General features: G+C 43.4%; 2 protein-coding genes and 1 long non-coding RNA gene across 13 annotated transcripts in view; all 3 read right to left on the bottom strand.

Moving 5' to 3' along the window:
* Positions 1-36841, bottom strand: part of gramd4a (GRAM domain containing 4a) — a 48584-nt gene extending 11743 nt beyond the window's left edge. The window contains exons 1-8 of one of the 4 annotated variants that reach the window (XM_030439840.1): positions 36387-36841; positions 27927-28128; positions 20969-21089; positions 5299-5419; positions 3363-3424; positions 1489-1627; positions 987-1012; positions 558-649 (exon numbers count right to left, since the gene is read on the bottom strand). In XM_030439840.1, the coding sequence (XP_030295700.1) occupies positions 558-649; positions 987-1012; positions 1489-1627; positions 3363-3424; positions 5299-5419; positions 20969-21089; positions 27927-28128; positions 36387-36415 (792 nt within the window). In that variant the 5' untranslated portion in view covers positions 36416-36841. Of the gene's footprint in view, positions 1-557; positions 650-986; positions 1013-1488; positions 1628-3362; positions 3425-5298; positions 5420-8963; positions 9338-20968; positions 21090-21315; positions 21803-27926; positions 28129-36386 lie in introns of those variants that run through there. The other 3 variants (XM_030439839.1, XM_030439842.1, XM_030439841.1) reach the window with 3 other exon arrangements.
* A 1024-nt stretch (positions 36842-37865) lies between these two features.
* LOC115595967 (uncharacterized) lies at positions 37866-43325 on the bottom strand. The gene is made up of 5 exons (XR_003986831.1): positions 43241-43325; positions 42811-43025; positions 38443-38618; positions 38167-38308; positions 37866-38024 (listed from the first exon to the last, which is right to left on the bottom strand). It is a non-coding gene; the product is annotated as an uncharacterized LOC115595967 (long non-coding RNA).
* A 3938-nt stretch (positions 43326-47263) lies between these two features.
* celsr1a (cadherin EGF LAG seven-pass G-type receptor 1a) lies at positions 47264-143826 on the bottom strand. 8 transcript variants are annotated; one of them, XM_030440396.1, is made up of 37 exons: positions 140069-143826; positions 103633-103988; positions 103244-103532; positions 98589-98811; positions 96151-96266; positions 93773-93861; positions 85929-86009; positions 75065-75222; positions 73542-73705; positions 73313-73438; positions 70506-70672; positions 70233-70418; positions 70027-70143; positions 69758-69932; positions 69508-69649; positions 67360-67480; positions 66975-67158; positions 65315-65416; positions 63532-63626; positions 62749-62958; positions 62335-62518; positions 62092-62235; positions 61804-62008; positions 61078-61245; positions 60859-60985; positions 60547-60747; positions 56497-56671; positions 55090-55202; positions 54841-54920; positions 54593-54719; positions 54323-54448; positions 54014-54150; positions 51378-51478; positions 51124-51267; positions 50431-50700; positions 49963-50338; positions 47264-48839 (listed from the first exon to the last, which is right to left on the bottom strand). In XM_030440396.1, the coding sequence occupies exons 1-37, from the start codon at positions 143598-143600 to the stop codon at positions 48815-48817; spliced, it is 9336 nt and encodes a 3111-aa protein (XP_030296256.1). In that variant the 5' UTR covers positions 143601-143826; the 3' UTR covers positions 47264-48814. The 8 variants fall into 8 exon arrangements, with proteins under 8 accessions (XP_030296256.1, XP_030296258.1, XP_030296261.1 ...); XM_030440398.1 differs by having other exon boundaries at positions 47264-48806; positions 61804-61993; XM_030440401.1 differs by having other exon boundaries at positions 47264-48806; positions 61804-61990.
* Between the last annotated feature and the right edge of the window lie 353 nt (positions 143827-144179).

Genomic DNA, 144179 nt, shown 5'->3' with positions numbered 1-144179 from the left:
GTAATTGTGGTGATATAATGATGGTGGAAAAGGCTATTACAGTCACATGTCAAACTAGAGTGAGAGTATCTCTACATACTGAAATGGCCTTGGCATGTATGAGTGCAATCAATAGGTTGAATATGATTTAGCTTAATCACCGACTGTGGACATTAATGAAGATCTGATTAGACCTCTTTGGTCCTTGGTGGAATCACTCTAATCTGTCACTGTGGAGCAGAAATTACTTTGCTATTCATTTCATTCCGCCGTCATGTACAACCAAAAGGGTTCATCCGTCATTTTATGAAGCAAACTTAGCTTAGAAAGCTTAGAAATTCATCAACACAGCTTTGTATCATTCAGACACTGTACAATTTACAGAAGTCATATTCTGTTATAGTCATGACAAGCACTTTTTTTTTTTTTTTTTAATCTTGACTGCAAATCAAGTTTCCCCATCTGGGATAATACAATGATTGAAGTGAACTGAACTGAACTGAACTGAGAAAGATTAGACAGCACATTGTTCAACATAATGGATTTATGTGTTAGAAATTGGACAAGTTCACACTTACAATGAAGGCAATAGCTGAGGTGTAGACAGAGTGCCAATTAGATAAGGCGGAGAGGTTCCTTAAGAAGTTGGTGACAGGTCTGGCTCCTCGCTCTAGAACAAGAGATACATTCAGGTTGGTTTAGAACAAATATGTGATGTAGATTCCGTCTCTATTTTCTGCCTATTAACACCCACAAGGCCCTGGAAACCTTTAAAAAAGTAAATAATAATAATTGCATTACATTTTTATTTTAGTGTGTTCAAATTTTAAATCAAAATCCAAGTATTCTTGAAAAGTCATGTTCAACGAAGCCAGGGGTACAATATCCATAGTCATGGGTGGTCAACAAACATCTGCTCCAAAGATGAATGCTAATTATAGCAAAGTTTGCATTTTAAATGTGCTTCCATTGCGGTTTTCTACTTTGTGTGTGTTTTGAATACTCACTGAGTCGCCTCATATTTTCTGTTAACCTGGACAGAAAAAAGAAAAGTGAAGGTCAGAGTAAACGCATATGCTCACATATAAACACATGCGCAACCAGAAAAAGCTGCTTTATGGCTAAGAGGAGGTAGCGGCACTTTGGCCTTCATCAGTACAGCATGACTCATTCTCTTTTACAAAAGGAAGAGAGCAAGCAAGCACAGAGAACATAAGTAGGAAAAGAGCTTCCTACTTTCTCCGTCCTCTCTCTTAAAAATAAAGCCATTCTGAACATCTCATCTAGCAGCCACACTGCTATGAAGAATCTGAGGGAACATTGCACATTTCAAAAGGTGCATGCAGTATACTCTATGGTTTAGATATTCATCCATGATGCAGGATTGCACACCTTCAGTGCTACCCAGCTGCCGTCTAGCTGTCTGACTCCACATCTTCTTGAACAACCGCAGAATCAATACAAGAGGACAGACACTTCATGTTCTATTCCAGAGCCACCCTTACTCACCTCTTAGCACTTAGTGGTTCCTCGGCTTCCACGGTGCTCTCCTCTGGCTGGAAGCGAAAGTCCTCGATGTAAACCCCGAAGCGTTCGTACAACCACTTCTGCAGCCGTGAACTCCAGACCTCCTTCTGCTGTTTATCTGCTACAGAGAACAAATGGGTGTGTATACACCCCCTGAGATTAGGTCTATTCATTAAACATCACCAAAAGTCTGACAAATTGTGTCGTTTCACCATAGTGCGAGAGATACTCTGTACCTCAGAAAGCAAATTCAATGAAAAAGTAAAGGATAATTTTTGTTGTTGTGTTGTCATTACGGCACTGTTTGTATATTCTGAATTCTCTCTTTAAATAGTATGCAACTGACATACTATTGGTTTCATAACAAGGTTTCAGACACACCAAAAACCTCACATACTGTTCCCACGTACTTAACAGCATGTAGGTAAAGTAAAAGTCAAGGTCACTACCCAACAGCGACAGCTGTCAATTCAGACGACAAAATCCATAGCTGTCGGCTGCAAGTAACCAGTCCGTTTCTGTTCAGCTCTTTTAATAATAACTTAACTATTGAATATGTTATTGTTGTGAACTGCATTATGTGAGAATGGAGACTCAACAGGCATAGCAACAGTAACTAAGGGGGCTGGGGCACAGCAAATGGTCAATTACTAATGCTGAAGTGACCCTGAGCAAAGAACACTATCCTCAGCTGCTCTGGTGTAGCTGCTAAGTACACTCTAATTGACTCTAATTGACAGCAGTTGTACTGATCAGCCACCCTCAGAGACTGTGAGTGACTGTGTGAAGGTGAAGCTGAAAAAAAAGCACCCCGTGCTCTCTGTCCTTTTTTAAACAGTGTGTTTATCCTGTCTGTGAAATTTGACTATGTAATTATTGCAAAATGGGAGCTCGAGCTGTTTTTTCTTTTTCGCTGCAGCTTTAATACGAAACACAATTCTTTTTTTAAAAACAGATAATGACGTTCTGTTAGAAGCCATTTCAAATTGAAGTGAATACAGTTATCACAGAGCCATCGGCCTAAATTGCTCTATTCATCCTCTTCTTTACTTGACAGATTACACTCACTCTCTCTGTCCATTTATCCACACAAAAAAGCCACAATACACACTCTTAATCCACCCTGAAAAAAAACATTGACACACACACGCACCTCCGACACTGGATAGAGCTCAGGCATGTCTGCCCTAGATGAAGTGATCCACAATCATAACCCATTTTCCAAAATTAGCCACTACGTCTCTCCGAAACCACACACACACACACGCGCATGCACACACAACTGCTAGGTCATTAGAAGTCACACTATAACAAAAAGTTTCAAATAACAGCCAAAACACACACATTTTAGAAATACCATCAGACTAATGCTGCGTTAACGTTCTCTCCTCTTCCCTAACGGATGTATTTTAATGACAGCAATTAACCTCCACAGTAGAACAGTTTTTGATTAATTACTGCAGTTTGTTGTTGCTTGCTTGCTCTGGAGACAACTAATTGCACACTGGAAATCACCATGGAAGAGTGTCTTTCTGTGCCGCACACACACACTACACGCACTGTTGCTGTATGTCCTAGAATAACCCATCAGCACCACACTCTGTCTGCACTCACACTGTTGCTGTCGAGTGCTCAACCGCACACATCCTACATCCCCACCTCCCTTGCACACACACACACACACACACACACACACACACACACACACACACACTCTTCTTGATTTACTCCCCCGCTCAGAGGACGTCAAAGTCTTCCTTCCCCTCTCGTTTCCTGTTCGTCCCCCTGGACTCACACCAAGCCACCCTTCTCTTCCGCACACTCTCTCTCCCCTCCTCCTGCGGGGGTACTCATACCTGTTCCATTGTTTGAGGGCGACTGCTGTTTCCGGGGAGGCTGTGGCGGAGAGTCCTCCAGCCTGAGGGGGACAGACAGAGAGAGAGAGAGAAGAGGAAACATTTGTCAAGTGTAACTTCTCTATTGTCAGAGCTGCAGTCCCACAGCAGGCACGTCTCTGGCAGAGTTAAAAAGATACATATGGAGATAGAGTCAGAATTAGGCAAAGACATTTTGGTCTCAATCTGCTTGTGTTAAGTCAATATTCTCACCGTTATGATCTCATAACAGGTGGCAGCAAAAACAGAAAATTTTTTGGACAATCAAAATCAAATGGTGAAAAATTGGCTCTATGAATCCATCACACACATGCCACACTGAGTGGCAGCATATCTCCTCAGAACAAGCGCTTCACACCTTCTCACCCGGCCAGCATTTATTACCTCAGTGTGCTTTAGTGAAGCTGTTAGCAGACTGTGTGCCTGCAAAACAACCTACAGTATATAGACGGACATGTGTAACCGTGCAAAATATTCTCAGACCTATGTAATCTGGCACAACACAACAACGTATTCTTTTAACATTTTTGCATCTTCTTACTTCTTACTTGTATACAAGGATCTAAAGACTATCTGGATCTGATGAATGACACGTAAGTGTAACTACTGAACACAATTTAGCAGTTAGTACCAAATGCTAGTACTAGAAACATAGTGACAAAATGTCAGAAAAGGTTGCAAATGCCTTTCACAAATTCCCAAAGCCCAAGGAAACCTCTTTAAATTGTCTTGCTTTGTCCGACCAACAGTCTAAAACCCAAAATTATTCAGTTAAACAATCAAAGAAGACCGGGGAAACCAGAAAATCTTCACTTCACAAGCTGGAAATCTAACTGATTCATTTATCCAAATTGTTGCAAATTAACTTTGACTAATCCATTTTGTCTGCAGCTCTCAATATATCAGACGAATTGAAATAAATACTTGTAAAATGAGCAGAGAAACATAGTGAATAAGCTTCAACAGCAGTGGTGGGGACACTAAAAGTATCCTATGGCCCCAGCCTTCACAAATTGCATTGAAGTGTTACTGATGTTAGTAATGAAATAACATCTTACTGGGACGAGATTCAATTATGTTCCTTTAATTTGTCAGCCATCTGTATCTGGAACATTGCAGTGTGCAGATGTTTTACAGAAGACATTTAAGTCTGCCCAATTATATTCAACTTCCTAGAGAAACCAGAGTGTTTCAGTGTCGGCCACCAAGCTCTGCTGCCTTGCCCAGAAACACTTGGACAGTAGCCGCAGAAAAAGAGCACCTCCATCTCTCCAGCTGGATCCTGCTAACAGAGGATTTACTGAAGAAAACTCTGCTCATGGTACATTAGTTCACCTCTCACACACTGTCTCAGACATTCTTGAGGCTGTGTTTCTGTGCTGATAATCACTTGGAGAGCACTGGTGGAATTTCCCATTGGCAGGAGTGGAAACATCATCTGATCACACACGCAGAGTCGTACATACACACCCTGGGTTTAAGGGCGGCTCGCTGGGTGCCAAGAGACGCAGGCTTTTACTGACACCAGCATAGCAACTGTGTCACAGTGTGCACTTGGCGACACAGGCCGGCGCGTGACTTGCTTCTGTTTTTTTCTCTCAATTTCCATCTCCCTCCATGCATACACACACACACACACAAACACAGCTCCTTATGGAATTTCCTCACCCACTAAGCTGCTGAGGCCTATATTTATAACAGAAAACTTTGGTAGCACTAGGACTGACACACACAAACACACTGCAGATTTGACCTATGATAAACTCTGATCAGCTGAATTGTCACAAAGTGCAGAGTCAACATTTCCTGTCATTCCCTCACTTTTACTTCCCTTCTTTTGCACATTTAGCCTAATCTCCTGGCGTGTACTTGGCTCTGCTTTTTGTCTCTCTCTTACCTGGTTTTGAGCACCTCATTCATCTTCTGCTCCAGGTCTATCCTCTTGCTTCGCTCTCTCTCCAGCTCCTGCCGCAGGGAGTCCACATTGGTCTCTTCCCGCAGCTTCCTCAGCTCCTCCTCTGGAAAAATAGAACATAATCATTGGAGATCAGCATCTCAAATTTTTGATATGAAAACAACTCAGCCCCAAGAGCTCCACATGTACTTTCGAGGTCATGAAAAAGGCCTCTGATACGTATTCGTTGCAGTTATTCAAACTTTATGTGGAACATTTCATCCAGCAGATAGCATCTAAACTGGGAAAAACAACTTCAGTTTCTCCAAAACAGACAATTCAATCCAAAATTATAATATAATTAAATAACTGAAAAACATCTTTTTCTGAAGTGGAATCAAGGGCGAACTTATTCAACTGGAGAGATTTTCATTAATTACACATTCTCTGATTATTAATGCTGCTCTCACTTCATGTCTCCCCCTATCCAGCTCCTTCACCTTCACCTCCACCTCACTCTTCCTTCTTGTCATTAACCTCCTGGCTTCAAGTGGTTTCAGGTATCAAGGCTTTCTATGCCTGGGGTGCAACATCAGCACAGTGGTGTTTCTTCTCAGTCTATTGTCCCGAACTAAAGCGACACATGAATATTGGAGGAGAGGAGGCAATGAAAGCTGGTGCACGTGCAGAAGCACAAATTAATGAATGCTTCCAAATATTTATGTACCCATAGAATGATGCACATAAAGGAAAGATTTCCATTGTCTGCAGGGCTTTTCCTTTAATAACTGAACTTTGTGAACCTCCATCGCACTGCTGAGGTACCACATTAATGGGAAACACCATCATACAGAGGATATACAGTAAAGCACGATAAACGCAAAGTTTCCAACCCTGCTTGAAAAAAGGAATACCTTCATTCTTCTAAGGGACTGAACTAGGAGTAAAGGAAGTGTTAAAAGCAGGGTTACACACCCCCTGCAAGGGAAAGTGCATATCACCTGGTACGCCTCTTCTCCTCCCTGACACACTCCCATCATCACACAGGCAGGAGGGGATTCATGTTACAAGAATCGAGCTGCCAGTTTCTCTTTCTCATCACCTAATCTCATATCTCACTCGTCCTTTATCTCTACCCATTAAAGCTAATAAAACATTCATTGCCAGCACCTCCCGCAGCTAACGAATTACAGAGAGGGCATACTCTGTATCTCCAGATCTCACTTACTTTGTATGATGTTTTGCATTTCTGGTTTAGTGAAAGCAGAACATTTTGGTCTTCCCTCATGCGAGTCACTGAAGAGGAAACCCATTAACAAAGTATGATGTTGTTCTCTCTTTATTCATCTATGTAACATTACTCCTCTCAGACACTTTCATGCCTCCACTACTGGCTCAGTTTGCCTGTCCTCCTTTCCCTATCTGCAAACATAAGAATGTGTTTATGGTATTCATGTATGGAAACAAGACAGAGAAAGTGAGTGTGTGTGCGTAAGTAAGAGGCCAGCCAAAGGTTGCTATGGGCTAAGCAGCTTAGGGCTGGCTAGGTTGCACTGTGCCAGGAGATACACAGCCAACTGTAAACCTATTAGACAAATGACTAACAACAGCTGCAATGCACCCTGGGTGCTGTAGGCAGAACTAGATCAGTGGTTTACACTATAGCGAAAGTAATGCTTAAATACAGTGGAACTTGATGGACAGAATGAATAAAAAAAAAATTAAATACCTTGCCCTTTTGCAAATTGGTGTGACAAGGATACACCAAGTCTGACATATTCTCACCGTACAAAGTTGATATGGGGTATGTGTTTGCAAACAATTGTCCATTTACACATCCAGCAGAGAAAGCGTAGGATTAATATTAATTAAAAGTTGCATTTCTGGCCAACTGATGTATGAAATTCCAGTATTCACTGGTCTTTTAGCTCTCTTTTGGTCTCCTCCAACTTCTGAGGAAATTATGAGGCTGCTCAATGTTCCACTGTTTACCAGCTAGCTGCTAACTTTACCTTGGTGCCTTCAGATAGAAACACAGCGATTCCAAAGACTAATCACCCGAATTAAAGTTGCAGTCATCGATTTTCAATCCCAAGCTGATGCATTAGATAACTATTTAAAAAATTAAGAATAGCAACCTAAAATCATGCCACAATGTCAGTAAACCACACACAATATACAGTAATCTGAATGTAACTGCCCTAATTTGATAAAAACATTGATATACTGGTCAACAGTTTAAGTACTGCATGTACTATACTCGCCGTCACTCATTTGCTGTTGTCCATACCTTCAAGTCACTGACCCTGCAGATCTCTCACACTGTCTCCCTTCCTTTTCCCCCAAATTTCCTGCTCCCATAACGTGCGTTACTTCTTCCCCTCACCTTGTGCAATTATTTCTGTGTATAGGAACCTCTACGACTCCTTTTCCCTTTCTCCACCCTTTTCCTCTCATAGTTTCCTTCCCACCACCAAAAATAGAGGTGCCTCATTCCAAAAGTCCATTATACTGTGTTCGATGTGCCGCAAGTGTGTGATACAGCCCAGCATGACACAATATGGTATGTGTGTCAGACACAGACAGATAGAGTACAATCGTTTTCCTGTTCCACAGAGGCCCTCTACATCAGATAGCATATTAATAATACTGTCAACACGCCTGTTCTGCTTCTAAAATTGGATTGCTGTCTTCTATATATAAATCTTCATCCTGGGTTACCATATCACAGGGTCTCTTTGGCCATTATGATGGATAGTAACTACAACATTTATCAGCAACACAGACAGGGGATTAGCTAAATGCCATGCCAGGAGATGTCACTTTTAATAGCCCTGACCTTCTCTGCCATGCTGGCTTTGTATGAACCTCTAATCTCAGAGAAAAAAAAAAGCTAAAAACACACATTATATCATCTGCTAATAAAGGCTAGAAATCAGCAGGAAATCCTTGCAATGTTGAAAGAAGGTAAGTGCAATATAATGATGCGGCTGAGGCCAGAGGAAGCTTGCGTTTAGTTTAGGTAGTACAGTCGCTTCTGAGCATGGTATGGTTAAAGTCAGAAGATATCATATAAACAATTATATTGGTCTAAATCAGATTTGTCTGGATACATTTGGACAAAGTAGAACAATAAAACTTTTGAGATAGATTTGCAGAGATGTCAGAAAAGCGTGCCAAGTAAAATTTGTGCAATACTGATGACATTATATTTCTTGTTTACTGAAGTGAAAAAAATAGGGTAGGGGTGGTGCTGTGGAGCAAGGGTGGCATCTGCAAGCCAAAACCACCATGGCTAAGTGTTATATGAGAGACTTCCTTTACACCCCCCAGATGGCACAGTCATTTTTAAACAGACACCGACACTTAAAATGAAGACACATAGAATTGTATGTTTTCATCCATGTTTTTGTGAAAGAAGCTTGCAGACTCTTACCACTGTATACATATGTATTTCTATGACAATAAAGATAAGGCTATCAAACACTTTGGTATTTGATTACTTTTGTATATCTCATTGGGGTTGATCACATAAAAAACAGAATAAGTCTACAGCACCACCTCTGTATTCAGCACAGTGTGGTTGCCAAATAATACTGCCTCACTGTACACTGTAATTTGGATCAGCTTGTCCTTAAAATTCCTGATTTTGAAGCTGATAAACTTACTGAGGTTGAGGTTACTTTTGTGGCTTTTGATCTTATCGACAGCTCCATTGTAAAGCAGCTCAAAGCTGTCAAAGGTGTAGTCCTCAAGCTTGCAAAAACCCATCCGTCTCTGCAGTCGGCCACTTCCCGGGACGCTCGTGCAGGAACGGGACGGCAGAGTTGCCGCCTTGGGTCTTTCTTGAAATCGAGCCACAGCGACAGGTTCTCAGCACCCTCTGCTCACTCAAAACTCCTGAGCCCATCAAACTTTAGGTATATGCTCCTTGCTTACATGTCCCGTTCAATTAGTGGTCAAGGACCTGTTCCACTGTGCTATTCTGTCACCAGCAACACAAAGAGACTGTTCTGTTGTGCCTCCACACACTGAGAGTGATGGTCAGTGGTCAGAGCTGGTCTGAATACGTTAGTCACTTTGTAAAAAGAGAAGGAGGGCACAGAGGTAGAGAGAGGTGGGGCTTTGCTGGGTGGCCAGCAGACTAAGAGGGCCTGGAATCTGAGATTTCTGAGTACACTGGAGCTGGAGCACACGCACACACACACACACACACACACACTATACATGTTCATGTGTCAATATGGGTTTATTTGAGTGGCTGTGTACATATGTCGGACCATGTGTTATGTGTGTGTTATTTTTTGGTTTTACATTAGTGTGCAGGGGCGTGTGCGTGTGGACGCATGAATGACTACTGTACATACGCAAGCAAAGCAAATTGCGTTTCATCTAAGCAGGCAAAGTTTTTAAGACCTCAAAGGAAAAGTACTGTGTGAGTTTTTCAATCCAGGTCAGAGACAATGGCTCCTTTCATTAAAGGAAGGTGGGGGCACAGGGGGTTCAGAAAAAGAGAGGGAGAGAGGGGTTGTGAGAGAGAGAGAGAGGGAGAGAGGGAGAGAGAGAGAGAGAGAGAGAGAGAGAGAGAGAGAGAGAGAGAGAGAGAGAGAGAGAGAGAGAGAGAGAATCAGCTGCTTCACATTGGCTTCTCATTGTTCTCTTTCTCTACAGTGTTTGCCACAACATGGGTTGACTTGAGCAGAAAGGAGGCTTGAGCTTTGTGGCCTCCAGCTGATCTGCAGGTGTTAATACACCATTCAAAATGCTGACGGCAGAAAAAGAGAAAGGGAAGATCGGCCAAATATAACAATAACAGCCCAGAGCTGACAAGTGGTGAGTTTGTAAAAAGCTCAAATGTGTTGGGAAATATCTAAATCTATATCTTTATCTATATAATACAAACCACAATATCATCTTTTCCTCTAAGATTTATCTTTGCTTTAGAAATAAAACCTGTTGCACATTTAGACAGATAGCTACTCACACTAATCTATTGATACTGTCCTCACTGTGCAAATGGTTTTTCAAGAGACATTGTTAAATGTGCAGATATTGGGGCTGGATTAAATTATTTTCCAATCAAGTTTATTCTCCAATTTTCATTTGTATTTTCTCACTATTTTACCGTAGTCTTTATGTATTTTTATAAAACTTTCTTTCCTCTCTGTGGCCTCCTTTCACTCTTGCCCTGATATCTCTTGGTGACCTAGATTTCACTTGCTTGTCTCACTTTTTCCTCCTTCTGCAACGTTAAGTTGACTTCATGGCTAAATCTCAAACTTCACAGTCCTCTGTACGACATCACAACAACAACACTCCTTCTTTCTTGTGCCACACTGTCTTTGCCGACAGACTGTTCATCACATGGCACGGAGCCAGACTTCTTGACAGGAAATGTATAGGGAGTAGTTCAACTGTCGTCTCTCAATGCGTAATTCTATGTCAGTGTCTGTGTCCGCAAAGAAACATGCAATAAATGATGTAGATAAACAATGTCCCATAATCCAATGTTGTGTCAGCAGGGAGGATAGCATCTGCTTGTTTGGAGAACAGTAATCACATTTCACGACATCATGAATATGTGGCCAGGAGTGCAGCCTTCTCTAAGAACTGGGAAGTGCTTTCAGAGAAACAGTCATGAAAACATATGACAATCCCATAGTTCAACACTGTGCAAGTGTGTAAGAATACACCCAATTGCACTGGATATCAGAGGGGCCTTACATTCTCTGTTTTAGATCTCAGGTCTCACTCAAACTTAATCAAGACAAAATACATTCAGTACGTCTTGGATATGCCACCTGGTCAAAAGACTGAGACTGTAAAATTAGTCTCTCTACCCACATGACCACCTGTTGCATTCTCACACGCTCAAATGATGACTAAACACTATGGCAGCTAAACTCTTGAGGGTACAACAAAATTAAAAAAGGTAAAAACTGAGACAGTCTAGATTACACTGAGAGAAATGCATGCAAAAAGAGGTATTTGCACTACCTGTGTGTAGATACAGAGGTTACATTAAATACAGGTCCATTAACAATGCCATTCTTCTTTACAAACTCAAACATCCCGATTAGAAAAACCTCCAGCTGACAAGAGCCATCCTGCCTAAAATACTTAATTTCCCTTTTGTACAGAGCTCGGCTATGTAAGAAAGGAGTGTCTCCTTCGCAGGCACGGAGCAAGGTTTTTTTGTTAATTATCATGCAGCATGTCTTGTAGCTGTCTTGCGAAGGAGAATGAATCATCATCAGCACCGTACGAGTCATCAGTAATGAGGCAGAGTAGTCCTGCAGAACACTCAATCACTTACATAATTATCTCCAAGACTTTTCAATTACTTCCATTTTTCTGCTGTATACAAACTCTCCAAATTCTGAAGAGATCCATTTCTTACATATTTAACTTCCAGAGCAATAACTTAACAAGCTTTGGACAAGTTGTCTTGTTCTGTTTAGACAGAAGACAAAATACAGCACTAAACTGAACTGTCACGCAAATCCATAAATACTCAAAAACCGTAGCTGTTAGCAATAAAACTTGTAGTTTCTCTGGTTTGTTATATATTATTCCTGAATAATCTGCAGACTATATTTGCATCATAGCAAAACGTTTCCAGGGACGCTACAATCCAGTCTGACAGCAGAAACAATTTGGCACTGAATGTCGACTGTTGTTGACACCGAGAAATAGAAGAGCCGTCTTTCTACAAAAAAGCAACATTATTGTCTTCACTAAGGAGACCTTTTAAAATGTAACATTTTTAATTATGTAATGCAGATCTTATTGCCATGGTGGCTGAATAACTTACAGTGTATCATGCTTACTATATAGTTGATTTAAAAAGTTGAGTTGTTTGACAAAAGATCTCAGTAAACGTTGTCTGCTAAGGTTGCTCAAAGCTTTTAGGCTATCCCTAACCTCAAGACCACAGAATATCTTTTTTGTTTGTTTGTTTGTTTGTATTACCTGGTTCGGACTACTTGATATTTTTGGCTGTTATGATGACAATGACAACAAACAATGGCAGTATGTATGATACTGGCTGCCTTGTGTTAAAAAAAAAAAAAAAAAAAAAACTTAAACGGAAAGAAAAACCAACATGACCTTCCCCCTGTTTCACAGTTCCCCAACGTCAGTCTTCAGTCTTTGTGCAAAGTATACAGCTGTGCATGGAAAATCATCCTGTGTTTCTTGGGGTCAACATACAGAACATATTTTGAAATTCACTGTGGAAGGAGAAAACTAAATTTTAACACGCAAGTCCTTTTTACAGGATGGCATCATGTGCTTGACACACTTCATGGAATAAAAATGTGATTTTATGCACATTGTCATTCCCAACCAACCTGGCGCCCTACATCTGCTGGATCAGGCTAAAATCAGGCTTATATCATGTAATATGAACCTGGCATATAACTACTGGTTCCTTTTTTGTTTATGACCTTCGCAAATGTGCTCTACTGTGTGTCATTCTAGCTTAACTGCTGTTACCAAGGTCAAGGAAGAACTTTCAAGCTCTAATTTAATGCCAGTAACATTTCCAGTGTACCAACTACAGCGACAGCTTAAGTTTTAACAAGGTTGTTAATGTCAGTATCCAATTGGCCCTGCACACCCACACAGGTGTTTTCAGTTACTCTGGCTAATTGGCTCTTTTTCACAGACTACATGTTGTCATGTCACAGTAGCAAAAGCACAGGTGTAAACACTAAAATGAATGATTGCTGGATTCCATTTAGCCGTCCTCTCCTGCCCTAACAAACAACCAAATTAACAAAAAAGTGATGGAGTCGTCACCTGTCAGTCTATGTCACTGGAATTTAACATTCATTCATGTTTTATTATCGTTCTTCCAAGTGGTTCCCTGCTGATGGTGCCGGATGGCATCATGAAAAACGCAGTACATTACAGACCTATGATTCATCCGTGATTCTGATAGCTTTCAGTTTTGCTGCTGCAGCGTTGTGCATGCTTGTGTGTAGCCTTTATGTGTGTGCTCCTCTGCCCAGCATGAAGTAGGACAACAGCTAGGACACCGTATTGATCAGCCAGTCACTGTAGCGCACAAAGCATGGCCTGTCCCCCTGCAGTGACCTTCAATACATGACCTCAGAACAGGATAGCCTCTCTCTCTCTCTCACTCACTCTCACACACATCTAGTTCTCACAAATGTTATGGAAATAGTCCTGGGTAAAACCGATAAACCCAATTATAGCAGGACATGTCTACTCCACAGGGCAATGTGAGAATACAGAAGCAGTACATACATGTGCACACTTCAGCCTGCGATGACCAGAAAGGCCATCAACAACCAAAACGTCCAGTGTGATTATCTGTTTGGCGTGTTTACAGCACAGCTATGTGTGTTTATTTTTTTTCTTTTAGTCTAGCTAGGACTGCAAATTAGGTCTTTTGAAATAGTGAAACAGAGATTTAAAAAAAAAAAAAAAAAGCTAGATATCAACAAGCCAGGAATAAAAAGTAGGCAAAAGAGAAAGGAACAAGAGCAGACAATGGCAAAGAAAGAAAGGCATTTAGAGGCAGGAGGGAAAGGGAATAAAAGCAAGAGAAAGCTAACGAGAGACAGAGAGGAAGCAATAAAGCTGAGGACATTAGGTCTGCTCATATCATTACATGAGGTGATTTCCACTGGCACTACCTGCTGCCATTTTACCACCAGTAGGAGGGTCAGTCTGCTCCGCTCTGTAACCCAGGGGGCATATTCCAGTTGATCTATCTCTCTGCTTCTGCATTTTATACTATAGTAATCACAGGGCTATCACAGGGTTATCACTCAGGGAAACCAGGTCCTTGGAGTGCGTATCATAAATTTTGCTGTGCAGTGTGCGAATACTGAGAAGGGCACAAAAACTCACCCAGAAACATATACCTATATATTATTCTGTGGGTCATTCGAGACACACATGGTGATATGGTGGGTGTTATGGATAAAATACGCTGTACTAAAATGTTAATGATACTTCAAAACTGGCATGTAATTACCATGTTCAAGTAAGACCATCACCAGAACACGACAGCCATTACTGACCCTGACCGCACTGGTACCCGGTTGGACTCTTTCTTTTGTTTTTATAAAAATTCCCTTCGAGGAAAATTTATTAGAATTTAAAAAGGTGCACTGTGTAGTTTTGGGGGAGAAATCTTAGTCGGAAGAGAAGAATCTTCATCGACTGATGTGTAGTGCCTAAAACAAACTAAATCAAAAACTCTTTGTTCATGTGAGTGAATAAATCAAATAGAAAAACTGACCTTAAAAAACTCTTTCATATTGTTTTACTTTGTTTTACCTTTCTAGATTTAAACAGTGTTCTGGGGACCTCAACTTCCTCTGACAACAGCTTGTTTATTCAGTTATGGAGTTTGTATTATTACCTCATTAATATTGTAAATATTAAGATCCTGACATAGTGCCCCTTTACATAAAACGTTGTGATATTAACATGTATCTGAGCTTGTAAAATATTGACATGATTCTAAGCAATGATAATACACACCTGTGCAGTTAAACCTTCCGAAGCAAAATCATTTTCTGTTTCTGTGACTAATCCACATACCTCACTGTAGACGGTTTATTGGGAGCTGCAGTTCTATCTAGGTCTGTGGATAATCCTGCAGGTCTATCCACAACAATGTCAATGAAAAAGACACACTAATCTTGATCTCTTAATTTTTTTCAAATTAATCTTTTATTCAGAGCTTTGCACCACAAAAAAAAATTAATTCAATGTATTCAGGTGGCACCAGATGTCTCAGAACCTGAGCAAATCAAACCAAAACTATTGCCATATTTAGTAATCAATGATGTCTGTGAGTAAATAGTCTTTTTAATTTGAGTAAATCAGCTCTCTTACTTGAATTACTGAAGCTGACACATGAACATGTAGCGTTCACCCAACAGACTTTAAAGAGTATTGCAGCGCTTCCCTTGGTCTCCATATAATGAGGTGAATTATGCATTTATTCAGCGATGAAAACTTAAAAAGACGAAGTGAGACTAAGTGACGCTGCCAGCCCTTTGAACTAATCAGATCAGACTGTTGTGGCGTGTCTGTCTTTATGTGTGTGTGCCTACACACAAACATAAATGGAGAGAGAGAAATGACAGAAGGAAATAAATGAGAGGAAGGGACTAAGTAAGGTTCTGAAGAGGCGAAAACTGACGGAAACATAAGCGTAATACAGCAGAAGGTCATCAGACCTCTGCTGCGTGTGCGTGTTAGCCTCCGTCTATGTGATCTCACGTCCGGAAACTTGGTTACAAATTAACCAATTAAGTGCCCTCAGAATAGCTCTGGCCAATCACAACAAATGCCAAGAAAAAAGGCTTGGGTGATACACACACACAAACACACCATCTGGAATGGAAACTCATGCCTCCTGTGAATGCAGGAGACAATATACTTAAGCAGTGTGTTTGTTTTGGCGTACAGCGTGGGCCCCCGGCTTTATTTTAGGCAGCAGTGAGAAAGACGTCAGCGTGAGAGAGAGAGAAAGAGGGACAGAATACGCCTACACTCTGACTATGAAAAAAATCCAAGAAGCCCAAATAATTTATTGGGTTAATGCTGATGCACCATTAGAGGGATAAGCACAAAAACAGGACAAACCTCAAGGTTTGGAATGATGTGTCTCAGTTAACGATTTATTATCTTCTCAATGAAAAAAAAACTATACTATAAACTGTGAACTGTAAACTGAAAACTGAAATTAGCCCTAGGGAGATGAGATGAGTTAAAAAGGAAGCAGCGCAGAAAGTGGAACTCATTCATATTTTAGGTTCTGAGATTACAGTCTCATCTACAGCCACTTTGGCCGGTGACCTTTTAATGATCAAATTGTCCTGTTTGCAAACTGTAACAGATTTAGGCTACAAATCATTAAGTTTATGATTGATTCATCTATTTTTCTATTAATTGTTCAGTCTCTGTCACATACATCACAATTTACCTGTTGTACCATATGAAGTGATGGCTTGTTTCGCTTAAGCCATACATTTTGTTAAAAAACAAATACCTGTTACTGCATCACATATTTTTAAGTGAAAAACAAATCAAAGAATCTTAGTAAGTAGTCATAAATCATAAAGTCTTTTTCCACAAATAACTGATTAATAAATGGTGGTAATCTCATTTAGTCATTCAGTTTGGAAACTATAGTATTTACACGCATCTGATTTAACTTGTTTTTTTGGGGATACAATCAGCAAGTTGTGCCTTCAGCCACGGCAACAGACTTTGACAAATCAAGATGCATCAGGAAACCAATATAGTATGCCAGTGAGCTACACTACTCAATGTGAGGATATTGACAATTATCTAGATTCATGATAATGCCCATAATGAAAATTAACCACAATCTACTTATTGTGAGTGGTTTTTTATTGCGGACAATTATTTTATTGCGATCTGCAATAAAATAATTGTCCCATCCTTACAATCGGTAAATACTTGTCTCTGTAGTAGTGAAGGGGTCCGCCATTCCCACTCTGAATTCCACTTTTTACCTTTATAGAAATTCACAAGAAAGGATGCATGCAGTATGCATGCATAGTAACTCAGTGTTACTAATTGTAATTCTGTCTCCTTGCTTTCCTCTCCACTTTTAACTGTTAACTCACCTACAGCTGTGTTGGGAGTTGTGTCAATTACCGTTAATAGCAACATTTCTTAATAGAAAACAGTATTTCCTATTGCCGCTGCTTCACATTAAATGCTTTTAACTGGCAAAACATGGGGTGGCTTTTCCTGTAAAGCAGTCACAGGAAACACAGGGTATTTGTTACAGAAGTTAGCGCTGTGACCCTTCATCCAAAATGTCTACAAGACAATAGAAGTTTAAATTATTTGACAGCTGATCAGCTTTAAATATTGCAGGAAGTAATGTTCTGTTGTATTTCTGACAACATAACAAGGACTATTTGCTGCTCTCAGAATGCAGCATGCAGCTGCTGTTACCACCAGTGACCACAGGTGTCGCCAAATGAACCTGAACGGAAATCTTCAAGAGTATAAATGCAAATCAGGCCCGTCTTCTCACAGTATGTTGTAGCCTGTATTATGCTATGCTCCAGAAAAAGCCATTACACAAGACATAAACCCATAATGTGTTGCTACAAGTAACCTTTTGTTTCAGCCCACTAATCCCATTAGCTAAAAGTACCAACAAACTGTACATGAGCATATACGCAAGTTTATATTTATCTGTTCTCAACACATTACTGAGAATATAATGAATGCCCACTTAAATAGGTCTTAAATAGGTCTTCTGTAACAGGCTATATTATACGAGGAATGACACAGCTTTATCAGCAGTCTATTATTTATTGTACGATTACTCTGCTTTCCTATGGTTTATGTTTTAGAGTGCAAAGGAAAATAGTAGAAATAGAATATACAATAACTAGAGTGCAGGGCAGCTCATGGCTCCATTAGGTGCTAATGGATTGTCACGCTTCAGTGTTCCCCGAAGTACGATTACATCGGCCAGGGATAGGACAAGAGATTGGCAGGCATGAGAGAAATGGATAACCAGAGAGTGCGAGGGGACGGGAGAAGCAAGAAAGCAGAGGGAATACACACACTTGAGGTTGTTTTCAAGAAAACAACACCATTACCCAGAGATACTACTACCCTTTACCAATCACCAAAAGAGGGCAACATGTACAAAGGTTCCTCGCCTGCAGGGTCCCCTTACAAAATGCCAAACGGCTGCCATCTTAGGTAAAGCACTGATTACAAATCTGTTCTTTACTCTTTGAGCTCATGTTAACTCTTACAGCTGGTTCACCTGGTTGAGTGTTTATTTTTCAAACACACGTGTTTGTCAGATCTCAGAACATCACACTACTGTGTCTGAATTAAAGAACGCATAAAGGGACATCAAAAGCAACAGACGGGGGAAAACGAGCGAGAGAGAGCCAGGACCGATCCAGAGAAGAAGAGCGGGGAATGGCAGGCAGACTGTGAAAGAGCAGCTCAGCATGATGCAGAGAAAAAGGCAATGATGGATTTACTTATTTTTTAAGAAAAGGAGGGAGGAAAGAAAAAAAAAGGAGGAAGCAAGGAAAGGGCAAACAGGAAGGAAGAAAGCTCCGTGAAGGGAGAGCTCATCTAGTAAGCATCCTGACGTTGCAACAATGATTCCAGCTCTTTTTAGCTCAGGCATTGTGAGAGAGGACATTGCCTGGGGTATTCTCTTTCGCCCTCTCTCTCCCTGTCTCTCTATTAGACACACAGTTGAAAGGAAAGGGGGAAAAAAAAAAGCTTCACAGTCCATTACACACTGGGACTGTCAACGTGCTGCACAGTACAGGACAACCAGTACCCTTCTTGGATACCAGGTTAGACAAGCTTGTAAATGAGCTGTGTGAGCTGTGTGGGTGGACACGGCATAAGCATCATGCAGTTTGTTTTTTGTTTTTTGTTTTTTGTTGTTGTGTGTCAATGATCAGCCTGCCTCCCTCCCCTCTTTTTCCCTGCCTCCGCACCATCCATTTATTCCTTCCCTAGCCTTAGTTGTTTGGGAACTCAGTTGACAGACAAACAGTAAATTCATAACTCAAAACTGCAATATAAAGTGCAAAGAATAACCATTTCTTTCTCACCCTCTAGGGTTTAAATTGCGGATGCTGTACTATGAGCGGGAGTCATGATTCAGGTCTCTGTTTTCATGAATAGAGAGCAAAATCAGATGTGATCATATCAACATAAAATGGTGGGACTGGCTGTGTGGGTTGCAAAAAAAAAAAACTGAAGCAAACATTAAATCTAAGTTTGCAATTGTTTGTTCTTTTTTTTTTTAAGTGACAACCTAAAAGGCCAGTGCAGGTTTAATATACATATTATCTAAGTATTGTACAGTAGAGATTGTTTGTATTCACCTGGAATCCTGTTTGTGTCCACCTTAGAAGTCCTATATTCACTCTCCTTTTAGCTCTGTTTTGGTCTTCAACTAAAACTAAAAGAAAAGCTGTCTCTTTAGCTTCTAAATGCTCCACTATGTTCATAAGCTAGTCACTAATTTTACCTCACTGTTACAGTCACATTTAAGCTCTCTTTTGCTGGAAATTGCTGCTGTTTGAAATGAAGCTAATGGGAGCTGGTGGAGTGAACCAAAACATTAAAGTTGTGGTCTGTAAAACCCTTAAAACTGCATGGGGACTGCAGTCATGTGATCATTTTTAGTAGGTTTGTTTTTTGTTTTTTTTCTACATAAATCAACTGACCCACTGTATAAAAAAATATATTACAGCATTCACTGAATGTAATTTAGAGTAAGAAACTATCCTATCACTGGCTTCCTGGATATAACTTTTTCAATGAAGCGTGTGACAATACCACTTCTTGTTAGAACTCTATAGATATTCTACTGTAGATTATAATGATATGCATAGTGCAAACAACAGATTAATGTAATAAATAAATATAGCTAGGGTAATTGAGGATGCACCACTGCTTCATGGATGCTTCACCTCAGTGGGCCTCTCTGGTATAGCATAGTAAATTGATTAAAATTAGCTCAGCAGCTGCTTGCTTCCCATCATGCTTTCAGTGTAATTTCAGGGTTGCTAACATACTGTTAGCAAAACAGGATGTTACCATTGTTATCGCCTATTCTAAATATCAGATTGCATGTTTATCTGAAGTCCATTAAACTTGTTTAAACGTTTGGCTTCTTCATTTTCAGCTGACTTCCTCCTGTGAAAATAGCTTTAAGTGAGAAAGGTAGTATAGTATTTTTGCAAGCAGTGGAACCTGAAATGGCTTCCAGAGACAACTGGGTACTATCAAAGCTTTTAGATTGAGTTGGGCAACACATTAATGCTTCAGTAGTAGTAGGCATTATTTACTGGGGTTATGTTGGGCTGCCAGTCTGCTTGAAGATGCACACAGCAACTGAGGACAATGCAAAAAAAAAGCCGTGCTGCAAGACTCAAACCACAAAGCAGACTGATAACACAGGATGCTTATAATCTAGAGCCAACATACACATTAAGATTGAATTAAACACTCAGAGTGAATGTATTAAATCATAGTAGGCACAAGAGGTAGATACCAGCAAAAGTTGTATTTGTATCCATCCTCAAAACAACTTTTATTAAGTGTTACAACAAATGTTTCATTCTGAGGAAATGAGATATGACTAAGTGCCAGTGCTACTTGTCAAGGACAGATTTTCATTTCAGCTACCGCTGAGTTTAACCACACTGTCTCATCAAATAGCGGAGGCTTCCTGCTACATACACCATTTGGTGTGCAATCAGATGCTACCACAGACACGACACTGTAGAAAGAGGCGGCATCTCCACAACACAAAGTCACCACTGCAAGTCACTGAACTCTCACTTTTTCCGCATTGTTGCCTCCTCGCTGTTGGTGCTGCAAACAGTCTCACTACCCACACATGCTGTAAAACCACGAGCTGAATGCCACAAGTTCAGGGACTCTGGGGCGTGTAGAACATCTCTAACTAAATTAGAGACCAATACCAGAAAAAAAATAGACCTGTGATAACTTCACTTTGAGAGGCTCAAGACTAAGATCCACCAGCAAACATTTGGTCTCCACACCCAATTACAGATCTCTGTCTGTTGTGTATGAAACTGTGATGTGGTCAAGGACTGATGCTGTGAGTGTATATACTCACGTAGGAAATGTTTCTCCAATAAGGCAATTTCCAGGTGACCTTTGACTTCATTGAGTCGGTCCGACTCCGACCTCTGGAAGTCCTGGATGGCCGCAGCCATGGTGGGAGACCCCGAACCCGCCTGTGCACGCACACACGCATTCATGCAAACCAGTGTGCAAACAAGGATATTCACACACACACACACACCAACATAAACATTTGCATTCACAAACACAGGAAACAAAAAGTGAGACATGTTTGATTTTAGAATTAGGTGACAACAGAATACACATGAGAGAGAACAAGCATGAAAATCCCGCATGATCAGAAACATACACACAGATTAGCATGGCACCATGACTCACGCTAACGTTTCCTCTCAGGTCTTCCTCTCAAGTCCAGCTGGAGCGAGATAGGAGGAGGAGGAAGGCAAAAAAGAGGAGAATCCCCTTCTTCTGACTACAGCAACACTGATGACTCACACGCGTCTGACTAAGGGCTTTAACCCTGACACACACAACTAGCAACACAACATGTGTGTTGGTTGACGGCATGAATGACAACGATTGAGGGTTGCTGACTGCGTGAAAGAAGACAGAAACGAGGGACAAACTGATAGGTAGAAAGAGGTGAGTGGGTGGCGGAGGGATAAAAAAAGGGAGCAGAGAGAGGAGAGGAAAAATGTCGGCGCTAGCGGGTGATGAGAACTGCATCGCTGCTCGGCTACAGCGAGGGTCCTTTAAAAGACTCTGACACACACACATTGCAGCAGCTTCCCCCCGACAGCACCCAGCATGGTTTGTGTGTGCCTGCGTAGACACACTGCAATGTCTTCAGCTGAAGCGCTTTCTGCAAAAGCAAAAACGCGAGACACAGAGAGAGGAAGAAAGAGAGAGATGGAGGGAGAGGGGGAAAAAAGGATAGCACAGAACTGACATTGACCTGAGAAAAAAAAAAAAAAAAAAAACACGCTTTGGGAGAAAGCCCAAAGCCTGACGAGAGAGGCGGGTGGGGAGATATAGAGACACGGAGATAAAGAGGGCGTCCCTGAAAAAGAAGCACTTCAAAGAAAACAAACGGGAGGATGAGGGTGTGAGAATTAAATGGAAGCAAGAGGATGAAAGAGAAAGAAGTGGGAGAGGCGGAAAGACAAGGAGGACACGGAGGAGATGAAAGGAGCGAATGGTGGGAGTGAAAAGAAGTTCTGCTGCATTACGAGCGCTCAGCAACAACGCTCTTGGGTTTGGATTTTTTTCAGCTGTTAGTCCTTTTTCAAAAGTCAAATTGTTACGAGTTTGGCCTAAGGACGGTATGTAATGTGAGCACACCTTCATGTTGTGTAATGCAATCGTCAACTGTCAGTCTCGTCCTCCTGGTTATCGAAAGTAGGTCAAGCCCTGACGTCACCCTGGACGATTATCAGCTGATTAATTACTGTGTTCCCCCTCTCCCTATGTCATCACTGTGGCTGAAGTAAGTGGAGAAATCTCTGCAGTAAAAATCCATCATCATGTTCCTGTCATTATTAATATCATCATCGTCGTCGTCATTGTTATTATTCATAATAATAATAATACAGAGGAAAAAATAAACTGAGCAGATATGACCACAAAATGCAAACAAATGCATACAGCATCAATATTGTGATAGTCAGAGCTACTGTACTTGCTTCACACCCACTCTTAGCCTTTCAATCATTTAAGTGTTGGTTCTGCTAAAGGTGCACAGAATATCAGTGAGCATAACTGATTCTAAATGTAGCTCACCTTCTCGGTATAGGTTAGAACAGAGGTGAACAGATACATATTATCTGCAGTGTACTGTATTATGAATCTGCAACCAGGTTCCGAAGATGCATTGTAAAACATAAATCAAACAGAATGTGATAATTTGCCAGACCTTATTGACATACACACACGGTGTGACAGTGTATTTAATGTTTCACCTTATTAGCATCGATTTTTGTAAACCCATACTTATTCTGAATTTGATGCCAGAGCCACTGTTTCAAACAAGTTGGGACAGGGGCAACAAAAGACTGGGAAAGTTGTTGAATGCTCAAACAAACACCTGTTGGGTAAACAAAACAGGTTCATTGGTAATTGTTGATTGTATCATGATCTGGTGTAAAAGGGACTTCCCTGAAAGACAAGCAAGGACGGGGCAAGGTTTGCCACTTTCTGAAATACATAATCCCAAAAAGGATATTACTACACGGGCTTGAGAATGCTTCATAAAGCTGTTGTCAGTAACACAGTTTGTTTGCAAATGTAGCATTTTGGGTTTTTTTTCATGCTGTAAACACAGCCCCTCACCATTTTAGAAATCACACTTTAAATTGCAAATGAGCCACAATCCACAACACAAGTATTTTTTTTACTGTAATTTCTATGATGTTAACTGCGATCAACCAGCCACAACAAAACAAAGAAACAAAACAAAAAAAATAGACAAATTGTTAATATTGAAAACATTTCCAGAGAACATCCAGATATTCATTGAAAGATATTATAATCACAGTGTTTGCAATCCTGCACTGATTGTTTTGTCTGGTTGAGCCCAAGTTTTTTTTTGTTTTAAGAGATTTGGTGTCCTGGATGCTTTCAATGCCCCAGACAAATGGAAAAAAAATCAAATCAAATCAAATATTATCTGTTTATTGAGCTGAAAAACAATTCTTGATTGCTGCCAGGCCAAGTGTCTGTATTTGATGATCTCGGAATGGGATTCAACAATCAACAAGCTGTCTCTCTACAGTCGTTTACTCCACTTTATAATGTTCAAAATGTGCCTAAAGGAAATTGATTTCACTGGACATTATGATTGGTGAGGAGGGATGTCAGCTTCGATTAATTTTGCTTTCGAAAAACCAACCAACCAGTAACTAACTAGTTAATTATTAAGGACAATTACATGAAATTCAATTTAATCTAGCACTCAATTGAATGACCGAGCTCTGGCACATGTCAAGACAGCCTGGCCGGGGGCTGACATGGAGTGACTGTGATCGAGGACTGAGATTGCAGGGTTTCTGTGTGAAGACAGTGAAGATATCAATGCCACCTCTTTCTTTGCCTCTTTCGAGATCTCTTCTGTCTCATCTCCCTAACCTGCTGCTCACATTCCTCAGTTCTCTGCTGTACCTCTCGCTTGATCCTTTTCTCTCCTCATCTCACTCTTCCTCTCTCTATGCTCAGCCTCTTCAGGGACATTGTCCACGGGCTGTATGGCTGCCTCAGCACAGAACTGACACAGAATTGTCTGGTTTATCCTGGAGAGTAGCTCCAGGGATCTCAAATGGTTTTTGCCTACTCGTTTTTTTTTTTTTTGTTTTTTTTTTCCTCTCCATGTAGTGATAATGCCTGTGCTTTTTAAGCCTGCAGCTTTCTCGTGGGGAGTCTCACAGTGGGATGGGAAATACAGAAGGTGTGATTTCAAGGCCTTGTTCTGCTCACACACACATAACACAAGAGACCTTCTCCATGTTTGGCAGATTGTCGGTCGAGCAGGCTGGTGCTTGCACTTTTTGATCAGCCATGTCCAATAATCAACAGAAAAGGGTTTTAACACAATTGACACTGATCATTTCTTTTAGAAATGTGTCGCTGTAAAACCATCCAGACAAATAGAACATGACTACTGATTCAAAAAGAAGCACATTATGCTATAATGTTGTGCGGTCAAATCATCAACAGTTTCATCGAGAAAACACATGTAAAATGAGCAAGCAGGGGTTATGATTAATCCTCTATTGATGGGAGAAAATGCTAGCAATAGAACAGATAATGTGGTTGTACTCTACTTGCCAGACCTCATATTACCTGAGCTGCCTGTTCCACTTTCACTTGCGTCTTCCTCCACTGAAACCATACACTCTCCTCCCTACCCAACCTGATTTCCTGTAAACCTGTGATTTCCTGACTTGTAAAATGGTGAATTTCCACCACACAACAAGTACTGTAAATCTGTACCACTGCACTGATTTAAGCATCAGGCTTCCTGTGAAAAGGTACGATCCACACCTCTTCATAAAGTTAGCTGGTAGATTTAAACCCACTTTTTTCATGTGCTCCTGAACAACTACTACATCAAAACCATAAAAAAAAAATTAAGAATATGACTGCCGGCCTGACTGGTGTCTGTATTTCAATGGAGAGATTACTGTTCAGAATCATAATCCAAAGCTATTACAGTGGTGAACTGTTTTAGTATTTGTCTGCCATTATGGAATTGATCTTTAGCCCCAACTATGAAACTGAGAGAGATAAAGAGACTTGACTCTAAATCCTGAAGATATGATTACAGGCTCAAGTTCTCACGACCTTGTGAGAATTCAGCATGGAGTGGCATGCTGGAGAGCTTTAAGCACTGATATTACAACCATCTGATGGTGTGGCTTCAAGGGGCCTTTTATTTGAAAAGCAGAAGCATCTAATCACAATGTAGAAATATGCAGATAAAAAAATCTGTCTGTGAAAGTTTAGTCACACAATTTTTGGTAGGAATTTTCATTATATATACAATTATTGCTGTAATATCAAGGAGGCTTTATGCATTTGTTGTGGATTGTAAAATTAGCATTACATTTTGAAGTGAGATTTATGTTTAAAGCAACACTACGTAACAGCCCCACCGCCCCCTATTTCACTTAATTCCGCACTATGTCATTTCAGTTAGAGGGTAGGATCACAGCGTTGCATACATGTTTACTTCAAGATACAAGTTTTTAACACATAATACTGTTATGATGTAATGGGTCAGCACCTACATTATGTCTGACAAATTGTTGCAGACCTGGGATTTGTATTTACAACAATGGTGTTGCACTCAGAAACGGGGGGAAATATTATTTCTACATAATACTGCTTTAACATAGGGTTTTCTGATTCTACACATACACAACAACTTTTATATATGATTATTATTTCAATAAAATATTGCTTGCATTACTTGGTGCATTGTCTTGGTTGGCACCGCATCATCTTACCTGTCTAAATGTGCTTTAGATTAATGACATGATGACACTAAGTATGACAAACGCAGTGAAGAAAGCCACCTGACCCAGCAGGAAAAGTGGGAAGAGGCCGCTTAGGTCGTATGCAGTCGTCTGTGCAATGACTGAACACCATCTGCTTAATGACATTTTACCTATTTAATATGGATGACACAGGCTAGTTTGTCAAAAAGTCTCAGTGCATGTGTGCTGCAGTCAAAGGGCACACTCTGTCCTTCTTTAACAGATGAGGTAATGAAGGTGAGGTTTAGACCCAGGTCATGTGATCTGATCCTGGAGAGTGGAGAAATATCATTGCGGTCTGGGTGGGCTGCAGTGTGCCAGCAGGGATCTATGAAGGGCAACAAGCAGGAATGATGAGATTTCTACCTAGCAGATATTAAATAGTTCTGTGGGAGAAAGTGCATGCTTCACGTATAAGTATATATATGTTTCTGAGGGGGGGTGTGTCTGTGTGTGTGTGTGTGTGTGTGTGTGTGTGTGTGTGTGGTGTGCATGTCCCCCAGCAGGAATAAGATCTAGCATGGTCTATTTTGGGGCTTTGGCGTGTGACTCATCAGTGCCGTGATGTGGGCGATGCCTTCCCAGTGGGCTTGTGCTCACACAGGCAAACACCATTGCACATACAGACATGCAAACACCAGCTCACAGACTGACTTGTGCACACAGGAGGGCGCAGGTGCATACTTAGAAATACAGACACATGTTGGACTCACTAACAAGGGACCATGTTGAGCAGATCATTTAAGAGACATTTGCTCCAGAATTGATAAAAAAACAGCCACAATTGAATATTGCTATACTCTTGAGGCCTGTTATGATCTAATGATGTATATTGTCTCTGAGTACCACTCATTCACCACCAGGCCTTGTGCAGCTTTCAATGGGATGTCATATCAGCTCTCTATTTGAGTAGAGACAAAAAGAGAAAAATGAAACAAGGACAGAGATCCCTGGGGCCTACATTCAGGAAATGATACAATCAAGTGACTAATCCTGTCTTTATAAGCTGGGTATCTTTCTATCAATGCATGAGCATGATGGTGACGGCAATACTGCTGTTTTAGTCAGCGACGAGGAATGGCAGAGAGCTGCAGATTTCATGAAATATGAACACAATCTAGCGTGGGAGGAAGAAACATCAGAAAACATGATCTGGTGAGTTATCTTCTTCCTGTCATCTCCTCTGCTCTAGACATCTCAGAGTCTAATAATCAGAGGCTAAATTCCTGTCTTCCAGCCACCTTTATCACATTAATCTTTTCTCTTCTTCCCTCTTTCATTCCTTCCTGCTGTCAAATATCTGTTCATCTCACCACTGCTTTCACCATTACGGCTCTTGCCTGCTGCCGATTGCCATCTCGATTCTATGCCCTCCATCTGAGATTATTTATCTCTGCCATTTCCGCCATTTTTCTTGTCATGACAACCCCGTCCTCCATCACTCTACCTTTCTCTACAGAGTATAACTGAAACAAGTGGGATTAAATAAAACAACATAGTGTCATTTTCAGTGCACATCAGAAAGGCGCAACAGCAGCTAGCAACTGCACATCTCCCGCCTTCTGTTTTATGTGTTACACTGAGGTCAGAGCATCTTTTTCAGACAGAATAATTCATGAGTACATTGAAAAAACGTTGCCATGTGTCCTAGCAAGTCGAGGCTGAATGTGTATATAAGGCACAAACAAGATAACTGTTTATTAAGTATTATAGAGATGATACATACAGAGACAGAGGGATATTAAGAGGGAACAGAAGATAAGGAAGAATGACATAATCCAGGCAAAGTAAAAGAAAAAATGGAACAAAAAGCAAAAGAAAAAAGTGAAAAAAATCACTTTCTGGTTCCTCTGTGAAATGGGATCAACTGAAAATGTGGCCATAAATTAGAAAAAAATCCGCCCCAAACACACAGATACACACATATCTATTTACTATGTATGCATGGTGAGCACTCACAGGGTCTCTCAGGAGGTCCTCTGTGCCTCTAGGCTTCAGCTGCATGTCGTCGCTACATTCGTTGTCGGAGGCGGGTGGCGACTCGGCCAGATCTGGAAAGTCGTCTCTCGTCCTGGGGCCTCGGAAGCGGATCTTGTCCAGGCGCTTTAGCATGGTCAACACCGCGCACCTGGGCTTTACCTTAACATGGCGGACGGCAACCCTGTGGGAACACAGAAAACAGAGATTATTGTTTGTATGGCTGTTTGGAAAATAACTTCTTTTAAATAAGTTTTTACTTCCCTCTGAACGTATTGAAACCTGATAAACAGAAAATTATTTGATGTTCCTTCCCTTTGCCAAATTGGACTTTCACATTTGGTGAAGGTGACAAAATCCAGATATAGAGCATTGTACTGCACTGTGTGTTGTAGCAAGATGATAAAAGTTTTTGAGCAATTGGGCCCAGGTCTCCAGGACCCATAACTTTGGATTAAGATTGCCGACAAAACAAACATACAATCTCCCTCGTTTTAAGCCCCAAGATACTTTTGTGGGTATTAAATTCAAACAGGACTGTGTTAGTCTTTCAGTATTTCACCTCTGGAGAGATGGCCCTTGCATAAAACTGGTTTGTCTCTGCAGTAGACAGACACAAAATGTTATTATTATTATTATTATTATTATTATTATTATTATTATTATTATTATTATTATTATTAGTTTTTAAATTGGTGCTACATAACCAAAAGAAAAGGAGAAAAAAAAATGGCAGTGGTATTCCCGTTTGTTCAAAAGGTTGCAAACCTGCAACAACCAGAATGCACTGCGCCGAGCTGAACCAATAACGGGAAACGGTAAGACAGGCAGCTAGTAACAAACAATATGATATTCCAGCTAAACAGAACATTACAATTTGCTTATCAGCAGTAAACACAAAACTGTTGCCGATGGGAACGTCATTAGTTTTGCAGGTATTGCTGTCATTAGCACAAAATCAATAATGATGGTATCACCCTAGTCACTACTGGTGCTAAAAGTTTGTGCTATCTTGTTTTGAAATTTTATCTTGAAGCTTGTACTGTAAGCACTGCAAACTCCCTTTTCACCCCAATCCTAAACTGCCAAAAATCCTTACCACTATTCATTCACATTTCTGCCCATAGCAATACCAACTTCCAACTCTGACAAGGTTAGCACTTAATAAAGGTTAGTGCTTTGCTCTTCCTCTCAGCCTACACAGGAAGATGAAACCAGTAACCCTGTTACGAGCCTGACAAACAGTTGACAGCAGCAGATCTGCTGACCCCATTTGCCGATGTAATTTCCATAGTGGGAACAGTGGCAGTGGTTGTAAGGGGTTGTGAAAGGCTTAATGGTCATGTTTGGTATCAGGGGCCGAGATATAATGATGACAGATAGACAAGGGGGCTGGATGTGTCATCATACACAGAGTAACAGGAGTCAGGCTACTGCAGCATTTCCTCTGCATTCAGCAGCAGCAGCAGTCTGCTGCTGCAGTAAAAACTAATCCCACTGATAGAAACAAATACAGACAGGATAAATGACCTCATTAATGCTCACCAAAAGTGAGCCAATATGAGACAACTACAGGATAAATGTGCAATAGATCATGATAAGCATCGCACCGGGAGACACAACAGGTGCTTAACGGGTACTGGCAATGCATCTGTAGGCAGACACTGGTGATAGTCTCCTCGCTGATATTTGTCCACAAATGTCCCCGACCTATTAAAATCTGACTGCATTCATAGTGCTGACATTTTAGCCACCAACTCCATTAGTCCTTTCTTAGAATGAGAAATGCCATCTGAATGAAAAAGTAAGAATCACTAGTCTATGGGGATTCCTAGGGAATTCTAGTCCAGAGTACTACTGTCCGAGGTGGCTCTGAATCGACCGAATGCTGTGTCAAAAAAATAGTCACAATAATCCGTCACCCTGTCCGTCAGCTGAGCACAGAGCCACAGACTGTGTAGTAAACGTGGCTGTGTTTTTTTTTGTACTTCTTTGGGCAGTGATTAAGTGTGGTTCTTACTGATGTAATCCTCAGAGACCACTTAATCTGCTTGACTCGAAGACTAGCTGTCACAATGCAAGTATGGTTATCTGACTGATGAGCTGTCTGTCTTTTTTTTTTTCATCACTGAATGCTATGCCATCTGAACTCGTAAAGTTCAACAGATCTTTATTTTTTGTTCTGACATCTATCATTTACATTCTCAAATAATTCTCTTGAAAGAATTTAGGTAACAGTTTGACTTTATCCTGACCTTTGGTAGGTTAAGAATAGGCACGTTCAAATCATATTCGCCGACAACAAATAATTGAAGGTTTGTAACAAAGTTGCCCTGAGTAAACCCTCTTCCCAAACAAATCAATAAAGGATCCCTGAAATAGGAAATTATTGCCTCTGTGAATAACATTATTTTTTCCACTGTGGAAATTAGACTGAGCCACTAACAACACAATGGGGAAAGTCAAACACGCTCAGTAAGATCTGAGAAAGCGCCGATCTAACTGATAATGTTTGTACTTCAGGTGCATCTTGAATGCAGCTGGGTGTTACAATAGGACAATGACCCTAGAGAAAGATCCAAAGAAGTTTTTGGATAACTTGATCAAGCTAAAATGAACCCTTTCATATTGAATCCTATTGAAAATGTGTTGAAAGCCCTGAAAAGTCCATGCAAGAAAACCAATTTGGTTGAACTCCACCATTTCTGCCAAGAAGCGTGGTTAAAGATCTAACCAGACGTCTTCAGGATACTTAATAATGTAATAATAATAATGCTAATGTGTACCAACTCATTGAGGTAAAGTAATATGCAATCAAATAGTGTTCTATGTACATTGTCTTCCTCATTACTGTCATTATATAAAATGCATGTCTAATCAGTGTATGTAAACCCTCGGATGAGACTGTATTTTGATGTTAAATATGCTTCACTTTTCTCTATACCCTAAAACATTATGGCTTAGATCCTGGTTGTTACATGATACATTAACTAGGAGAACATCGATGAATGCAGACACAAAACAACATTGTTTAAAAAGGAGAAACAAACACAAGTGCAAATATTTCACATTCTGTTCGGCCATGTGGGAGCACATGAATACTGAAATAAAAACAAATACTGCTGGTAGTGGTAGCAGTTCGCCCTTGTTAATAGCTGGACAGTATTCACACTTCATCTGTGCAAATACTAAACTTGATTTATCCAACAGAGCTGAGCAACCAACAGATTATCCAACTACGCCGTAATCATCACAAACTGACGTCGCTTATGATGACGATCGAAAAGTGAAAGACGCTTCGCTTTATCTAAAAATGTTAACTCGATTGCCCTTTCTCGCATCTCTCGTTACGTCTTTAGGAGAAGGGAATAAAACTGAGATGTACCCACAGATAAACATGAAAGCAGCCAAAGGTTTTTGTGCATGAACTTTAAACAAACACCTAATTTCTTCGTGTAGGCAACCCACCCACATATGTATCTATAAGTGGTGCACACAGAGGTGACTGGTGGGTTTATCTTTCCTCGCTGAGGGGTGAGTGGAAACATGGTGATTGGCAACTTAATAAACACTTCCCTCCGCTTGTCGAGACAGCTGTCTCAATGAAACCCGTTCTCACAATAACCACCTGATTCCAGTATATACAGCCAGTATATCACGCCACAGCTCAGTGAGCATCTGTTCATCTCAACCTACCTATGGTTAACTACTATAAAATACAGCCAAAACAATAAAAAAAAGAAAAGAAAAGAAAAAAGAGCCTTCATTTGTAAAAACTAAGCTTGTATTAGAGAGCCCATTAGCTGTTCCCATGATATTTCTTGGCTCCTTTTTACTGCACTGTCCATCAGACTCCCTCTCCTTTCTTTATTTCCCTTTTTTGAAAATTGCTTCCTCCAGTCCAGAGGCAGTTTCTACAACAACACCATCTTAAACAGGAGGATGAAAAGATGAAAAGAGGACAGGAGGAGGAGGAGGAGGAGGAGGAGGAGTACGGGGCCTTAGCTCAAGGTCTGATCACTATGTGAATGTTACCAGGAACACACACAAACAGGCCTCGTGATACGTTTGCTTAGTTATGTACAAACACCACATCCACCTTTTCCTAATCTGAAGTCATGACTAACGGGAGAGGATGCGGTCCTCAAACATAATAGAGGGGCAAAGATATTCACATGCACATGAAACAAATTGACACACACAGGTGGATAGTGTTTGTTTTTTGCTGCATACATTAGGTAAGGGTGAGTAGCTTTACAAGCCCTGTGTGTATTGGCTATACAAGTCTAATACATGGTGTGTTTGTGTGTGAGTGTATGCTCAGGCTTGTCAGGGTAATCTTCTGCTAATGACCCGTAGTAGCTGGAGGTTACTCTTGGTCAAACTCACTCTAAGAGCCAATCACAGTCATTCATGGCTGACAGGCAGTCTAATGCCCTTTACCCTACATCAGCATCTCTCACTTTTTCAACAGCATAAATTAATGTGAAGGAATCATCAAACCCTGTTAATGGGGTTTCTTTTTAACTGAAATGACCAGGCAGTCAGGTGGCCTTACTATCACCCATGGCTATCTACATCCATAGGAGGATACAGGCACAGTATACACATGTGAGACGCGAGTAGCTCTTCCTACAATTACCCCCTATATAGCCGTTGCCTATCAACCATGCGTGAAAGGGAAGGGGGGCAGTGGAAATAACCACATACTGTTGAGTACAACACAGCCAGAGCACTCACACAAGTAGGCCACTTTGTGTGTTTTCTGGGACATTAGGCAGTTGGGTTTTGTTTCTGAAAAAACAGAAAGTTTGACGATAAGCGCTCATTAGCTGGAAATACCACAGTGTAGTGTTTCCGCTTTGGTGACTGATCCAAACCTCGTTTCCTGTCTACAGGTGCTCAAACTCAAATGCGTGCATAAAATCCATCCTGTCATCATCATCCACAGTGCTTGTAGAGACAAGGTTCAGTGCAGCAAGAGACCCACCTGTAGAGCTAATCTCAATTTGTCCAGGGTTTTATAAGACACTGGAAGAGAGATGACCTTTAAAAACCTCATCTGCCAGCACTGACTTAAATGTTCCAATGAGTAGCTGCAGCTTTTGTTCAGCTCACTTTCCTGCATTCATGAAGAGACCTACAACAGATGCTCTGGAGAAAGCTACTGCCTTGCTGAATAGCTTTCTGTAATGAAACAAACTGTTGCAGGGGCCATTCTAACTACCCATTTCAAACTAGAAAAAAAACCCACCAACATCCACTAACATCTGGCCTTTGTCATTATGGAAAAGAGTACTATTAGCATTCATTCCAAGGTGAAATGACACTGCAGAAGTCCTAGATACTCCGCTCCAGCTCTGACAGACAGTGAAGGAAACATGACATCCAGGTAGATATGCAAGTTTTCACCCCTCTTCAGGCAGGACGCTATGACTCTTGTTGACAATCTCTCTCTTTTTGTTTTCTTACCATGAGTTGACACACCGTAGCTGTACCCACATAGGCCCTTATGCTGTTGTGCTGTACACATAGTGCACATTCCTTGTTATATTTAACTAGGGCTGGCTGATATGGCCTGAAAATCATATAACAGTATTTTAAGGCAATCTCTTGATACACAATACATATAGTATGTTAGTATTCTTAAATCTCCTCAAAAACACTTTATTAATGCTAGGACTGAGAGACAGAATCAGAAATTACAATATTTTTTAACTAAATTTCATCTCTGCTGTGACAATATTGTAGGGATGACGATTTGGTTCTTTCACAAGAAGAAGAGATTTTTTATGAATCTTCATCAGTAATGTGGATATAGTAATTAAGTGGGTAAAGACAAGAATTGGAACAAGTACAACAGTCTGGTAAGTTCAGAAGAAGACATCACTTTACTGTAATGCAGCCTTTAGAACCAGGAACACACTTTATAATACAATATCTGAAAAATAAGACGCTGTATGTACTCATAGCTTGATAACGCTAATATCTCTAAATTGCCCAGCCCTATACTTATCTTTTAATAAGAATCTGTCTACAGTCTCATTGTTGTGTCAATTTTTCAGATATTTTTTTATAGAAATGTATTGTGACAACACTGGTAAGAAGGTTATTAGAGGAATAAACAATAATGCTTTAATAGAAGCAAATACTGAATATCCACATCCTCATTAAGTTGAACCACAGCCCTAATCAGGATAAACATTGTTATTGTAAATGTTTTCATCAAGCCTCCCATTTTCATTTGTAGTCATCCCTGGGGACAGAGCGGGAGGAAGGAAGGAGAGTGGAGATATGATGACTTTAGACATTAGACACATTCTATGTAGTAAGTTTGAAGTTGGAGGCTAAACAACAGGGTCACAGCAGAGTCCTGGTCAACAAATTTGGGGGGAAGAATAAGGATGAAATGCTAGGTAGAGGAAAATATTCAAGCTTTTATCCAGCCAACTAATGCAACCCTCCTGGCGATGAGTAGTTGGCTGAACAAAAATAAAAGTCAGTTATTATGGCATATGTTTTTCAAAGCCAAACATCGGGTCCTTGACATTTTGAATGATACAAGTCAGCTTGTATTTACGACATGATACGTCATGTGCATGATGGCATTTATGTTGTTATAAACACCACTAATATGCAAATAAAGGCAAATAAATATATAATAATAAAATAAAAACGGTCCCTCTTCTCTTGTTACCCATATTTTACCCTTGTTCTGAGGCATAAACAACAAAAGGTAACCAATTTCCAAGGGCTCTTTTTAAAAATGTCAAATACATCACAAATCTTCGACTTGCGATCATCTTTTGGCGATAATAACAATGGCCGGCATTAAAGCATGCCTCCGCGGTGCACTCGAGGCTGGATTGAGATGAGTTAGATAATAACAAACATGAGTGTTTTTTGAGAGGGATAATGTTATATCAGTGGCCTCCTGCTTTAGGGCACAGTGAGACCACAGTTGGTGAGGTGACATTTACTCACACGCTGGGAAGAAAATTAGCCATGAGCTACAGGAGATGGTATGAAAATAGTTTGTTGCTGTTAGCCTCCAACCCCTGCCCTTGCCCTCGCTGCCTTCGACGCAGCATCCCTCCTACTCTGGTGCTATTATTTCACCACGCAGTTATATAAACCATGATACAAAACAATCAATACTGTCCTGAACAACTGGTCAATCGGCCCCCTCCCACTCAAATTGGATGGACAAAGTTGGGTCGGGTCAACGAGGAGCCAAAATTGAACCTTGTGGGCGAGGAACCAGGCGGGATAACTTCAGGGCGGGAAACAAATGACCGTCTCCGCTTACCCACTGATATGAATGGGAAATTAATCTTGGTTTGACAGCTCCCTTTAGAACTGACACCACACCAGCTCTTCTCAAAATCGCTGTGCACCATCAAGTACAGTAGGTGAGCAGCTTTCACAAAACTAAAAGTCTGTAGTTTTGGAGAAGAAATTCATATTAAATTTAATAATTATAGAAGTGATGAGATAAAAATATAAACACAGAATTATTTATCTTTCCCATAACTTAATAAACAAGCTGTTCAAAGGGGAAAACACGATCGACAGCACACTGTTTGAAGCTGGAAAGGTGGCAGGGTCCACCACATATTCAGTCTGAAACTTGTGTTGTCATTTAAGGTCAGTCTGTCTTACTCAGTCGGCAAAACTAAGAGTTTGTTTGTATAGACAGCGATGTGTACATCTTGTGATTAAAATGTCTTCCTCAAAACTACACAGTGCACCTTTAAAACAAGGTCTTGCTGTCATGCTTGTTACGGATTTCAGTTTCAGTTTCAAGAGCTTGCCAGTCCATTTTCAAAATGCACGAACATGAATGGATAAAGCCCCTGAGTCAATGGCTGCCCAAAATTCATTTAAAAACACATGAACACAAAGTAGCTATGGTGTACCAGCACACGGTGTTATGTAATTAGGTGTGACTGAGGGTTAAACACACAGAAATAAAAAAAGAAAACGAAACTGTCCATTAATAAGCAGCAATGGACGTGATCTTTAAGACAAACTGTACTGACAGCAGGCGACCGTTAAGACTTTCCATGTTCACGACTCCATTGACAGACAGCCGTTTGACGTTAGCTGAGCCCAACTGCACTGTTGAATACAAATGTGTCCTTTACATTACATAAAAAACGTGTCAAGGACTTAATTAAAAGCTGGAGTTTGACGTTAGGCCTCGAGTTAACGGTTTTCAATAAAACCCCCTAAATGGTCGGACATGTTTGTTTTTTTGGTATTTTTTTTAATCTGTTACATTAGAAGACGCAACGTGGGAAAAACCAAATAATTCGCATTTCGGGTGACAGCGTACGCAGACAGTGTCACAGGCGGTTGGCGTACAACAATACCCTGTATTTCTTTTTAACAAAAGGAGCGTATAATAGTGGGTAAAAAAAAAAAAACAAGTGTTCTCACCCAGCACGTAAATCGTAGCAAAGTTTCATGAACACTGAGATTTGCCTTTGATCCGCTGTATCCGTCTGTACACCTGCTGCTCAGGACGTCCAAATTAGCACCAGTCTCACGGCGAAAACCGCTCACTCGGTCCATCCATCCCGACGGTATCCGCTTGTTTCAGTGCGCCGAGCAGCGAAATGTCGTCTCCCGCTGAGTGCTGGGCGGTTAGACAGGCAAGACACCGAGAGACAGCGAGAGAATGAGAAGGGGGGGGGGGAGAAAAAATACCAGTTGCGTCCCTCCTGTTTTAAGGGAGAGCTGCCCTGACCAGCGCCGTTGTTGGCCCGCGGAGTTCGCAGATACTAGCTTGTCCTCCTCGTCGCGTCTCTTGTTGATTTCGCAGAGGGGAGCGGGGGAGCGGGGAGCGCGCGGCGGCCGAGGAGGTTTCGTCAGTGTTCGGCGCTGCTTTCTTAAAGGGGCCGCCGGCGGTGAGCGGTGCTCCGGAGACAGGACGTCACGAGCGGAAAACACCTCTCTCCCTCACACCGCCCTGTGGCAGCCACTGACATGTAGCGATCAACTCTAGGACAGGTGGGCCAATAATGGACCATCTGAACGTCATTAAACGTGACTGTAAATAAAACCCATGTGGAATATTACTGTAGTGTTATTATTTACATATTGTGGTTCAATAGCTATATCTCCTCTATTCAACTCAACTCATGTTAAATTGCTTAAAACCTTGTGTGAAAATGCCTCACTATTATCATTTGTTATTAGTTTTAAATGCAGATTCTACCTTGTGTGAAAATGCCTCACTATTATCATTTGTTATTAGTTTTAAATGCAGATTCTTTTGTTTTTCCTGACAGGGTAGTAGTGATCAGTGACCCCCCACACACACATATTGTGCTCCCACCCTTTAAAAATGGTTCTAAAAAGTATTTATTTGGATTTGGACCATCTAATATGCTGGGGGGGGCGGGGGGGTTGGAGTTTAGCGGCCCTGGTTCCTAGTTTGACATACAATCTCCTGCTAGGTTAATTTTTTATGGAACAGTTACGTAGTTTAGGAGTTCCATTTGAGATTTCAACACACATAATGAAATCACACAACATTAAATCAACTTTGTAACATCCTTTTTGTTCTTAATTAGTATCAAATTAGATTGGTCTTTCCAGGAAGCACACATAAAAATGTATGCGGCTATCACGGATGTTCACAATCAAAGTTTTGTTTCAAAGCCAACTCTGCCCTTTGAGGGATACAGTTTCAAACATAGCTATACAAAATCCTATTTGAAAGTAAGCCTGAGTAAGTAGTAGTTTTTCACTACCTACTATAACCTCATAACATAGGATCTAAACATAGATAGCGATTTACGTTAACCTTGTTTAAACAAGTAGATGAAATGTATTTGAGTTTAAAGGTGGGTTCCTCTGTCGTATCTCCTCAGACCCCCAAAACATGACACATTCAAGCACTGACCTTTGCATCTTCCTTTTGTCTGTCCGTGGGCGTCTTCTTCAGGAAACGGAATCCAAGTCAGTCGTCTTCACTTATGTTCGGCTTGTGCCCCTATTTCAGCAATCATGTGATGAAGCGGTCTAAAGCTAACAGATTCTTCTCATGCTGTTCTCGCCGCTGCTCTTACACTGCGAATGTAATCAAATGGACAACGAGGGAGAGGTGAAATGGATAGAAAAGTGAGAGAGGGAGAAACAGGAGTCAACTGACCCCTGACTCCTGACCCCTGAGATGAGACCATAGATTACAGGGGGAAGTAATCACAAGTACCTTCTCTGTCTGCAGTCAGACTACCAATGAGGTCAGTGAGGATCAGTGTAGTCTTGTCCTCACTCGAGCTTTGGCCTGGTTTGTCCTGTGGCTGCCGTTCTGCCACCACCTCCTCACCGCGGATTTATAGTCTGTGAGCAGCCTACGTGAGGAATCGAACATGTTAGCATGAAAATGGATCAGACTGTTGAGTGTTACCATCATTTTCATTCTTAATTCACCATGCTCGGCTGCTTTTCAAAAACTCAACAGACAAAAAGTCAAATGGTGTCTTACCATCGGCCAAGTGCAGCTTCTGCTGACAAGAAGTCCATGTTTGTGTGGATTAAGCTGCTACTGGGGGTTAAATGGCTGATAACAGAAGGCTCCACCTTCGCATTTGCATAAGCAAATGTCTGGCATACTGACAGGGATGACTTTCCATGTGCAGTCCTGGAGTTCTTTCTACATACCTGTAGAGATCAGAAAAAAAGATATTGAGAGTCTTTTAGAGAATTTCCAGCACAGTGCATTACATTACTGATTAGGTGATATGAAAAGGGCACAGTTAAGAGTGTGACTCAAGCACAACATATAGGCAGTCCTTTGTTACCAGTCATTAGAGTAATTAGCTATGATTTCACATTAATGTAGCTATTAATCCAGCCTGGTAATTAAAGGATTGTCGTGAACCAATTGACTGAATTTATGCTAGCAGGCAGGGTCGTCATTATGTCGTTAAAGCGCCCTTGCACGATTGTAGGCTCACATGAACATCCAGTTTTCTCCACATGTTACCTGGTCATGAAAGCACCTATAATTGATTATTTTGGGTAAAAAAAAAATGTGTTAGTGTCTTTTAATGTAAGAAGAGCTGCTTGTAGAGAATTATCACTCACTAAGCAGCACTGACTGCTGTAGCACCTTTCAGCCAGTTGTCTTGATTTTTACTTTACGCTAGCTGTTCAGCACAAACGACAAACAAAGTTAGCGCCTAGCTCATGAACATTGTGGAACCTTTAGCAGCTAAAGAGCCCTACGGACAAAAACTGGACTCATGATAAAAGATTGTGTTGCTACATATCTACTGGATGTGAACGGGTTTGGCATGTCAAATTAAAAAGGTGCTGAATGTCGCGTTCATAGCTTGTTTCTGCCGCCACCAAGTGGTTAAAATAATCAGTTTTTGCTTGTCTAAGGCATAGTTGGTGAATTCAGAGTCTTGACTTGGGGATTTAGCTTTTTTTTCGGTGATACACTTCTACAGTCATGCGATTTTGGTAAAATATGCCATGCAATGGAGCATAACCCCATGGCGGCCATTTTCCTCAGATGTCACGCTCAGGGTGGGAGGCTCAAATGCTGGGAGAATGTTGTACGGCTGTTTTCCAGATTGTAAATTGTTACCATTACGATGATGGTATAAATCTGGAGGGACATTGGTGCAAATTTCAAGGTAAAACAACATGCCTGTGTCTAAAATCAACTACACATCACTACTCGCTAATTAGAGGGTTCTATTAAGTGGACTGTATACAGTAGTGAGCTCATTGGTCAAATTAAAAAACTGTTTCGTTAGTTAGCACCATTGGGGTCTTCTTCTGCCATATAATGCTTGTTTAGTGGCCATCAGTTGCATACTATTTTTCATGATGCATTGTGGGATACTTGAGTCAACTATGTATATAGGGTGTCACCAGCAAGCATATGTCGTGTTTTGGTGCTGGTTTTGGGGCTGGTCTATGTTGGTTTTTCCAGCAGGGTAGCCATCAGCTAACGTTAGCCTTCAACCACTCCTGAGCTAATATTACAGCACGTTTCAGTTCGAGGCTTACATTAATGTGTCCAAGATGTGCGCTGATATTTTTGGAATCAATTCAAAGCTTTCCTATCACCTAGTGTAACACTATCAAACAATAATACAACTGGGCAACTAGCAATAGCTGTTGTCCAACGTTAGCTAATGGGTTAGAAAATCTGCAGTTTTACCAGAGGAAAATGGCCGACGTGTGAGTATGTTATGTAAGCTTATGATATTTAATTTCATGGACATGTTGTCATGGTGCTGATTTACCTCTGAAGACATTTTCCAGGCCATTCTCAGTGGTGAGCAGCATGACGTTAGCATGATAATCGACATAGATGTTTTCATTGAAATATCTGTTTAAACTGGGTGATTGTTCATAGTAAGCAGAGACAACACTGATACATTTTCCCCAAGTTCAATTGCGATTAAGGATTTCTTTTTCATGGGAGACCTATTTTGTCGTGGCAATATTTTCTTTAATACGGATTAAATGAGGAAACACCCAAACCATTCAACTTGTCCGCTTGCATAGAGCTGATATCTGGCTGTCTTTCTCTCTGTCTCTGTGTTTTAGGTCACTTGTCTCGTACAAGTTGTTTCAGCAGCAGATGCCGTCACACTGGAGACGACTTCATCTGTAAATACTGTAAGCCCAAATGGAAACCACTCAGGGTTTGCGTAGTCATTACAGACTGTGCTGCAAACAAGGAGACTAATGCTTTTAGACACAATTCCCCTTAGTCACGCTTTACACACACACACGTCCAGACACACACACACACACACACCCACACCCGATGGGGTTTCTGGCCTGTGATCCTCTTCAGATGTCTTCTAGCAAAAGGACCGCTGCAGAGATTTCCCAAATCCTCCCTCTGCGCTCATTTAGAAACCCTGTAATAAACCTCTTAATCCCAAACCCGTATTTTCTAGAGGGTTGCACAACCACGTGTGTCTTATGCAACTGGCAGAGCATTCAGAGTCAATTATAGAACAGTTGGGAGGAAGGGGTGGGACGGATGACGCCGCTGCGGAGGGGAAACATTTGGATGAGATGGTTGTTTAAAAAAAACTAACATGTCGACGTTTTGGTTTCCTTTCAACAATAAATCAAGCAGATGTGATTTCCGGTGGATTTTAATAGACATCTTTGTTATAATTACCTGTCTTATTCAGTTAACCTGTGTGACAGAAGTGACTATTTGTTCTGATTTACAGTTCAGATGCTTTTTCTTTACTGAACACACTCTGCAACCTGGATAACTGTGTGTGCAGCATACTGTCAGCGCTGCTTCTTCTTCTCTCAATTAATCCCCACTATAACACTCACCCACGAAATCTGTCTTTAGCCCACACTATGTTTTTTTAAAGCCTTACGTAAACCAAAACCCATGTATAATTGCACTAATAGGAAACAAACTTTGCCAAGGCGGTTATGTTTTCACCCGTGTCCTTTTGTTTGTTGGTCGGGCCCGTCGGTTTGTGAACAGGATTACACACAAATTATTGTACAGATTTCCGGAAATATTGGATGGAGGATGATGAGTGTCGACCTGTTCAACATTTCTCAGTGAATAACACATGGATCTTGATGAAAAAATGTAGGTGTTTATGTGGCTGGTATCTATGAGCGAGCACAATTTCATGCTGATCCTAATAAAAATCTGTATCCAGCGGATTTAGAATATGCTCTCATACAGGGTGGCTTTTTTAAAAAAAAAAAAAGATGCTGCTTGGTAACAAATAGGATTTCGGATTAGGCTTCATTGAATTAAAGGAGACTGCTGAGGCCAGCACTACACTGGCTGTTTGTAGGGGGAAATACCTGCTTGTGCTTCACCGCTTAGGGTTGTGGACAAGAGAACAACAGTGTTAAGTGTACACTCAAATAGAAAGCGACAGCAAACTAGTTCAAGCTCATTTGAAAAACAAAGGAAAAAAAAAACCATAAGGTTTTTCTGGCTTTGGGGGTTTATGGGCTGTAGATGGAATCTAGATACAACCATTTCTGCCAAAGTTGGAGCAATTACGGTTATTTCACATGTGAAAATTCCGTTTTTAGGACTCTTTTTAAGCAGCAGGGCTCAGCTGGAGACAGGTGATGTCACACATTCTCAGACACCAATCAGAGGCGAAGCTGGTGAGCTGACATTTTGAACATTAAAGTCTTTATAAGAAATGCACAAACGGATGTTATTCCTCCAAACTTTTACTCTGTGTATGGCTTATTAAGTCATGAATATTTCGATTTTCACAAGGTTGTAAATAAATGCTCAAGTGTTTATAGGGATTTTAAGCGCTTCAATATAATTATTGATGAGCAGTGAACAAGAGACAATGCAAAGTAAATGCTAAAATCAGCTTTTACAGTAGCACAAGCAGAGAAGAGCCCGTAAGACGATGTTTGTAGGCCTACAGTCAAGCACCAAGCAATATCTATTAGCTAACGTTAGCAATTATCAATGTGTATCATTATTTATGAATAGTGGCGTCATCATCCAAATCCAAAATGTTAGACCTGCATCTGGATTTTTCAATATTAACAGATCACTAGTTTAAATCGCTCACAGCTATGATTTATGTTTTTGAATTCTTCTTTACAAAGATTGGGGTATTTCACAACAACAGTTTGACTTCATCCAGGTGGCTTTTTGCAGGTTAGATTTGGGCAGGTTTAAATAATGATACCGTAGTTCAACAAAAAAAAAACTGCGATTCAACTATAAACACGAAAGAAATTCAGTTTGTCAGAAAGTTCAGTTTCTCAAACCTGTCCCGCGTGAACTATCACCCCGAGCAAATCAATATAGGATCTCTTGCAAAGTGGTTCCTTCCTTGTAAAAGTCACATAGTCTCACTTTAAGGGACTTCTCTCTGCCTCTGAACTGTCTTCACAGACACAGATGTTCAGAGCTTCCCACGTTTTAGGTCGACATGTGACTTTGCACTCATCACCACTAGATGGCACAACTAGATCAGTCGTCTTCTTCCCTCCTGCCTGATCTTGCTCAGCGCTGTAGTTTCTTCAGGATGCCAGCCGTGGCTGTAGTGGGTCTGAATTATTTAGCGTGCCCTGCCGGGATGGAACAGAGATAAAGAGGAGGGCAGAGGGTCACTGATAGGAACTAGCTACCTGTACCAACTCACCTCCTCAGGTTTCAATTCAAAGCTTTTATTCTAATTTAGAATATAGGCCACCTGCCATATGATGCCTGTTTTGTCAGAGTTTTTATTACTGTAACAGAGATATGAAAAAGGGCCCGCACCTACAAACGTATACATACTCACATGTGTCACGATTACAGTTCGACACACCAGACCTCTGGTGATATTTTGATACGCCTCCTTACATCATCTTTGCGCCTTATGTCACATGAACACTGGCTTAAGTTGCCATGACAACTAAGCACCGAATAGGCTTGTGAAACCCGACCCTCCCGTCTAACCTTTCACTCTGCCCGCGCGCAATAATTTACTTGGCAATACCCGCAATGGCGGCAGGCTGTTTTGGGCGATGGACTTGGCACAACTGCCATTTCCAGGCCCTGACATGGCAGCAACCTCTCCAAAAAAAAAAAACCCCATCAATAACATGAGTACACCTATCTTACCTGCACTGAGGCCCGGAGAGAAAAAAACACAAGAGATATATTTCACTTACAATCCCCCCTTCCAGTTTAAGTAACAGGAGCGTTTATGGTCCTGCCTGACCTCAGCAGTCATCTACCTCAACCGAGCTCTTTGATCCTCCAACACTTAAAGTGCATCTCCCCTAATCTTCTGCATATGGCTGAAGACAAATTCCTACAGACGATCGTTAAAGTGATGGGCGAGCGTGTAGCCGGCTTACCTTGGAATGTCAGAGCAAAGAGCCGTGTCTTAAAGTGTCCTGAGCTGTGGAAAAAATGTAAATAATGCCGGGGATATGTTTGGCGCCGGGCTTTGCGGTGAGCTGACAGTTATTAAGAACAACACGGTATCTAAAGCAGCAGGTCTGAGGGGGATTTTTAACTAAAATGATTTGTTAAAATTTGATAAGCAACTTCAGAGCAGTATGGGCGGCTGTGTCTCAGGGGCAGAGTCAGCGTCTTGTTATCGAAAAGTTGCTGGTCTGCACGTCAAGGCACTGGACATCAAACTGCGCCTGATGTGCTGGTCGGCACCTTGCACGTCAGCCACCGCCCGTCAGCGTACAAATGTATGCGTGAATTAATGTAAGGTAGAGTCATGTATGGTAGGCAACTGGACGAGCTAGGACACAGTACGCAGAATCTATTGATCAGAAGCACAAATTAACATGTCAAACAGTCTTGACAGCGGCGACCCGAGGGAGAAGTTTTAAAAACCTCGACAAAAACTCTGTTCTCTCTGGGGGATTAAATCGTTTTTGTTCCCTGGTCGGTCAAGTTGATGATCACTGAAAGAACCCCGGGAGCTAAGTTAAAGATCAACACCAACAGGAAATCAGGGTGAAAGTTATTTAGATATACAAAAACTTTCTCATATTAAGAGTCTTTGTGAAATACTTAACAGGGACGCATTGGACACAGATTTGCCTGGTAGACAAAGCTCGCTTTGAGAGCACAAACTTGTCTCCGTGTGTGTGTGTGTGTGTGTGTGTGTGTGTGTGCGTGCCCAGCAAAGGTTTGGATCAAAGTGAGTGGATTTATTCAGACCGGCTGCCTCTATTGTTCTATGAGGATTAACACAGTCAGTCAGACAGATACAGCCATACACCTCGAACCACCCACACTCTCTGATACACACGTGCGCGCACACACACACACACACACACGCCTCCTGTGTTTTAGGTTCAACTTCACAGTGGAGCACCAAGCCATTAACCTTTCTCTCTCACACACCCACTAATACTGTAGTAATAACCCGCCTCACACTGATAGTCAGCTGGGCTCTGATCAGGCTGCCCTCTCCATACATTACCTTGTATGGACAGCTGCTCCGTGGCCTACACAGCCTTCAGGGTGCACCTCTGTCTGAAATCTGTCATCCTGTCATCTCCATCCTCCTCTCCTTTCTACAGTATTACTATTTCCCTGCTATGGAAATGATACTACTTCAACATGTAAGAAATATAGAGCATTAAAAACCTTAAAAACCTGGTTTGAAGTCATATGTTTTCTGAAAAACCCTGAAAAAGAAGAAAAAATAATATTCTGGCAGCAGGGGGCGCCAGAAATACTGCAAAAATAAACTGGTTAACTTGTTTATTTTTTGGTCTATAAATGTTTAAATAAATATAATGTATACACATAAAAACAATGAATTACTTTTAAATGTGGTAAATCATTTTTATAATACAAATAACCAGACTTAAAATTGTAGAGCCGTACTTTGCTGAACCTGAATAACCCCACTGCATTAGTTATGTGTACATTATTGCGGTATTGCCGCTCAATTTAACATTTTTGATTAAAATAAACTTTGTATAAGTATTTCTTTATGGTAAACCATACTTACTGCTGTAAAATAAAATGTTGAGGTTATTGACAGTTTCATATTTTGTGTGTTTTGTGTGTATTTTGACATGGGACAGGTACATTTACAGCCTGTGGATATTTTATGCATTTACAAAAAACTGTAAATGACCTCACTTATATATCCAACTGGGCCCCGCACACTTCAACCAGGGAAATTAGCTAAAAATGCACTGAAATCTGTCATGTGTATTTCCCCCCCAAAAAAGTTCAAACCTGCCAGAAAATTGTGTATTAATGTTTGACCCCATCGCTCCTGGTGAGCGGCAAAATTTCGTGGTCTTTGAACTACATTTTTTGACTTAAAATGATTGTTATACATTCAATCTCTTTAAGTTGTCCAGACACTCATTCTGGGATCTTGCATCTGACTCCTCTGTGTATATTTGCTGAAATGTTTAGAGACATTGAACTGTGAAATCTCCAGTTATCAATGACCCGACTGCCTGTCGGAGTGAGAGCATACTTCGGAAGAACTTTTTGCAGAAGACTCAGTGGTCTTTGTTGATGTAGAATGGACACAGTGGCATGTTTATGACAAAAAAAAATACACTAACATTCATAATACAGCATCGCTATAACAGCCAGGTATCCTTTTCCATTGAGGGCCTGACCCTTCCATTTCCCACTTACCAACAAGTGATCACTTACATCAATCTTCACTGGATCAGCTCTAATCATTGCTCTCTTGTGCTTACTTTGTATGGGTCGTTATAATAATGACAAGATACATAGGTGTGAGATGTTTGACTTCAAGTTAATTATCTGATAAATGATTACTGCATCCAACAATGTAGACAGCCCAAGAAAAAGATCACGAGTCTCTGAACTGGATCACGGCTGGACTGGGTGGAACTGGGTTGATAGAACCACCACTTGCACATCAGAGGAAAACAGCAGACAGGATTTCCACACTACATACGAGCAGCTGGAACTCCTGGGCGAAGGAGGCTTTGGATCTGTCTTTGCTGGTATCAGAGGAGAAGATCATTTCCCTGTGGCGATCAAACGTATCCACAGGGACAGGGGTCACCTCGCAAGGCGGTGAGCAGACACTCCCTCTTCAGGTGGTGATCATGCTGAAAATGGCCAAAGGATCAGAGGGGAAATCTGCAGCCATTGCACCGCTTGATTTCTACGATTTGGACCGGGAGCTCATCCTGGTTCTGGAACGTCCTGACCCCTGCCAGGACCTCTTGGAATATATCAATCACATTTCCTGCAGGAAGCGGCAGGTGGAGGGGAGCCTTTGAGCTCCAGTTTCTTCTATATATTATATAGTAATTATGTTTACACTTTTCATTTCTTTATTTTTATGTAAATACATGCTTTTTTTTATCCTGCCCTATGTTGAGCCATCTGCAATGACATTTTGTTCCGATTGCACTGTAAGGTGAAATTTGAACGACAAATAAAGAAAGTCTAAGTCTTAAGCCAGCCCCTCCACCTCTGGACTGCCTATTATGTAAGTTGTATACAGGTATACAAGTTCACCGTCCTTCTGACAATATAACGGATGTCATGAAAATAGAAATTATTCACTTAAAATATTCTCTCCAAGTTGAACTATTTTTTGGTACTGAATAACTTAAACAGCAGTTTGTGTGGTCTCTTGAAGTCCATCAGTGAGATGTTTTTTGACGTGCGTCACTCATCCAGTCAAACACTGCACAGTGTGAACCCGCGAGGAAGCTGTGCCACGAGTTTCCGACGGATCAAGAAAAAAAGTTACCTCGTTCTCCTGACGTAACATACATGTTTCTACTGGCCACGCTTCCCTCTGGGCACCGGGCATGTAACAGGCCGCACGAGGTGGTTAAAAATTCATCATGTCGTCTTTAATTTTACAGTCACAATCATCTGTTTTCTTTCCAGTGTCTTAAAACCATAAAAAATAAATATACATTATGTTACAAAACATTTCCAGTGTCTCGGATCAATAAAAAAAAAAAAAAAAAAAAAAACCAAGGACATTTATCAACAGCACTGATTACAGGAGGGATTGTACAGTTTGTGTGGTACAAAGGCATTCAGTGAGTGGTAAACAAGACTTTAAGTCGCATTAAAGTAGCTGCAAAATGCATCAGAGTTGGCATCACTGAACACTTTGGACTCAAGATACAAATATTCAGCATTGAAGACAGACTTTTGATGTTGATACTGATTACTTTTACATCTCCAAAGACCAAAAAAATGCTTCTTCTTTTTTTTTCAACTCTCTCTGCAATACTGAGTTAAAAGTGTCATGACTTTGGTAACCAGGAGTGGTTCTTATCGGACAAACAGGCAGGATGGACACTGGAAAAGAAAGCGTCAGGTTCATAGTGCTCCTACAGAGGGTGAACTCCTCTCCATTCCACATCATTAATGTTCACTCGGGCCCATTCTGGGTCACTCACACACACAAACATAGCAGTCTTTCATGCATTATGTGTGTCTGTGTATGCCAGAGTGTGTGTTACAGAACCTGAAAGCCCACTACAGGCTCATGTGTAAGGTGTTAGTGGACGATGAAGGCACGCGGATTATTGTCCTCAGTTGATTAAACCAGCACAAGTGATTTTCACAATCGGAAAATGTTCCAGGTGATTTTTAGTTTTAGAAGCTTGTTCTCGCTACTGCTGAAGTACAAAATAGATTATTTCTTCTCCACCTTTAACAATATCTACACATTAATTACACTCTAAATGCACTGCATTGAGAGGCTGGGGAAGCCTTTCTGAGTAAAAAACAAAAGAAGGAAAAGAAGAAGAAGAAGAGCACTTGGTGTGTGTGTGTGTGTGTGTGGGTGTGTGTGTGTGATAGCGCTGTTTCAAAAAGTAAGTGAGACCACGTTGTGTCGGGTTGATGTCCAACGTTTTAAGGGACTTGTAGTCCTTGAAATCCTCTTGGAATACAAATGTACCAGCATGTATCTGAGTCTGAGTTCATGCGCAGTGATTATACATCTGCCTATCTCCACGAGAAAGACGCTGTCCAAAAGTATTGTTCGGTTTGCCAAACTTTATAACCACAACATCCTCAGGGCTTGCAATGCATCCTGGGGGAATTCTTCATCTGTCCGTCCCCATTTACTGCAGCGGTTTTGGCACACGTGGTTCCATCGCATCCTCTCTCGGCACAGTCCGAAACAGCGTTCCCTTTATTATTTCTCACATCTTGTTCATTTCTTGTCTGCGGCAGTCTTAAAGTCTGCTAATAATACTGCTCTCCAGAGAGAGGGAACACAAGAGGAGGGCGGGATGGACAGGTCGGCACCCATCCGTCTTCGGTTTTCCTTTTATTCCCATCCTCTTCTTCTCCTCCCCCAGCAGGTTCTTCGCTCCTCCTCTCACAAGGGCGGGCTGGTCTGGCTTTTCCTAACAGGTCAGATCGAAGTCTCGTTACTGCCACTGTTAACGGAGGGAGGGAGTGAGGGAGGGGTGGAAGGGGGGTAAAGGGAGGATGCAGGATGGGTAGGTGCAAGGAGAGGGAAAGGAAGGGGAGAACGTGCGATGTCAAAATGGATGCAGGGATGCAGGAAGTCATCATGCAGCATTTAAGCAGGGTGGTCATATTATTCATGCTATTGGTAAAGGAGTAGTTTGACATTTTGGGAAAATGTTCATTATTCACCTTCTTGTGGGGAGTTAAAGGACAAAATTGATACCACTTTTATGTGTGTGCGCTCCATATGAAGCTACCAGCGGGAGCATGTTAGCTTAGCTTAGCACAAAGCCTTGAAACGGGGAGAAACAAGCCCGTCTCGGTCCAAAGGTAATGCACACTAATTAAAGATGCAATATGTGAGGAACTGACCAACTCTCGATTTCATCCTCCAAACAAATAGGGGGCAGCATATCACCAGACTAACCGCTAACTGCTGCTGAAAGTAACCTTCCTTAGATAGTTAGCTCAGTTAGCAGCTAGCGGTCTGGACTGGGAGCTCAGAGGGATGTCAGCACAGGCCAGTGCTAACTGGTTAGCATGCTAACTTCAGTGGATACCTCTGCACTCAATACATTTAGGTTTTTGATATAACGTTAAAGATTCTTATTTAACATTCTGTCGATAATTTTATGTTTTTAAGTCAAATTCATACATTTTGTATCTTTTACATATTTTACTTTCTTTTTAGTCGTATTCAGTTGTTTGTTAAAGCTGTGCAAAAAACAAACCGTGAGAAGTGAGCTCCGATATTTGAGCTCAACTAAGCTAACCAGCTGTCGCGCTTGCTCAGTATGAACCACACAGATATGAGGGTGGCATCAATCTTCTCGTCTAACTCGCCAAACTTTCCCAAAATGTCAAACTGTTCCTTTAACTTTGGATCTTTGATGGAACATGCATTATTTCATCCGTTGACATAAAGGCCACTAAAACATGTTACCTCGCAATAAGTGTTTCAAAACTCGTAAACTCTCTATCAAACTGACTTTGAATCAATTTTCAGGTGATTCAAATCTTACAAATAAAATGACAAGGACTGCCATCGTAACATCTTCACAGACCAGTGCTCTCTACGAGACTACTCACTCTGAGTCTGACTCGTTGCCTCCGTTGACCGTCCCTGACTTCAAGTGCATTGCCACCCCCCCGTTGGTCTCCCTGTAGATGCCCGCCGGTGGAGGGCCGACAGGAAGCTGCGGCCGTGGGGCGACAGGGGGCTTGATGAGGGAGCTGTTTTCGTGGTTGCCAGGGCGCCCTCCGTCGTTGGAGTCCAGCGAGGGTGGCCTGGAGGAAGGTGTTATGATGTTGACCGACGAGGGAGGCGGGGAGGAGGTGTTGTTGTTGTGCGGGGGTGGGGAGGTGATGGTGGGGGGGTTGTAGTCACTCAGCTTCTCCCTCAGACGGTTCTTCATGTTCTTGTCGCTCAGCGGAGGAGGGTAGCTGATCTTGTTCTTTAAGATACCTGGGGCGGACAAAGAGTTGATTACAATGTAACTGAGACAAGATCAATACATTCAAACAATTTGAATTTCAAGGAGAATTCTCCCCTCTTACCTTTTCTCTGCTCTGGTTGGTGGTTGCTGTTGCTGTTGGGTTGGCTGGGGGTGGCTGTGTCTCTGGCGTTACCGGGCGTCTGCTTGTCTCTCTCCTGAGCGGCCTCTCTCTCTCGTTCTCCAACGTGGTTGAGCTTATTTTCCGTGTGCAGCTCCACGTTCACTTTAGTCTCCACCCTCAGCTTGTCTGCGCCGCCGGGGTCCTCGCTGTCGCTGGCTGTGGTGGCCTCCGCTGGCCAGTAAGGCCTCACGTGATTGGATACTGAATCCACTGTGGGAGATCATACTTTATTTAAGATACCTGGCTACATACTTTAAGTCCTTTCTCATTTTATACCAGTTTTCTTAGGTTTATATTTTTATGTTGGGTGTCACTTGGAAATGTTTACTTACTGTAATATAAAGAACATTTATTTAGATATACTGCCCTTTGCTGCGGCACCTCTATTCACCCTCTGTCAGCAATTTCAATGACTTAATATACTATGGGGTGGTTTAATGTATAACAATACGCCATTTTCTTTAAGTTCATCATATATTTTGTCATATATGTTAACACTTAATGTCACTCTGAAAGCTAAATATAGCTGTCAGATAAGTGGTTTGAGGAAAAAATGTCAGGTGTATTCCTCTGTGTGTATCAGAATGTAATGGGAAAACTCGAGCGTTCAGCTGGACAGGACCACCCGTATACCTTTAGGTGTGCTGTGAACGGGCTGCCTCTCGTTGTTCCACTTGGGTTTGACATCGATGTCGTCGTCCTCGCTGTCGGAGGAGTGGGAGGAGGCGTAGGAGGAGCTGTGTTCGTCCACCGACAGCTCGCTGTCTGAGTCAGAGTCTGATGGGAGCAAGGAGGGAAGGTAGAAAGGTTAATAAAATGCACAAAGGCATACATCTTTATATGCAGGGCTTATTTAGATGTGTTACTAAATAGGGACCGCCACTCACCGTCTCCCTTGGTGCCGTTCCTGTGGAATAGAGGTCCATCCAGATCTGTGTGTCCTTTAGCGGTCCCTGAGGAGACACTGGGCTTCTGGCCAGACTCCTCCCTGGATAAATGCAGGCAGAAAGGAGAAAGGGAGAGAGAAAAGGTGGGGGCGGAGATTAAGAGGAGGCAGAGAGGGGAAGTACAGCGTCCATGGTTAAGTTAATTCAAGCCCAAACTCGTGGTTTGCGACAGCTAATGTTTGACAGCTGAAGCACCAGGCGTCTCTCATTACAAAACTTCTGTGGCCAGCTTCAAGGAAGACAAAAAGAACGATTAAAATCGAATCATCAACAGAAACAAAACACCGACTGATAACGAAATAATTATAGTTAAACCTACAAACGCTCCATCATTTTTTAATCCAAAATGCAATAAAGATTGCAGCAGCTGTCTTTATCTAATAAAATATAAAGACAAAATCTTCCCTCCCCTCTTCTATCCACCTGTAGTCGTTCATTCCAGGTTGGATTGATTCGTTGGCTGGAGGACAAAAACGCTACTACAGACTCTGACCTGTCTGTAGACGTGCCAACCGCCGCAGGGACGAGATATGTGTGTCTGTATTACATTCCCACTCAAACAGGTACAGTCCTATCTCCCCCTATTTCCCAAGTCTCTCTTTCTGCCCCTCCTTTTTCCCCCTACTTATTCCTTTTGCCTTTCCCAAACACGTCACGCCATCCCAACTCTTCCCCATAGCCCTTTAGCTCTCAGTGACCCCAGTGTCAGCTCGCATTACCCAGATGACAGTTTTACGATCCGCGGCGTACAGTCAGACCTAACCTCGATTCTGTAAAAGTCTTTTAAAAACGCCAGCTATATGTAACTCTACTCCGCTGCGATGAAAACATGTCGGTGAAACACGCAGAAAACATAAAGCTGTACAAGGTGCTGCAGGTGAGATCAGCCGCGGATGAAAAAGCCTGGAAGAGATAGACCTCAAATCCTTCGAGAGATCGATCAGATATACACCTGTCCTGAAACAAAATCGCCAATTTTCTCTAAAGCACTGCCAGGCTTAGTTGCATAACATTTACAATAATGCAAGTATGATACAAGTGTCATAAGTTTTCCTTTTTTGCAAATGACCCAACATTGCTAGTTGTGAAGAGCTAGCATGGAGCCGTGGAAACAATCCTACATACTGTATATACAAATTCAACTAGCCTCTTAAACTCTAATGCTGTCCATATCAGTGAGAAACACGTTATAAAATATATTCATAGTTCTTCCAAAATGCTGAACTTCAATACACTAAGCTGCCAGTTTATTAGCACCTAGCTAAAACTGCATTAGCTAAAATGCATGATGGCGGGCTAGCAAGTTGAAACTGGCTAAACATAGTCATACTGAGGACATGTTACTGACACGTGCTTTAAAAACTGCCTAAAACTAGAAACTAAAAGAGTCAGCTGTACAGCAGCTTCCTTTCGAGATTTTAGCTTTATTCAGACATATGAACAAAATGGCTCCCAAGATCCCTTGGGCCAAATATCGTTTGAGCTGTACTGTGTATTGTGTAGCTGTATCGCTAATTGTATAGGCTGGTACACTGCGTTTTATCAATGGGAAATTTAATGCAGCAGGTGGTGAGACTCCCAGAAAGGCTCCGAACTTTAATTGGTTGTTAAATTACAACAGAAATAAAAATGTAATATTTTCTTACATCGGAGATACTGCTGGTAGGCTAAATGGTATACTAAAGAGCGAGTGTGGGGCAGTAGACACAACACTACTGTATATAAACCAGGTATATATGAAAAATGTTTGTTGTATGTTAAGGAAAAAGGAACACCTAGCTAAAACCGCATTAGCTAAAAAACAGGATTAGCTCAAATTTGTTTTGGTGTACCTAGCTTACATTAATACAGTTTATTAGGCTAGGGAAGCCATTTAACAAATCCTACGGTAACTTCATGATGGTTATAATGTACAGTTGTTGTCAAATATCTTGTGAGCAAAGTTAGCAGTTTAATCTGTCAATGCCTACAACACAGAACAACATCACAGCATGTGTAATGTGTATAGGTCTAGAATAGGTACTGTGTGGCTTTTCTAAGAGTTCATGTGTATTTTCCTGATGATGTGTGTGTTGGGTTTTGCAACAAAGCCATGCGCCATGCGCCATGCACCATACAATGCAGTTGCCATTCTGTGGCAGCATACATGAGTGGAAGAAAAGCGAGAAATAGCCTCAAAATGTTGGAAAAATCGGCAAGTTCACTTATTGCTTATTGAGAAGAGAACAAGGACAAGGTGACAGGGTGTCTGTGTCACTGTAGAGTGTGTGTCTGTCCATCTCTACGTATATATATATATATATAGGGGCTTTGGGTGTTTTAGTGTGTGAGATATTTGATGCATCAGCAGACATGCAGGGAGGAGAGCTAAAAAAAGACAACATAAGCCAAAGTCCAAAGAATCTGAAGTGGAGGAACACACACACGCACGCAGGCATGCACACGCGCGCACACACACACACACACACACACACACACACACGCACACGCACACACACACACACACACACACACACACACACTCATCATGCGGCACTGTAGTAGAAGCAGCCATGCAGTCAGTGAGCGTGATGTACCTGAGTGTGTAAGCCAGGTAGCTGCTGCGGCTCTTGGCTGACCTGAGCGTGCTATCCAGGGAGACGGTGGACTCGCCGATGCCCGAGCGATACAGCGCGCCGTCTTCAGTGTATGTGTTGTTGCAGTTGAGGGAGCGCTGAGGGTGGAGGGATGAAAGGATGGAGGAAGGGGAGGAAACAAGAAACAAAGACACAGGAATATTTTGTCTGATTTTTGAGAGCAAACGATGAAATGGCAATGAAGGTTTACATATAAAGTGACAAAAAAAACAAACAAACTACAGTGCATGGCGATGTCTGTTTACTCACTGTGAGCAAAGAGGCCCTCGTGGTGCTGGACTCGTCTGGTGCGCTCTTCTTCCCCATCAAGACGTTCTTGAGGTTCTTCCTCACCTCTTTGTTGAAGATTATATGGAAGAAGAAGATGAAGACTCCCTGTGAGAGAAAACAAGAGATGAAGAGACGCATTATAAACACCGGAGCAAGGAAGACGCAGATCAACACACGAGCACGAGTCAGGATTATTGAATGGCTGGCGATCGCTGACGTGGATCAGCGCGATAATCTACGCTTCGTTACCTGCAGGCAGCTGAAGACGGCGAACAGGTAGTGGAAGGTCATCACGTCGCTGTTGACCGCCATCAAGCCGAGCAGCCAGGTGGCGCTGATGAGCAGCAGCAGGAGGAAGGCCATGCGGAGCGCAGGACTGAGGAGGGGGGAAACACACAGGTCAGCTTCGCCGTTGCCAAAAATGTACGTATACTGTGTAGTAACTTTTTGGACGTTGTGCTCCGTATTGAATCATTTATGCGACACGTAAAACTTACATGGCTCCTGACTTCTCCATTGCCTTCTGCCTGCGCCCACACGAAGCCTTGGCAGCCAGGATGAAGATCACTATGTTCACCTTTAGAGAGAGAGAGAACAATTCACTTGTTATTCATAATTTCGATTGATTTACAATGATGTGAACGCCCTCGCTTGAATCGACGACCCTAACCATTGGTGTCTGAACACATTTATTCTGGTGAGACAAAAAGAATTGGCTGCCCTGGTATTTGAACTCGTGTACGTACCAGGACGACTACAAAGATGGGTCCTGCGAAGCTCCAGATCAGCGTGTCGTGGACGGAGAGCCAGCAGAAGTCTGGGTTGCCGTAACCCTGAGGGTCAAGACCTACTGCCAGACCTACACACACACACACACAGAAGGAACACAACGTAGTGTGAGTGTACAGTTTTACACCTGTTTACAAGAAATCGTCTCTCATCTTCCTCCCCGGTCCAGGTGCAGTTTTTGATCGAGTCAGGGTTTCCATCCACCTGCATCTCAGTTTCCCCCGCTATCGTCTGACTCACTCACTCATCACTGCCGTTTTTTTTATTTTTTCGCTCCTCGTCTGTTTGCCGTTTTCTTTTTTTTATCTCTCTCTATGCTCTGTAACGCTATCTCCATCTATCTCAGACTGCGCCTCGATCCAAATTCCAATCAATTACGTGCTGCTGGCATCAACACGGCCGGAGCATGTCAGTACACCGCAGAGCATTTAATCTATAACAGACGTCTTATTTTACATCAAAAAGTCAAAGAGTTGCAAGAAAACCAGAGAGACAATTAAAAGTGGTTATAGCACACAGCACATTATACACACACACACACACACACACACACACACACACAACATAGGAGCGGGTGTTACAATTACATCTTCATTTTATTATGATGATAGGTGCTTGAACCAAAGTGTCACATGTCACATTGGGCCAGTAAGTCTAGCAACTGATAAAGAATCAAACATGTTAATTTATCCGGAGCTGACGATGGAAGCGGGAGTGAGACACCCCGCTTCCTTTTCATCTCCGTGAGAGTGCAGAGTGCCAGGCAAAGCGCTCGTGAGAAAATTGCACCAGATAAAGATTTATGGGCCAAAAGGAAACAAACATCTCAGTCGTCCTGTAAACCAGAGTTTGTTTGGGCGGCGTAACTCCAGCTGTGTATTGCACAGTTTGCTGTGAGTCTGAGAGGAGTAGATTCAACACCACAATTAACTTGAATCTTTTCTTGTTACTTGATAACCGCTGACAGATAAACAATTTGTGTAAGGGGCAAGTAAAACAGGTTTGTGACCCGCTTGCCAGACACTGAACTCTGCCATGTCTTCCTGAACCATGCCAGAAGAGATCAGAGCACCAGCTTGCGGTACGTCAACATAACATTTCCAGCGGCTCGATGCTTTTTTTTAATCTTGATATTGTCCGAATAAGACACACTGTGGACATCCAGATAAAGGCCGTCTATCTCGCCGTGCCCCCTCACCCCTCTCATTCTCCCTCTGCCTCTCTTTCCATGATTTTCCCACGAGGATCACAGCCTCCTCAGCAGAGACAAGTCACAGCAGGAACGCGCCCTGACAGTCTGCCATCTTCCGCGGCTCCGTTTCTAAGTTAATGTGTTTGTGTGGGTGTGTGTGTGTGTGTCTCACCGGTGATAATAGCCGGTATGCCCCAGCCGATGGCGTAGTAGAACCTCATGTGGCCGTGGTTGATGTTGCGCAGCTCCGTCAGCATGCGGTAGATGTGCAGCCCCTCGACGAACATCCAGGCGAAGGTGCACATGTAGAAGTAGTGGAGGAGGATGGCGATCACTGTGCACACGAACTGGACGGAGACGAGGGAGAAAGAGAGAGAGAAGAGGGAAATGTGAGTCTGTGTAATCCACAAACAGCGGCTTTTGTTTTGTTTTTGTCGTCCTCGCTTTCGCTCCGCCGTCTATCAGTCGATCGGACTAACACCCAGTGAATCCATCCATCCATCCATCCATCCATCCATCCATGCGTGCATCCATGTCCATCTTCCATCTGCCCTTCTGGCATTTAACACACTTTTGAAGCCAAGTGCTGTTGATGCATGAGGATTTTTTAAAAATTAAGATAATACATGCCATTTATTATAAAAAAAAAGGAAAAAAAAAGAAGCCAGGTTCCAGCCTCTTCAAAACAAGCATTCGCTGTTTCTCTATGTCATAAATCACTGTAAATTTCCCGCACTTTACGGACTCTTAAATATTGCAGTAATGATTTCATCCCCACAATCTTTCACCTCCACCCTTTTTTTTATTTCCGCGGTCTGTTGCGGTGTCAGAGGACCGCAGTGTGTCAGGGGAATGTCCCGGCAGTTGAGATACTGTATTTTAGTAAACGCCGTGTATTGCCAGTGGAGATCAGAGAGAGAGCGAAAGAGACACTACTTTGACAGGACTATAAATCATCTCCATGGATGGCCCCGGGCACACACTCACACACACACACACACACACACACACACACACACACACAGACAGCATTCCACAGTCCTGACACAAACACACCTCAACACCAGAACACTAGACTGGAGGACATGCATGCAACACAAACATGAATCCAGAAGGGAGAAAACAAAACAAGAAAAAAAACAAAGGGACTAAACTCTAAACTCTCTCTTCAGACGTGGCTTCTGCTTTGAAAGAATAACAGAGGGGCAGATAACGCAGCATGCTGTTAGTCAGTGCTCAGGTCCTTGTCATCCCAGTCAAAACACCGTGAGTCAGAACATCACGACTGGGGGAAGAAGACAAAAACTCCCACAACTTATCTAGAATCGTGTAAACTTTGGTTTGAGCCAGTTAGTCACCTCCGATTAGACGAGCGGACGAGACCCGATTGGTCGGAAACAGCCGGAATTAACTCTTCAGAGGCAAAGCAGCGGTTCCATTTTTTCAAAAAGATTTTTTTGGATACACAAGTCTGTTATAATTCTCTCGTGTGTCAGGTATGTGGATTTGCTGCTGTCATCTTGTAACTGGGATGAGGTGTGATGTGCAGGACATCTGGCTGACAGCTGGGGGAATTCCCACCGTTGTGTGACAGGACTGACAGGTGGACCTGACGAACTTGTGATGTCGCTGTGCAGACATCTGGTTCAGCCAGACTAAAGAGAGACCACATAACCTTTGAAATATTACATTCCTCCTCTTCCATATGAAATGTTGAACTCTAAAGCAATAAAACGCACCGCCGCTCATTCCACACAGGAGTTTAGCTGCTTCGTCATTACTCGGCCTGGTCTGAGCAGGTCGTTTTTTTGGTTGCTAACCGTAAGCTAATGTTAGCAAACCAGTTATTTAACTGGCAACACTGAGCCACTTTATGACTCACCTGCTTTTGACTACTGTTGCAGTGTTTTAGCATTGAAGCATATCATATTATCTTACACTTGTCACATTAGCTGCTTTAAACATGATTTATTTGAAAGATTTGGAAATAAAAGAGCCAGGAAAGGAAGGCTGAGGACCTCGCTCAGTATGCATCAGGCAAAGTGCTGGCGAAATTAAAAGTTTATACGTTTTTAAGTATTAAAAAGCAAGTGATGGATGATGAGCAGTAATGATCCTCTACAAGCTAATACAGCATTTATGTCACCGTCAGATTTTCGAGTAAACACAGTGTCTCACCAAATGTCTCTCTCCCCCCTCCCCAAAAAACAAAAGGGGGACAGGATTACTAACCAATTAACAACTTAATGATGTTTTCTGTACTACAGACATGCGAGAGATTTATCAAGTGAAAACTAAGAAGCTGTTATGGAAACCTTTGCCAGGGACGACGGACCCGAGGCGTGCTTCTGGAGACAGGTACCAGTCGCAGCATGTCTACGCTACTGGCACACAGAGGCGTGTGTGTGTGTGTGTGTGTGTGTGTGTATGAGCAGACTTCAAAGAATCCACACACCTTTTTGATCCTTCACTGTACGTCTACATGTCTGTGCACACGCATGTTCCTGGCCGTTACTGTGACCGACCCAAATCCAGACTAAATTAGCTTATTAGCCCATTAGCCTTCTGACTTCAGACTCTATTTCAGCTGATATCCCACACCTCTTTAATTACAGAGGTTTACAGTAACAGTAAATGTCATCCAGCCGGGCTTGTGCATCAATAAAATCAACTTGCTGGTGGTTATATTTGGAGAAGGCCACAGCAACCAGTACATTCCTTACTATGAAAGTCATTAGTCAAGGAACAAAAACATAATCTGTCAAATAAAGGCAGACTCTCAGGTAGGCCTTGGCCCACTAAGCCCGGGAAAGCTCCTGTCAGCACCGAGTTAGACGGCCGCCCGCAGGCCAAACATACTGGAGGATGCCTGGCAGTTTTTAATTCAGTAACCACTGGAGACACACATCGTGATCCCCTCTCAGGTTCCACCATGCCATAAGCTTGTGTGTTCCCGTATCATATGTATTCGCGGTCTGCGATGTTTTCCATCTAAATGCCAAGGATGTCATTCTTCTTATGTTGTTTCTAACTACTGCACTTGTTACCCTCTTCTCCTGATTTAATGCAGCTCAAGCCGGTGAGAACAGAGAGGACGAAATGTCTGTCATGTGAGGAACTACTTAGCAAGGTGACTTTCTATCGCAATGTCAAAGGCTGTTTAACGCCACCATACTACATATTAACAATCCCTTAAACCACCAATAACCAAACAGGGGTATGTCTCCAGTTCCAATGGGTACATGGAAAGATTGTGGTAGTAGTACAAATAATGATTGAATGACAAATACATCTCCATTGGGTCCGCTGTAACAACGGAACACATGCAATTAAGAGTGTGTCAAAACCAGTTAGCAAGGAGGCAGAATGGTCTAAACTGTCATTTTGTTAAATATGATTTTTTTAAAAAAGGCTAACCCTCGCTAAAAGTAACAAATAAAAGGTTCAATACTTGGCTGGAAGTAAACAGCTAAGATAATTAGCTAAAACCGTTGCCCAAACTCTTCAACTGCACCACCGTCACCTTCGCCTTTTTCAAAACTTTTCAAATACCGGAGTTAGCTAGAATAAATAGATGGTAAAAATAGGGAGCTAAATAAAAGTGAATAAAGGCTTTTCAACTAGCCTAGTTAGCTAAAAGTTCAATGGTCACACTGAATGGTTCAAACAGTGCGCTAGGCGATAACAGTTAACATAATTTGCCAAACGTAATGAATAAATGGTTCAAAAAGTTAGCAAAAACTAAATAGTTGAGATAATTAGCTAAAAGTAATGATTTATTTTCAAATAGTTTGATAAAAATGGCTAAATGGTTCAGATAATTAGCTAAAACCAAACAGTTTAAATAATTAGCTAAACACAATGAATCATTTTTCAAATATATAAAAAATTGATGTGTAAATGCTTGAAATGGTGGATAAATGATTTAAATCGGGAACCAAAAGAACAGATAAACAGGTAAAACAGCCAAACTGTCACACTGTCTAATCAAAGTGATGGATAAATTGTTGAATTGTCCAACTTTTGCTACTCCAAGTGGTAGAAGTACAGATAGAAACCTGACAAAACCACCTCAGCAGACCGCTCAGCTGTAAGAAAATATAACTATAGTTCGAATCAATTGAAAGTAGAACATTTGGTATAGTTGGGTTCATTTGACAAAAAGTGTTGCAAACCATTGAAAAAATATGTTGTAGTCTCCACTGCTCAACGTTGGACTCACCGGGTTGTCCGTCTGATTGATGCCGAGCAGGAAGACGAGCTCGGAGAAGAAGAGCGCTGCTACCAGGTTCCTGTGGATGGCGTGGAGGTTGGAGCGGAGGCGGCGCAATAGGCACAACAAGATGAAGGTGAGGAGGAGGAGGAACAGGGAGACCGACACTGTGGTGTAGGTGACGATCTTCAGGGGGAGAACGTCGCCGTGCTGTGGAGACATCAAGACGTCAAGTCGATTTCAAGGCAAAAGGCAGAATAACAGCGAGCGTACTGGGATGTCTTTATATAAAGCTGAAATGACACTTCTCCTCTGCATTACCTCTCTCTTGGAAATGTCCATGAGCACGGCGAAGCTGGTCATGTGGTTACACTGACAGCTGATGTGGGTGTTGTTCCTGTTGAGCACCTCACAGCCTTTGGAGGACCAGCCGCCTGTGCCTCCGATCCTAAACACACCAACGCCAAAATGATGATAAAGTTAAGTCTCTCGAAACACTTTCACATAAACGTGGGTCTGTTTGTCGGAAGTCCAACTCACGCGATGGAGTGGTTCCAGAAGACGCAGACAGGTTTGGTTCTCTCCTCCGTCTCCAGCAAGGTGTACTCCAAGGTGATGGGCGGGTCCAGGATGGGAGGGAGGGGCGGACCCTCACTGTGCACCGTGGCGCTCACTATGGCCGTGTTGATCACCGGACGGTTGGGGAGCCTGGAAAGACGTTAAAAAAAAAACATAATTGAGTACGATTTTAAAGAATTAATCAAGTAACATGACTAAGGGTGAGATTTAATTTGCTTTTCATGGATTTGCTCCACAGATGCACACGCAGCCGCAGGCTCGCGTACAGCAGACCAAAGCCTGTTTACATTTCCTCACATTCTCTCTTATCCTTTATTCAACTTCCTCTTCTACTCTTAGAGAAATATTAGTCACTTTCTCTTTAACACATGTCAAAAATACATCATACTCCCTGAATCTAAACATATTCTCATAGACCTTTGCAGGTCCTTATAAGGTGGTCACTTCAAACACAACTGCTTTAAATATTATGGCATGTCTGAACATTAAAGATGAAATATTTTCACGTGACGCAGGTTTTTTCTTCAAAGGTTTACAGTGTGTGATGAATGGTATACACATTGGTAAGGGTATAGGGGTGAAGGCTCTCCTTTTTCCATCATTCTTCATCACGCTTGATATTTTGATCCCAGTAAAAATGTGTCCTGTTTGAGGGGAATGCTGGACCGTAACAAGGCGGTCGTCTACCTCAGACTCCTGCGGTCAGGGTCGTATCTCTCAGGGAGGAGCTTCCCCAGCGATTTGTACACGATCACCACGGCGACCGGCAGAGGGGAACCTGGGTCAAGATGGCGGCGTCTCCTGTCGGGCACCGTGTGCTCCTCCTCCTCCTCCTGCGGGGGATCGCTCTGAGCTGGAGGCGCAGGAGTGGGCTCTGCTGTGGGAGGGGATACTGATGGATAAGACCGGAGTTGTGTTTTGTTTTGTATTTTCAACTTGGAGCGTAAAAGGAGTTCTGACTGGCAGCGTTCTTACCTCTGTGGGCCTGAGTGCGGAGGTTGAACTGGGGGAAGTGGACGGAGGATCCGAGCTCTTGGGGGTAGGTTTCCTGGATGTCCTGGAACCGAGGCAACGTCGCCCTCTCCGGGTCCGACACATCCAGGTAGTCCACGGTCAGAACTAGATATCAGACAGGAAGAAGAGGAGACAGAGGCAAAGGATGAGGATGTAATCATGTGCCCCAGTGCCACACAGTGTCATTAGAGCTCTTCTACTCACTCATGTTCTCAGTGACGATTGTGAAAGGTTTCAGGTAGGTCTTCCTGACGTTCTGCGCCAGGGTGTTGGCGTAGTCCTCGAAGTTGCGGAGCAGGTGGGCGGTGCCACCTTCGGTCCTCTGGATCTGCTCCCAGTGCTCCTTGTTTTCAGGATCCAGGATGGAGCTACCCGCTCGGATCAAGTTCTGGAGAAATCCACAAAAATGGTAGATTATTGGAAGTAAATATCAAGGAGACGGGTAATAAAGCAATGGAGGAAGTATCGGATCGGAACAGTGATGGATCAGCCAGTGGAGGGCAGTGTGCCACCAGTGCTCCAACGTTAAAGCTTGAAGTTCTTTTTACATTATTCAAACTGAAATCAATCCTTTTTTATAAAAACTGATCAACTTTCCACCCTGTTTTCCTTTTCTACCTCATTGAACTCTGCGTCCTTCATGGCGGTGAGGTCGAATCCCGCCTGCCGGCTCTCGAACTGCAGCACGTGATTCAGCAGCTGGGCGGCCGTCTTCACGTCGTCGCCATAGTAATGCGGGGTGATATTGGTGGCGCTGTGAAGCATTCGCACAATGGTCTTGGAGCGGTCGCTGCTCATCCTTGAACTGTTGCGGCGCAGGTCGTCGTTCTGGAGGGTCGAGGGGCGGGAAGAGAACGAGAGCGAGCGGGTCAAGGCAAAGGAATACTGAGTGGGTGCGGTGAAACATAATAGAAATTGGTCAATCCCAGGATTAGAGGGACTTTGAGAAGCTCAGGCCTGGAGTATTAGGTTCAGGTTCAAACATAATGGGTGCAATACTTTGTGTAAGTCTCCTGTGGAGTTCATCCTATGAAATTTCACTTTGTCGGAGACACTTCAGCTCCCTTATAATGCAGAGTTTCTCAAATATTAAGAGGGAATTATGCAATGTACACCTCATTACAGAGGCAACAACTGTCTGATTAAAACTTAAAACACTTAAAATACTGTCTGCCTTTACATGTTGTAAAAAAAGTAAGTAAGTACTTTGGAAATAGTTACATTTTTAGTGCATTAAAGTGGTTCTGAAATGGTGTCATACACCACAGTGTTCACGGAGTATCCAAGCAAACATTAACTCTGTCAAGAATAGAAGTAAGCCTTGAAAATGTGTATTATTCAGTAAGATATGTTTAGCTGAACGCAACAGTATGAAATGCTGTTATTTAGTCTGGTACTCACCAGTTTCTTCAGGTGGGCGAAGGTGACGGTGGTGCAGTTGAAGAGCTCGGGCATCAACCAGCCTTTCTCATCGCTACAGTGGCGGATAGCAGTACCTGAAAAACATTTTATTTATTTTTTTTTTTTTAAGTTAAAAAAATGACGAAATAACCCAAATTTACAGAATGTGAATCAATAGCAGGTTTGACATTATGACGTCTATGTGTTGTGTTGCAGAGATGTCCTCTGCTCCAACAACCTCTATGCAGGACGACGAATCCCTTATTTAAAGCAACATTATGCAGATATTGGCATTTTGTGTGATTTGGCGCCCCCCCCGACAGTTTCTGAGTGCAACACCAGTGCCGTAAATATAAATCCCAAGTCTGTGACAACTCGTCAGACGTCATAGAAGTGCTGACTACACACACAACTCATTACAGACACCATTCACCCTATTACAAGAAACTGTACCATCAACAGGAATCTGAAGCTGTTATTTTAAGGTGAACGTTTTTAACAATCTTGCTTTAGGGACACTTCCTCTCTTTAAATATTTCAGGCTAAACTGACTTGTTCCAGTCTGATTCAGCTTGAGAGAAAGACTTCATCCGAATGCAAGGTCTCTTCAAATGCTATTGTTGCAGAAGAAGCAATGGCTGAAGGACTTGCCAGCTGGAGCAAAGAGAAGGCGACGGCCAATGTTAGCAAATAAATTCCCCTCTGAGTCTTGGGGAGACGACAAAGGGGCCACCATGGTGACGGCTGTAACCAAGGGGGTAACCAGGAAAAGTGGCGGTGCTTTACTGGGAACAGGTCAGTGAACTCGAATCTTGAGTTCAGCTCGACTTGTCTCGCTCCCTCGCACACACACACACACACACACACACACACACAGCTGGAGGAGGAGGGCTGTTACTGTCAGCTCTTCATGTACAGTAGCTGGTGTTTTTCCAAGAGTCTCCACAGACAAATCTGTACATGACTGGGGGATAGGGAAAGGTCTGCTGGATCGACGGACCAATCGGACAGCCTCATTACCATGTTGTTGAGCTTCACAGGGAGAGTGTGCTCATATGCCTTACAATACATCAACTCACAAGAACACAGAATCCTGTGCAGCTTAATGTAATCACTGTTACTCAATAACTGTTAATGCTTTGGCACAGAAAGACTTTTACTATGTGACTTTTGAAACAAGAAATAACATAATCTCAGGTGTAGTAATGTTAAGGTGATAAAAACAAAACACACCCTCGTTTAATGAAACACAGCTGTGTTACAACTGAGTGTGGCTGCTACTGTATTACTCAGTCTGGTACAACCAGTAGCTACCAAATGTTATCTTATGTTAGCTAATGTTAGCAAAACTTTAGATAGATATATTGTTCTATGGTGCTCAGTTCGGACTCTTTTCCATTTTGTTGTTACTGTTGCACCATATTTTAGCATTTTGCCAAGTGTTAGCATTTAGCTCCAGCTTTTGGTGGCTAATATTAGCTAAGTTTAGGCGGATGTTGTTGCGTAAGTAACATCACTGAGTCAGCTAGCTTAAATTATGGTACTTGTGTTAACATACATAACAAAATGCCAAACCATTCCTGTGACTCAAACATTTTCCAGTATTGGTGTGATAAAACTTTAACTCGATCATGAATTTGACCTCAATTTAAACTTTTAGGGGCCCCTGAAACTCTTCTGCGCTCTCTTAATGTGAAGTGGACCACACACTGTTTTCACTACATAACTGAATAATTACTCCACATGTTACTTTTGTCATCAGAGGGATTTAGAAAGCACTCACCAATGGATCCTTTGGGACAGTTCATGGCGGCGGGGCGTCCAAATTTGGTCTTGGGCCACCAGATGCCCGCGTCGAACGCCTTGGGACAGCCCTCGTACACAACTGCGGAGGAAAGGGCGCACAAAAAAAGTTGAGACAGCATTACGTGATATCTTAATTGGCTCTGAAAGAAGTGCATCCATCTGACTTTTTACCACATAAAATTTCACTTCAAAAGATAGCCGTCTGCTTTGGCTCCACCGCAAGACGCCGCCTAGCCGATCCACTCCACCTTATGAAACAGCCAGACAGACCGGCATAGTAACATTCAGCCAAATTCAGGCTGCAGAGCCCTTACACAAGCTTTTATCTCAGCATGTCTGGGTTAATAAATCTCTGGGACAAACCAGGCCTGTTGGCTTGTTTGTGGCTCCTCTTGTAATCCCTGTGTTTCATTAACTCTTAAGTTCTACCTCACTGCTACGACAGACACATAAGTAATACATCTTTTACTTTTGAATTAATAAGCTCATTATGTATTTACAGCTTTCAGTCTTCATCTATCAGCTATTTTCACTTTTCACTCTTTTACACCATACTTACCCTTTTTTAAGGATCACTTCTACTAAAATACGAGACATGTCATCATTAGTAAAGGCCGTGGTGACACTAACCGCAGACTTCCCTGGAGACTCTGCTGTGTTTGGTGCGGAGCTGACAGATCGGTATGAGGCCTGCCACGGATGGTCACATCTCAGTGACCCGCGGGAGATGACCAAAGTAACCTCACGCTCGTTTCACTCTTCCGTCGTCACTCCCTCACTCCCTCCTTCCTTGCAACATGATCTATCCAACTCTTTAGATCTAAAAAATATCCTGAATCCACTTCACCAAAAATAAAGGAAAGGAGGAATCGGGGCATCCTTCTTCTAACAAAGAGAAGCACGTCGCCACAAAGAACTTCCGTCCATTAAAAGTCTGATCACGTCCTGAGAGTTTGAAGAGCTTCATATCGGGTCAAACAGCAAACACGCTGACATTGGTTTCTGTGAGGGGACTTTGTGGTTTTGTCTTCCATTCATCTCTACTGTATTGTGTGTGTTCAGTCCCACTGCCAACTTAGCGCACTAGCCAGACTCGCCTCTTCTGCTTGACTGGGTGGCGACAAAGACGCAAAGTTAGCTCAACTGCAGCACCAGCAGATGTGAGCGACACTATTTGTCTCCCTCTGACACTTCATCAGTTCACTGGGGGCTCCCTAAAGGAATAACACACCCAACTTGTGAGATTATTTTTTTTTCGCTACTGTCCCTGTCATGTACACATTATTTTTGAATTCAGGAAAATGTATCTGAATTCATGGTTTCACTTCGCACAAACACTTCATTTGAAAAAAAAACGCAGACATGTTACATTTTAATTTCAAAATAAGTGCTGGTTTTAGTTAATCCCCATTATCATTATATCAAATTAATTGATTTAATGTAAGTAATAAATGCTCTTTTGCTAATATCGGTATATTTACAGAATTCATATTTTCAATCCCTTCTTGACAACCTTCAGAGCTACACTGTGGAAGATTCATCTCCCCATTTCTTGCCTCAAGATCAGTATGTTACTGGAAATCACAGAAAAATCCCTTGTAAAGACACGTAATTACAAAATATATAAATCCACACACCCTCGCATCCCAATGGAGTGACCTCAGCGAAGGGGTTATCACAGCGGTTACACTGACGACCGATGACTCCTCCTTTACAGGGGCACTGCCCGGTGACGGGGTCGCAGGTTCGAGACTCGGAGCCAACGGAGAAACACTCGCAGGGGTAGCAAGTGTCCTCGCCGTCGGGACGGTAGTGGTTTTCCTGCAGGAAGAGGAGACGACATAGATGACTGATTTTATAGTTAGCTCAACGGAAGTGAGCCATCTCTAAGGTCATGAGTAAGTCTGTGTAGGTTTACAATGATGACATGATGATGGGAAATGCTACAACAAACTGACTCAGCAGTGTCAGGTACACATGGTTGGTTGGTTGCTCCTAATTAGCCAAATGATGTGTTTTTACCTTGCAGCGACACTCTCCAGAGGTCTTGTTGCAGTCTTTATGGAATCCCCTGCTGGTATCACAGTTACAGGGTCCACACATGGGCGTGCCCCACCAGCCTTGAGGACACGGCTTCTCCACTCTGGCACAAAAGACAACCACACATTTATCAAAGCGACTATAATTCATATTTTTTTAATAACAATATGAGAGGGGTCATTCCTGCCATTGGACCTAAAGAGATCAGCCGAATCTGTAGCTCTCCTTGGTGCGACGGAGCTTACGGTTTTGGTTCACTCTCGCTGCTCTCATAGCATTCTTTTTTTGCCACAGCAGGCAGCTGTTTCAATTAAAAACCTCTGCACACTACCTGCCCTGCACCAAAAGCTAGACAGGCACAGTTAGCAACTAAACAGTCACATATTTTACTCAGGAGTTGGTGGAGACCAAAAACAGAGCAAAAGGACAGTGACATTGACTTAAATTCACCAGGTGACCAGAGACACAATTCCAAATGAATGCTAATGTTGCTCAGTAACTCTTAGCTGTTAACTGTTCATCATATGAATTCATGAAGTTTATGGCACGACATTGTTGTGTAGGAAACAGCGCACGTGCATCCACAATTTAAGTCGAAAACAGTTGATGCAATTTCTGAACGACCAAAAACAAGTAAATAACAACATCCTGAAATGGAACCTTAAAATTGCATATTTCTTCAAATGACTAATTACACATTATGTATTCAGCAGCTAGTGATACCAGATATTAGCCCCTGTTTTTACTCTCTTACACTGTGAGTGAGACTACATTATAATTAAATAATAAGACAGTGGTGTTCCCTTTCTATGATAGCATTATTTAGTTACTGTAAGGTGAAAGAGTAGACAAAACTGTTTTGGTAAAATGAGGAAAATAATAATCTGTCTTTGGGGCAACATGCAGGAAGACCAGGTCCCCTTTTGTAGTTTCAGCACTTTTGGAATTTAAATAAAGTTAAAGTATCATACAAGCAAAGTGACGGCTGATTAGGTTTTGACATGTTACCGACATGGCATCAGCTTGAACAAAATACTCCACAAATCTGATAGCTGACTATCTGCTAAATTTATCTCCGACTAAACGCTCCTTGTCGACCTGAATCTAGAATAAACTTCCTCTCCGCTTTCAAGTCGGCGAATCAAGTGTGACCTCCTCATACAAACACACACAGACTTTCTTTTCTCTCTCAGGAGATGCGATCTGCGACCGAGCGATGCGATCTGATACGGGGACGAGCGGCAGTATGAGGGCAGCGGTGACTAAACGCCTATGGAGGACCAGCGAGGCGTGGAGGGGGAATCCCACATCCTGCTTAAGACGGGGAGCGATGCGTGTCATGGGGGGGTCGGGGTTCAGGGGGAAACGGCCGGTTCTCGATCAGGGAAGGATAATTCACGTGAGCGCTTAGACAATGCTGACAGTGCAAACCACTTTCAGAACACCACTTTCTGTGCTCAGTTTAAGTTCTGGTTATTTCTTTTTTTGCTGGTGTGATCTTCCCTCTCCCTCATGCACACAAACACTGTCGAGCTCAGATTACTGAATAACAACGCTGCTCGGAAAGGATTCGGCAGGCTGGCAAAATTACAAAAAGAGCAAAGGCCCAACCGAGATTAGTGGACTTTGTCTCCGTTGAAGGAAAAATCCATTTTTAGTCTGCTTCATTCTAGGATGCTGAAGGACTGTCTGCAGGTCTTAGGTGTGCAGAGCTTACCTCTCCAAACGGCAGTGTGAGATGCAATCTGCTTAAGTGATCTTAAGCAAAGACCTTGAGCTACAACTTCTAGCCTTCTGATATCACTTAACCATCAGCTTGGTCATTTTGGATTGTGTCTATTTGCTGTAGAGCAGTGGTTCCCACACGTCTGCATGTACCGTGGGATTCTGTTAGAACCATACATCATCGATACAATCTACAACTATTCTGAAAACCTTCCAGGAAACGTTTTTTTTTAGTTTAACTCATGTCTAGTTGTTGCTGCTTCTTGTCAATTAATGTTAAATGAGTCGACATTTGACTAAGACTAAGATATTGACTAGCAAGCCTACAAGCGCTCTGAGTGCTACTAAAAAAATCTCAATTTAAAGTTATGAACACACACGCACCCACAGAGGAAGGGACCTTACTTGTTTTCACAGTACTGGCCGTAGTAATTCTGTCCGCATTCACAAGTGTAGCCGTGGGAGGAGCTCGGTTTGCGGACGCAGGTGGACACGTGCTCACACGGATTCAGCTGGCAAGCATCCACACACTCGTTACCGAAATAACCTGCAGGACACGTAAAAAAAAAAGAGAAACAAAAAGAGTGAGGAGTGACATTCGAACGCTAATGAGCCGCAAATTGGGGTCGTTCGAGCTTGTGACGGCGCGTGTTACCTGGGTCGCAGACACAGGTGTGTGTGCTCCAGTCGTCGCTGCATTGGCTGTTCTCAGGGCAGATGTTGGAGTCGCAGGGGTCGTCCAGGTCGCAGCCGTCCTCCACGCGGATCTTCAGACCCTGAGCCATGTTCACGTTGGCCACGTTGGTGGACGTCTCGCCCATGCGCACACCCTGGTGGCGGAGAAGAGGAAAGAGCGGTAAAGGAAAAAAGAGAAAACTGACGTGATTTTTTTCCATTTTTTTAAATTTGGTAAAACTCACTTACCTGTATGCAGCCAACGAATCCTTTGCTAACGTGGTTGTCCGCTCCAGGCAGACCTCCGACATGAAGGGTTTGCAGCTTCAGTCCTGGGAGGTCATGGCCGATCTCTACCGACCTCTGCTTAAAAACACAGAATGGATGATTGATTTCTTCCTGAAAACTCAACCCTTGTGTCCATCCTCGTCTATTTACGGGGTTATTGCCTGTACCTGGTAAACGCCGTAGTCCAGCGACACAGCAGCCATGTATTTAATGTCCTTGCCGTCTTTAACGCTCCTCAGTTCTACCAGCAGGTGGTGCCACTCCCCGTCGTTGACCCGAACTTGGGGGAAGCTCAGCGACGCCACCAGCTGCTGTCTCAGCAACACCTCCATACGCACCTGCTGCTCACTCACCTGGAGGGCCGGAAAGATTTGTTGCTATTATATGTTGACGATGGTGACATTTTCATCGACAATCATTTGTCGGGGAAAGCACTTTACCATGAGGTTTATGGTGGAGGCGGGTCCGGCGTTGGCCTGCATCAGGGTGCCAGCGGGCTGTCTGGTGCGGAACATGAGGCCAATGTACCAGGGGACAGCGACGGTGATCTCCGGCTCGCTCCAGGAGACCAGAGCCTGGCCGTCGAAGAACTGAGGGGATGGCATCGCTGCGGAGGAGAAGGACAAGAGTAAGAATCAGGTTGTCGGCAAAACACGATAAAGATGTGTTTAGAGGTGCTTTGGATGGTAGGTTCAAAATAAATCTATGTGATTCCAATAAATTTATAAGGTTCAGACTTCAGAGATTTGGAAATAGTAGCACTTTTTTGAGATAAAGGCCACTACCTCTGTCTTGTCACGTGTTCAATTTGAATAAACATATAAACAGTAGCTTTCAAATAAACTCGATAGATTTTCAAAACATCAAGATGCATCAGATTTCATCGGTTGGTTAACGTGCTGAATGTGATATCCTGCGGTCCCAGTTTGATAAAAAGAAACAAACAAAAAAACGGTTTTATCATTTCATCTGATGTGATATAATCCCTACTTTATATTTTGGGATTACTACACAGTAACTCCTCGGCAAACATCCAGTGTCTGGAGACAATCAGAAAATCCACTGAAAATCCTACAGACACGACGCAGGGCCTATCCTGTAAGCTCCTGTGCGCGTCGAGAAGAGAGATCAAGAAACACGACGACAAACACACCCACACCACACTCCACAGAGGGTCCACCTTTCAGCACGACGTACAGTAAGTGCTTCATCCTGTGTAATCTACAGCATAAACCCTGTATGTTCTCAGGTCCCCGGGGGCAGAGGTTTCAACAGAGGACCTCACGAATACACTCAAACACAAGCTGTAATTATCAGACAAAAGCACATATTTGTTCCGCGTAACAAGTAGCTACAGTGGTTTCAGTAGGAGTACTTCAGCAGAGCTCGGTCCACCAAAAGCGAAAACGACAGCTTCTTTCATTTTCTTATTAATTTTATCAACAATCAGCTCTAAAGAACACAGCTAAAAGAGTCCACCGCCTGGCTAGCAGCTACGTGGTGCTGTATCCTGTGAGCATGTTAGCATGCTTCATCAGTAGGCTAACATGCTCATGGGTGACAATGCTAACATTGATGTTTACGTTAGCCAAAGAGTCTCTATAGCAAAGAAGAACCCATTACAAGATGTGGCAATGGTATGAAATGGTAAACACTTCCCGTCAAAACGTTAACATTTTGATTTACGTTACGTGCCGTTAATCTGCCAGTTTAGAATGCTAGCTCCAGAGCTTGCAAGAGTGTGTTGCTGAGGCAGAGTCAGACCTCTAATGTGAAAATGTCACATTATGATAAGCGGCTTGTGAAAAATAGGTGGAATATTTACTAGGCCGAATGATTTTTATTTAGCCATTCTAAACCTCAGATCTTTTCACCTTTTCATTAAAGATTGAGCAAACATCTCGTGAGCTGTGTTCAACCCAGTGAATTCTGCCGTGTCAGAGCAGTTCAACAGCTTTGTTGAAGCCACGTCCCAGCAGAACTCAGTCGGAGTCTCTTCATACTGTATCTCAACCTTAACAACTTTATTACTTTCTTTTGTGAACACACCTCAAAAATATGAACTGATGAAACAGGTATGTGGTTTTAACAATCCTTAATTACTGCAACAACCTGTCTGACACCAGTCGAGGGATTAAAATTTGACTTGTACTTGTCAAAACAAGCTAATACCACCCATGATATGTCAAAGTCTTTTTTCAATTTCTGACATGCTCATTATTTAGCCTGACTGTAATCTGCTTTAAGTTAGCGTGTCAGCAGCCATTCCTCGTCTTTAATAAACCGTCTGTACCACTGAAACCTGACCTGACAGAATTAGGAGCAAAAAAAACGTCTGACCGGGTCGGTGACTTGCATAGGATTTTAGTCGTTTCATGTCGGCCCAGTCTGGATGACTTTGGCGGCGCAAAATAAACGATAACACGTCTCCGGTTTCTCGTGTGGCAGCTAGGTGCGTGAAGCCTCAAACCAAATGTGTCAACAAGCGGCTGAGCAGCCAAAAGCCTCTTCCCGGCCCGCTGTGATCCCGGCCCAGTTCAGATACGGGATACTGGGGGCTGGCACTGGTTGGGGCGGCTACCTCATAGGCGACGGGGTGAGGAGAGGAATTCACACCTTTCGCACATTGTTTGGAAGCTCGCCCTGAAGGAGGAAATCAAAGTTCTCTCCTTACTGCAGAAGAACTTGAGACGGGTTATGGAGTGTAAATAACAACACCGCTGGCGAGTGCGTGATGCTTTAAGGTTTCGGCGGTTAACAGGGAAGCACTTAAACTACCCCCTCTGTTTATCCATATATCTTAATGTGCTATACATAGGTCTGCACTCTAGTGACATGAGCTGTGCTTCACAATTCTGCTGATGACAACAGAGACACAAAGAGGACGTTTATGTGCCCAGTGTGCGTCTGTTGTTTCATCCTTTGAGTCTGGATTCTGAACAGTGAGTCACAACGCGTTCTTGTACTGAATCTCCAAACCTGAGGCCATGTTTAGTGCCCGTACGGTGAGCAAGCAAAGGCTTCACCCTGACATCTCATTGTGCCTCCCGCATGAGTCAGACTCAGTCAGGGGAGGTGCTCCTTATCCAGTCTGATCTCCCAAACTACTTCCTGGAAATCCTCAAGATGCACACACACACAAACACATGTGTGCGCACAGGAGCATGTACATACAGGCACATTCGCATCCTATAGAAATGGATGCACTTGAGAGATAATTCCTTGATGTCGCGCACACACTTCTTACCTTGCTCACAGTTCTTGCCTCCGTAACCTGTCGGGCATTCGCAGCTGTAGGTGTTCCACTTGCTGACACACAATCCTCCGTTCTGGCACGCGACCTTTGTGCAAAAATTCTTCTTTGCGGGACAACCTGGACATCGAACGCATCAACACGTGATTAATATCTGCAGCCGTTTACGTGTCGTGGCTTTAAAAACGCTAACTTTAGTAGCGCGGAGAACTGCACGTCTAACCTTCCGCGGTGCCGTTGTTGGCGATGAAGCTGGCCATGTCGATGGGTTGGCTGTCGATCCGGAGGTTTCTCATGCAGCCCACGAAGTCTCTGTTTCTGACCGGGAAGTCCTCAGGTAGGTTGGGAACTCCGCCAAGCAACAGGGGCCCTGTCAAGTCCAGAGACCTGCAGAGGACACGGATAGAACATACGTAGATCAGCGCAATATCCAAATCTGCTACCCTGTACTTAAATATGTGTTGATGTAAACAACCAGAGTCAGATGTGGACACAAACACACACTGAGCCCACTCGGAATAAAGCCATATTTCAACTACGAAGTTCAGCAATCTTCATTTTTGCTCCTTTTTGTCTGGAAGTGTGTAACAAGCAAATTAGCGACCCTCCATCGACGCCCTGAGTTCACACCAGAAAGGGCGACTGGGGTAAAACATCGGCCCTTCAGTGTGATTGACATCTCCGACAAAAAAAGGTTATTGTGTCCAAAGTTTTTAAGCCGTCACAAGGCTAACCGCTACCATCACCACGACCGAGTCAGGTCCCACGTACTGGGTCATGTAGGAAGCTGCTTACGCCCGACATCAAACGCCAAAGGGCTTTGAGAGATTTAATGTAATGCAATGCTGCAAACACAAAAAAAGATTTACACTTGAACTTAGCCTTAAGAACATTTTCATGCCCAGTCAGTGTAGCAATTCACATATGCTAGACATTTATCTGTTTTTTAATCGGCCGTATGTAAGTAAGCTGTAACGTGACGTAAGACGTACGACGAAGGAATCTGCCTGAATGAATTTGCCACCCAATAAGTCAAATTGGACCAACCAAAATGAAGTATTGCTGGTTACCGTTAAAGAAAGCCGATTCCCGCTCCATTTTATTCTCTACAACAGATTTCAGTCGGATGTTTGTTCGCACCGCATGGCAAGCAGGTGTAATGTGTTTGTGTATTCCAGCTTGATGCAGCTGAAGAACAGCATCCCCTGAACGCCTCTCAGCTTCTGTGACCTGTGCAGCAAGTCTCCCGAAAGAATGTAACCTCATTGAACTCCTCTTTGAAGCTTTCTCTTTCTCTCTCTCTTTTCTCTCCATCCGTCCCCACCCTCTGCACACTAAATGTGTTTCAGCATGCCAACATGCTCTCAGGAAAAAAACTACTCACACTATAAAAATTAAAACTAATTAGCGTGTGGTAAACTCAGAGGGAATCGTATTATGCTCGTGTCGAGGTGAGGTTTTTGCTTCGTCTCTGAGGGCGCGTCTTACAGCAGAGAGGACGCGAGGATGAACACAGAGATTAGGAGACAAAAGGAGGAGAGGATAGCGGGATGAGAGTAGTGTAAGACGTTGTAATGAAGGCAATCTGACGTAGACCCCGAGGCACAACGACTATAAATCTGACTAGTATGCGTGTGCAGCGCGCACGGGTTGAACTGGAGATATTAAATGTGACGACCTAAAGCGAGGTCTAAATAAGAAAAGAAAAGGTGAAACTGTGAAAAACAAAGAGAGACCGGAGCTTACTTCTTCTGTCCGGTCTGGGTGCCCTGGGCGGCGCAGGAGTAGTTGCCAATCTGCTTCCCGAAGCGAATCGCCATAGAGATGTCGCAGTCGTCCACGGCGACCACAGCCACCTTTTCTCCAGAGGGCCCATGAGGGATGCCAAGACGCCCGATGTTTGGCTGAAATAAAACATGCATTCATGTTCAATTACATGTTGACATGATGAGTCAGTTGTATCACCTGAACAAGACAATTTGGGAACATTTAGGTGTGAAAGATAGCAGGCAGAGAAGTAAAGACAAACAGTGAGATAAAGATAATGGATAAATATCTAAAATGAAAATGTAAGGGTAATGGGTAAATAACACTATTGCAGATATCTAACTGTAATAAACAGCTCAAATAGCCAGCTAAAGGCAGGGCTAATTGCTAAATGGTTAAACTATATATGTAGCTAAAAGGAATTGATAGACAGTTAAAATAGCTGGCTAACGTTGATGGGTAAATGGCTGAAAGAGCTCAAAGGAATGGATTATGGTTTGGCTAGCAAAAAGCTAGCTAGCTAAAAATAAGAAAGTTCACTATGAGCTAAAGTCGTGAATAAATGGAAATAGTTAGCTAAAAGTCATTTATATTTGATTGGAATATATAGCTTTATTATAGAAATAGTTATCAAACATAATTTTGTAATTGTTAAATATGGCTTAACAATGGATAAACAGTTGAAAATATTAGCTACAAGTACTGGTAAATGGTTGAATAACTCAAAGTAGAGAATAAACTGTTTAATGGAAAGCTAAAGCTAAAAATACCATTATGGTGTAGTGTGGTATCTGTCAGGCTGTGTTTGTTTGTGTGTGTGTGTGTGTGTGTGTGTGTGTGTGTGAGCGTGTGTGTGTGTGTGTGTGTGTGTGTGTGTGTGTGTGTGTGCGTGTGTGTGTGTTTGGGGGGTTCTGACATGAAAGACTGGGAACACTGCTCTTGCCAGATTTCCAATATTATGTTTTTTTTTACGGTGTATTGTTACGTAAATAACCTCAACTGACTGAATTTATTCAAAACATTTAATGGTTGATTTCTCCCTTAATTTCTTTTTTATTCAATGTGAGAAAATTGGCCAGGACGCAGCTTTGGTGCCCGATCAGCTCTACACAAACAATGTCTAGCTGACTTTAGCCGCCTTGGAGTGGAAGCACACAGGCCCGTCTTGGCTTAAGGTGACAAAAAGCCCCATTGTGCGTTCGCTCACACCTAATGATTACAAAGTAGGCTAATTCCTCCATCAAGGCCTGTGGCCGGCAAATGTTGATCTGAGAAAATGTGGATCAGCTTAGAATATCAGGCCACCAAATCCCTTTAGTTTTTTTGTGGTAATATCTAACCTGAGAGCAAAGTTCACTGGAGCGTTTCATAAACAATGGTGGCCTTGGAACAGGAAGCAGAGGGAATTTGAGGAGTTCACAAAAATAAATGCTTCCACCAGTTAAATAAAAAACCCTTTTGTCTTATTGTCATAAAAGTGAAGCACAAGACAGGATGCTGCTAAAGATACAAAGCATTTCGAGACATCAACGAATAAAATGACATTCTCAAGGCAATAAAGGTGATATGAGAAACGTATGTACAGTAAAATGACAGAGCCTGGCTGTGAGTGGCTTACAATAGATCCAAATGATAGGTTATCCCTCTCCCTGCTTTCTCTCCCTGGAGAATGGAAAATCTCATAGCTACAACAACAACACGACAATGGGACTACAGATCCCAGATCTGATCGCAGCGCGGTGTTTACACGAGTCAAACAGGCTGTTAAGAGGCTGACAGTTTGAGCGATAGCGAGGGAGACTTTCAAACCACCGCGGTAGCACACCAGCACGAAACGAAGTTATGAATCAATTTCCTGAATTCATGAATATTTTGATCACAGCAGCCCACGCCAGACACTTTGTTTACTGCCTTCTACCGAATGAATTAGAGGGCAAACGCTGATGAAAGAAACGGAAGAGATGGAGGAAGAAAAAAAAGAGAGGCACGCATAGAAACACAATGTGTAGGCATGTGTTTGTCTGCTTCATAAATAGGATTAGTGTAATGAGATACTGGTGGGGCAGAAACACAGCAAACAAAGGAAAAGGGAAAAGAAAAAAAAAAAGGAGGGCGACAAATAGAAAAGAATGAGCGACGGACAAAAATAGGGAGGTGGACTGAACAGAAATAAGAGCCTGAGAGAGACAGACAAAAGGGAAACTGGCAGACGGGTAGAAAATGAGCAACACAGGGGCGCACTTGTCTCCTATTTTGGCTCAGGTGGGCTCCGGTCCGGGCATATTTTCCAGCCCCCGGGGAGTTTTGTCGCTGCCACTCCCTCTCACTGTGCCCTGTTTTCGACTGATTCCTCTGAAAAACACTTTCACACTTTTCCACAGAGACGGACGGCCTCTGACGCCACCGCTGTCTCCTTTCTCTTTCACTTCTAATCCCATTCGGACTGTCCTTCATTTTTGTTAATTCACTCACACCACAAAAGCATCTCTGGGATGCTGGAGATTCTACAGATTTGCCTACGATCAGTGTCAATAACTACAACTTGATGTGTGTATCCTTAAAGGGTAACTTCACCAATTTTACATATTAAAGTGTGTTCACAGGTCTTGGTGAGTACTACTGCATACGCAAAACAAAAACAAAAGGGTGGTATAAAGTCTTTTGTTGCTCCAGAGGAAGCTGCATGTAATGTGATACATTGGCTACAGTGATGTTACTCAGTGGCTAAGTTGCATTGTGGGTAATGTAGGCGCCAGATGGAAAATTGTTACATATTATCTCTATACTCTAAAACCTGACCTTTAAAATGACTTAAAGATATTGTTACATTATCAAAACAGTTGCTGATTTATTTTCTCTCAATGGACCAGCTGATCACTGATCCAATCTGTGCATCTTTAACATAGCTTTATGATTACTGTATTTCATTCAAATGAAACCCCAACCTCTCACCTAGTTGTGCATGCCTCTGTGTGTCACTAACCTATAATCACCTTGTACGTGGAGCATGTACAGCAATCATGATAGCAGGAAACCACACCCCTGTCACTGGCAACCAGCCAATTGCCCCTCTGCCCTGTACAGTACAGTACAGGTGCCTGCTTGTGTTGAACCCTCCCACCCTCGCCTCCTGACATCACCATGATAACCGCAGACATCCGCCTTCGATGGAACTAAAACTCTTGTTGGGGCGTCCCACTCTTGTCTGCCGGGGCGTAAATCAAATCGAATCAAACGTAGATTGAGTCTGTGCTAAAAAAAAAAAGTCTTCAGCTGTCGTGATTTAATGTGTCGTTGCGTAACCTGGATTCTACTTCCTGACCTGACACGACGGCAGCCTGTGGTTGAAGCGCCGCGCACCGGGGAAATCTGTCTGCTGCGGCAGAAACGCCTGTTTAATTAAAAACATCCTTGATGATTGTAATTACCTTTAATGCATTAGCCTGCTGTGAAATATGCATGAATGTCCCCTGTGGGTGGCCTGTGATAGAGGGTCCTGCTCCAGAGCTCTCTGGTTCCGTTCCAAAAGTAGCGAAGCCCGCAGCCTGACAGTGTGAAAAATGTTGGTACCATGCAGCCGGCAGCGGCAGAACAATGAAGACCCTAATACGAACAATCAACATGTTCAAAGGAGCTCAACGGTGGTGAAGCAAAGGAGAAAGGAAAGGGGGCAGAGGAGGAGGAAATAACAGCCATCATCCTCCTCTGTAAGTGCATATTCAGCAGAAAACATAAGCTACAAAACACAAAGAGTGGTAATATGCAACTATTTAAGTATATTATAATGTAGTTAGTTAAAACTGCTGCTTAAAAGGAAAATATTGCCTTCAGAATATGATCAAGCAATAGGGATAACGTTTTCTTTGAAAACTTTGAAAATGTAGTCATTATCTGCCCACCCCCCACGTCGGTTCAAAGTTTTGTAGTCCACAAAGCATTTCTGGAGCTTCACAGTCAAACCGCATTGCATCATTCTCCTAAACAACTGAAGTAGATGGGGACTTGTTTTAAAATGTTAAAACATTTCCAAGAAAAAAAACATAAAATTCATACAACTCATCCAGTGGAATCAAAGTCTCAAGAAGCCCTGAATCCTTCACTGTAGCTGCTGAGCTAAAAGCACTATCACGCACCCGTCTGAAGTGGGTGCACACGCTCGACCCCACATAGTTGTGAATAACGTCTTTTCAAATCAGTGTGGGATCTATCAAATTCTGGAGACTTCAGACTGACGGACTAACAGTAGTAGTAGTTTTAAAATGTGAAGAGGAAGTGCTTCATTCCTCCCGTAACCACTGCTCCCAGGGAGCTGCTGAGGCCTATGATGAAGCAGAAAGTTTTGGAAATACACTTTTTTGCTTTTTTTTTTCCAAGGGTGATATGGTGAGACAGAGATCAGTCTCACATGCACGCCACTGATAAATGTTGAACAAATACTTTTTTCAAACCGGTAGCGAAATGATAACAAGAGGGAAAGTATGAGGAGGGCGACAAAAGGTAATTTGTCTCCCAGATAAACTGACTCACTCGGTGACTCCACTTACACAGGAATCTGCAGTGAGGACGATCATAATCTTATCATCTCTTTTGAGTTAAGTCAGGCGAGGAGGGGGGACGAGATAAAGACAGGAAGCAAAACACGGGAGAGAAAGAGAGACACCCGCAGACATAATGGACCTGCAACCCAAATTCCCAGAGGGTGCAGCTGTTACATGTGCTGACAATTCATGCCGATACATACGCATGCATGTACCCACTGTGAAAGCACCAAACTACATGTACTGAGGGTATCTGTGAAATGTGTGGATAATGTGTAGAGGATACAGAAGGATTACTGCAGCTGTTGGTGCACGACTGCTCGGGGCTCATGGGTACACGGTCCTTACACACACACATTCACAAACACTGACTTGACAAAAAAACAATATTAAAACCACGTTTCTGAAGTGTGATAATGTAAACGATGGTCGACAAAACATTTACAAAGCCACTCATAAAGGAGCAATATGTAAGAGCTGGCCACCTGTTTTTTTTTTTTTTTTGTTTGTTTTTTTTTTATATGGTTTATTTGATAGGGACAGATACAGATCATGTGGGTTGTACAACAATCCAACAGAAAGCATCATAGCATTTATAGCCTTAGCTAATTTCCAATGCCCGTCCCTAGAGGGGCCTTTAAAATAACATACAAAAAACCTGTTTTTTTTTTGTTTTTTTAAAAACATCTTATCCATTCATCCAACCCTCCACTCAACCATCTATCCATCAATTCATAAACAATATCTTCCTATCCATTCATCCATCCCTCCGTTCATCCATAGAATATATTAAATAACATGATAACATATTGGCCTATCTTTCCCTGAATCTTGGCCTAGAAATGAACTAACATGATGCAGGTACATACACGTACACAAGCTGTGTTCAATGCAAAGAGAAAGGAGCCAGAATATCAGCAGCTAGCAGCCGCTAGCTTTGTAAGCTCAGTTAGCAGTGCAGCTAGCACTCTGCCCGGAGCGGGGAGCTGAGAGCAGCGGGTGAGTGTTTGTGTTGCTAGTTATTGGTTAAGTTAAGTAGCCACTCTTTAGGTACAAGCTGGCTAGTGGCTAGGTGGTTAGCATGCTAACTGCAACAGATATCTCTACAGCATCAAACATGGATGTGTTCAACATTATGTAAAAACTGTTATTTGGCAAACACACAAAAAACTTTTTTACAATTTTGTTTTTTCGATATGGAGGCGTTTCAGAAGTGACTTTTAAATCTTGTCCTAAATTAACCTTAGCGTTCACTTAGCTGAGCGTGTCTGTTTGTGTGACCACGGCCTGTAGAACTGTATATGGTTTCAGGCTTCTCTCTGACCCATGGTTTTAAAGAGCTCTTGGCCCCCCGCTTTGAGGGGCCCCATGAGAGTCTCTTATTTACCCTCTGCCCGAGTAGGGGACTGTTGAAGATTCCCTCTCTCTAAGGTGTCGTCTCCAGGGGCGATAGGCTTGCCGCAGCCATGGCAATGCACTTGATCCCCGCGGCTGGCCACAAAGGAGTCACAAGGAGGGCAGAGGACGCGAGTGGATGGAGGAGCGCACGTGCACACACACACACACACACACACACACAGATTCGTAGACAGTCCAATATAAGCTAAAAAACTGCTACATGCACACCTATTTTCCGAATATACACACACACCCCATGTTCCTTCTAGCAACACACACACTCTACACCTCTATTACTGGTCTGCCTGTCAGAGCTGACATGATGACTCAACCAACCCTGCGGCCGGGATAAAGATCCATACTCCACAGATTGAGTTACATGCAAAACACGGTTTGACAACTTAGTCAGAAAACACCTTTAACACTGTCAGACTGAGCGGCTTACGACCAGGAAATGTGTGTGTGTGTAGAGGGTGGGATAGAGGGAATACCCGGTGGTGATTAAGTGTTGTTGTGCGTGTGTTTGGGGACTGTGGGAAGGATGTCTGTAGAATATGTTTAGGCGTGTGTGTTGAGTGAGCACGCGGCAAGCTTGCATGTGTGTGTGCGTGTGAGGCAGGAAGTGGCTATAGTAGGGAGCAGACGGCAACACGGTTCGTTTCGATAATAAAGGAAAAAGGACACACACTCTCTTATTTTATTTGGGCTTGCCTGAGGAAATACCATTGTTTCTCTGACTGCTGGATGAAAGTCACAATGGATGTGATCTCCTCCTTGTGTGTGTGTGTGTGTGTGTGTGTGTGTGTATGTGTGTGTGTGTGTGTGTGTGTGTGTGCGTGTGTGTGTATGTGTGTGTGTTTTTCCCAGAGTTAAATTGAGGTAAACACAAGAAGAAAAAAAACATGCTTCAATTATAATAACACAAGTGTTTTAGTGCTTCAGAATAAACTGGAGCCAAAATAAAGACGGGCATCCAACCAAAACCAATATGTCTGTTTGATGTGTGTGTGGTGAGTGTGTGTACAAAGTTTTTTTGTTTTTTTTTGGCCCTGTCATGCTCGGGCTAGTGTGTCCCACCTTCCCTGTGGCAGCAACAGACTCTGTCATGTCCACATTACCTCACCTGCCCTCTGGCTATGTAAACCAAGAAGTGTGAATTATTCAAACACACACACACACACAGAGACACACACACACACACACACTCACAGTTCCCAGAGGCTTTTACACAAGGCTACGATGTCCCGTGTTCAAGCCTATATGTTACTGCCGTCTTCATCGTCTCATCGCACCTCTTCCATCCATCAGTGTAACAGATGGACGGCGGCCATTGTTGCCGTGTAGCTTTCAAGCAGCAAAACAAATGCGCAGACGACACGGACACTGAGGTGAATGTAACTGTATCCCGTTTGGAACAGCTTGAGAAAATTCCTTTTACAAGTCGACAGGCAGGGCCACCTGCCCCGTGCACTGACATCAGGGGCATTACCTTGTAATTGAGGTTGTTTCAACGGCTTGTTAAAGCATATTTTACAGGCAGCGTTTGTCCCTTTGACTCATTCTGCATGATTAATCTCTTCCGCCCCTCCTCTAGATTTGGTTCCTTGGATATGTTTAGTCTTGATTTGTGGTGAAATACGTTTTAACTTGCAGTTTTGCCTTAACTAAATAAAAAACGCCTGATAATCAAACAGGGGTGTGATTTTGGAACCACTTTTAAGATAGCCAGCACAATGTGGACAGTGAATTCAGTTTTTGTGTTTTAAACTACTTCTACTTAAATCGTCTCTTTCCTTTTGTTCTCACTTTTTTTACAAGCAGATGCAGTAATGCACCTTGATGCTGGTTGCCATCTGCCATAAAAGGTCAAAAAGAAGAAGATATAGTAGCTAACTAGCTAGCGAGCTACTACCAGAGTGTTTCACTATTCACCTGAAAACAGTTAGCTTGATTTTCTTTTTTTTGGGGGGGAGGGGGGGGTGGACTTTGGAATCTGATCATGACAGGCCTATTCTATTATCATTTAACATTTTTGAAAATACACAGACTTTAAATGAAAATGTGCAGATCCTACGAGCAGCCTGTTAGCTTAGCTTAGCAGAAAGACCAGAAGCAGAGGGATGTGGCTAGCCTGGCTCATTCAAAAGGTAATAAAAACTGCCTACTATCATGTTATATCTCATTTGTTAAATCTATTCCAAAATCCAAAATTGTGGTGTTACTTCCACTTCTTAGGCTAAGCTATGCTAACCATCGCTTGGCTCTAGCTTCATAGTTACCTCACAGACATGAGAGTGGTATCAATCCTCTCATCTGACTCTCGACAAGGAAAGTGAGGAGTCGTATCTGTAATATAGAAAGCAGTCCCTTATGTTGTGATAAAGTATTCCTGGCAGGACAGGTAAGCCACTTTAATTCCGACAAATTTTAAATGTACAAGACATGTCTAACCAATCTAATCTCTGAGGCAGCCGCTGCTGTAAAGTGGCCATCTAGACTTTATCTAAACTGAGCATAAACCAATTAAGGATCACCAGGAGTGATGCCAACGTTTCGCAGTGGGACAATAAAGCTGAACTTGATAGGGATCATATAAGAGATAAGAGATGTACGCAAGTGGAAAAAGATTAGAGAGAAAGACAGACACAAGAGGAGGAGGAGGAGGGATACGCATTAGTGCCAGAAACTATGGAGTGGCAATAAACAATATGGATGTTTTATCTCAACATAATTTCTACACATCCTTTTCCCTCTCCCCCCCCAAATTCCACTGTCTGTCTCTCTCAATTTTAATAAGAGGCTTAGGTCATGCTAGGTGAGGTGTGTGAAATTTCCTCCTTTCAGTGACACACACACACACACACACTCCCTCACATCACAGGGGAGTGAGGAAGGAATGTAAAAATGAGCGAGGGTGAAAAGAAACGAGAGAGAGAGAAAGAGAGAGAGAGAGAGAGATGTCGATGGGGTTGGGCAGTCGTGTTTGAAGGCGGTCTGCAGTGACAGATTTATCAGATTCATCTTCAGTCCGCGATGACACAATACTGTACACATCTGCTGTTCCTACTGACTGGAAACTCACTCATCTAGACAAACACACCCATAAATGTCAGCATATATAGGTTCAACCGATGTGGGTGTTTTAAGACTGATCGGCTGGCAGTCATAACATCTGCACTGAGACCCTTTCTTGATGTACGGCTTCAGAAACAAGGCTATCATCTACCTCTATCTCAAGGCTAGCTAGCTAAACTGTCCTTGGGCTGGAATGGACAGCTCCATCCTTGGGTGCTATAGGTGCTCTTAGCTTGCTAGGTGTAGCTCCACCAATGTATGCTATCAAGTAGAAAAGCTGTACAATACTTAAATGTTTAAAAACCTGTCAAAAACCACCTATTATGGAGGCTGTTGGACTGGTATCCCAGGCAGTTAGCCTCCGCCAACTGGAGGACAGTTTAGCTAGTTAGCCTTGAGACATACCGAAGCCAGGAGAGGTAAGTTAATGACAAAAGACATTTTTAAAGGTGGGGGGCCCCAGTGCAGGAGTGGCGTGGTAAAATGGGGTGTTTCTGTAATAAAACCAATTTCTTTAAAATAATCCACTGACCTGTTTTAACGCTTTTTTAGTTTACATTTACTACAACAGACTGCATCAGTTTAAAGATCATTTTAACCGTGCCACACCTCGTCTCACACATCGACACAGTAGGTTGTAGAGGAAGGTGTCAACCACACAAGTGCACAAACCTGAAACTGGGTGTAGACATTCGCTCTATTCAACTGATATCTCGCTATTATTTAGCTAACTCTCTAATTAAAACCAACTAGACTTGTAGGGATCTTAGTGTAACAAAAGAAGAGATTAAGGATGTGATCCAGTCTGGAATAACAGTCTAAACAGACGCGTGTGGGCCGAGAGATATTTGCTGTCCCTGCTCATTACAGGAGCCATCAACAACAACTTCTGAGCGTCGATAATCCGCCCTGACAGAATCGTGTTCGGCCTGGAACGCTGCTGCTGCCAAGGAAAGCACAATCACTGCTCACTGGGAGCAGCCTACCTATCTACCTGCCTGCCAAAGCTCGGATGAGTTTATCTCACCTGAACAAATCTCAATGGAAGAAGCCAGTGATAGATGACAGGTGAGAAAGAAGGTTGTTACTGTGTCAGATCTGCTTGTGCGACACATACGGGCAGCTTCTCCAGCGGGATTTGAGGAATAGAAGACAGCAGATAACTCGGTAGAGCTGGACAGTGATACATAGATAAGAGAAAAAACACATGTGCGCATGCAAAACTGTGGAATAGGAGTAAGAAAGATGCAGCAGTGATGCAACGGAGCAAATCCTCAATCATAGACGCATATTGCACTTTAATACCTCAATGTGTGACTTAAAATGTCTTTCCATTCTTTCCTTCTAACTTGTCTTTCTTGTGTTTCCTGCCACTGTCTGTGCTGAATGTTTTAAAAGCAGAATGTCAGAGCACATGAACATGCAACATTAGGCGGAAGCAGACAAAGCTGAAGGTGAACTCCGGGTTTTGTATCTATCATAGGTACCCTTTGGTGTTTTTAACCACTGGTAGTGCTAATAAGTGATTTTGACGAATGGGTCTCTGTTTTGTTTCACCAAGGAGGAGGGACAAAACAAAAATAAAAGACAAGTTACATCGAACTACCATCTATCCAGTCCACACACCTTCTACAGCCAAACCAAAACCAGAAAACCCCCCAAAATCTATTACAGCCATAACTGAGATCATGTTACCTCTGTATATCTGAGGTAAGCATGCACGGTAGAGTTAGTCCAGTAGACTGTACTAGAAGCAGAGCAAGGGACTAAAATAGGCCCGGGGGGGGAGAAAAAAGCCACCAGTGGGGACTAGGCTAGAGGTCAGAGGTTACCTCCTTCTGATTGAGCTCCAGCCAGGCAGTATAGAGCGGGAGGCGCAGAGCCCCACTGGAGTCCATCAGACTCCCCCCTTCCTGGGAGAGAGACACCGTGAGAGAGAGACACACCGCGTTAGAGCTGCAGCCCACAACCAAGCCACGTCACTATCTTTGTGTGTGTGTGTGTGTGTGTGTGTGTGTGTGTGTGTAATGAGTGTCCATGTTCAGTTTGGGGGACGTTTGACTTCTTTTGAGTACACAGGAAGGAAAAAAAAAAAACTATCAATCACACTTCAGAAACACGTGAAATGCATATATTGTGTAACGTACTGCCTACTGAAGAGCCTGCGGTTGGATCAGCCGCCAACCAATTTGCAGACAATGACGACACCCACAGTAAAACATAATTCCTTTTGTGCCCACTTCAAAAGCAGCTCTCCCACAACCTCACACAATAGGCCACAACTCATGCACTGCCGCCTCGACACAAAGATGTCACTGGCAGATTTATATCACACTGTGAAATACTGTGCTGCGCTCGGAGCAGGTGAAATTTACAGCAGGAAGAGCGCGGGGAATATTCCTTTTGGAGCGAGAACGGGGAAAAAACCTAAAGCCGGCTTCCACGCGTCGACCTACACTGACACAAAACATGATTTAGGAAGAATGTTTACATGCAGCTGTATGGATGACTATGTGTTAGAATAACGATGAGTGATTAAAAGCACTTAAACAACATGTCTCCTCTGATATTAAGTGTATGTGCTTTGTTTCAATAGCCACAGATGCTGTTTAGTGCATTATAATTAGTAAAAGAGTCGTCCCTGGGATCTAACTGCAGTGTGTGTGTGTTTATGCGTGATGATAACCTTAACCGTTTAAGGTCTGGGGAAACCTGCGTCAAGAAGAACAAAGAATAACATGGCCTCTTCCTTTGAAAGCACACCCTGCCGGGGAATGCGGAGTCTGGGGCTTCACCTCGAAAAAAATAACCACTTAACCTCTTTTTTACAAAGCGCTCAGAGAGAAAAAACAAACCTGCGCAGAAACCACGAGATGTCTCCGTCCCTCATCGGAACAAACACATAGGGCACATTGTTCGTCACAACTGAACGAAAGTGTGTGAGTTTGTGTGTGTTCCGTTGCCATGACACAGTCCACCACCTAATAAGGCACGCGGCTGTCCTTCAAAGTCATTACGGCCACCGTGAGGAGCAACATGTGGCCTCGTCTATTAGCAATAAAACCACATCACAAGGAGATGGATGATAACTCCGAAACCACTCACAAGAAGTGGATTTATTTAAAGGGCAATTATCCACTGTCTGTTTGTGTGTGTGTGTGTGTGTGTGTGTGTGTGTGTGTGTGTGTGTGTGTGTGTGTGTGTGTGTGTGTGTGTGTGTGTTTCTCATCTCATCCTGGAAACCCAATAAACCCGGAAACATCAACAAAGACCCAGACGGAGAATACAAAGAGGAGTGTAGCAGCTATTTATATTATAGCACAGATAACTGTTCGGGGCATCTCCCCTTGAGAAAGACAGGTGAGAAAACCTTCGTTTGTAACATTCGATAAGAGTGACAATGTCTTTGATTATTATGGTTTTGACTCCATCATACTGGTCCACTTATACCCCTTTCACACTGGAAAAAAAGCCCACTATCACACACTTACATCTGGCTTCATTTTGGAAGAAATGTCCAATCCGCACTCACTCCATGCTATAATGATTCTGCAGCAAACAGGAAAAGCAAGCAGGAAACATCACACATTTTTTATCCCTCTTCCAGCACAATCCCGTGTCATGCAAATATTTTTCCTTCTGTCGCCATTCATGCAGTTTCTGGAGTTTGAAAGAGAATGATAAAAGTTATAAAAGTTATCACAGCACAGCCCTGTTCTCTTTTTTCCAGCGCGTAGCACAGAAAGCACAGAAAATCTTTACCTTTTACTTTATCTGCTGCTAAATTTGAAACAAATGAAATAAAGATGATTTTGATATTGTGCGTTTCCTCAGTTTTTAACAACTTAGCAACAAATGTGCCACCCATGCAACTGATCTTTTGGCCACTTGGTAGCCCCAGAAAAAAACACGACATAGTGACATTTAAGTCAGTATAGCTAATGTGTTAGCCAACAGTAGCTTATTCACACACTGAACAGGCACAGCACAACATTCATTCATTTGCAGTTGTGTTTCTAATATCAAGTCTAATATACTGATTTCTTTTTGCTCCGTTTTTGGTCACCACCAACTCTAGATGCTCCACTTTGTTCACCAGTTAGTCATTAACTGTGTTGGGCAGTTCGTCTCAAGTTAATCTGTCAGCTAAGAGCTAACAGCTGCATGCAAGAGCTGGAAACAACACTGATGAGACAGGTAAGAGTGAACTAATCGTATACTATGCTATAATATAGTAGAGAAATATCGAACATAGTTACTTTAAAAATTGGATGCCTCACTGCATATCTATCTATATCACTTGTTCAGTCTAAAGGTGTTGTAGATCCTTCAAAACTAAGTCTAGATTAATTGCTAAAGGGACATGTAATGGCATTTCGGTGTCAAAGTCAGGTTTTCAATACTATCACTGATGCAAAATGAGTGAAAGTACTGCAGCAGGACCTTTCCTTATTTGACTTAATCCAGCGGATCTAAATGCAGCTGAGTGGTTGAGTCACATCAAGTGGTTCAGACCGGCAGAGGTGGAATCCAAAAATACACACACAGTATATCCAAAAGCACTTCAAACTATGTTGTGAAGTAATTTGCACTTATGCTCTGATGATTAAAGTCCTGCCATGTAAACAGCACCAGAGTGAGAGCGAGGGAGGGAGGGAGGGAAGGAGGGACGGCAGAAGCAGAAACAGTGAACTTTTGGTACTTGCTGGCGATGAGAGCCGGCTAAGCCTGTCTGGGAACGCCATTCACACACCCTAGGTGTAATCATCATAGCCCGTATTAGCCAGTGTAACACTATTAACATGTCTAGCATCAAGCCTTCACTCAGCATTGCAAACATACTGCAAACACACAGGCATGTCGCATCTGCAGCCGCGCTCTGTCTCACAGACTTTGGCACTATGCGGACGGATCACATGGAACCTAATTATAGTTTATTCCCACTTGCGGTTGTCAGTTAATTGGTGTTTCACTTTTTAAGCATTTTTTTCACTCTTGATTCTCGTTTGAAGATCGCTGATGAAGCGTTTTTGGTGTTTCTGCTTCCAGTGTGAACTCATACTTCCAGAGAAGTCATATTTTTGTCACCACTGGGAACCAAAGTTAGTGAAAGTCACCGTTGAGATTCTCATCCAGTAATGACAGCTTTAAATCCACAAGGAAAAACTTAAAATGACAAGCAACCGCAGTGGATTTTGGGTTAGCACTTACGGACATCATTAAATTACGATGCACAAAAAGAGTTTGTCTTGCATGTAATTACTGTGGACATGTCTGGATTACAGTGTGTGCTAGATGCTGTAAATGGAGAACTTGATGTGATTTAGGATTTCATGAACTATTGATGTGTCAAAACAATTATAGCTCATGTTCCATTTATTTTAGCTTTCTGGATCAGTGCAGGGAGGTGTTGCTCTGTTGAAAGCTACTTGAAAAACTAGAACGGTACATGTTTCTTTCAAGGCAAAACCTCTATTAAAACAATTATCATTTTTTACAGCGTGATCGTGGTTGTGTTTATATTAAAATTCAACGGAAATGAAATAAGTCAAGCATTCCTCGTCTATTCACAGTTATTGTACCCTGATGTAATCCACGCAGGTGGCCCGGAAGATAAACTCATGATACAGTTGACATCATGCCCAGTGTCCAGCTAAATAACATCATTTCCTGCAATGAGAGACATCATTTCCTGTACTCGGCTTACATCCAAACCTGAGACCAAACCTCCTGCTGCACATCTCCGCGATTTATCTGTTTGTGTGCGTTTCCTGTTTAGGGTTCCCCTTGCTGACACACACATACACACACACACACACACACACGACTGTCCTTGAGACTCTGCACTGTGGAATTTCAAACATGTCTTTATCCTTCCACTTCTATTGTGTAACATGTCTAATAGCAGTACGGACATATGCACAAATTCAAAAACACACTAACACAGACACACAGACACACCCACACACACACAGACACGCACACCCAGAGAAGCCCTCTATTTGTCTGCCCCCCGCAGATGCAAACACACGCACACACACAGCTTTCCAACCGACCCAGATCATTGCAACAATGGCAGGTCCATGTCTGTTGTCATGCCAACCCTCCCGACCTTTCACCTCTGTTTTTTTAAGCAGAAGCACCCTGGTTCTTCTGAAGAGAGCAACGGTGGCTTTAAAAAGGGGGCACCTTCAACCGCCTCATCATTTGACCCAATAAATCACCGTCTGTGCGTGCATGTGTGTATTGTGTGAGTGTGCCGTTAGGACCGTTAAAAAACAACCAAGGGGCCCGTGCGTAGGAACAACTCTGGAATGGGTTGGGCCAACTACTTGTGAATCTTACTAGGTTTGTGTGTTAACTACTTCCTAGTAGTACTAGTGAATTGCTAAATCAGGTTGCACCAAAATTGTCATAGGATATATAAATCAGTTGCCTTGTTATCATCTGTAGCATCATTCAGTCTAAAACAAGTGGAAGCATCAGAAGTGGCACCACCGCTGCCAAGAGAAACAGTTGTAGGGGGCTAAAAGTTATAATATCTCCTTGTTATACATGGAGAGTTAATATATAATGTTCAAAGCTAATAATATTCATGCAGTTCGAAGAATCAAAGGGAAAAAATTATCATGCTCACCTGACTGAAGCTATTTGGTCATTTTGGCTAACGCTAGTGGTATAATGTTTGGTAATTTACACTGTGTCGTGATTTTTTTACAAACTGCAATTTCAAATCTTACTACTTTAAGGTCAACATGATTATTAAATGGCATTTTAATCAAGTGTCATGTTGGATGTGATGTCACCTTGCTTATTTTTCAGACTAAACAATAATATATTAGCAAGCTAACGTTAGTGTTGACAGTTAGCTAGTTCAAAAATCACCATGTACTAGTGACTTCCTCTACAGCTTGGCTGAATTTGATTAAAGCTAATGTTATTAGCGTGTCATGTTTCAGGTGTATTGTGTAATTTCTGTGAAATATCCCTAGTTTTCCTCTTTATTAAACAGAATTTTGACAGCTTTTACTCTTGTCAAACATTATCTTTGTCAGTAAACACTTCAGCAATACAACATTTGCATCTTGCCATTACTGGGTGTAAATATTATGTATGAAATCTCTACATGTGAAGTTATTTGTACAGTGAACCCTGTTTTAATTGAATGATGGATAAATCTAAATTTAGTAAACACTTAAGTGCATACTTCTTCCGTATATGGGATCGTCCAGTTTAACAAAAAACAAAGTACAGGATGTGATTTGTTCCGCATTTGCTTTCACACCCTACTCCAATGCATACACTACATTTTTTCACATTCTTGGAATGGTATTAGAAATAATAAAAACAACATTTTGTTTGAGTTTCTCAAACCAAATACATCAATCATCGGCAGCCATCTTATCAATCTATAGATTCATGAAACCAATGAAAGGCTCCCAGAAAGATAACATATAACAGACAGGGAGCATTAATCATGTGTGTGAGTGCAAGCATGTGTGTGACATGAATCTGGATTACATCACAGTTTCAGTGTTGGGCTCTGATCTTCTCTCTAGTCTCTCCAGGCTACGCGAGCAGCGCTACCTGCACAATCTAAAAAGCCAGCTCTCTTTCATGCACGGCAGACATGTGCCTTCGTTCACCTCCTCGCATTCACATGTCAGCACGTCTAATCTATTGTGAGAACATTACTGCTTTCTGCCGTATACATTTCTCCTAATCCCTCCAGCAACTAATGCGGGATTAAATTACCATCAGTCAATCTGACTTCTGATCATTCAGCGCATGAAGAAAAGATGACCCTGTGTCAGCGCCGCAGTCGGCCCCGGGATAATTCAACGGAATGTGTCACCTGCTTTGCAAATCACTGGTCTGTATTAAGACTGACGTTGGTGGAACGCACGCATCCCCTGCTTTACATGCTAATAACACTAGCATTCATGCTAGTGTGATATATGTGTGTGCACATGCTACTTGTATCTGCACGTTACAGCAGCCAAGAGGAAGCCTATAGGATCAGTAAAGCTGATAAAAGAAGAAAAGTAAACTGTCCGAGGTGGAAATGAATCTCTCGTTTCCATGGAGACAGCCCTACAAACACTAGATAACTCAAAGGACAAACAAAAAAAAAGAGGTCCTCAGTGCCAACAGACTGTGCCCTGCAGATGATACCTGTAGCAGCTAGGAGCCTTACAAGCATGTTAACAAAGCACTACAAGGTATAACGTATTGTCTATAGCATCATACAGGCAGCGCTGCTGAAGAGGCACACAGCCAAAGTACACCTTAAACAATGGATATAGATATGACCCTGCAGCTCACATTATGGTAGCCTTATTCATCACCTTTGATGAATACGTCCCTGTCAAGGCTGCCGAGTACACCGATACACATTGAAGAGGCGAACAACCTGTGAAATGTGAGACGGTGAGCACTGTAGGGCTAGCATCGGGCCGAGGAGCATGTTACTGTCTTAAACAAGTCGCAAAACACAATTGTCTTGGGACAGGCCGGTGATGCTGTCAGCGTCGGCCACATGAAGGGAAGAGATAGGGACGAAAAGAGTGCAAGAAAACGGGGACGGATGCCTTCTGTCAGAACACAGCGTAGCACATGCACACCTGTTAGCATGTTGTCTCATAAATGTTAGGAAATAAGGCTAGTATGTGTTGCATGAACATGTCCACAAGGCTTCAATTGATCTGCTTCATTTCTGAAAAATGAATCACTGCTGCAACTTTAAATGTGTAACAACCTTTCTCTTAAACCAGATAAGAGATGGATTATTGTCCAATCAGCAGTTCCAGTAAAACCACTGAATAGATTGGTTTAATTTCGTCCATATAAGAGAACATCCCTTCGCAGCTCTCAAACTTGTGATTTTGAGTTCCGACACATGATACAGGAAACAACAAGACACTAAACGGTGGGATCTACGTGTTCACAAGGCCTGTGTTATCTTATTTCCTTTCTGGTTTAATGTTATAAGAACACTGCCCGCAGGCTGCGGATGTTTTTTTAGAAATTAACACCAGCAATTGACTGCAGTGTAAGCCCAACTGATATAATATAACTGAAGTAGATACATGAGCTACTCCCTGAAATGATTGCCGTCTCTTTTCTGAGATTGGACTGAGTGAAGGAGCAAGAAGACCATCGTGGGAACGTCTAGGAAAATGACTTTTTTAAAACTTGAGTGAGACAAACTACGAGGAGAAATCCTTTTGTCAGTGATCGTGATTAAATCTAGGTTGCATCATTATGAAAGTATCCGAAGGCTCTATATATAAAGACATTCCAGCCTTGAACACCACGTCTATCTGGTGGGAAAATACAGTTGCTGAACTTTTGACCCTTGAAGCCGGCAAGAAAGCTACACCATAATTCAGAGTCAAAGGCTAACGTCACTAAACAAACTCGCACCGTTTAGATAATTGCCAGAATCAGCCGTCAAGGTCGGAAGCCTTGGTAGCCTCGAAGAAAGCCATATTTTTGCACACTTTACTCCCACAATATAACTCCTGAACGTGTCAACTCCAAACATTGGCTAACTATCCAGTACACTCAGAAGGGTCAGTATCTCATGTTTAATACAAAGCTGTGGTTTTCAAGAGGGGAAAAATGAACCTGATAGGAAAGGCCCAGCTGCTGGTTAGGCGCTTCAGTTCCTTACCTTGTTGTAGTAATGGAGCTGGACGGAGTGCCACTGGCCGTCGCTGACCCCTCCTGGGATGTAGGGAGACACTGTTGTCTTTGTCTCACCTGGATGAAGACGGAAGAAGGGAAGCAAAAGGAAGAGTGCGGTGAGTTGGAGGTCGGACAATTCAGGGGTAGGAAAATGGATAGGAATGAAGAGAGGAAGGGAGCAGGATAGAGGAGAGGAAATAAGTGAGCACAGCTGTCTTTTGATGACTTGGCTCATCAATTCCAAATGAGAATATGTATTCTTTTTTGTGTTTAATGCATTCAATAATTTCACTTTTCTGGATACAACCACTGCAATGTTTAGCTGATAATATGTTGCAAAACAAGCACAGGTAAAAACTAGTCATGAAGTCAGCAAAACTGACTCAATATCTAATGGAAGTTTGCTAACGTTAGCTTACATTAGCAAATGTTTTAATGCGCAAAACTAGCAAAGACAGAGAGTCATAAAGACAGCAAATTGACTCAAAATTCATCTAAAGGTGGCTAATGAGAGCTAACTTTAGCTAACATTAGTTCCCGGTCATACTAGACTGAGTAAGCTAGTAGCAGCTAAACCTGTGACAGTATTTAATTAACAGTTATATTTTCTTTATGGTCTTTCCAAAGTTAAATAATCTTTTAACATATTCCAGTGACCATTGTTTTAAATTAAAGGCAAACTTTGTGGCACCTTGAAATTATTCATTTTACTTTTAGGATACCGCCATTGCAATGCTGACTGTGGTGTGTTTTAATATGTTGCAAAACTAGCACAAGTAAAGACGAGTCATAACGTCTGGACACTTGCTAACGGTGGCTAACCTTAGCTCCTGGTCATACGAGACCGAGTAAGAGGGCAGCAGTCAAACTAATAAGTGCATTTTATTCTTTTATGAATTCACCTTTTCATTTATTTGAGTATTATTGTGCCTCATGGCGTTAAAGACATCCATATTCTCACGAAAGAAAACAGAAATATCTGCTTCTGTCAACGTGTGCCGCAGACTGATAGGTTAGCATCAGAGTCAAACTCTGCGGCCTGACTTGACATACACAGACCCATGCACGCAGCTAAACACACACACACAATGATCATAAATCAAGTGTTGGGAAAGCCAGTATTACTCTGCAGTATCAATGGCTCTCAGTGTGAAGATTGTAGAGCACAATGGCACCAGGTTTACGGGGGGTTTACTCTGTTTGTCAAGGGCAGGAGCAGCCTGGGCAGGAATCCACCACTCTGGAAAATCAGTAAACACTATAGCAACACTGACATGTAATGTGTGTGTGTGTGCATCTTTGTGTGTGAGCGTGTGAGAGAGGGAGTTAATAAGTGATGTTGTAGTTTTTCTGGCAGTGACACGTGAGAAACAAAAAGGGAGCCAAGTTTGTGTTAGGAAGTGACTGTATATCCTATTGGAATCACGTATTTACGAAACGACTGCGTACAAGGATAGCACAAAGCGTTGTCAGAGAAAAAACCATGCGAGGAAACCAAAGCCACCCCCCGCCCCCCCCCCCCCCCCCCCACTTCTCTCGTTACCATGAGTCATAATTTAATTTGATGAGTCATGCAGACAACATTTAGCCATATTTCATATTTGAAGTAGGGCACAAGGTCCTGGCTCGCCTCCCAAACGGGCTTCACCCAACATAATCACATTGGACTGGATTCCTCCCCGCGCGGCACCATGGGAAAGTCGACTAACTCTTAGAACAACAGTAACCGCGACAGAGAATACGTGTTTGATCTGCAATCCAACAGTTACCAGTTTTAATAATGACTGTGGGTGTGTTTGAGCGCACGTTGATGATACTGTGTGCGAGTATGCATGGTTTTTGAGCATATACGTGTGCGTGCGCGCTTCGAAAACATGCATTGCTTGTGCGGAAAGGTAAAGTTTTGAGTCTTACAGTGATCAAGGGTTTGTGGTCAATGTGTGCGTGTGTGTGTGTGTGTGTGTTTGTGCTTCTGTGTATTAAGTATGTGTGTTTTTTTTCTGGTGTCTGTGCCATCATTAATCAGCCGGGCAGGTTCCCTCCACGAAGACGCAGCTGTTTTGAAAACAGTAAAAACACACCCATCTCTATTGCCTGCATGCTTGTACACACACAAATGAACGTGTTCAAACATTCTGGATACATGCGTGCACAAGAACACACACACACACGCACCCTTGTCAAAAAGAGAGTGCCCGTCGATAAGAGTTATTCAGCAGGCTCTTTGTGGAAGCCGGTTCAGATAAAGTGCACTTACACCTGCGGTAATGTACTTCTAATGGAGCCGATACTGACAATCACTTCGAGTGCTCACGGCACACAGGCTGCTGAAAAAAACACACACATTGCGTTTGAAGGCCTTACCGCCGGAGAAGGTGAGCTGAATCTGCTCGTCGATGATCTCCACGGCGATGAAGTCGTGTTTTTCGTTGAATCGGCCGTTGTAGAGGAGCAGAGCGTTCCTCTCCCTGCTGGCAAACCTGCAGAAACAGAAGGGATTTTAGGTCGTCTATTAGATTTACTTTATTCTTTAATAAATATAAGCAGGAACAGCTCGACTAACTGATGAAATCCAACCAAAACTGAGATTAAGTATATGGAAAATGACATTCAGACTTGTCACATAGAAAGGGCTGAGTGGATGCCAACTGCTTTTCCTGCTCTAGCTCGTATTTCCCGTCACATTTTCTAAGCGCCCATCCAACTCAAACAGACCGAGACGGAGCGGTTTGAAGGCCTCACGGATAGCTTTACGATGAAAGGCAGAGGAGCTCTTGAGGAAAAGTCACTTGGAAAGGAAAGGCAGGATGTGTAGAGCCGGTGGGCCGCGGAAAGGAAACGGCCCTCCCGCCTTTAGATGATGCACGAGTGTGTGTCTGTGTATGATAGAGGGAGAAAGGCTGGTAAGTGAGCCAGCACCTGCCAATGAATGTGCTCCATGAGATCAACTGTGTGGCTCTTTGCGTATGTGTGTGTGTGTGTGTTTGGAGTGTAAGGTGAGGGCAGAGAAGTCAGCCGGCAGATGCCAGCGAGGCCAGCGGGGCAGGAAGTCAGGGCGGCCGTAGCCAAACACTGATAAGGGAAACTCATCACACAGCCTTTCCTGTTTTCACCACACTTGCAAAGCTTTCTCACCGTCACCGTGTCTCGTTTTTTCTTTTTTTATCAAACTTATCTTACCTATTACTGGTAACAAAACACGCAATTAAAAAAAAAATGTCTCTACATAATATTTACTATGTGGAAAACTTGCTGAACCGGGCCTATTTTCCTCCAGCACGTTTCACAAGAGCGCCTCATAAAATCGCACATTCAGGTAAAGCGTGTCTGTGTGCCCTCTGTTTAATGTATGTGTGTACATGTGTGTATTGACAGGAGGGAGCTGAGACACAATGGGAAAAGTGTATACATGTCTCGGCACGCCCCGGCTGACACAGTTTAGCTCACCAAACTCCAGTGGTGTTCGCTAGTGCGGCTCCTCACACTCCCTAAATTACCGTTTATGGCACACACTGCTACAAATATCACCCGCACCGTTGCCGAAAAGGTGGAGCAGCAATCCCCAGTGGGAATAACCCCAATACATTTTTAGAGTACTCTTTAATGGAAATGTAAAACTTTAATTTGATGGTTAAAACTACATATTTTGTGCAAGAAATACATTCTCACAAGCTAGTTCAATATTTGAGTGCAACTTTAAAAGTTGGGGAGCAATGTATTTTTTGTTATTCTTTATAAAAACAAAGTAAAAGTGTCAGTAATGGATTACACTGTATGTTCATCTTTTGTATCGGTGGCTGCGATTGTTAGCATGTCCAGCTAATTAGCTTCAGCACCTGCAGTTGTAACCGAGAGTTGATTCCAACAAGCACGCTGTCACCTACAGTGACTACTCTAATGTGTAGTATTTACACAAAGCATGTGTTAGCGTTAGCCTCAAGCTTTCAGAAAAATATCAAGTGCCAGAAACATTTAAATGTTAGCTAGAAACTGTTAGCGTTAGCTTAGTCAGCTACCATTAGCCAGTACAATCTACTAACAATGGTTACAGTCTTGAAAACTGCTGTTAGTGAGAAAGGAAGCAAATTACCCCAAAATGTCTAAGGTATGAATTAACTGATATGTTGTCCGAATCTAATGTTAGCTGCAATCTTTAGCATGTCTGGCTTACAAGCTTTCTACCTGCAGCAGTAACCTGGTGTTAATTCCAATAAGCAGATTATTAACTACAGTGACTAGATGAGTACATTTATACTTCTAATGTGTAATATTTACACACTGGGTTGAACCTAGAGAGCAGTCACCAACTAGCTTAACACTGCAATAGGCCATGTCTTTTGGTGAATATGCTAACTTGTTGCCTGGGACCTGTTAGCTTTAGTCTCAGTCTTTTAACCCCAATAATGTACAAGAAAGATTTACAGACAGCTGGAGATAGCCTATTTAGCTTGCATTAGCTAATGAAATCTTCCAGTGATAGTTACAGCCTCAAAAACTGATGGTTGCCGGCGATAAAGTAGAGCAAGTTAGAAGCCCGCTTTTGTCTACCTCCGACTGAAATGAAGAACCAGCTGTTTCAAATTACTTGGATGGACATAGATTGAAAATATGTGAAGTAAGAGAACTGACGCAAACAGCAAGAGAAGCGAGACTCAATAAAAGGCCAGTTGTCTTTATCTCGAACCAAATTTCCTCCACTCAGTTATTTGGAAGAATTTGGGTGGCACTTTGTGTGAAAGAAGGCACAAAGCAAGGAAGGAAGGGAGGAAGGAAGGACAGCAGGAAGGAAGGAGAGTACTCACGTGAAGGAGATGGTGAAGTGGAACCTCTGCCTCAGGCCTCTGAAGGTGATGAAGGACTGTCCGGGGAAGCTGCGGGTGGTCATCTCACAGTAGGGCTTCTCGTACTCCCCTGGCGGACACTGGCACATGAAGCCACCCGCGAGCCGGTTGACGCACTTGCCGCCGTTTTTGCACACACCAGGTATACACCGGCCTGATGATGCATTCAGCTCACAGTGCTCGCCTACAAGGAGAGGAGAAGACTTCGGTCAAACAAAAATATTTGAATGCTGACATGTCGTGAAACCCTGTACCGTGTACTACAGTCAACACTGTGTTGTCTGTAGACACGAGGTGTGTATTGCAGTAGCAGGGCAACACAACATAAATGATAAATTACCTGTCATCCCATCACCTCATCAGTTTGTTATCATTTTATTTCTCCTGTGAAGCATGCTGTCCACCGTTGACTGAGATATTGGCTGTGTCATCCGCTTGGAATCCAGTTGTTTTAACAAGACGCCTTTGATTCGAGATCAAGCGCACGTTCAACCGAGTTGACTTTATGTTGTTGAGGCTCCTGATAAAACACCAGTTCAAGAAAAGCCTATTTCCATCTCAACATTAGCAATAAGGACAAAACCCTGTTTATGAGCCTTTTCTGGGAAGCACGAGACTTAGCTACAAGCTTATCCAGCAATGTCGCCATATATGGAGAGAAGAGAGACAGAGGAGATAAAGATAAGCAAGGAGCATGGAAAGAGAGAATGTTAATGGAAAGTGGGAAAAGAAAAAAAAAGAAAGAAAGAAAGAAAGACACTTCCTCCTTTAAGTCATATCTGTAGCTGAACTCTTGCTGATACTCTTGAACCACATAAACATCAGATAATGGCTGACCAGATAAATCCTGCTTAATGTCACTCTAACTTGGATTTGTGGAGTTACAGAAAACATTCGCTCTCGAAGAAATACACAACATTCCTACAGTGGCTTCAGATTGCAAGTCTGAATTGCCCTCATGTAATTATGTCCAAAGTTTACCGGAATGACTTTAGGGAACTTTCAAATTATAATCAAAAATGGATACAGATAAAAAAAAAACTAAGAGGGGACTGATACTAAATATTGGATCACAAAGGGTACCTTTAAGGTCTTGTTCTTTTCTTAAACTGATGGTTTTGACCACCGTGTTTCTTATGTATCATCCCAGAGGAAATGAAAATTGGAAGAGAGATCTCAGTAGTGTCTCATTCATTTCTCCTAGACAACTATGAGATCTGTGTGAGACCAAAGTGAGGCTGTGGCTGAATTCTCCTGTTTCTCAATTGTTTCTCCTGAGAAACAGGTGCAGAAAATCTCATTTTGGGCTCCCTGTAAGTTTCAAAGGAGATCTCATCAAGCTCTCAATGAAGTTTCAGAATGTCTCCCCAGTGCTGGAAAGGAGCAAGGTTTAAGCAGTAAAGTCTCAACTCTCACCTATTGCTCCTAAGGAATTTTAGGAGAAACAAATGAGAAATGTTTGAGACCAAAAAAGACTACAACGACACTGAAATGAGAACTCTCATTGAGCTCCTTTACGGCTCCATAGCCATAAAGGAGCAAGCTTTGAGCAGTAAAATTTTCCTCTGGGATGCGTCGTCCAGGGGGTCACATGGAGGTGCTCAGTAAAGTGCACACATCTGCCAAGAACCAACATACCCCTTCTTATGAATCAAGCCTAGTCCAAGTCACACATTTAAATCCATGGGATCCAGATTTTATTTACCATCAGCATCAAAATGTAGTCACTCATAGATACCAGCCACCTAAGTCAGCCTGACTTCTTTTCCATCATAATCCATGCGTGATTGCCTGAGAAATAATAATAATTAAAAAAAGCTTTATCTTGAAATATTAAAGAAAGAGAGGTTCATGGAAAATTTGTTCCCTAGTTTTTGTGTAATCCTGGATGTTTGATGTCCTGAATTCATGGATGTCGTTGGAATGGAGGTGTCCAGTTGACATAAGGAATCGTCTTGTCAACTGTGCATGGGCCAGTTACCAATGGGACTGAAGAAAATACCAGACGGATCCATCCAGAGACAGACCAGGAGCCTTAATTGAAGTGAGTAAATCCATTATCTAGTGAGGGACCAGGACCCACCATCTTGGCTTTAAACCAGCCTAGATTTTGATTTGCCTGGCTTTCTATTGAGTTGGTTTCGGCACGGTCCAACCCTCTAGGAGACCAACCAAGCTAACCAGGCAAACAGGGAGACCTTGGACTGGCTGTGGCTCTTGGAAGCTGCTGTTTGAACTCCACTGAATAACATGAAGGCTGCATCTTGATATCAGATCTATTATACCATATCATCTAATTGAGTTACTTACTGTGGTTGGTCTCATCATGGGAAATTCCTCCTAAATGACCATGTGGCTCTAGCTTTGTCCAAAATCAGCGGGTTGAGTACAGTCTCCTGGCTCGGCTCATGAAAATTCCTCCGCTAATATACCAGCAGGCTTCTTATTGACTGTAATATTATTTGTGATAGCTGCTTCTTGTGTCCCATGCAGTGTTGTGTGTCAACCCAACGTCCAGACAAGATCTGTCCACCCAGGACACACACAGACCCCCAACACCCGCAGCCTGGAACCAGCTAATGGCCCTTCTCTCCTCAGCGTAATCCCTTTTTCCGAGGGCGAATAATAAGGATCTGTTTCCCTGTAATGTAGGAAACCGAAGGAGGACAGAGCGGGGCCCCTGTCATCAGCCCCATAATGGCTCCTGATGGGCCCTGACTATCTTGAGTTGAACTGTGACCTTCAAAGGTGGGACACTGAGATGTAGGTAAGGAGAAATATGATGGGTGAGTGGAGAAGATGGACAAGGGGAGTCGGAGGCGAAGGCGAGACGGGGCCAGTGAGTGACAAAGTCGGGTATAATCAGATAATTACATCAGATAAGATAGAGGAAGAGAAGGGGAGGAGAGGTAGAGTGTCGGGGTGAGACGGAGGGAAAGGAGGGATGACGGCTGTCAGAGGCCCTCTATGCTCTATTAGGGAGAGACAGTCAGGTATCAGATGTACAAGGGGGAAGTATGGGAGGAAGATCACTGACAACGGGAAATATTTCGGAAAGTGATTTCAATGGGAATGATGAAAGCTTCCCGGGCTTTCCATAGCTCATCTACCATGTGAATGATGCGCGGAGTGATTGTAAACGCCAGCTTCCAGGTGAATTTCAGGGTTATTTGTCATTAAAATGTCTAAAAATGACCAAAACTGTTGCTACATATTTTTGTTGAGTTGTGTACTTAATGTTTCTAACAATGTTCAAACTCAAATTCAAGGTAAAGGTGTGGTTCATTTGCTTGTCTTTCATTTCCACTCCTGGGAGAGAGTCAGAGTGAGCGAGGAAGTCAGTGAACAAAAACTAAACATAATGGAAATGAATGAAACTTTAAAATGGCAGCAATGGTAGGCGATATTGAACACTACTCCCATGGTCCCACACTACTTTCATTACCTGTTAATTGTATAGTCACGTTTATTGTTTCTGTCTGACCAAATGTTGAATGTATTTCATTAATTTACTGTGTTGTAGAGATATCTACTGGGGTTAGCATATGCTAACCAGCTAGCCCTGGTGCCTTTAGATCCAAAGCTCCTGTGCTAGCAGCGTAAACACCAGCTTTCCCCTTGTGCTCCTAGCCCCCAGTCTGTACTGTGAGCTGCACGGCTAACTGAGCTAACTAGCTAACAGTAGCTACAGTCAGCAGCCTTTAGCTGAATTTCTGGTGAAATGCTGCCCCCTATTTTGTTTTGATTGTGAATTTGATAGCAATTCTTACATATTTCTCCTATAAACTTGAAACCCCTTGCAAGCTAGTAGGCTCCTTCTTATTTCCTTTTTGCTAGCACACGGCTAATTTTTTTTTCTGTTTTACATATTACCATCACCTAATGTCAATCAGGGCAATCGGCAGGAATGGGCAATCTCAAACCCGCCTGCCTGCTCGTGCATAAACGTGTCTTCCTGCTATGCTAGTAGCTGAAACAAAGCGTGGGTGCTACTACTCTCAGGTAGCACGGAAACGATCTGGATTATCGTGGGCTAAGTTCCCATGACTGGTTAAATTAGAGAGCAAGAGCCACCCCTTTGCATTGTACAGCCTTCAAATGGTGCTCATACTGTATTTCACAATATTAAGATTATGTTTTAAAGCAAAACTATTCCTTAAGCCAATGTTGTTTCTCTGAATGGGTTGAGTGATATTTGAGACAAATCTGGCTAAACCAGTACAGTCAGCATTCTGTACACCTCTATACAGCAATAAATCTACTGTGTGTGTGTGTGTGTGTGCAGGTGGCTATACCTGCTGCATGTCTTCGCTACATGAACTGGGGTCGACCTCAAGCTACAACAATAGGCAATGAGAGCTTTTAAAATCCTGTCAATGCGGTTTTGCAGTTTTGTACGAGTCATTAAAGCCTTTGTCAGAAAGAATATGAGCCCCTGCTCGTATTTATAAAAGACTTCTGTCGTTTTTATTTGGAGAAATACATCTTTGGTGGTTACTTAAATACACAGATTATTATCACATATGATGCACAATATAGTTTAGTTTAGGCACAGTCAGATATTTCTTTAACAACAGCCAAAAATACTTTCAAAATAATGAATGCAGACAGCTCACCCGTAAAGTCATCCAGGCACTCGCAGATGTACCCTCCTTCTCGGCTACGGCACTGCCCGTTGTTCTTGCAGGGCCCGGAGTAGCAGAGATCGATCTCTGTCTCGCAGTAGTCGCCGGTGAAACCGACTGGACAGCGGCAGCGCAGCCCGTTGATGGGGTGGATGGGCCGGAACAGAACCGTGTCCGAGGCGATGAAGGGAGGGGAGCTGTCGAACTTCAGCACAGACACGCACTTCATGTAGTTCTCACAGGGCTCCCGCAGACAGATGTTGTCATCAAACGGCAACACCTGGAGAGAAGAAGAAGTGTCAGTCACATTAATGGATTTGTTAATGATTAAACCTTCAAGCCTTAAAGTGATAGTTCAGGTTTTTGTCTTCATATGTTACCTCCTGAGAGGATATCAGCCTGAGCAGAGTCCTGTTGAGGTAGATCTGCTCCTGCAGCTCCTCAGAAGGAAAGAACGCCCCTTTCCCCGGGATGCCTCCGGGCTGCATCGCCGAAAAGGTCACGTTGAGGATCGAGCCCTGCACGTCAGTGTCGTTTTGGATGTTGAACACGAACACCGCCTCCCGCTTGGTGGAGAGCACCGCCGCCACGCCCTCCAGGAAGAGGCTGAGCAGGGGAGAAAGGAAGCGCTCCTGGGACATGTTCTCCAGACGCACCGTGATGCTGTTGGTCAACATGTCGTCGGTGATGATGGTGACACGTAGCGTGCAGATGGCCATGACGCGATGGACGCCATCTGGAAGGAGGAGAGCAGATATTTGACTGTTAAACACTTGGATACAAGAGATTTGAAAGAAAAGATTGAAAAGTTGTGTGGAGGAGGGGGGGCAATCAAACTTGACACACAGCTTTAGATAACCCGTCTGATAAATTCAAAAGGCTGGCTAAAACTCTGACAAAGATCAAACAACACAAACCAGGTTGTGTACTCTACGACACGAGGCCAGGTTACAGCAAGGTGAGCGCTTGCCGTAATACAGCGCTTATCAACAAGGTAGAGGAGGGTCACATAAGCCAACGACAACACACCACTGAAGGCCAAAGGTGTTTTTCAAAGTTTACGAGGAAGCAAGAAAGTGTCAAACAGTTCGGGATCTGGTTTCATTTCAAACTAAAGACCAAAAACATAGTAACGATTGTGACCTGCACCACAATAAGACAGAGATGATTTATTTCCTGTAATGGTGTGCGTATATATTTCTCCCACATATTTCCCAGCTGATATCATGTTACACTGAGACTTAAAGCTATGTGACAGACACTTGATTTACTGCCAAACTGCTCCGACTGTATGTCTCTAGATAACTGCCTCTGTCTCCTCAGCTCACATCGCCTTCTCTGTCGCTCAGTCTATCAATTAAATGTATTTGTTTTGTTTTTCATCAAATGTATATTACTAACTTTTTTTTTTGCATTTTAATTTTTTTGAATGAAAACAGCAAAGTTGAAAAAGTTAAATCAAAGAAGCAGATTCACCAATCAAACTGTGACTCAGTGCAAAAGCGGCCATTTTATGTTCTATGAGACAGTCTTAGCCGTAGCTAGCTAGTTAGCATTAGTTTCATGAGTTAGTTGAAAACCCTGGCTTTGGATGACTATTTGAATGTTTCTGACAGACTAGTATGAAAATATTTACTTGATGGCTTAATACAAGCTATCATGCTAATTTAGTACTAATTAACGATACAAAGAAAAGTGACTACAGCTGCATGTACCAGGCAAAAGGTTAGCATCCTCAGCAGCTGACGAGTCTTAAAGCAGGCCTTTCATTCTGTTGCAGGAAAACTCTATTGGCTGTTTTTAGCTGGCTACTTAGCGTTGGCTTAATGAGTTGGTTGTAAACTCTGGCTCTGAAAGACCTCTTAAAGTCTCTGGCTAATTTGGATGAAAATAAAAACCTGCAAAAGGTTCTTAAATATATTTATTTGATGCAAATGTCGTACTGGTGAATGATTCAAACAAAAGGATTGACTCTAAAGATGCATGTTGCTGGCAAAACGTTAGCATCATCACCAGATTCATGTTAAAGACATGGAAACAAATGAGCTGCATTGTTTTTGAAGCACATGACAGAGGTTAGCTGTTGTATTGTGGTCCATCATAAGAATAAAACAGATTTATTCTTGCTAACGTATCATGGGAAAGTAATCTCAGTGCAGGCGATAGCCGCTAACCACACCCTCCGCTCTAAAACAGAGTTTAATAGCACCTAGCGTCGCCGGTATAACCCAGCACTAGTGGTACACGTACTTGTTGGACCCTGTCCTATCTCATCTACCCTCTCTACGCTGCAGCTTAACAGCTTGACTTGTTTACTTTTGTAACACTTTTGCCGCAAGATTGAATTAAGTGGTTGCCAGTCGGAGTGGATTCGATGTGGTTCAAGCCCCGACTGGGAGTAATTGGATCAGTCTAGGATTTCTGCCCCCGGGGAGGGTTGGGTCTGGTCTCATAGCTACTTCTGGCACAACTGTAAGCTCCAGTGCCTATGGAGGCAAACAGAAGGCTATAGGCTGCAGAGGGCATGGCCTGGCTGAAATACAGCTGACGACAGGTGGTGAGGCCAGATGAAATTCGCAGGGGGGATAATACCGTTGAAGCGTCGCTGGGTGATGGGTCAGATTGCACAGTTTTACCGCACCATACTGAGCGCATGAGTGTGTGTGATGTGTGCGTCTTCAACTGTGTGTGGGTGGGGTCCGGGGTGAAAGAGTCACGGTGAGGTTCGGTCACAGGTGCCCTGTCACTCTCAGACCCAGATGAGGTCATTTCTCAGGAACCTAAAGTCGCCTCACACACACACACACACACACACACACACACACACACACACCAACACAGATGCACAGTCAATCAGAGCAAGGTGTGGACAGGCCGGCTCATCGGGCTAGCCTCAAGCTAACCGCTAACCAGACTGGCGGTCAACTCCAACAGCATTTGGACAAATAACTCACAATGGGACACGGCGAGAAGGTCAATTAGCTCAGTGCAAGCCAGGCTACTGCTGTCGGGGACATAAATCAGGGCGCGCACATAGAAATGCAGACGCACATTAACAAGTCACTCCTCAGGACGGTGACATTAAGCAGCAGCTGCGGCGCGACGGGCCGCTGTAATATGCTGCAATGGAGGTGCTCATTCAACGCAGCGCTGACAGACGTATCTGTCGGCTACTGTGTGTTTACTTCCCCGCAGTGCTCCACACCTGTCTCTCCATATAGGTTGAGGGGAAAACAATGTGATCCCACTCGCCCGCCAGAGATCCATCAGCCGGTAGTTTACACACACTCACACACACATCCTACATGTAGCATAGGAGACAAAAAGTCACATCAAAATGTCTGTAACCAAGTGGGTCCTGACACAATCTCTTACCACTCAGCCTATATAAACACCACAGTATAGCCCTTTTATTCACGTCTGTTCGTTCTCGTTTCACAGCCAAACACACAGACTACATAATGAAAGCACCGCGCAGAGCGTGGCTTTTGCGCGATGACTGACATCAGACGTCAGCACCTATTCTGCGCGCAGGCGGAGCTATTTCGCGACTAAATAAACTACAGCAGATTAGCACTCCGATACACTCAGACTGGGAAGGACTTGCACCGGCGGGACAGTCTGAATGGCAGTGGATAGGACGGTGGTGGGGGAAACACAGCAGGAGACCAACCGGCGTTGGATCAGATGTCAAGGAAAGATGTGAAGCATCATTTATGGAGGTACGAAGAGGTGGACGAGGGCGTTGCTGAGAAAATCCAAATGATATCGCGTTGGTAACACAATCATGCGGAGCCGATTATAACTGAAGTAGTGCGACACGTCAATCTTTTGAACACGGCTAGAGGAAAACAAAATCTCTTATGTGAGCGACATTTAACTTTAGCCCCTAGTCTACACGCAAGCAAAGCTATTTCGTGACTAAGTAAACTACAGCAGATTAGCACCCCAATACACTCGGGCTAGGAAGGACTTGCACCGGCGGGACAGTGTGATTGGCAGTGGATAGGACGGTGGTGGGAGGGGGGACAAATATATATGAATAATACCATTCATATTTTAGTTTTAGGAGACTTTTTAAAAAGACAGTTGTTTGTTTGTCTTTCTCTTTGTGGGGGCATCCAAACCATTACTATTTATAGAGCCCACCAGCTGCTAACATGGGATCACACAGACGTCCAGAGGATGGGCTGAACCGTGGAAAGGGTGTGTCACAGGCGGACGCCGCGGAAAAAAAAACATTCTATGTTTGTAAGTAATGCCATTACACACACGCGCGCACACACATGTAGGCACCAACAGGACTTATTACAACTAGGAATGTTAAATGGATGACCCTGCGAGTAAAAACAAGCTGCGGTGTAATCTCAACACTTTTGAAGTATGAAGGGTAGATCGCTTATTAACTGCACATATTCCCTTATCTCTGTTTATTTAACACATTTACAAGCACACACACTCGCTGTATGGCCCTTGTAAAGATCCGTAGTGCTTTATAGCACATTGAGATTCGGTTATTGCACTTTTACAGCCCTAAAGTGCTGATAAATTAATCTTGTGAATTAGAACTGTCACACATTCATTAGAATCAGGTAATTTGTCTTGATTGAGTTGTGAAAGATATATCATAAAAGGAGATATGGGAATAGGCCACACATTTAGAGTCCTGCCTTGTAGGAGGCGAGGGCTGCAGAGGCGATAAGAGCTGTTAATGAGCTGTGAAGCAAGACGCGCCATCGACACGCTCATGTTTCTGCATGAGGACAAATGACCAAACACGCACACACACACACACAGACACACACACACACACACAAAAAAGCTAATAAATGTGTCTATCAACCTTCCCTGTGCTCTGCTGATCACATAGTTCTATCTCACACACACACACACACACAAACCGAAAACACACACACAGACGCACAGAGGTCTGTGGTTTGCGCTCGTCGTAACCGACTTAAAATTGTTGACACACACTGCGTCCAGCTGTCACTGTGAGTGACAACCACACACAGCTCCCAACGGCACACCAGCTTCAAACACTGCTCTGAGAAAAGCTTGTTTATTTAGTTGTGGAAATGGATGTTGTATTATTACTTCATTAATATTGTAAACATTAAAATTCTGTGCTTTGAATTTCTTCTCCAAGATGACACGGTGCCCCTTAAAGGACTTCTGATTAAATCTCCTCATAGTTCCTTTGAGAACAAGCCCCCTACAAACATCCTACATGTCCTAGGTTCTTACAAAAGTGTAAAAAAAAAGAAAATAATAAGAACAAAAATAGTAACTAATTATCCACATCTCTGAAAATACAAACGTCACAATTTAAATTTGGGCCCGGACCGTTTCCTTTTTGCAACGTATTTGTACTGGCCTGTAGTCTAACACATGGGAGACAACCCTGGTGGCCCGACTCCAGTGTGTAACGTCAACAACGCTGTTTAGTCAGTTAGCGAGAGGGATGGCAAAACAAACGAGGCATTTGTAGCTGTGACAGGTTTCAGAGAGGTGACGAGCCCACCAGAGAGACACACTTCACTCCTTTCACGCCCTCCTACTGCCCTACTTTGCCGTAAAATCCAGGCTGAGAAACTTTCTCTAATAATGTCCATCTTCATGTTTTCAAACCATCCTAGATTTTTTTTTTTTATGTGCAAGGGATCCACAGAAAACCCCAGTTTTTTTCTCAGATCCTGGAACTATCCCTTCCTTCAGCTGACCAACTGATTTCCGTCCTGTTGACATTCATCATGACTAAAGAGCAGGGTAATTGCGAGCTGAAAATGTTACAACCTAAAGGGAGGTCTGCCGTTAGAAAGACAGGAAGCCTATACGGCGGGGCATTGTAAAAATAATTTCTCTGCCTTCTTTCACCCCGCAACACTTTTTACTGCACAGTTAAAGTTTTACAGGCTGCACGGTGAATCCTGGACAGAAGCAGACAACTTTCCTCCCCTCTCTCTCTCTCTCTCTCTCTCTGCCTCTTTTGAAGGGGAAAGGTTTCAAATGTTTGAATCAATACAAAGCCCTGGCTTTCAGCCAATCCCCGGGCAGAAACTCAACTGCCAGCTCCACCTTATTGGACACACCTGAGCACCTCGAGCCTATCAGGACGGGCAAACAAACAGAGGACTTGACTTTAGAGGTGATCAAACACAACCTCTCTTTGAGCAGTACAACCTGGCAACATTTCTCCTTCTCTTGCTCCTTTTTTGTTTTTCTTCTCTCAATTCTCATCAAAACAACCCAACTCTGCCCAAGACAATAACTGTCAACTGATCTGAGCTGACTTCAATAAAGAAAATCTTTCTTTCCCATCTCTTTAATCTCCCTGTTGTGTGCCCAGACACCATTTAAACATTTCAGCTTTCCTCAAAGGAAGCATTGCCCCCCAATAGTACCGTAATTCCTACTGTTCTGTTCAGGGTCCAACAAAACGTCAAGTCTCATCTCCCTTTTCTTTCCCTTTTTTTCCTCTGTCATGGCGACCAGCGGCGGCATGGGATCACGTATCAGCAGCCTGCAGACACACTGACAGACATCCTGTGCACTCGCTGAGAGCAGAGGGGAAACCACCCCGCAGGAATCACACTGGAATCAGCTCAATCAAAGCATCATCAATCAAAAGACGTACAGCTAGCTCTGCAGAAGTAGAAGATGGACAGAACAGAGGCGATTAACGAGAGCAGGAAACGAGGGAGGACTGTCTCAGGGACCGGGGAGCAGATTACAATAGAGAATAGTTAGAGTGACTGTAGGAATCTGGAGTGACACTTTGAATCCATCACGGTAATGAACCCCATCCTCCAGTAGGTCTGGAGCCGAACTGCCAAGCAAGAGTGAAAACATTCAGATTGTGGGGTACAACAGCGTTCAGTGTAACACTGCTTCACATATTCCCATCATAACGCCGGCGTTTTAATCGCTGAGCTTGTTTGGCCGTGGCTCAGCGGCGATTTCAAGAGCAAACGAAGGCTAACCAAAGGTAGATGATTAACCACGGGAATGCCAGAGGCGGCAGGTTAACAGATAAAGACGAGGGAAAAGAAAGAGATTTACAGGTTCTCAGAAATAAACGGAGCAGACTCCCGCCGCGTTACGTTCCGTGACATCTGAAAACACCATTCTCACATCAAGGCGGGGCAATCCCAGCAATCAGAAACTCCGATTTCTGAGGGAACAGTAACGCGAAACGCCAAGATGTCGCACCAGGCGCGATCGCAGCCAGGAGCGCCTCAGTATCCACGGGGATTGACAGAGGCGCAGTTCTACTGTACAACCTCTGTCGGCTCACACTCAACACCGGAGCGCTCCGATCTGCTGGCACCCATCTGCTGATGCATGTGTTTGCTCATATCTGGAAGCACTCATCGAAAGGCCCTCTCATCTCCTTCCACAAGCTGCTGGCCGTATTTTTTCTCAGGTATGCTCCCCCCCCCTCCCCTCCTGAGGGAGGTAGGCTAAGCTCTGAACACTCACACAGACACGTGGAGATTAACTTGACCGACGTGAGGAGCGCCGGGCAGACGGATGGGGGTGAAATTTTGGAAAAAAAGGGAGGGGAAACTACGGAGGGTGACAGCCAGTGGATGGAAGTGATGTACTGTTGGTTATCTAATACGCGGTGTGAGTGAGATAGGGGGAATGAAAACAGCAATAAAGAACTGGAAGGAGACACGGAGGGCTAACAAATCAGTGTGCGTGTGTGTGTGTGTGTGTGTTTCTCCTCCATCTGATAATACAGGAGGCTGATTAACTGTAGTTTGAGAGGTTGCAAATAGTGTACGCAATGTGTGACCGTATATCATCAAGCCTACACACTCAAACGCACAGCTGTCGCAGTCCAATTTCCCCGCGACACCTGCAGCCCTTCAGGGGGGCTAAATAAACCAAAGACCTCCCCTCTTTTCCCCTTCTTCCCCTCTTCGTCCTCCTCTCACCGGAGCGACCACACCAGCGGGATTAGCTCGCTCTCCTTTTCTCATTCTCTTTTTCGAGCCTTCGTGCGGGGAAAAAAAAAAAAAGTGGCGGCAGGCACACAAAAGGCCCCTTTCACCCTCGGAGTGAGTGGTAAGAGGAGGGAAGAGGGAGTGTTGGTCGGTGAGGTCCGGGTGCCCGGGTGGGTGCGCGCGGGCCGGGGGTTGTCAGAAGGATAACATCCCCGAGAACAGGTGGGATTACACACAGACACTCTGGGTGAACCGGGATCAGCGATCAGAGCAGTCAAACAGCCCCGGGAACAGGTGGGACGGCTGCTCATCGGTCAAACCAAAAACCCTTCGCTCTCTCTACGATGGACTTTGAGAACATCTCACATTAGACAACTGCAGCTGAAACAGACTTTTTGATTGAGTTTAATCTGAGAAATGAACCGTGTAAATGCTGAACCTGCTTCATTTTATAATGTTTCTAGTAGTTTAGGAGTTCCAAGTGGTTGCGGATCATGTCACTGCATAAACCAGTCGCCACAGTTCGGCTTCCAGGACATCAAGACATCAAGTTCTCACTTGATGTCTTTCGGAGTTCATATTTTAGCAAAACCTGACAATACTGAAAGATTTAGGCTGGTTTTTGCAAGACTTATCATACTATGGGCTGCGCTATCACTGCATGAGCTCAACCATGTCGATGCGCACCACGCTCGAGAAATCGTCTTATTATCACAAGCCCTTTGCGAGGGTGGACTCCACCTTGGACTCTGCCTTAGGCCATGTTCACACACACATACACACACACACACACGTGCACATCGGCATCATATGAAAAAACATGCAGTAACCCCCTTGTTCATTTGGATTGGACAGCTGCGTTGGCTTGGATGGCCTGCTGGAGCAGAGGCAAACAAATGCAGAAACATCTGCAAATAAGTTGAACCTAGCTTAACTTTTGCCACAGCTCAACACACGGAGGTGTACATTCCTGGCAGCAGGTTACGTACTGTAACATGAACGCTGTATCTCAACTGGCAGAGCTGCGGGGTTCTAAAATCCTTCCTTGTAGTATTGTTGACAGCCGTGTTGTGGCATCAGAGAAGCCTTCCGACTCAGGGATCTATTGCTAAAACCAGCCGTCCTTGATCACATTTCCCTCTCTCACGGGTAGCTGCATTGGTTCACCTTGTCTACACCAGCTGCACGACAAAAGCACAATGTAAGCAGCACAACAACAGCAGCTACAGTCACAGGTTGGTGTGAGTGCCGACTAGAAGCCTGGGGTCACAGTTTAGAGAACATCTCTCCCCCACTCTGTTTCACTCCAGTGCATGTGGGAATATCTGTAGATGGGAAGGAATGGAGCGAGGGCAGATTGTCCACCAGGTGATGGACGGTGGTTTGTGTCTTTCTCTCGGACAGATATAAAAGTTTCGTTTTGTTTCATCGTTTTCTTTTCCGCTTTTTCCGTGAGGGTTGCGGGATGTTGCCGCTTTCTTATCCCCCTGAGGGGTTGCGAGGCTTACTGGGGCCAAATCCAGTTTGACTCATGGGCGAAGGCCAGGGTACACCCTGAATGAGTCGCCAGCTCATTGCAGGACCCTTACTGATGGCAGTGGCTGCCCCACAGGGTGCCAACTGCACATCAGGAGCAATTCTGGGGTTCAGTATCTTGCTCAAGGATACTTCGGCATGTAGCTCAGTCCCACCCCAGGGGAGCCGGGGATTAAAGATATAAAAGTAAAAGTAGAAAATGACAAAAGGAGTAGGCTGTTAATATACCAGTGCGGCCAAGTAAAGTCTATGTGTGGGAGACACTGCAAGCTGCGACACTGTCAGTATAGACAGCTGTAATAATTACAATTGTAATATATTTTTTACATCAGACAAAATTTGGTTATATCACACCTGGTGTAGGGCTGCAGTTGTTGATTAATGTGCCTATTATTGTCACAATGAATCGATTAGTCGTTTGGTCCATGAAATGTCAAAACAAATTGAAAATTGTCCAAAGTGACATCGAAAATATGCTAATTTGTCCAGCCAGCAGTCCAGAACTCAAAGACTTTTCATTTGCTACCATAAATGACAAATAAAAGCAGCAAATCCTCATATTTAAGAAACTGGAAACAGCAAGTGTTTTAGAGTTTTGCTTGAAAATGACTTAAATGACAAATCAACCACTGAAACAGTTGGCAACTAATTTCCTTTTTTTTTCTTTTTCAACTAAATCAATCAATCGCCTAATGGTTGTGAGTCTAATCTGGTGTAGGCAAGCGGTTAGAAACAGTCCACACACCGCGATAACCCGAAACCTTTGGCTTGGCACACGAGGGAGTTCAGAAGCCTCCGCCGCTGTATCGACTTCTCCTCCACCTTCACCTTTAAGCAGAATGGACTTTCACAAGGCCTCCACAAGTGCCCTTAGTGGCTGTACTTAAGCAGAGCACTCAGGGGCATCGAGTGCCAGGCCAAGAACCGACCCGGCTAGAATATCTATGTCCCATTTAGGATCCCTGGGAGAGACGGCCGCGAAGAATAGAAGCACTGTTCGTGCCCAGACAATACTAAACGAGCCCGGATGAGGAGGCCAGACAATGCAAAAAAAAAAAAAGAAACGCCTGGCTTGTTTTAGTGCCTGAGGGTGGACTGGTATTAGTGCACTTGTTAGCTCATTGCCTGCCAGGCCTTTGCCAAAGAAGGCAATTAATCACGGAGATACAAGAGAGACAGATGTGGACACGAGATTGAAAGTGGAGATGGAGGGAGGGGAGGGCATCGGGCTTGTTGTTGTGACAGGAGTTCTAACAGTAGACGGAGCGGCCAGTGGCAAACATCACATTTGGTTGTTGGGAAGTCGGAGAGGAGAAAAGGAGAAACGGGGAGATGGGAAGTGTGTGAGAGAGAGAGAGAGAGAGAGAGAGAGGGGGGAACATTGCATGAAAGTGGATTAAGCAATCCGAGCTTTGTGAATCAATGAGAAGTAAAATTCCACTAAATTAGCCGAGTGTCATGCGATGCCTACTGTGCTTGACTCACACAACACCGCTTGTTCGGCCCCGCAGCAGGCCCGAGGAGAAGCCCGGGCCTTTAGAGCACGATCGAGCGCCATTAGCTCTCTGAATGTGTGGGCGATCGGAGGCACTATCGCGTCTCTATCACCGCAGCGCCGCTTTCATAATTGATTTTGAAACGCTACTAAACCGCCCCAGCACTCGGCCTCTTTGGCTCCTCTCTCCCTTTTGAACTTAAAGCCCTCTACTTGTTCTCATTAAAGGCTCAAAGGTCACAGCTTCCAGGTGTCGTCTGGCTCTGTTTTAAAATAAAGACAGAGAGAGAAAACATTTCCCTTTAAGGCAAAGCTGAGGGCCCGATTTTACCCCACGCGCTCCCAAAAGGTAATTTAACGAGACCGAAAAAAAGGATCCGGGAACCGCTCCTCAGTCCCGGTTTGACAACCCGGAGACAGTCTAATTGAAGACGTCTATTGCAACAAAGTAATTTAACCGTCACTTTTAATTAAACTCTCAGTATTTCTCAAAGATCCAGTGAGAAAAGTGTCATCCTGCTTTCCTTAGGAGACCTTCAACAGATTCCCCCAACTTGTTTTGAATGATATCTGTAATTTAAGAACTCTAGGTGTCCTTTGTCTTGAAGATGGACGAGGACAGGCTGAAGAAGAATGGCTGACAGAGGGGTTTACCAGACACTAAGAGACTCTTAAAACCCCACAAGTGGCAAGGAACCCACAGGATGAGGAAAGAAAAACAGCCAGGATCAATCGAACTCATTAGCCCGTGACATCAGTTTCAAAACCAGGCCGAGCGTCAGTCCCGCCTGTCAGAGCGGCGACATGAACAGAGACGAACTATGGGTGCTTTCAAATCAAACCTGGTCGGTTCAATCAATTCAAGCTTTCATTATCATTGTTCATCATAGAGTCACTTTTTGGGTTCACTAACGCAAAAGCTGTCAACTGAACTGAGACCAGCCTGAAAAGGAAGGCGTCAGTCCTCTTCCCGTTTGGCTGCGACTCATTTGAGGTTTGAAAGAAAAGGCAGACCAACCACAGGATCTGACAAAAGTAGATATGTGATTTATAATAAATATGATTTATTAATCATTCTTCTGGTTATGGGAACTTTCGGGGAAGCCATAAGCGATCTATTTAATCATTTAAGTTAGTTAAGCGGAATTTAATTTGCACAAAAACAAGAAGCAAAAAGCTTTTTTTTTTTCCAATAGAAAGGGGTTTTATGACATCTCACCAAAGTAGGAAGCAAAAGAAATCTCAAATAAAAAAAATGTCATCAATCAGTAAGTGAAAAAGAGTTAAAACAAGGTGTGTATTTCGCTTTTGTTCTTCTCCAGTTCCTCATTGTTGACATCCGATAAGTGAAAAGAGTCACGTCTTGCTGTTATTCTCCACGTGGGTCTATTTATGGTGATGATGCAGGATGACAGTCGCCCGAGCTGCCCAATGAATGAGTCCCAGGTACTTAAAGGCAACAGTGCATCTTTTTTCTCCTTGGTCTGAACCAAATGACCCAAACCACAGGTGTGACTGTGATATAGATCATCAAAATACACATGGAATCATGGTGCAAACGTAGGATTGGAATATTGTTTTTTTTTTTTACATCACCTACATGCTCATCAGTACTTATTTGCAGGATAGCTGATGTCTACTGATGTCAGCGCGTTGCGGGGGAGTTGCTTGTGTGGTCGTCTGATTAGTATTAGCACCATTGGATCCTTATTCAAGAGATCACGGGAAGGTGAAGAGTCAAATGAGCCATTCAGTGTCTCGCAGGAGCAAATCACTCAACTATAACCAGGAATGCACACACACACACACACACACACACACACACACACACACACACACACACACATAGTCTAAAGGCGGGCCAGCCTTGTCAACAGTTGGTCACGCTCTGCTGCTCTCCGCACACAACATCCTCAGATACAAGCGTGGGTTCACATTCACAGCTGCCCATACAAACAAACACATGCACACACACACACACACACACACACACACAACACACAACACACACACAAACGTATAAAAGCTGACCCATATATACATGCAACATATGCACACACCGCTCCTCCTCCTCCCCCTGCACCCTCCGGCACTGATCCCGTCTTGATAAGCCAGCGGTGGACAAATAGTTGGTGTGGTGGGGGCGCGCACTGATCAAAAGCCTCCTCACAGGTCGGCCTGCACCGCTCTCTTAAGAGCTACCCATCCATGAATGGCCTAATAGGACCGGAGGATCCATTACACCGACACTGGATCCTCTGCCTGCCTCCGCCGTTAGCTGCTCTCTTCACTCGCTCATCCTCGCCCTCGTTCGCACATTTGTATTCTTTTTATTTACTTCTACTCTACACGGTGTTTGGCCAATTTTTATGATTGCAGTCAAGTTAGTTTACAAAAGTAACACATCTAATTGAACTGTATGTACATGTAAATATAACATATGTTTTAGTCCACTGTTAAAGGAATATTGTGAACATAGACTTAAACTCATTCCTGTTTCTTGTGTTTCCCGACTTTCTGTTTCCCCGTCTTTCTCCGTCTCATTCCAGCTCTCTACTTTCCTCCCGTCTCTTTCTCTCCGAGGAGGTGTCGGGTTACAGTTATTGTTGGTGCTGGTTACTGATAAATAGGGTGCCTAGTTACCAGCCGACGCACGATTGGCTCCTCTCAACAAAAGAAGGAGAAAAAAAAGAGGGGAAGGGGGGGGCGGTGGTGGTGTAGTGAGGTCGCCCTGGGAAACCATGAGACTTGTGTCAATCTAAATAGAGATTTGGGCAAATCTTCAAGACGTTTGTGCGTGTGTGCTCAAGTGTGCGGATGCATGCGTGCACTGGGTTTGTTTTTCGCGGTCGCTTTGCTGGGACAAAGCTCGGGAGACACTGACCCTTCCGACACCCCCCTGAATACCCCACCGACACCAGCTGAATGCCCGCTGAATACCCCCATCCAGCTTGCACCCCTGCTGGCATTAAATCGGCGCTCTGCCAGAACTCCACCTCCCCACAAAGACATGGGCTCCACGGGGAGAGAGACAGTTGGGTTGGAAATGATCTCATCATCACACTAAATGGTCTTACTTCAACTGCAAAACAGAGCATGTGCTACTTAATTTTTATGTTTTGTCACTCAAGAGAAAAAAAAATGATATAATTGTATGCACAACTATATATGAAGATCCTTAAAAACATTTAAAATCGTCACTAGTCATTTGTGCTGCACTTAATCACAGTGTTCATGTTAGCTAGCGGTTAGCCGATGTTTGCTAGCTAGCGACAGTAACATTAACCAGTGTTTACAGTTGACTAACTTTTCACAACAAGCCATTAAGAGCAAAAAAACATAATCATAATCTTATAATATCATAATTTAAATTGAAGGGAAAAAAAGAGTCAAGAATCACACAAAATATGAATAAAATGTAATAATGATTAATATTATTTTGTAGATAAATTGCTATGTTTTAAACCATCAAGCAAAACTTTAACGATGTCGGGGTTATGAATCTTCTTAGATTGGCTGTTACCTATGGGACTTCTGCATTTCCCTTCTATCGTTGTAAAGGTACAGTAGGTAAGAATTTGACTCCTGTTACATTCTGTACTACTATGTACAAAGTGGCTAGCTGGTTAGCATGCTACATGAGAAGATATCTCTGCAATACAATAATTTGTCATCTTTGACATGTGGACAAAATTGTTAAATCTTCACTTTTATATTAACAATTTCCCAATTTTGTTTAAAACTGAAATTTTTACATGTTGTACTTTAAAGGTTTAATTGATCAATTAATGTAAGGTATCTATATGCAGTGAATACACTGACATTACACTGGCAATGTGCCTTTGACCAAGTAATGATCATTAAAAGGTGTCAGGTTAAAATAATTAAAAAACATTGAAGTTGAATAAAAGGCTGCTGGAATGTTTGTAATCACGGTCCTCAGTCCAGCATGCTTACCCATTCACTGTTTCATCTTTTTCTTTATTCAAACAGTACTGATGTCAGACATATCCTCCCCTTTGCTGTTTAACTTCCCCTCAGTAAGTGGCAGGTCTGCTAGACACAAGGTTAGCCACTGGATGTAAAGAATACCTGCCATTTCTCACTTTATGTCTCCTGTCAGCCCACCGCGGCTGTAAAAAGCGAATCAAACAGGAGGACGAGAATAACTTTCACAAAAGCAGCCTGCTGTAATTGTTGGTTTTCATTCCTAATTAGCCACGGTACCTCGGCTACCTCACCCTCTATTCTCCTGTCGAGCGTTCGAGGCCTGGAGGCTCGCTTCTCAGACCTGCTGTCAACTTCAGGAAGTCTAGAAGAAACACTATAAATTGTTAATGTGGTAGCCGGAACTTTGAGGCTGTCAGCGGGAGAGTGAAAGCTAACAATTATGAGAGGATGATGGCACCGTAAACGCAAAGCGAGCAAATTCATACACAGTGGCTTGTAAGCTGTCTTTAAAGATGTTTTCTTTAATAAATGGGGTGTCTTCAACTGAAATTGAGCTTCACCAGGCGAGTGTGGCGTTCCGTAAAGTTACAACCCTGAAGACTTTCACCAAATAAATTCCAGGTTCTGATCACATTTGTGTTTGGTATTTACAGTTTTTATTTTACAGTCTGTCCGCCATTTTTGGTGCTTTCGCGCATTTTTTTTTCGTGATTAACACAGAACTTAATTTTATATCATTGTTAGTATATTCTGACATCTCATCAGTAACTGCAGAGGTGCAACTAACGTTTTCATTATTGATAATCTGACAATTAGCACTATTAATCTTTTAGTCTAACAAATGTCAAAAAATCATTACAATTTGACAGAGCTTAAAAGGACGTCTTTAAAGGTGCAATATGTAAGAATTGGCCATTTATCAAAGTCGTACTCCAAACAAATGGAGGCAGCATATCACCGACGTTACCGCTAACTGCTGCAAACAGCGGCTGCCGTTAGCTAGCTAGCTCAGTTAATCGTACAGCTAGTGGTCGTGTTACCTAACTCTGCCCAATCTGGTTGGTTTTGTTTGCAATCGGACTGTCACCTCTGGAGGTACAAAATGGATTGGAGCTAGGTGGTTAGCATGCTAATTTCAATAGTGTGTTCAAAGAGTGTTTAAAGCAAAAAGTCTTACATAATGCACCTTTAAGTTACTCCTTTTGTCTTCAAAAGGACTATGAGAAATATACAACGACAAACCAGGAAGCAGAGACTGCATTCCAAATGTTTTGCCAATTGCCCTGCCTGACGCACCGTGTTAGCACATGTAGTGTATCAGCTGTTCAGATGCTGTTGGCCAGTTGGTCGCCAAGCCAAACATTTGTTCAATCACTGAGTCATTTATTCAGTCAGCCGGGCAGTCACTCAAGCAGTCAGATTCATTGATTCATTCATGCATTCGCTCTGTTGGTTAGTCAGCAGATTGAACAGTGCTGATACTGACACAGATGTCTGAATGTTGGGTGGACTCGGCCCGGCTCACGGCCCACCTGGAGCTGCTTGCTGCCAGCTGACCGCTTGATGTTTCTATCAGTCACCGGTTCGGCCCGGACGAGCCACATTTGAACGACCTTACTCTTTTTTTTTTGGGGGGGGGGGGGGGGGGATTACAAAGAAAAGTAGGCTCAGATGCATTTGACAAAGACTGTTTGTGCTACACATGTGTTTGGGTTTTATGGGCCCTTACTGGGTTTTACTGGTCTGGGCCTTCGTCATGTTAATCTCCAGGGTTCCCAGTAATTCCCTATGTGGTTTGTGTGCCTCTGAGACAGGAAAATTAAGACAGAAAACTAGCGCCTTAAGCTAAAGTGAGAGTAGAAAACTACGCTTTCATAATCAGAAGGAAACCACACAGTAGAACTCATACCCTGAATGCATCAATTAATGGTAGCACCATTTTAATAGAGCCCCTAAACAGCCCATTTACAAGAGCTATTCTCTTTGGAAGCTATAAATAAATGACGTCTCGACGGGGGTTGTAGAGGTGGAGGACTACTGGGAAGAAAACAGCGGTGTAACAAAGCGGTATGGTTGAGCGGAGGGGAATAATTCCTTCTCACCGGGAGGTTCTTTGAAGTCAGAAAAAGAGGGAATGCGAGGGTAGAAAAAGGGGAAGATGCCCCCCTCCACCTCTTTCCTCCATCCTCTCTCTTTCCTTCCTTTCTCCTTATTCCTTTGCCTCGTTTTACGCCCTTTCCTCTCAAGATTCGTCTATCTCCCCCGACTCCGGCTCTTATCATTGCCAGAACCGCCATCCCCTCGCCCTGTATCTCCCTCTTCCCTCTTCTCTCCTGTTTGCTTCTTTCCCCTCTCCTTCTCCCCTCCTCTCCTCCTCCAGAGGGTCAGTTAAATGTCAATGTATTGTGCTTGGTGACACGGCTGACAAGAATGGTGTGTGATAATGAGTCAGCTTCAGGAGAAGAAAAGGAGGGAGGCAGTGAGACGTATCAGGTTCCGTCAACTTACAAGTTTCTTACTTTCCTCCTAGAGAAGCTCCACCACCTCTGTGAATTTACCTTATGAGGCAACGAAGCCAAACCTGCCTCGTCCCCTAACTTTTACTCTACCGATCCTGATTAAATCCAGAGTTATAATCTGCCTGTATTGGTTTGAAAAACATGAATAGAACAGGTTAGTTGTCCAGCATCAAACCTAAACGGGCCCTCCGAGGGGAACCATTTAGGAAATTTGTCCCTACTCACACTACCAAAGTTTTTTAGCATGGGTGGTCCTGCTAGTTCTCACCAGCGTTGACAAATTGACAGCATTCCTGGCTGAAATTAAGGTAGCAATTACTGTCAGCACGCAGACCGGCTGATAAAAGCACGTCTAGCTTCTCATTATGAAGGGAGGCAGCAGGACTTCAGGCCATCTTCAGATTCTGGGGGCTGTACTTACTGAATGTCCTTCAACAAAATCCTCAGTTGAAACAAACTTATTATTATACATATAATATGTAGATACATAATCATTTTAATGTATTCATTTTAATTCTTCTACTGTGGTTGAGTCATCTACGTAGTTAAATTTCATTCGTTATTTGTCTGTTTTAAGTTTGTTCAGCGTTAATTTTTCCCACTTTGTCTTGATGTAGACACCAATCTGCGCACGGCATTTTTTTTAAAACTGACCGGATGCACTCGATTCTGGCGGCTGTACTGCAGTGGAGATCGGCCCGACGGAATCTGGGGCGGCCTCGTCCAAAGATGAAGGCCGTCCTCATGAGAGACAACCGCAAAGGTTGACTCTGAAAGCAATTAATCACGACCCATGTTTACGACTCAATAGCAACTATTACAGCAGCAAAGGAGGAAGTCAGGTGAAGCAATAAAAAGAGTGAAGAAGTCAGCAGACAAACGGGTTAAAGTTATGTCTACTTACTAACATAGTTCAAATACGCCAGAACATAATGTAACGCATGTCTGTAACATGCACATCTTCGCAACATAAGTTACATTAGTTAAGTTGAGGGGATTCCGGTGTGTGTTCCTTCGTTCACCCTGAAGGCCGCAACAACAAATGGCCAAATCTTGACAAATGTCTTCCAGCATCTTCGGAAAATCACAGAGCTGCTCTTCGGGAGACCACATGAATCCTGTCACCTTAAATTACTCTCTCCCCCCCCCCCCCTTCAATCCCGCTACTCTCTCGCCCCGTTCCCTCCTCTCATAAAGGGGGATTTATCAGGGCGGGGAAACGATGGGTAAATTATGACTTCAGCTCGACCTGCAGGTACACGCCCCGACATCACACAGATATTTAAACCACCCCCAGAGAGACAAATTTTTAATAGTGCCATGAGTTACTGTCTCAGCGCTTTACATCGATCAATCATATATTCAGAATATTAAAAAAGAAAAAGAAAAAGAAAACTGAGGTTATTGAAGTTTGAGGTTGTGTCATGACATGTTTCGATGCATTAAGAAGGGCGGGAACGAGAGGAGGAGCGGGGTCACTGTAATGGTGTAAGGACCATTAGCTCTACTGGATCAGTGCATTTGTGCATGTGCATACGTGTGTGTGTATGTGTGTGTGTGTCTGTGTGTGTCTGTGTGTGTTGAGGAGGTTGTGATGGCTGTATCAGGTGCCTCAGTTATTTCTACAGGCCAACTTGATCAATGTTACGTATCTGTCAGGAGTGTGAATATAAAGAGCAACACAAAGCATAGAAGTACACACACACACACACATTTATAGGCAGTTCTCGGTCTCACTCAATTATAAGGATGTTTCTCGGTTTCGCTCGCAGGTGAAGCCATTCCTGCGGCTGAGGCTGGAATGTGGAGACTATTAAAAAGGAAGAGACGCGAGTTCTCGTAAGAAACAAACGAGACTGAGCGTGTGTGTGTGTGTGTGTGTGTGTGTGTGTGTGTCAGAGAAACAAAGTGTGTGTTATTCATGCTCAATCTGTGCTAGTTAACAAGATGCGGTTTAATCCAGCTGGGGGGTCTGCAGTTTTCCAGAGAAGAAGAGAAATTGATGATCCTGCAAGTGCGTGTAGTTGTGTTTGAATACTCATAGCAAGCATGTATGCGTGCATGTGTAAGATAACTGCGACGCTCTGCTGTAATCCACACCAGCTATGACGAAGCTATTTAGCCAGCGATGCTCTTTGTGTATTCTAGATTGTAATTATGATCATTAAAGTAATGGCTGAGGCTGATGGGAATGTAATTAGTTTCATGTGTCGGATATTTGGTCATAAAACGAAGTCTTGGAGAGATAAAAAAAAACAAAAAACCTAGAGATAAAAAGTAGGAGGGCATTTGAGGGACCGTCCACAGAGCCATACTGCTAGCAAGGCTAAAATCAACATCATCAACATGCAGTGATTTACTTTCTGCAAACTGAGCACGTGTTAAATAGAAATCAAAATGTAAGGCATTGACAGAGTCACGTTTTCCTCTCCGTAGATTAGATATTGATTCTCTTTTTAGATGGTTACCCGTGAACAACTAAAAAATAGTGGTACAAAGACTAGATAAAGTGACGGTTTGTGATCTCAGGAAAGCTTCAAGAGAAAACAAGATGAAAATAAGAGAGCTGATGTTTGCATGTAGAACTGACAAATACAGTGTGTATAATATCCACAGAGGTAGAAAAAAAGACAGAGATAGATGATAATAAGTGTAAAATATGGAGTATTTACGCGCAACGCAGGGCAGCACTGGTTACGCGCCGCCAGAGGAATGCCAGCGTTGTGATGCCCGCCCTCAGACACTGTCATCGCTTTAGTAATAATAGGCCATTTCCACTTTATGCCCTGCAGCCTCCTGGACCCCACTGACTGAGTGACTACAGAGGGCAGGTATGGACGGGAGAATACAACACTGTTTATGTGTTGCGCGTCTGAGATCGCGTATGTGTGGCAAAGGACGCCCCGAGGCCAAACCACAGCCAACCACAGCTCTCCTCTCTCGTTCTTTTTATTGATTCTGTCTTGCAAGACTGACAGGACCGGACTCATATATCAACTCACAGCATTAAGGGGAGAGACACATCACGAGCGCAAACATGGTTTGTTTGGGTGTAAAATTGTTAAGAGAGCGCACAAAAGGGAAACAGGGAGGAGGAGGAAATGCTAAAGTCTGCTTCGAGATGCCTCCCCCTGACCTTAAAACACACCTTTCGAGAGTAAATACTAGAAAGGAGCAACGGACAATACACAGTCACAGGAAATCTACTCATTTCCTATAGAGCTGAGCAATCAGACAAACTTGGCCTGATTGTCTGGAAACCTCGAAAGCTCGCAAGACAGCGTAAGAAAGTGTCATTCAGATCAGCTTCTGTGGTCTTCACTGTGTGTAACTTTTAGGTGAATGATAGCAAAGGTTTTTTTTTTTTTTCCTTTTCAATTGATTGTTTTGTTCCGAGCCGAGCGATACATCTTCATCAGCCTGTTACGGATACATCTGTATGATCAGTGTTTTTTATTTTAAATAATAATTTCCCAGCTGAGCTTTTCATTTTTCTGTACGCTGATGTCATTGTGGACCATGAGGATTATTAGTCGGGTTATAATTTTATTTTATCAACTGTTATTCCCAAAATATATTCAGTTTACTATAAGAGAAGCCTAAGAACACAGAACCTACGTAACCTGTAAATAACTAAGAGAATATGACTTTATTTTTGACGTGTTTTGCTTAAATAATGCAATAGAATATCTATCGTTGCCTCATTTTCTGTGAGCAGATCTATTATTTGAACAACCATTTCAGCTCTAGCGTACAATATGCCTATTTGTGAACATGCATGCAGTCTCACATCCATGGTAGAGTAAAAGTAGAATCACTTTAATTGCCAAATACATTTTACCCACATTAAAAATAATAATAATTCTATCGTCCCAACTATTAGGCTCAGTGGGGCAGCCATCTCCAGCAGCCGAGGAATGTGAAGGCCTACATGTGTGTGTATATGTGATGAATGTGTCGGGGAGCATCAGTATGCCAGGCATGGAGAGCCAGCTGTCGACCCCGGACCCTCAGTAAGAGGAACCGTAACACACCAGACTCTGGAGCTGAACCAACTCATTCCTCGCATCACACACATGGCTTCTCTTGGGCCTCCGCGGTATCGGAGCTCTACAACCCAACAGTCCGTAATCCACATGCGGTCTCAGATGTATGGCTGCCGACTGGAAAACCGCTCCAAAACATCAACCGCCGAATACCTGAGAACCCAGCCTAATGCATACGCGAAGCACTCAGGATACATGACCGGGGGGGCCTCAGGGTCTCAGAACCCGCCAAAGATGAAGGATTCCTGATCCTGTAGCACCAATCTATGTCACAAGATACCAGACTCGACTGAAGACCAACAAACAAGCCGAGAGAGATGAAAAAGGGGGTGATAATCCTAGAACTATTAGATTTATTCCTCATAAAAATCACAGCATAATTATGTCAAAAGCTTACATGGGTGAATACAAAGGTTGGAAGTGTCACAACCCACTTCTACTCAAAAGAGGCATCCGCTGAGGTCCATATTGAAATGCCTTGTCCTGCGAGCCCATTATAACCTGTGTGACTCTCGACACGTTGAGACAATCACTTCACACTTGCGACACAAAGCTCGTGGCAGGTGTCAGCTCCGGCCGCCTGCAGAAAGGACATCAGCATTTGAAGACACACTCACACGGATCCAGACTTTTGACATGTTAAAAGCTAAGCCTTTTCCTCACCTGCGCTTTTCATGTTAAAGCATCTCACGTTAGCTTAGGGGGAGTGTATTGTATTGAGGGAAAGCAGGATTGTGTAGGACGAGATAAAATGCAAATGAAGGCCTGGAGGATCGACTGTCAGCTCTGTGGCCTTTTGTTTGTGTGAAGCCTCTGAGGCGTGGTCACCTCAGACTGAAATGTGAATTCTCTGCTTGCTTTGGCAAAAATCCCTGAACATGAATTTCCTCATTCCGACAGAGAGAGAGAGACATGAGCCTGTGAATCGTTATCCTGATGCGTAAATCATTATCTTTGTCTAACCATTAATTGTTTCTGTGCCGCTGGAATTTAAAATCTGTAATCCATGAGCACTGCAAGTCTGCTTTAGTCAAGTCTAAATCTTTTCCTCCTTCATGTCATTTAAACGGGCATTTTTTACAAAAGTGTCAGAATTTTAGTTTTCGAAAAGAACCAACATTATCAATGTGGAGAAACAAAAGCGTGAACAGATCATGTCAAAGACGTCTGTGTGTTGTGTTTGCAGAGATGCTTACATAAGTTAGCATGCTAACCAGCTAGCCACGGTGAGGACTGGCAAAAAGCGATAGTCCGATAGCACCCGTAGCTTCAACTGGGAGATATATGCTAGCTGTTAGCATCATTAATTATCAAAATAGCAAGAACTGAAATACTCCTACTCCTTTTTTACTCGCTAAATACAACCGTACACTGTCGGAATTCAAGTTTCTCTACTTTTCCGAACTGAGATGCTAAACTGCCTTGTTAACTTCTGGTAAAGCACAGTTTAATCAAACTCAACATAAACCAAATACATACCCACAACACAGGCTAAAAAAATCCTAAATCCAGACAATATTTTTGGAGCTAACTTAACTAAACCGAATTCTGGACGTATTCTACAAATAACACCTTTAACTTTTTAACTTACAACTGCTCTCCAATATCAATAAAGTTGTATCGTATCGTATCATATCATATCGTATCGTATCGCTTCGTATCGTATCGCTTCGTATCGTATCACTTCGTATCGTATCGTATCGCATCAATAGTACCACCACCTCTCATGCACAACAGGTGTCAAAACATCATGCGAGCATTGTTGCTTAGCTTGAAACAATAACCATCATTTCAATACTCATGTCTGGGTGAGAAGACACATGAAACCACCCATGTTACTTATTCTCCACCTGAAAAGAAGGGGCTTCTGTCTCTTCCCGTGTTTCCCGCGAAAGAGGAACATTATCTGCAACCCACAGGAGGTAAGACAGAGTGACAGTCCAGACGACCCTGCGGTAAGTGGAGGTTTACTCAGATAAGACCTGTGTTTAGAGCCACTGAGCCCTTTACTTTGTCTGGGGGGCCAGAGGTGAAGTGACCACATTCAGAGGTCACGGCCCCTGAACCTGCGCTGCCTCATCAGGTCATTTCTTCGTCCCTGACGGACAGCAGACGCTGAACAGAGGCTCAGCTTGCTTGATAAAAAGAAAGGGTGTGAGAAAGAAATACCGCAGATATTACTGAGCCCGACCAGTCACTGCAATAAATTCACATCTCTGATCTTAAAATGACTTCGGCCTGTCTTGCCTGATTGCACTTTGTGGCAAACACAGTTCATGCACGGGCATTAAAACAGCGTAAGAGGCTGTTAAGAACCTAATGGCTACATTATCGACGCAGCTAAAACAACATGGGAATCGATTCTAGCGGCATTTTAGAGGATCTTGAGCAGAGTGTGGGGCGCCCGCCCAGCAGCCTGTCAGTGTGCTGTCAGGACCGTCTGTGGTCGGACAGTGAAGCCCTGCTATCAGTGTCTAACAGCATTCAGGGAGGATTAGGAGCTGGCAAACGGCCTTGTAACGCACAAGCGCAAGCGGAAGTCGCATTAGCCGACATCCCACTTTGCTGTAGTGCATCTGTATCGACACTTTGAGTGAGAGGGAGCCGAACAAGTGGAGGTCACGGAAGTTCAGTTGCTTAGGCAGAGCAGTTGCATCTTTAGTCTTTAGTTTTCTACTCCCGATCACAAAGTCTCCTTCTTACACCTTCTATCACTGAGGAGACTTTAGGAGCTGATTCTCGGCATCCACTTGATTCAGCGGCATTTTTTTTTTAATCAGCATAGGTACCACACACTCTATACACGCTACCTCACGCACACACACACTTCTCGCAAACAGCTCCTCAACGTTAACCCAGTGTGTAATTTGATAAGGCGCCGCTGAAGGTAGACAGCAGCACGTATGTCATTTTCCAACATCACATGGGATGAGCTGGGACACAGAGAGGCATTGTGGGTCCCGGTTCTGGCCCATAATGGAGGTGTCAGGAGTGCAGCCGAGCGTCTCAAAGAACTTTTTCTTTGTCGAAGATACAACAACACAAATGCCCCACTTTCCAAATTAATTACATTTAGCGAAGACAGGAAGACGGGCGGGATCATTTGGATTTATGTGGATCAAAACAACTTCCTTTTTTAGACGCTCTCAAATGTTTTTTTCCATGTCCGAGAATCACGTTGCTAATGCTATTTCCAAGTCTTGATCTAAAGCCAATACCCGCTATTTAGCATTCATAAGCGTTATAAAAACATTTAAAGGGTATGTCCACCCAAAAATGAAACTTGATGGAAAGTCAGGGGAAATTTCATAGTCTGCAAAAAAAAAAGGCATAAAATGGCTCCATATAGCTCGTCTGATCTGAATCCCCAGAACCTCCAAGTTCCCAAATTGATTTGAAAGGACATTATTCATCACCCGTCTTAAGCCAAAATCTTCACTGTAGCTGCCAAGCTAATAGCACTAGCACGCGTCCCGTTTGTAGTAAATGAGCTCAATTGTGGATTGAGGGTGTCAATAACATCTTTTCTAATCAATTTGGGATCTCTGGGTTTCCTGAGACTTAGATTATGCTGGACGAGCTGTATGGAGCTATTCTATTATATTTTCTAAGTTGTTTATTTCTGTTTTTAAAACAAGTCCCCATTTACTTCAGTTGTGAAAGTGAATGCTACAACGCTGTCTTGCTGTGAGGCTCCAAAATGTTTTATGTGGACCACGAAACTCCCCCTCACCTTCTATTGTCATGGGGATGAATATATAATGACTGACTTTTTGTTTTTGGATGAACTTCTCCTTTCATACATGGTTTATAAAACATGATAATGTAGCTTATAGCAGATACAAGAACGTATAAGATATATAAATAAGATATAATAACAGATGTATGTACTACCATCAATAAATGGATGCTTTATCGTCTTCATAGGAGGAATTATTATTGTATTAATAGACACTTAAACTGTCATTTTAGCTGCTTATACTTACATCATAATGTGTTACAAACAACTTATTATATGTTGGCATATAGGTGATTAATGGGGAGGTTAAAAGAAAGTGTTGCCTGGTATCAACTCAATGTGCTGGACCAGTATACACACACACACGTTAAAAACATCTAACCAAACTGTTAATAAAGTCGCCTCTACTTTGATACACGTGTAACTGAAGACATTTTGTGAGGGGTGAGGCACTTTTTTTTTGTGTGTGCCGTATAAAAGGTGGAAGGGATCTTTGTGTGAAACTTGGCCTTAACACTCCAGGGGAAGAAGGTCGGCCACTGCGAGCTCCGCGGATGGTGTGCGACTGTAACTGTCGCGTGCATGTGCGGTTTGCAAATGCGTGCTTATACATGGGTTATGGATGAGTCTCTGTGCGTGTTTGAGTTTCCCCGTCCAAAATGTAACAGGAGGACGTTTCAGTTGAAAGAAGCGCCTTGACACCCTATCAAAAGGTAGAGCAAACCCAATACACCTCGGAGCTCCCTCTGTCTGCATCCACGTATCCGTCTCTGCCTCTCTGCTAAAAGAAGAGGCCTGGAGCGTCGGAGAAAACACACAAAGCTTCAATCCGCACGTCTTAGTCTCTTCCTTTGAAATGCTTACAGAGGCCTAAGCCGCTCCGCCTGTAGGAGCCAAGTGTGACCCAGGGTGTGGCGAGCGCTTCGCCCTCCTAACGCTGTGGCGCTCTTATGTTTATGTGTTGATGCATACACAGGCGCTCACTTTGTGCACATGCATTTACCCTTAAACCTGACAAAAGAAAGCTGCTGTCAGAGCAGAGCAGAAGCTTGTCAGGGGGTCGTAAGGTGACACCCGCGATGACAGCGGTTGTGTCTGACTGACAGACAGAAAAAAAAAAACGTTGCTATGGGGGTATTCGCAAAAATCTCGTTTTCCTCACTTCAGGGTTTAAATCCGGTAACCATCCAGGCTACTGAAGTGCCCCTGAGCGAGATATTAAATCTCTCTAGAGTTGACCTCTTCAGAAGGAGAAATGTTTATCCTCCCTGGGAACAGAGTCACGAAAGTCAAAACACATACTCAATATATATACTCTATAATGTGTAAGTCATATTTGTCATGATCAAGACCGAAATCTATCCAGGAGTTTCCCTGCTGGTCAACACGCCAGATCCAGCCTGGCCAGATCCAGCTCGAGCATTCAAGTACTAAACAAATCTAATGTTGTTCCTGAAATGTCAGGGGATCACCAAAGTAGACTGAATCAGGGGAACATGAATGACTTTACAAAATGTCATGGCAATCCATCTCATGGTTAATGGGCTATTCCAGTCTTAAAATAAGCTGTACGCTAAAATTACCGTCACTCTAAAAATCTGGAGGGTACACAGCAATTTACCTGGTGAGGAGGGGTTGTTTCCACTCAGTCCTCAGGTAGGAAAACTAGCCAGTGTATAATTAAAGGCTTTGAAATTAGACTGCTAGCATGGGCTGTCTATCATGCTGCCAGCCACTTCTATAGCAGGAAACTATAGATGCATCAACACCACCTGTAACCTGTGCACGATAGCGAGGTAATCGAAAAGATAACATTTCGGGGGGAAGTCAAGTGCTGCCTGACAGGCAGTGAGAAACAAAGGGACAACAGTTTGGGAGCTAAGCGTGCATCAACAAGTTCCCACACACAAGCTATTAACTGTCAAGATTATACCTGTCACCAGCTCCTTCCCTGGCTGATGGGGAAATGACTAAAACTGACACCTCTGCGGAGGCAAACTTCAGCACTCACAGGGGTTCAAGCCCCAATCAAGGAGTTCTTATAAAAGGGCAATTATAGATGGTGTCAGGTTTCAAGAAAGGTGTTAACAGAAATGTTTTGATCAGAACTGTGCCTAAAAAAGCTTGTCAAGTCTATTAAAAATGTATTTTCACGATCACAAAGGGCCATTATTTGTTTCAAAAGCTATGTTGGTCTGTAGTTGGTCACACTCACAGTTGGAGTCTCAAATCAGAGGTGAAACAGCAGGTGTTCAGTCCAAAAGGTGTTTTTTCACAAACACAGAACACGCATACATGAGCCACCCCGGGGTGAACTGAGAACTCTCGCTGATCTTACAGCTTATATACCTGTAGTCTAGGTTGCCCCCGCCCCCCTGGACCATCCTTTTACCATTATGATCATCCTGGGCTTGACACTTATTATTCTCATTTTTGGATGTGTTCTTAAAAGCCTACAAAAAGGTTGCATCCAACATTGGTCATTATCAGGCTCAAGCTGAATGTTAGAGCTCAGCTGGGACTGCAAAGGATGTTCCAAAATCTCCTCATATGAGTGATCATGACCCAGTATCTTATCTGCCACCACAGTTCAATTAAGGATACCTCTATGAAAAGGGTTTCCGCAGAAGGGAACCTTTTTGTTTAGCTCGGGATTACGCAACAGACTTCACCGTTGAACAGATATTGGTCTGTTTGTGCCAGTGAACTGAATCCATTTAAGCCGTTTGACATTTCATCTGCATTGTCAGTGCCAGTGCCAAGTCTTAATAGCTGTGAGGATCGTAGCCCAGAGCTTTGCATAAAGGACTATTACACAGGGAGCAAGGGTTGATCCTTCGTAACGGGAAAGATATGAAGTTACGGTGCGTGATGGGAGTAGTGACATAGGACCGGATTAGGCCATAGGGAGCAGAGGATGCTGCCAACAGCGACGTTTTTAAACTTTAAAATGGATGCAAGTCGATATTTAAACCCATAATATAACAAGATACACACTCAAACAAAGGCTAATTTTAGCTAAAATGTCTTCCGTCTCAAAAGAAAAGTTCACACTGTGGGACATGCTCTTCTTGCCAAAAGTTTCATCAGAGGATTGACACGACTCTCACAATTGTATGCTAAAGCAGATGGTTAGCTTAGCATAACATGAAGACCAAAAACAGTTTTCAACGGCTAGCCTGGTTCTGCCAAAAACCAAAGCGTAAAAAAAAACTATTCTTTAAAAGGTACATGTTAAAATTATAGTTGACTTAAAAAAAATCAACTACAGTTATCAACAGAACATAAAGAAGTTACAGTTTTGACATTGTGGGGTCTATGTATTATGTTGAAGAGTTGTTTACTGAAGTTAGCACTTTAGCATGCTAACCAGCAAGTTTGTCCTGTCTCAATCCAGAGCTCCTATGCAAGCAGCGCAAGCATCAACACTCCCCCAGAGCTCCAAGCTCACAGTCTGGACCACTAACTGCATGGCTAAATGAGCCAACCAGCTAATTGCAGCAACAACAGCAGTTGGAAACAATTAGCGGTTATTCTGTTAATATGATGCCATCTGTTCATTTTGAGAACTGATTCGACACATGGCCAATTCTTACATATTGCCCCTTTAACATTAGTGTAAGATTTAAGATTTTAGTTAAAAGACACCTTAGTGTTTGTTTTTTAATAGTTAGCTGGCATCGACTCCTCGTGGAAGCTGTTCATCACTGCAGGGACTCTGATGATCAAAAATTTGGCGGCTAGATTGAAAACAAGCCTGGACAACTCAGTAAAATTTGATTTCTTTCTAAGAGTTAAAAGGTCAACAGTGCAGCTAAAGACCAAACTGTGCTCTTAAAGTTACCTAAAAAAAAATATATTCTAAAACTAAGGTTGCATACATTCAGCTGAAGGAGTTATGTAATGCCACAATTTGTCGTGAAAGATCCATAGTTGAATGGAGTCACATGAGTTAAGTTCCCATGTTCACCATGAGTAGAAACAGTATATCAGTAAACGAAAAAATCTGACCTCACGGCATGCAACCTACACATGACCGGCGTTTGAAGGGTCAAATCTAAATTTGTAAGTGTTGCTGTGACAACAAGTAAATGTCACGTCATTCACACGAGACTGTTGCCATAACTTGGCACCGGAGAGGCCTGTAAGAGCGAGGACACAACAATGGAGACAAATCCAAACGCTTAGACACACATAAACCAGACTATCAGGAACAAAAAGATGATGTCTCCTGTCATTGTTACTAATGCATCTTTAGGCTTCTTGCAGGTTCCTACAGGAACCCTAAAATACATCCCACAAAAGCAGACATGAGCCACAGGCAACAAGTGGAGGGAGGCTCCAGTTATTATCCCCCTTATCATCTCCTCCTTCTCCTCTTCTTTTGCCACCTTCCTCTTCACTGTCACATGTCATTCACTCTGGCGAGAAACTGTATATACACACACGCCCCCCCTGCCCCCACCCCAGCACCACTTAACATTCCTGCAGCTGGTCATCGCACATCATGACGCATGTAATGTCACACTCGTGAGCCGTCGGCGAGCCGCGATGCTCTCCCTGCCTCCTCGGCCGGTGAGACAAAGGCGAGTATTGTGTCGTCTGAGTGAGAGAGAATGAGAAAGACCGGGAGAGGTGTGTCGGGTTACAATCAAATACGACCCCTCCACCACCACCGCCACCGCCTGCATCACCACCCAAAACCTGTTGGGAGTCTGAGTGGTGAAATCACTGTCCTGCAGCATGTAAACGTGAGATAACCCTGCCTGTCAGGGGGGTGTGGATCATCTGGGCGGCAGTAGGATGCTGTCAGTTAACAGCACATCTACACATATTGAAAATACAATTATCGATCACATGTGTAAAGCAACCATTAGCAACCATGTAAGATCAACCTTAAAACCTCCTCTGAATACCCTCATCTCAGCTCAAGTAACAAAAGGTGGATGAATTTGGAAGACGCAGACAAAGCCAAACAAAATGGATGTGAAAATAACCATATTTTTCTTGGAATAAAGGATCATAAAAAAAACTTCTTCTAGCATCTTCCCAGTCACTAAAGTCATTTTGTTGTGAAAAGTTAAAGGGAGCGGTGACGGCATCAGCAGGTAGCCTTGGGTCCCTAAACATTACTTGTCTTTCTAGCCTGTAATTGAGTGTTCAGACATCAGTGGAGTCAAACAGTGACCGGTCCTGATCCACTGGTATTTACACTTCAAACTCTTGCCTCCAGCCTGGAGGCACACACACACACACACACACACACACACAGAGCCAAACATTACAGCCCAGTGTGGATGTGCAAGATTAAGCACGAATGGGATTTCTTTCCTGCTCATCGGACACACAGACAGAGACATGGAGACGTGAACACTGTTATTACACCTGCACAGGATCGTCCTCTCTACCCTGCCTCAGGACAAAAGAGGATCATGTCATTCAATTAAGTTTTTCAGTGCTAATACAGGAGGTGCCGCAAACATTTTGCAGATGGACAAAAACTGGGACAAGTACATTTTGCAGACAAGCCTCTTCACAATTTCTTCTTTTGGAAAAAAGGCCAACTTTTGTGTTTAAAATGCAAAAGTTAGGCTACAAATACTTTTTTTTAAAGATTGAATTACCAAAAAGGCAACATTTAATGACTGTTAATCAATGCACCATAAGACCTTTCCATTGGGTTTGACTGGGGACCAAAATGAGGTGGTACGCAACATGACTGACCACAAGAGAAAAAGACTGAACATCTAATATCTAACATCTGCCATTAATGCCTATTTATTGACTGGTGACGGATATAAGCTAGCCAATGTGCATATGGTGAGTACATCAGACTTCTGCAGTAAATACTTTCTGCATTAGGTTTACCACGTTGACCATCTTGGTTTCTCATGTTAGCATGCTAACTGTTGCTGACTAGCACTAATAAACAATGTGTATCTGATGGGAATGTCACTTTCTTGTGAATGGGAATGACAGTAGTATTCAATACTATAGAGAAGCAAACTAAATAATGTGATAATCATTAAGTTTCATACTGCTGTATACCTGTCAAACCAGTGTACTGCAACTCTAGCACACATAAAAATGTGGACGGGCAGACTGACAAGAGGGGCACATGCTGGCAGACAGGCATGCAGACAGATAGAGAAACCCTAAAGGACAGTAATCTAATAAGTTTCTATGACCACTCAAGACAAATTTAGCCTCGACGGCCACGTGCCAGGAGAGGCAACACTCTTCAGGCACATGGTCACGCAACGGGCGCACTCTTAAGAAAAGCACAGTGAGACAAAGGAAGACGAGAGGGGAGACAATGAAACCGAAGGTGAGAGGAAAGAACAGTGAGATAGGAGGAGGAGGAGGAATAGGAGGAGGAGGAGGGAGGAATCTGGTGGGGAGGGAGAGTTTAAAGCCAGGAGTGTGAGATATCTTAGGAATGAATGGGATCTCCTAATATCAGTTACTGAGAGTGCCAAGCCTGGGAATGGCAGCGTATCTCGAACACATACTGCACGAAAAAAAACATATGAGCTGCTGCAGACAGGACTGAGGCACACAGGCTCCGTCTGTGCAGACCTCAGACTCTGTTGCCTGGTGGTGAGGTTGCTCATCTGATACCAGCCGCCTTAATAAAGCTCGCACTGACATCTCCGGGCTATGCAGGTTATTCCTCGGGCTCCCGCCGTCTCCCCCCATCCATCACGTCGAGAGGTCAGAAGTCATGTGTAGACGAGTACAGGGTCATTTCTCACCACTGAGTGTGTGTTTAAAAGGCCCGTGTCCCGCTTTGATCTCAGGGGTGAGGGGTCACCGCCGTCTGTGCGTCACCGACACACCTGTACTCAAAGAGAGGAGTCACGTTTCTCCTGTCAGACACGCACGGCCTGGAAAAATACGGGAAAGCGGGAACAGAAGCCTGACAGGAAGATGGCTGCCCCTTGACTCACACGACGGGTGATTTGTCTTTCCCAATATGCGTTCCCGTCTCCCCTGTGAAGCAATATTTCACGACCAAATAATGATTAGAAACCAAAAGAATGCCAAGGACGACAGAACAGAGGACCATTTCTTAGCCTCCTCGCACAAGAGAATGAATGAAAAAGCCACAAAATTAATCCAGATCCCGCCCTACAGTCTACCGAGTGTTGCGCAAGTCTAATTGCGCCGCATGATAAAAGGACATCTCGTGTTTCTTTCCATATAAATGATGGAGTGGTGGTTTTCACGGGAATGTTCTGAAGCGGCCCGTCTATTGTGGAAGTTCAGCGAGTTCATCCGAAGATTGGATTTGATCTGATAAAATAAGCACAAACGCTGAGCTTCGCGTGTCACAGCAGAAAATCTAATCATGTATATTGAGAGAGGGGGGAGAGAAGCGGGAGAAAGAAAGAGAAAGTGTGTGATAGAAGGGGGCGGGCGGACGAGAAGAGAAATGTTAAAAAGCTGAGCTATGCAACTCCTCCAACGGGATTATAAGAGCCAGAGCAAAGGCATGGAAGCTCAGCGAAAGCCCCATGGGGGAAAGGCGAGGAAGGACAGGGAGAGGGGGGGAGGGAGGCGGGTGTGTGTGTGTGTGTGTGTGTGTGTGTGTGTTTGCGTGTAGCTGCATGCCGTCCCACTCGCACAAGGTAAGGAGAAAGATCAGAGCCAGGGTGGAAAAAGACGATTTAGCATCAATCATTTCTAATCGTTTAAGTAACATTTGCCACGCCGCATCATTGAATGATATCACACAACTCCACCTATAGCTAGTCTGTGCAAGCAGGTAGAGGTTGCCTGGAGAAAAAAAAAAAAAAAAAAAATCCAGCGCACATTAGGTAATGTCTTTTGCATATCAGGAAGCGAATGGAGAGAACGGTGGCCACATGAACGGATAAGCGAGAAAAAGTGACAGTAACCTGACCGATCAATGCCCTTCCTGCCCAAAGCGGCATCAAAGACGAGCGGCGATTAAAGTTAATTGTCGTGTCGCCTTTCGCCACCCGAGTCTTGGCCAGCAAGCTGCACTCGAACACATCACACAGACTACGGATGACGAGGGGGACATGAGATACCTCTACAAGGAGACAATAGTTTGTATTTGTCATTCAAAGAGGAAATACGGAGACACACAGTTACACAGAATTTCATTTCATTTTCATTTCTAAAAGCTCAGTCAGTTGCCAGCGAGGGCCAACCAATGCCACCCGTGCCTGACACATCGCAAACAAACAGCGCCCCAGGATGAATGGAGGAGGCACACACTTCTTCCCTGTCACGCGTCACATATTGTCCCTGTTTTGCAGCCAAAACATCACTTTGACAACGGAATGCTCGATCAGTGTTCAGCCGTGAACTGCGTCGGCTCAGATTGGCTCCTTGAGATCGATTTAAACTTCTGTCTCTCCCAACGGGCAAAAGCCTAATCATGTGTGGTTCAAATCAAGCATTCCTTTCCATGCTACTTTTAGGAAATGACTAATTACCTTGATTGCTGACAGCCGAGGCACTTTTAACAACACGAGCCAGCCAAATGCTGGCAAATCTTGGCTTAAGATGGCTGGCCTGACTGTCAGTTCTGGAAATAAACCAGCTGAGAGTCTTATTATGTACTAACTAGTGTGACAAATTGGTGAAAACTGTGATTGAAATGTTTCCAGCGAACCACTGCAGGCATGCTTTGATTTGCAAGAAATCACAGACCAGTCAGTAGACGCCGAGGCTCAGCGAAGGGAGCAGGGATAAAGGTGCATTACGCTGAAATGCTGCACGACTCAGCCTTTGTGACAGTCAGAAATTGACAGATACACATCTTTAAAGGGAGAACAGAGTGGCAACCCCAAAGGTTCAAGTGAAATTTGACAAGCTAGGTTGAGAGCTCTTACAATGACAACACCGAGCCCTTAGCTGTGGAACCAGGGCGCAGCGGTCACACACACAGAGTACAGAAGGAGAGAGAACGAGGACAGATGGAACAGTGTTGTGTCTAGCAGAGTGTGTTAAGCGAGTGTATCTCAGGAGAGTTATCAGGGCACTCTTGTGTTTCAGCAGAGGGCTGAAGAAACATTCTCAGGCCTTCTGTTGGCCACTGTGGAAGCACCCGTACACCCCGAGCACAGGTTTAAAGAAGAGCCCCGACTGGGAGGAAGTAAGGAAGAAAATGCGTCTCTCTTTGAGACAGATGGCACGTCTTCATCTCTGTTTTGTTGTGGGTCCTCTACAGCCAAGACAGATCAATACCCACTGTGATATATCGACAGTCCTTTGTTCGATCGATCAGGCATAGCAGTCAAGTAAAACAGGCAAGACAGAGCTAATGCAGTTCAGCTCGATCACATCGATCATGGACAGAGTATGCCAATCACACTAATAGAGAGGTAGCTTCACAATGCAAGAATTACTGAGACACGTGATCCTGGGGTTTTGGAACTTTGTGGGCTCATTGTGACCACTAAACAAGAAAGTGACAGAGAAAAGGTCAAAACAAAAAGCCACAGAATAAAACTAAATACTCCAAAAGAGAATACGGGAAACCAGGATGGGAGAAAGACTGAATTCAGGGGCGAGACACAATCAGAGTCTTGTGTCTTGTGCTTGTAAAGGTCCTATTAGCTCACCAATCCCCTCAGGCCTTCCTCTCCCAAGAGCCCGGGGTCAAAAGGTCAAGACATCGGCCGCAATGGTTACCTAACACTTGACATCAGTGCGGACCTCTAAAAGAAGAGGGGGTTGGACTTTGTTCATCTGTTTAATTGTGCATGAACACATGCTTACTTATATTAGTGTGTGCACATGACTACAAGTAATAAAGTGAAGTCCAGTCCCCTTTGGGACCATCATCAGGTCACCGTTGTCAGGGATACCGCAAGAGCTGTCAGCTGTTATTGACAAACACGAATGCCGCAGCGATAAATGGCGGCTGTTAACCATTGTGGTCGGCCGCTGCCTCCTCAGATGCTCTGCAGGTCATCTATAACGGCAATAAAGCACTTAGATAAGGTGACGGTCTGCCTTTGGTCCGGGACAAAGACAAGGCACAAGTCCTTCAGCAAAAAGAAAAAAGAGGAGAAACATCTGGGGAAAGCTGCTGAACCACAGTGTGTAACATTAACTTGTGACAATCACAAGTTTAAGTGCAGCTAAAGAGCTACTTCATTATCCTATCAATCAAAAAAGAGGAAGAAATGCCCCCGAAATGAACTGATCAAAGCTCGCACGCAAAAAGTTACGAGCATTATGCTCCAGAGCTCGCAGTTCACAAAACCACAACCATGATTAGATTGATGGACTGGGAATGCTGTCTTGCCCCGGTGAAGCCTGGTTCATAGCAGCTCATTAATATTCCCTCAGTATGTGTGATACGCCGGCATTTCATAGCTCGGGGAGGCGATAGGGTGACACAGAGTGAGGGCCAGCTGAAAAAAATCTGGCTGCGTCGGGCTGTTTGCCCATTTCAAGGCTTAATGTGCTTCAGGAGATCAACCAACAGAGAGAGCAGGATGGGGAGAGGGAGAGAAGACTAAGAAAAAGAGAAAAAAGAGGAAAAGAAAGAAAGAGAGAAGGTTGAGCAACCAGCTGTCAATAGGTGACAGGGTAGTTACTCTGTCAGCGTATTAGATTTATCCTGCTTGCCCAACTGCCTGATTAATGTCACAGCGCTTTCTTGCAAAGTGTGTGTGTTTGTATGTGTGTTTGTATGTGTGTGTGTGTGTGTGTGTGTGCGCGCGCGCGCTTGCCTCCAGAGTAGCCTGTTCCCTGCCAATTTAGGTGTGAATGTCCAAGTGTTTGCATTTGTCTAATCTTTAACTTGAAAGAACAAAGTCTGCTTCTGTCGCGGAAAAGAGAAAAAAAAAGAAAGGCAACTTGGAGCAAATTCTTTGTGCATGACCTTGTAATATGTAACGCCCAAGCACCGAGATCGAAACCTGCGTTTTTCGTCCTTTCGGCAGTCTCCTCCCAAAAAAACAAAACCTTGGATCTGAAAAACTTCTCTTTCATCCAAAAATCGAAGCAGTTCCAAGTGTGAGCTTGTGGAGAGAACTTGTGCAAAGGTACTCTGGTGAGATCCTGTGAGACATCTTGCCACAAGATGTTCGATCACCTACAGAAACAACCTTCAGCCGCCGCACTTCAAAGAGTGCGGTCTAGACTCTATATGCTCGAAGGAAACCATGTGTGTGTTCCTACTCATGACAGAAACCCACATATCTGCAACAACAAAGCAAGCCTGGTTATGTGGGTGCCCTTCTAATAGCACCTTTTTTTCACCTCACCCGACCACTTACGCACAATACATTTATCACCCAAATGGCACAAAAGCAGCACAACCGGATCCCGCAGAGCGCCTGCAGCAAACAGCTACTGAACACACAGTCAACACCACCATGCAAACCTGCTCTCAGTCTCTGTTCAGCTCTGCACTGACTCAGCAGCGCGAGGATACGTCGCACCTGGTGACTCAAATCTCTGGTCTTTAACTCATGTTTCACCTCGTGTGCATGTGCTGACACATGTAACTGTCATGAAAGGTCAGAATTTCCTCAAAGAGAAGCAACCTGAAAGGGATGAAAGGAGTATTTTTAGATGATTTTCTTACCTGTGACGGAAATGGTCATGGGCGCTTCCAGGGGCCTGTCGTTGTCCAGGTCCCTGCTCAGCCTCAGATCCCCCGTGTCCTCGTTCAGCAGCAGCAGATTGAGCTCATTCCCAGATTCGAACTTGTACCGTAGCTTATCCGACACATCCGGGTCATGAGCTGGTACCTTTCCTATTATCCCTGACGGAAAGCTGTTGGACTTGTTGGTGATGTAGTTGTTGAAAATGATCTCAAAGTTCTGCAGCACCGGCGTGTTGTCGTTCATGTCCACGAGGCGGATGTGCACAGTGGCCCGACTCACCAGTGGCGCCGACGTGGCCTGGACCACAATCACGTACTCTGTTTTAGTCTCGTAATCCAGGTCTGTGAGGGCGGTGAGGTCGCCGTTAAATATGTCGAGCTGGAAAACCTCTGGAATATTCCCTTCCACGATCTGGTACATGATCTGAGCGTTGGTGCCCTCGTCAGGGTCGGTGGCGGTGATCTGGGCCACGACGGACCCCACCGAGCTGTTCTCCTCCACGTCGTAGAACAGCTCATCCTTCTCAAACACCGGCGCATTGTCGTTTATGTCTTGGACCACCACGTGAATGGGAACGGCTACTTTCAGCGGCGGAACCCCCCTGTCGACAGCAAAGGCCTTAAGGTTGTACACGGGTACATTCTCGCGGTCCAGTTTGCGTGCTGTTCTGATGATGCCAGAGTAAGTCTCTATGATGAAGTCCCCCTCTCCGTCATCACCACCCTGAAATGTATAGCTCACCCTGCCGTTAGAGCCAGAATCTCTATCCGAGGCAGAGATCTGGAGAACGCTAGTGTAGAGAGGTGCGTCTTCAAATACAGTCCCCTGGTACATATCCCGAAGAAACTGAGGAGCGTTATCATTGGCATCGAGGATGATTATCTCCACGTAGGTGGTATCAGATTTCTGAGGAATGCCATTGTCCCTGGCGATGATGGCTAACGTGTAGGAGGCTTGGTCTTCATAATCAATCTCCATTTGCGTGGTGATGGCACCAGAATCCGGGTCGATTTTAAACTGTGGGACATTATCCTCCATCACGTATGTGATGCGAGCATTTTCTCCCGTGTCCTCGTCCGACGCACTGATCACCACCACAGTGGAGCCCACCGGTTTCTCTTCACTTAGCATCACCTGGTAGTTGGCACTTTGGAAGACGGGCCGGTGTGTGTTGGCGTCCGTTACGTTGATGAACACCTGAGCAGTGTCATAGCGCGTTCCATCACTGGCAGTGACCGTCAGGACGTACTGGCGCTCCTGCTTGTAGTCCAAAGGGAGGGCTAAGGTGATCAGGCCGCCTCCGCTCTGGCTCGTGATGGCAAAGCGGTTCCTGGTGTTGCCACTGGAGATCTGATAGGTCACCACACTGTTAACGTCCCTATCCACGGCCGTCATCGTCAGCACACTGGTCCCAACAACAGCGTCTTCATTGATCTTCAGCGAGTAGGTCTTCTCCGTAAACGTCGGTACGTTGTCATTCACGTCAAGCACCGTGATGCTGACGCTGGCTGAGGAGGACATCACAGGTATCCCGTTGTCTCTCGCCTGCACGCCGAAGGTGTAGAAGTCAGTGGTCTCCCTGTCGAGCTCCTCGCTCACTGTAATCCAGCCTGTGCTGTTGTTGATGGTGAAAGGAAACCCCGGCGTTGTGTCGGTCAAACGGTATTCCAAACGAGCATTTTCTCCTGAATCGCCGTCGATTGCTTGAATGTGGATCACGGAGTAACCAATCGCAACATTTTCCAACACAGTAGCCTGGAAAGGTGTGCTGACAAACATGGGGGAGTTGTCGTTCACGTCCACCACTTGCACCACCACCATCCCTGTGCCGTTTATCAGAGGAGGCCTGCCACCGTCCTGAGCTTTAATCCGCAAATTATACTCCCGAATAATCTCATAATCCAGAGGATTGATGACATCGATCACACCGGTGGGGGAGTGAATGTAGAACTGTCCTTTAACATTTCCACTGATGATGCTGTAATGGACTTTGGCGTTGTTGCCCTCGTCTCTGTCCGTTGCTTCCACCTGGATGACCTGGGTGTTGACCGCGACGTTCTCTGGAACCTGCACAACGTACCTCTTCTCACTGAACTGTGGGTAGTTGTCATTCTCATCCTCCACAGAGATGTGGACCGTGGCGGTGGCACTGCGGGGACCCGGGTCTTTGCCCTGGTCGTTAGCCTCAACAATCAGCTGGTACTTGGCCCGGGTCTCCCTGTCAGGGCGCTCTCTGATCCTCACCAGGCCGTTCCGGGAGTCGATTTCGAACACAGAATTCACTCCATCGCCGTTCACAATCTTATAAATCATGTTGGCGTTGGAGGGCGCGTCACCATCTGTGGCTCGGATTGTCATCACTTCAAACCCGACTTCTACATTCTCCCGGATGTTCACGCGATATTCAGTTTGCTCAAACACGGGGCTGTGGTCGTTGGTGTCGCTCACAGTGACAGTGAGGTAAGAGGTGGCAACTCTTCTGGGGGAGCCGTTGTCAGACACGGTGACTTTGAAAACATGTGTGTCTTTGACTTCTCTGTCTAGTGACTGGACGGTGGTGATGCTCCCTGTCTGAGAGTCGATGTCGAAGAAGTCATTGGACCTGCTGTCAAACAGAGCCTCCATGCTGTACTCCAGACTCCCTGCCTCTCCATCATCCGGGTCAGTGGCTTTCAGGGTGATAACCCGCGTGCCCGCGGGCTCGTTCTCGGGCACAGACACCTGATAGTTCGGGAGCTGGAACTGGGGAGCCGCGTTCACCTGCCGCTTACCCCTGCGGATCAACATGCCAGACTTTCTCTGTGTTTCTGAGAGGGATCTGTGATGTTTGGGCACTTTTACAAGCGTCAGGCTGAGCTGCACGGAGAGCCTGCCGCCCGGAGAGCTCTGCAGCGCGCACTGCAAACTCACCTCGGGCTCTCCTCCGCGCTCAACACATAAGTCACTGGCCAGGAACAAATCCCCACGTCTGAACACCGCGATCAACTCTTCTCCAACACACACGCTGTCCAAGAAGTTGGCGCTCCGCGTAAAGGCAGGCAAAAGTTCTGTCACATTCAAAAGCAGCGTACCTGCGGGTAAGCAGGAAGTTGCCTCCAGTTTTGAAAGGTGTTTAATGTGAATGTCTGGCTCACCTGACGCCTTCTTTCTCCTGTATTTAATAAAGCAGTCCTGGCCGTGCACAAACACATTGAACTGTGTCAGGACAACGTCCCCAGATGTGGAGGAACCTGTCCTGAAGTAAACAGGAGCTGGGTTCCTCGGCGTGTGCGCACACTGAACTTTGTGGTTCAGACGGATAACTCCATCGTGCCTCTCCACTTGGAAAAAGCTCTGAATGGATTGAGCGGATAAAGTCCTGTCAAGTTTATAAGTCCAGCCAGGGCCGAGGGACAGGTTTGCCAAAACGGTCCCGGGCTGTAAAGCCTCCGAAAGGTGCATCTCCAAACATCCCGCAAGCGGCACGCCGAACAGGACACAGACCCAAATCCAACACATCGACAGATCCATGCTGTTAAACCTGCCAAATCCCAGTCAACTTCGCCGAAAGTCCGCCAGAAAAGCATTAACTCTCCCTCTCCCAGCACCGCGTTTTGCTTTTATCCCTCATCGTGAAGTTTTAACGTGGGAAAAGGCGCTCGGTATCCATAGTGTCGGTGTATCCACGGCGCGCAGCGGCTGCGTTAACCCACACTGAGTTTAAAATGAGTACAAAATGGCTCCGTGGCTCTCCTCCTCCTCCTCCTCCTCCTCCTCAGAGGCTTATTACCATAAACCTGCTGTGTTCCCCCTCTGGGACGCTTTCACAGGGGGGCCTTTTTTTTTTTTTCTCATGGAGATTTAGGAAGTGGCTCTGACCAATGCGCGCAATTGCATTGTTATTACAATAAGGTGAGAGCTGGGGAGAATTCCTGATGCCTGTCTACAGTATCGCTCCCTCCTTAACTTGTGTTTGTTGTGGTGGTTGTAGGCAGTGATGGGGCGTTATAAATAGACACCACAGGGAGTCAAATTAAAACCACAAGTGCTCAATTCTTTTTGAAAATGGTGTTCAGCTCTGGAGTCACACAACTTAAATCAGCCACTCTA

The sequence above is a fragment of the Sparus aurata genome, chromosome 14 (assembly GCF_900880675.1).
Source record: "Sparus aurata chromosome 14, fSpaAur1.1, whole genome shotgun sequence".
Lineage (NCBI taxonomy): Eukaryota > Metazoa > Chordata > Actinopteri > Spariformes > Sparidae > Sparus > Sparus aurata.
The sequence above is the reverse complement of the archived record's forward strand: the minus strand, read 5'-3'. Positions and strand labels throughout refer to the sequence as shown.

Coding starts and splice junctions, on each gene's coding strand:
- celsr1a (XM_030440396.1), bottom strand. CDS start 143,600: ATGGATCTGTCGATGTGTTGGATTTGGGTCTGTGTCCTGTTCGGCGTG. Junction 63,627..65,314: donor CTGTCCCAAAGGATCCATTG/GTGAGTGCTTTC, acceptor AATGTTTTTCAG/GTACTGCTATCCGCCACTGT. Junction 54,921..55,089: donor CCATCTTTGTAGTCGTCCTG/GTACGTACACGA, acceptor CTCTCTCTAAAG/GTGAACATAGTGATCTTCAT.